Source organism: Branchiostoma belcheri, unplaced genomic scaffold (assembly GCF_001625305.1).
Source record: "Branchiostoma belcheri isolate BF01 breed outbred unplaced genomic scaffold, Haploidv18h27 scaffold3, whole genome shotgun sequence".
NCBI classification, from domain to species: domain Eukaryota; kingdom Metazoa; phylum Chordata; class Leptocardii; order Amphioxiformes; family Branchiostomatidae; genus Branchiostoma; species Branchiostoma belcheri.
Window position 1 is genome coordinate 801,416 of NW_017803909.1, and position 125,439 is coordinate 926,854.

Here is a 125,439-nt window from a genome sequence, read left to right on the forward strand (position 1 = left end):
GCACTGACTTTTATTTGAACCTGTTCAAAAGGAGTATAGTTAAAACCTTTCTGCTGGGTAATCTGTAATGATTGGAATTACGTGTGAACATTTTCCCATAAGCATGGCCAAATTGCAGAGTGGAGTGAAGATACCATGGTAGCAACCTAGTACATGTACCATGTACTAAAATAGTGCCACACCATGTATTATCAACTAATTAGAGCAGCATCCCATTTGAGTAATATATGAAATATTACTGAGATACATTGTACAGATACTGTGTAGTTGCTGTCTAATGGAATCTTCAGTGCTGTCAAATCAAAGAACCTTAGGAATCCCAGGTTTATACTGGCTTTGGTAGTGTGTTCATAGTAGGTCAGTCACAAATTGCACTATATATTCAAGACCTGGGTAGTCATGGGAATTGATTTTGCAGTATTTGGTAATGAAAAGGAGCAATGACGTCTCTATCAATAGATTTCAATTTCCAGGGTCCCTGCTGGGCCTGGCAGATTAAAAGGGTTGTGAATAATCTGTGGGTAGTAGGGCAGATTTCATTTTTTCCTCAATTAGAGAGCCATGTTCTTGTTTTTCATGCTTCCTTTGCTAAATGTCACGCTTTATGTATGATTAACCAGTAATAGATAAAGTACCAATTTTTAATGCTGTTCTATGCATTTTTACATGGAATTTGTTATTCACCACACTATTGTCCCATCCATATCTTGTCGTTCAACTCAGCTATTATAGCTATATTTTATTGAACTGTCAAGAAGCAATAATCATTTTACTGCGATTACATCATAAAGGACTTTCTCATTAATTTTTATTATCAGCTTTCTCTTCAATGTCACTGTGTAGGATGCAATTCTATATTATAGATAGTGCCATGTGTGCAGCTGCGCACCAATCTGCAATGGTAAATAGACAGGATTTGCTGTTTCAGGCCTTGTATCTTTTAAAAGGAATGGAAACCCAGGCCTATCTTTTAAAAGCCCTTTTTTTAGTGTTCCCACTACATAGATGTATCCATGTCCCATTGGCAAAAGGGGTTAGTGACCCCACTACTTCACAGTATGGATCAAACTGTGTGGTTCCAGAGGGCAGATGTTTCGACCTACTTAGGCATAGTGTGAGGAGGTACATTAGCCAACAATTTTCTCTTCAGGGGGAAGTTACTTGTGGCAGCCTCAAGGACCCAACACACTGATCAAGAAGCGATCCAAGAACTGCCAACACACTGACATCACAGCATTATGCTCTCCCACCACTTGACCAGTATAACATATGAAAAGGGTAACATTTGAACTTGAGAAGAAACTGTTTAATGTGTGAAATCATTCTTACCTAAGGTTGATTCTGTGACACATCAATGTCTGAGAGACATGGAAAGGCTTGCAGTGATTGAGGATGCAATATTACAATGTTCCCTTCTCCCATCCACAGACAGCTATTGAAGAGCAGAACTGATGCCTCCTTGCAGATCTTGACTGAAAGACAGCCCTAACCTAGCACACCCTGCATCGGCCGATGGATATGATTCACAGGGGACAAAAGGCTCTTATTGTTTCACCCAGCGAGGAGGCCATAGATTATTGCTATACTTTAGATTTGTTACATTTAGTCCTCTGCAGCTGCATGTTATGGTTTCTGCTGTTAAGTGTGGTATTATAATAGTAAATCTAATTTGCTTATTATTGGCTTAACAAATTCTGCAGAAAAATTTTTAAATAGATATGTGCTGTTGGTATAATCACCAAATGACTTTTTGTGGAATATATGTTCAGCACTGGAGGGTTATTTGCCATAAAGTCATTTTGTTAAGTAGGTTTTGGAGATTCTCAACAGTATTGTATGACTCGTATGTTTGTTTAAAGAAATTTGCTCTATATCTTTGTCAAGTGCATACATTACCACTGACAGAAATGGAATTTTAGCATGCCTTTGTACCACCAATCAGCATTGTGACCACATTATTGGTCTGTGGTATTTCTTTCCAACAAAATGAACAGGAAGCAAACATTCTTTCCTTCATTTTAATGGGTGGGCCAGAATCCAAACAAACAGATTTCAAAGCAGCTTGCTAAATTTTGCTCAGTCTCCTGCTACCAGGCATTAAGATATCTCTCACTACCACACAACAAAACTGCTGTGCACCACACTATTTAGCCACTGACTTCTTTTTAAATTAACTGAATAAAGCACATTTGGATTGCTTCAGCAGTATGGTCTTAAACAGAATGGGTCCATTTAATTTGATAGTATTTGTCTGTACGACAAGTCAACAACTGTAAACTTTTTATCAATACAAACAAAGTAGATGAGTGACTGGGCTTGGAATCATCAAGTCCTTCCAGTACCCTGGGTAGTATTTTTACACCTACCATTCTCTAGTACAAGAAATGACTGTTGGACGGCTTCAGCAGAGTAGAAAGAACTCCTGTAGATTGTCACAGATTTATACATACTGTTTAAAAAAATCATGTAAATTAAAATAGAATATTAGTACATGGTGGGTAGATGGTCTCAAAGCCACCAGGTTTTACACTCAATGTGACCACTAATGTTTTGACCTCTGCCACTAAATGTCTTTGATGTTTTTACTGTCTCCTGATTGTATAGGCACAAGGATCTTCACAGAAACAGGTGTCAGTGAAAATGTACTCGTGTTTATCTCAATAAAGACCTATTTTCCACATGTTTCTCGCATCTCGTCAATGTAACACAGAAGTGACTCTTACTTTGTTGCTCAGCTCTAATATTACTGTAACGCCATATAAAGAAGTTGCCATGGCCACCTCACTATGTGTTTTATAACATCTGTGCTGACTGAAATTCTCTTGAATTATCCCATTTCTTCACAATACAACAATGTCCATACTACCGGTTCTTGCTAATGAGCACTTTCCACTGACGAAAACATTTCAAATGTGAACACAAGACAATCTATTCCCAACTATTGTCATATTGCAAACTGAAGAAATGGAAGCCCAAAACTTCTATGTGAAATTTTCCATTTTTGAATCCTAGAAGACGCATCTAGTAAGCAACTGAAGATGAGAAAATAGAATTTTTGTGAAGACTTAAAATATTTCAGGGTCCATCCTAACATACATAATGAAAATCAGGCTATTATATACAACATGACTGTCAATTCATCACTAAAACTTATAAAACAAATCTTAAAGCTATGCATTGACTGCAAGTGTGGTAACAATGTACAGTACTGAAAGTAATTTTAAAGCTATACACAGAATTTCACATGGTATTTACTACTACTGTGTACAGCATACAAGTTATTTGGCAATAATATATTTGTTCCATACATACAAGTATTCACTGGCAAGTCAACTGGAAAAAAGTCAATCCTATGTATGATCACACTGATGTATGCTCATAATGTGGATTCATGCAAAATCTCAAACTTGGAATCTGCTGAGAAGAGTTGACTGAATTCTCACTACTTTTAAATACATGTACATGTACTAGTATCCTAGTACATGTAGTACATATCTAAAATCACTACAATATATACTAGTATATAACTTTCTAACATTGCTTAGAATTTCTACTCTGTCCCATGGCGGTACATACTCCTTGCCCATACATATTGTCACAACATGATAGCTATCGTGTTATTCATTCCTTCTGGCCCTAATGGGCTTAGCCACTACCATGGACCCAGCGATGACATCGTAAGCTGTGCGGTTGTACTGGAAGATGAACACAGTGAAGCAGATGGGAAAGAAAAGGGCAATGGACAAGTTCTTGATCAGGGCTCGCACAATGGATCTGAAAAGAAAAAAGAGTGAAATTTCACATTAATTTTGTACAATTGACTTCTCTTGTTCTATTTTCTCTATGGTAGACCTGTCATGAATAGTACAAGCAATGAACGGTTTCTTTGAGAGGGACCAGGTACATGTAGCGAAATACAGCTACAATGTACATGTAGATACCGTGTATTTGCACATTACTATTAAGGAGTAGGTTAACACAGACTGATTTTGATGAGATACACAATGTAATTGGCATCCAAATTCTGAAAAGTGTTGATTTGATGCAAGCTATGCTTGCCATCATATAACTCGTAACTTAAATATGAAAGTTGAACTGTTAAAAGGCTTAACTGGGCTGGAAAATAGACCGAGGAGAAATGTCTCACCTTCCAAACCCCATGTGCCCTGCTGGGACCACCCTGACGTTACCATTGGTCGATGGCAGGACGTAGTCACATGACACCACCTGCAATCCCATCATCCACTTCCCGGGGGTGGCCCCGCCCATGCCCGCTTCACTTCCTCTCAAGAACACGGCCTGTCAACAGGCGGCACACATCAGTCTACTGTTGCTGCTTTTCAAATTTTACAGGACTGCCGATGGGATACACTAATGCCAGTGGGTATCCTTCATCAAATATGTTAAACATAAAAAAAATTACTCAACATGATACTGCCATCAACTTTATCTATACTGATTGTGCATAGCCTGAGATCCATGTAGTCTTGTTTGCTTTAGCCTCCTGCCAACAAGGTAGTCACTGTTGGAAGCAGAGTATAGCCAAGACTGGATTCCAGTCTAGAGTGTGCATGCATTAGCCTGGGTACCATCCTACTTGTATGCTGGGGCTCCCACACTCGCTTCCCTAAAAGCGAGTGTGGGAGCCCCAGCATGCATGTCCAAGAGCCTGGGTAAGTAGTAGTAGATCGTACTGTAGTTTTTACCTCAAACACAGTGACACAGAGTCTGTAGATGATGGCCGACACCAGCATGTTCTGTAGGTCCTCCAGAGAAGCATCATCATCCATCTCTTCCAGCACGATTCTGATATCAAACTTGGTAGGATCCCTAAGTAGGAATAAGTGGTAATCATCTCATGACACCCTTGTAGTCTGCGCTATTAAGAATGTCGACCTAATGCCTGTAAAATGTAGCCATTGGAAAAGGACATCCTCTGACAATGTTGTCAGTTTTACAATTCATCAACTTGCTTTGATGTCTTCTCATTTGCAACTGTTGCAGTTTGCTGACATGAATCCATTTTCCCTACAACCGATTCTAGTAGAGAAACTTTAGCAACATCTGAGTAACTGTTGTCGGATTTGTTAGTGATACTGTTGGGGGCCATGAAGACTTTAGAATATAAACATTCTGTCCTTGACAGAAAGATAAAATAACAAATGAAGATCACATGGAGTTTAATAATAGTAGTAGACCATATAAGTTATTCTAAGCATGCCCCTTACAGAATAACAAATTTACACCTAAAGATACAATCAAATGCTCCACTTAACTCTCCTTTACTCTACTCACCACATTAGTTTATTATTATGAAAAAAGTATGAGTAACTCACAGCCCCTCGTAGAAGTGCATCATGGTCAGGGTGACCAGTAGCTTCATGAGGAACAGGATGAGAAAGTCGAGGAACTCTGCCATCAGACGGCGACTGACTGCCGGGACGGTGTATTCCTTTCCTGGAACAAATTAACGTTATTCACACAAATAACTAACTCTTCCCTTTACATTGACCATAAGATTTTTCAGTGATGCAGTTGATGTGTCTTTTCTAACGTTTCTAGCCCTGGCAAACCTGATGAGTGTTCAACATCATCTTTATTTTCAAAACACTAGAAGGTCAGTTTTATATAATCAGATTGAAATTAATTTCTGTCCATATGTTTGCCACACCCCCTCCAGGTTTACCTGCTTGCAGCTGTTGTTGTCTGAGCTCTTGCGCGCCGTTCATCAGTACAGGGCCGGGAGTTGTCGCTGCTGCGGCAGGAACCCTGGCGGCCGTCTGGGCTGCCTGCTGCCCGGCCACGACCTGCCCGTGCCCCGGCCCTCCACCGACACACCACATCGGCATCGCCATCGTGTTGTGAACCGTGTTCCAGTAGGCGACATGATGCCAGTACTCCGCCAGCCACCGCTGAACAGACACCGTGTACTCCTTACAAGTCTGCTGCGGTGCGTCCGATCTACGTTCTGACGATTCACGAGGTTTTGAGGTGTCTTTTCGTCCTAAAATATGTCCAGTAGGGGCTTTAGACTTGTTGGAATCTGGTCTTCTCTCTCGTAAGGACGCGAAAGGGTTGTCAGTCGACGCCATGTTGATGGGCTATTTTAGGTCAAAGGTTAAGGATGACGTGTGAATCCCGAATGCGTTACGCTTAGGTGGCGCCGGATTTTAAAAGTATAAAAAATATAGTAAAACGCCGTCGGCCCGTGGTACATCCTGAAAATTGTTAGAAAGTACGATTATGTTATATACTGTAGGGTTCACTGGTAATTGAAAGATATAAAACATACAAAACAAATACGGCCATCACATTTTCCTTCACATTTACTTTCACCTTACAAACGAATACTTTTACTTAATAGTATGGAATCCTTCACACTTCTAACGTATTGGTGTATTTAGATATGAAAAGAATGCTTTTTCCTCCATTGAAACATGAATATGGTACGCAGCAAAACATAATTCAATCTTACACAGGAGCAATATGCAAATATTGGTTGTTCAAGCTAATGAATACCCACCACCGTTAGGGAGAGCCCCGTGCTTCCTGAATTCTCTTGTTATAACTTGAATATAACGTTACATGTACTGAACCTGTAAGCACAAGCGCACGTATGTACATTCAGAGACCCGACAAATAACATGATATTCCGCCATTGGTTTTGTTGCTGGAGAGATATTATACATGTATAACGTTAGCATACTTAATGCTCAAGGCAGGAAATAATTATTCTTGGGAGAGGACTTCAATATCATCAATATCTTCAATATACCATTATTATGTGCCCCTATGAAGTTAAGCAATACATGTGTATGACATAATCTGACAGGGCCATACCTTTTGTACGTAGTTCGAGAAACGTAACACCCAGGCTTGCTTTCAACTTTATGCGTGTATTGTATGTTATATCTATAGTGTCTGACGGCGACGTCCTTGGTTCTGAACAGATCATTGTTTTCCACAAGGACCGACCTGCATCTTTAGAACCCCCCGTCTGTGCAGCTCCCTGTGAAACTCGTACTCCTGATTCACGCGATGCTTCGGGTCGAACTTATGCTCAAGCGGAGGGTCAACAAAGTCTCCCGGGAAGTAGTGGTACAGAATAGAGTTGTTGTTCGCGTCTGAGGTGAAAGGGTAGAATCCGTAGATGTAGGGGTGGTCACAAATCGCCGTCATCATTACCACACTTACCAGACCAATGGAAGGGGTGCCTGTTATATTCCTTTTTGCTATTTCAGATGCAGTCCTGAAAAGAAAAGAAAGAAAATGTTCCGTGCATCTATTATCGTGTCTAAACACTGTTAGCACATACGGATTTGGTGTCGCCAATATAATGTGCCGATCTGCATATTTGTAAATATAAAGACACATTTTTAAGTTTATGGCTGTAATATTGTAACTAATTTGATTGTACCCTCAACTTTTTGTTACCATAGGAATTGACTAATACGTTAACAATTGAATGTGCTGGTCATAGATAATAGCATCGTGCAATTCTTTATGTATGTATGTGACACAATTGGCTGTCAGTTGTTAATTTTCAATAAACCAAACCAAACCAAACTAAACTAAACCAGCTATATTTGCCACTAAGAATCGTACGCTCTCTCTCATTAATATGAAAACTGCGACTCACCCACGCACTCCATTCCTGATTCTCCCGGAGGGAGATACCAACGGAAATGAGAGTTTGTAGGTGTTTACGGCGGTCTTTATATTTTTCACTGCTTTTTTGTCTGCAAACAGAATGGCGCCTTCCACGTCCCTAAAGCGACTCTCGTACACATCCCGGGATCTGTTTTTGAAAGCAGAGGACTGTCTGATTCGGTCTGGCCCTTTCAGGTTGAATAACACCATGCTGGTCCGATTGCCAACATCCTTTTCGAAGCCTCTGATGACCGGCATGTCTATTCGCATGACGAAATCCATGGAGTTGATCTCCGCTCCACATTGGCTTCCTAGCAGAACGCCGCTATTGCCCACGACAGCGCACGTGTTGTAGTGACCGATGTTTGCAAAATTTGGGCACTTCCCCAACTTCCATTTACGTACGCTTTTCTGAACTATCAATTTTGCCGAGATCTTACTGGAAGAAAAATTCAGTGTCGATGTGAAAACGATGAACATTACATTAATTATAATCATTAAGATAACAGATTTGTAAATCAATCGACTTTAATTAATTCTCATGAGTAACGAGTATTATATACATACTAGTAATGATACCATCCGTAATACTCAATATGCATAGATCAACACACAAAACAACATATTTGATTTGTACGATGGAATTCAAATTTGTGATCAAGTTTGAATTGAACATCAGTGGAATATAACTACACTTGTCCTCATTAGGTTACCCTGGAAGTTTCGAAAATGGAAACATAGAGACAAAGGTGATGAAACTGACCGAACTTCTTTCAAAGCTTTAGCACTGAATTCCCATGGTGACTTTGGTGCCAACGTCCCAAATACCAGGGTCGGCTGTGGAGGCTGGATCACTCGTGTCAAATGCGGTAAAACCTCTGACGTTTTTTCGTAGGTACTAGTAATACTGAAATGATTACAAATAAAAGGTTAACTAAACGGTAATTATGCATTAATGTGTATTCAAATTCGACAGAAGAGAGTTACGTGTTTCATACATATACTAGCAACTTCAGCAAAAAAAGTGATTTCAACAATTCACCCTTAATTTTGTCTTCTTTTCAATTCTGTCATTCTTCTTTACATTTGATGATTGATAACAGATAATCGCTTGTAATTGTATAAACCCCAAACAATAATGCTGATATATGTGAATAAAGATGTCATACCTTTCCGCATACCATAGGAAGGAAACGCCTGTACATGTGAGCAAAAAGGCGCATATGATAAACCTGTTCATGATGAGCTGGAGTTCGATATTACGTGGTCCTTGTTTTGATGCCAGTTCACGTTTGTTGTTATCGCCAGTATTTGGTACCTAGAAGGGATAGTTGATCACTGTCAAATCCGATGGGCTTTAAAAACTACTGTTGCTCAAATTTGGCACTCAACCGAATCGTTTTGGAATGTGTTACTCACGTAGTTTCTATCGCCACAGTGGGTGAGCTATTAAACAAGCTGATATCATGATTTCCGTTCAGACGGTAAGCTCACTGCCTTCAGCACAAGTGACAAACACGGGGAATGTAGGTCGTGCCCCCCTTGTTGGACCCGAGCTTTCATTCAAACCGGTCAGACTGGTTCGTAACTTGCATATTGCACTGCACACCACGGCCTTAACCTCAATGAAAAAAACTGAATACATGGGACTACTGAAGAAAATATGGGAGTTATTGTGAAATTTTGATCGGAAATGTGAATCGTCAAATATGGATAACCAATAATTTCACATTTTTTGATCGACAGAAAAGAGGACGTTGTTGGCAGTTGAAAGTCAGAGTTTAAAGGGTAGAGTGAACAAATAGGGCGTGTTCAGGTGCCGAAATGGCGGCATGTAGAGTCCAAGTGGCTGTCAAGTATTCTCGTTTCACGATTCACATTTACCAAAAATTCTCCCCTTCTTGTATGTCACATATCATTTCAAATTTCACATTTATATCCCTGTCAGGGTTACACACTCTCTGCATGTCATAATTATATGATTATATGTGTTCAGTACATTATAAACACTTTGGTCTGTACGTACCACCGGGTTCCTTGTTAGTTTCATGCTCCTATGTCAAACGCTATATATATATAATGTACCAGCACACGGCATTCTGTAATGCTACACTTTATTTATTCATTCCTTCAAACGGACATGGAACATGAGCAAAAAGTGGCAACGATAGATGTTTTATAGTCAGTTCTAGGAAGAACTTTCGTACTGTTCATTCATATAGTCCAGTTTACTTTATAAAAGTACTAATAATACAAACATTATGAGTAATTGAATTAATACAGAACAAACTTTGTGTGACAAAGTTGTACTGCAGTATGATATTCCACATTCAGTTTACTTGCTTGGAATAAGAAATGATGTACAACTTTGAATAGTATACCGTTACCTAACAGTATAGAACATACACGCATTTTGTTATTCCTAGCTATGGATATATCAGGAAAAATGCCTCACTTTTCAGAGTGTTCTGTCCTACGATTAAACGATAAATTATAATATATAACACTAATGCACACATTGCAAAAATATTGGTCCCAGTTTGCTCCAAAATCTACAGCATGTAAAACCTTCTTTGAAGTTTACTTCTTGAAGGTTGTAATAGTATGACTTTCTTTCAGATTACAACATTTCCACATCAAGTATGGCTGCGTAGTTCAAGTTGTTCACCGTTCTCATAGATATTACAGTATTGAAAAGACATTATTGACCATCTCAATATGCCACAAATTCCACTTGTTGCAAAATTGAGGCTATGCATTCATGGGATATATGAATCCTCGCTGGAAGAGTCATCTACATGGAAAATGGTTGATGGAAATTTTAAATTATGGACAGTTGACTCATCTTTTGAAAAAAAAAGTCGAATTTAGTATACTCGGGCCTATATAATTCACACTATCAGGGCATTCTTCAGTCTGGTTCTCAGTAGTAGTTGTTGACATCCTGTCGGAAGCCGGCGTAACTGGAACGTGGGTTCGGGAACTGTGAGAGGACAATTCAAGAAAAAACTGTTAGGCTATGCCAGGATGCTTTGATGAGGCCGAAAAGAAACCTATCAATGTACAGGACACAGCGTTTATTACACAAGCTGGTTCAAAAGTAAGTTTTTGATTTATCAATTGATCTTGCACATTTTGAGGGGGAATCTAGCAGCTTCTGAGATGTAACTTTCTACCTTGGTCTGAGCATCCATCCATGCGCTGTCACTCAACTGTGTGGACACACGTACAAACACACACGCACACAAAGCAAACACCCATAACAGCACCTCCGTTTTCATGGAGTTAGCAATACAATCAGAAGAAATCAAGCATATACTGTACTTACTCCATCATCGTAGTCCGCCGGCGGCACGTCGTGCGGTGCGGCACTCTGCTTGGCCCAGTTTCTCCTCCCGCCCCCTGAAGACTGCTGTGGCTGCTGTGGCCGGGGTCCGCCCCTGGGCTCGGACTTGTCGTACATCGGGGCAGACGATAGAGGGCGCCTTCCGTCGTCACGGTCACCTGGGTGGCCGTATGGGCGTCCTCGGCTGTCGGGTGGGGGGCGACGGGGATCCTCCTTTAGTGATTGATAAGTGAATACTTAAGTAAGGAAGGAACGCCCAACAACCTGAACAAAAATTGCATGATGCGACGCGTACGTTTCAATGAATTTGTCGTTTACTTTTTTTTTTTTAACGGTATCGCTCAATGCAAGGCCAATTTTATTTGGCCACTTCTAGGCATAGAGCTAGAGGAACTTAGAGGAGTATATTATAGCTATGTCATGAGATGGCGGTGGACCTTTGTTTTGAAGCTTTGTAGATTGTAATCGGACGGAAAGCAGCTGTTTGGAAGAGAGTTCCATAATTTTGCAGTCCGGGGAAAGAAGCTGTTGTTGTAATATGACTTGGAGACAGGTATGTTAACGATTTTCTGTATAAATCCATCTGAATCAATAAACTCGAGTCCCTTTAAAAGGTAGTAGACTACATGGTTGAAAATGAGAGGAAACGGAGGCTAATCCAAACTTCTCTTCTTTGCTAAGATTAGGACAGCACGGAATGAGGACAACACACCAAAATGCCTACCTCCATGTAGCGTGGACCTGCCCTACGCGGCTCGTCCCCATACTGGGCGGGCCTTCCCCGCGGGTCTGCCGCCGGTGGGTGCCGCATGTCGTCCACCGGGTAGTGAGACCCAGGCCTGCGCTGGTCCTCACCGTAAGGCCTGTCCACAGACGCCATGCTCATCCGCTGCCTCCTGTTGTCCATGCGGTCCGATCCAGACGACACGGACGGCCGACCGTAGTTACTGTGGTTGTGGTTGAAGGCGAGCTCGTCGTCTTCCATGTACGCCGGGTTGGTCTTCTGCCTGCCGGAAAAGTCGTCCTCTGCAGCCACACTGGATGCCGCCATGTTACTCCTGTAATCATTCATGGCGCTGGGGGATAAAATCATGTGAACATTAGAAACTATTCAACAAATTCTTACAAATAACAAATATATAGCACAGTTTCCTGAGGGGGTGAAAGAGGCTATTTACATCAGGGCACATCACCCTTCATTCAACCGCGACGGGGGCAGTCATCGTCTACCAGATACTAGTACCTTTGACCCAGTATTGACGTCACACTGCAAAGAAGCCACGTGACAAGCCTCACTGGGTCAGTCTACTGAGGAAGACCAGAGTGACTGGTCGAAAGCTCTAGATTAGAGAACTTCTTTGTATTGGATCAAAAGTTTTAACATTAAACATATAGCAGAGTTACGTATAGTCAGTCAGGAAACTCAATAGATACTAGTAGTAGATATACAAACTCACATCTGACTGGTCCTCTCCCGTTCTAGGAATATCTCGTCGTCGTCGTCATCTTCCTTTCTCCTGCACACTCCACAGGCCACGGCGATAACTACGGCAATCAGGAGGAGCCCCACACCTGGTGCCACTAACAACGCTATCATCGGTAGTTTTTCCAATTCACATAGGAAGTCATAGTTGTTACATGGCACCGGTGTTGTGGCATTTGTTGACCCCGGCGGAGTAGCACTCTGTGACGTTGCCGCCTCTGTAATGCGATGAGAAGAACATATGAATGGTTTATTTCAAAAGACATATAAGATTATCACAAACATGACAGCCAGAACGGCTGAATTGCGTCGGGACATTACAATTCGAATTGCAAGTGAAAGAGGAAAGTCATTTAAGGCGTTATTGTTAACATTCAATACAGTTTTAGCATCCGTATGAGCTACCTGTCCATATAGATGGATGCTAACCTATAGAGATCGGCGGTGAATGTGTCAACTTAGGCCCACTTTAAAACGATACAAGCGATGGAAATGCAAAGGTAATAAGCCATAGACCTAACCCAAAACGCATCCACAATAGATCAAAATATACTATCTATCTGATCTTTTGTAATCATGAAAATGGCAAAACAGACATTAGAGAGGAAAGGTGAATTTTTGTTTGTTGCACACACTGACTAAACTGAACCTGTTTCCGGGTGTTGAATACAGGCTAATTGTACTTTGACCGCCATGGCAGCTTGGCTAAGGCACCCATTATATTGTGATTGAAGACCATAAAGATTACAGTGTATATAAAGCATACCAACAGTCGGTTTGTAATAAGCTATAGAGAAACACATGTGTGCGGCTAACAAAGTGAAATTCTATGTGGACATAGACTCTGTGACGTATTTCTTGTGAACCCACCACCACCACCCCTAGACCAATGTACTGATACCGAGTTCTGACGCCATTTTGGCTGCAGGTAGATCCTTTCACTAGGATATGAATGTAATCATTGGTATTTGCTGTTGTCAGTAAATAATGTACATGTATGTACTACTAATTAACACTACCAGTGAATACAATGATAAAGACAATAGAACCAATAACTGGAAAATATCTACGCCTATGTATATCTGTATTTGGTGTTATTATGTTGGGTGTCACAGGTGCACGGGCATAGTTTGACATCCAAACAGAAAAGCTGAGAACCCCTGCTCAACCAACTTCAATATTCATCATCCGTCAATCCATTAAATCTGCATGTTTTGAAAAAGACACCAGCTGATCTTACTTCTGATGAGATTCTGCACTGCTCTTCCCTTTTTGTTAAACTAAGGCTAACAGGAGAGGCAGAAATGTTTTTGTTTAATCATTTCAGAATTACCAACGTGTCCAATACAACTTACAGCGGCAGAAAGAAACATGATAAACTTTGCGACAAAACAGCCACTTACCTAACAAGAGTAACATCATGCATAGTTTAAGAAGAAGGTGACTTCTACTGGGAATCATCCTGTACGAATTTCAGCCTTTCTCTTGTCTCCGGGAAAAGGAAGAGGACAGAAACACAGGTCCTACTCTGCGCCTGGTGTGTCGGCTAACTGCTTAGTACGCAAGCCGCGCCCAGTGAACTTTGAAACTATAACCAAATGAGTTTACCTTAGCCAAACTTTGGACACGCCTATAGCATTCACAGCTGGAAGCTTTAAAGCTTGCCAGCAGTGATTAAGTGTTGACTTATGTGTTTGTGTCTTTACATTACCATGGAACCAATGGAGGGCTAACATATGACGTCATTCAGTGCCTCAATGGCGGCAAAGCCCAAAATTGCCATTTCATTATGGGCAGGTTTCATAGATGTGAAGAACATCATGGATAGAATAGAATATATTACATTATGAATGAACTACCACTGCAGGAAATCAGATAGAAGAAAATAACTGAATTCAGAATATGAACGTAGAAATAACTCTGTATATCTAACGGAAATAAATGCTAGTATTAGTCATTATAAAAATCCAATTTAACATTTCACATTGGCCAGGCGATGAGATAAGCGCTTGCCTTGCATCCTTACGCATTCAGATATGACCATATTCATAATACGCTTTCCTGACAAAATGTTTGTTAATGCCGTGCGTCATTGCGACCCCACCTAACTTGTCACGCCTGTCCCCTATTTTGGGACACAGGTCGAGTTTGGTTGCTGTTATACTTATAGCCGATGTTTAGATAACAAAGGAACACATTAAAACAGAGGCAAATCATTGCTGCGCACAAGCAAATGTACGGGCGGAGGTTATATCATAACACTTCACGAAGTTAAAGTTGACCCCCCACATTACTGAGATGTGACGACGTGATTAGTTCTGTTTGTACACTGGGTGGCGTTTGGGTCATCTGTCTTCATGACGTTCAAATTCATCAACTCAACTCAAATCACACCAGTCTAAATTCAGTTGAAGATCTTTTCTCTTCCCATACTAGCTTTTCAAGTTACTACGGATAGGCCACATTCAGTAAAATGCTATCCATGAAATCAACACAAAAACTTGTTTACTAGAGTCTAGTCTTTTTGAATCCTTTCAACAATTCAACAAATATTTGTGGAGTAAAATTAGCATTTAATCATGTAACCCGACAAAATACTTATATCACGTTTGTAATACTTCTATCAAGTCTGTGGTTATCTGTAACAACGGACTGCTGTTAAGAATCCTTATTCATTAGATTTCGTCATTACAATTTAGACCATAATTTGAATGCATTAAGGTCGACAAGCAAGTGCACCCATGCACACGATCCAAAAATAGCGCCGCTGAACGGATGAAGTCATCATTGCAGGAAAACCCCGCATCTAGCAGGGGCAAATACAACACTGATCGCTAGAGGCCCCTGCTGTCGGGTTTGTTCTGAAATTGATAAACAGTATTATAATGGAAACGGTAAATAAAGTTTCCCAGCATTTACCGTTGGATTTTTGTGTGATGTGTTTTTGTGTGTGTGTTTACGTGAATGGGAAAGAGGAACATTAATTCGGACTAGGCACGTACAGTACGAGAGAGTATAACGTGGTATAGAGCAGATGGAAGATACTGTAATGACTTACATTACACACTCAACCGAAATATTATATCTATAAATGTCTGATAAATAATGAAGAATATGTCAACTGAGCAGACACTGTTTGAAATGGAGTGAGGAAGGTATGAGAGTTTACTAAGTTCAGTCATGAAAACTAAAATGGCAGAAATATTTACCAAAAAGTTCTCTTTTCAACCGCTCATTAAAGTTGTTCTAGGAATGCTTGTCTCAAAATAAACAGATGCAAGACTAAAGCAGTTCTTTCCTGGTAAATTCGTTATATTTAGGTAGTCGCGGTGGACCTCAATGTCAAGAACAAGAGCGGGAAAAACCTTAAGTAAAACCCCCATAAGAGCCCATCGAGTTTCACAAGTCGCCAAATGGCCGAATCTGGGAATGAGCGAGGCTTCTTTAGCGAGATACGGACCTTTTAGGAACAGATGCACGAAAACGGGGGTGTGATAGGGGATGGATTTCCGCTTTTTCAATTTTCAAAAAATGAAACTTTTGGCATTTTTCGGCCTCCTTCTTTTCAGAGTATACCCCTCTCGGTCTCTATTCTATTCCAACTTATTGTCTTCCACCAACTTTGCTTCATTCTCGACTTATATGTTGAAATGTGATTTTGCGATCAGCTGATCGCTTGCAGAAGTGGTCACAGCATTTGCAGAAGCGAAATATTTGCTATGGATCTCATTACCATATGAATGGAAACCAAGCAGATAGTAGGCTATGACAATCCCAGAGCAAAGTTACGATTTTTATCTTACCATCTGCTTGGTATGGTAATGCCATCTAGAGCAAAAACATCGCTTCTGCAAAGGTTGTGAACACTTCTGCGAGCGATCAGCTGATGGCAAAATCACGTTTTGCCTCATAACTCGAGAATGAAGTAAGTAGGAATAAAATAATGACCGTAAGGTCTATACTATCAAAAGGAGGAGGTCGGAAAATGCCAAAAGTTTCATTTTTTGAAAAAGTGGAGATCCATCCCCTATCACACCCCCGTTTTCGCGCATCCGTTCCCAAAAGGGCCGTATCTCTCGCTAAGGAAGCCTCGCTTATTCCCAGATTCGGCCATTTCGCGAGTTGGGAAACGCGATGGGCTCTTATGGGGGTTTTACTTAAGGTATTTCCTGCTCTTGTTCTTGACAATGAGACTCGTCTCGACTACCTAAATATCACGAATTTACCAGGAAAGAACCGTATTAATCTTGCATCTGTATATCTTGAGACAAACATTCCTAGAACGGCTTTTTACCAGCGATTGAAAAGTGAGCTTTTGGTCAATATTCCTGTCATGTTTCAACCAAGTACTAAAATTCAACAGAAGGATTGTGACTTGTACTCTTACTTGTGACCTTACAGCTATAAACTGGAACCAAAATAGAACCCTCTGCCCTGGTGGAAAGATTTCAAACGGATGTAAACATTAAAGACACAACAGGCACACTTGGTATGTCTGTCTTTACTCAGCAAACAATTTAGTGATTAATACAATATACAGACATCTTATATATCAACAGTAGTCCATTTCATTGAAAAGTTCAAACAAAAAGGTAACAATGGTTAGGCATGGATAAATCAGACATTTCTAAAACCAAAGTTTGAAAGCAAAATCATACAATATTACCATACAATCGCATATTGTGGCATGGTAAAATTTACCAGAAGTTGGATGCATGGTGTCATAGAGACATCTCTAATTACTATTGATACATTGTCAACAGTACATTTACAGCTGTATAATGATATTCATAACAACGTTAGAAACATACTAGAAAACCTCAGTTGATTTCTTTCCAGCACCAGTAGCAATATGGAAGGTAACACCAACAGTTATCAATAGATAGATGCCACCTGATGACTTTTTCTCTACTTGTCCTGTATTAGTAGGTTTTGTATTATCTTGAAAATAACTAATGGTAGCTGTTCTTCTACAATACTTTTGTGTAGAAGCCAACATTCTCACTGTGCTTTATCTTGCAGCACAGTTTCCATGAAGTGAAAAGTTATTTTTTCATCATATTGTCATTTTTCAATGTATACTTTTTCAAATTCATGATGACAGCTATTTTTCTTTCAGACTAGCCTGGTTATTTGACTTACAAAGGCTTCTACGAATGCATAGTTATATCAAAGAGTCTTAGTCTTGTTACGAAGATAGATATCTGAATATTTGTAAATTCATAAGTCTATCCTAGAGGGTTAGTCTTATCTGGACCCAACCAATGATAGGAGCTACTTTACAGTAGGCCGTTACTTACAGTCTATTTCAATGTCCTCTTATTGTGAATCACATATGTACAATACTTGGCTAAGCATTAGTGGTTAACACACCACAGAAGCTAAAGGGAAGAACTCATTACACCCACAAACATTATCAAGCCAAAACAACTTTTATGATTTTGGAGTCGCAAAGTTTGTTTCACCAGACTAGGTCACATATAGCCATTCTTCAACTTAATATATTTCATCAGTTCACTGCAAATTTCATCAAAGAAAAACTCTTGGCATATTTCTGCCAATAAGAATCAATGAATGTATTGGATATTTCCATGTCTCGTTGTGTGTGAGCTACAGAGTGTCTGTAGACTGGGTGAGGTACACAATGTACTCCTGTCCCTGGGTCCTGTCCCCCTCGGCTGAGCTGACGATGTGCTGCAGAGCGTCCCCACCAGCCTGCTCCACCACTACAGCATCAGGAGCCAGCGCTACCATAGCCTGCAGAAAAACAAGCGGCAGAAATAACTCTTATTCATTTCACCAGATTTAATGGTAACTGTCAACAGGCAAAATGCAGTCATCAACTGCTGACTTTTATTCAAAATTGACAAAGACAAGCTTTGAAAAAGTTCTATAATCAAAATCGACAAAGAAGAGCTATGAAGAACCTGATGACTTAAACTATTGCAAAAACTTTTAAAAAGTGTGTTCAAAAGGTTCATGAATGATGTGGCCAAACCTGTGACTCGGAGGCTGTCGTTGTGGTGACCACGTGAGTGTTGGCGACCTCCTGCTGCGTGATGTCCATGATCTGCTGCAGGATGTTGACAGCTGCAGACGTGTCTCCTCCCTCCGTCTGCAGAACACCTGCTGCAGGGACAAAGGAACAGCTTAGGGATACAGACACATGGGACTGACTTTTATGATTATTAGATAGGCTTTACTAGTATTAGTAACTATGCGTGATTTGACATTTGGTGATCATATCTGTACTGTACATTTATTTTGTCCCTGTCATTGTTGACTTTCATAAATTAGCCACACTGCCTGAAAGTTAGTGTAATGTATTGTAAAATTTGCCAATAAATAAACAGTGAGATCTCAAAACCATAATCTGCAGTTTGATAGGAAGTTGATGGGATGATGCTACAAAATGTGATCATTTCTTTACAGGAGCATGCTATTAACATTATGCAGGATAGATTTAACAATCTACTTTGGACGGTTACTCATATTTTCAGGAATTAATGTTAACAGCAGGTCCACAGTGCTTATACATGTCCAAATACTCACTGGCATCAGTATAGATGACCTGGCCATCCCCACTCTCTGTCACCTCCACCACGTGATGTGTGGCACCCAGCCCAGCATCCACCTCCATAAGGTTCACCACCTAGGTAACAACAAATAAAGTCCTTGTTGACAAAATTTAATTTTCTCAAAAGCCACAAACGACACTGCGCTGGCTGGGTAAAGGTAGTAGAACAATATGTCAAATGTTTAAGAGATGGCTACCTTAGCCTCGTGTCTCTTCTGTAGGTGCTTGTTGAGGTCCCAGCGGTTGCCGAACACAAAGTCACACTCAGGGCACTTCAGCATCTCCACATGCATCTCTGTGACCTGGTCGGTACCAGTCGCTGAACAGGTTACCTAAACAGGTGAGGGAGTCAAACAAGGTACATGGATTAGGCTAATAAAAACCCTGCATCTGTAGTTAGGAAACTCTTAGTCTAAGTTGATGTTACAGATAACATTTCTCCACTTTTTTTCCTGAAACACCCAGAGCATTGCTTTACCCAGAGCATTACTTTTCCTTTAGAACAATTTAAGACCTCCATTTTTCTCAGACTGCAAACTTTTGCTACCATGAACATAAAGTGAATTATAGTACAAAAAAGCTTTCATGTTTTTCATTGGAAATACAATGTAACCTCAATTGAAGACCATGATTAGGAGCACCAAGCCCTCACCTGTTGTGTACTCTCCACATCCGGCTTGATGACAGTAGCCACAGTCTGTTCGTACACCTTGCCTGGATGTTTCTTGTTGAAGTGCCTCTTCATGGCACCTGTGATGTTACAGGAGTACGGACACAGCGGGCACTTCAGCACCTTCTGTCCCGAGTGCTGCTCCATGTGTCTCCGAAGATGGGCAATCTGGCAGGGGAACGAAGGGAACATTTTTTGGATGGGCCATGCTGAGTAACAACTCATCTCAGTCACATTCAGGGTTCTCACCAGAATTTTTTCACAGCATAGCACAGAACATCCTGGAGGGACATGTCTGCAGCGGCCATGCAACTGCCCTGATGCTTGCAGTTTGATTTAATGATAGTGTTGAGATACAGAAGGAAAACTTTCTGTGGTGCAAGCCATGCATTGAGTCCAAAAATACATGGCTAGGGGTCTGATATTCTGCCCAAAATATTTTCAAACTCATAACCCCGAGACACTATTTCTTGCTTATCCGGGGACAGATTTTGATAAATACATGTAGATGTTTTCCTTCTGTCTCCCTCTGCTCAATTCAACTTCAAGTCAAATTTTCATTTCCTAAAAAAAATATGAAGGGTCAGAAGGTCCCCATCCACAAAAAACACCCTTACACTGGTTGAAAGACTGTGTAAGGGGCTAAATCACAGCGCCCTAATCACTATGCTCAAACAGCGAAGTGAGAACTATAACATTCACAGAGCAGATTAGATTCACTGCCTTACCTGAATGCCACTGTAGTCACAGATCTGGCAGTAGTACCTCTTCAGCTCATCCCCACCCTGGTTGTGGTACTGCTGACTGTGGAACTTCAGACTCTGCTTGGTCTTGAACTTCTTCCCACACTCCTCACACAGGTGGTTCTTCTCCTTGGTGTGACGCAGCTGAGAAAAACCATGGGTGAAACAAGTGTGTAGGGATAAGACTTACTGTTTCAAAAATCTGATGGCTACTGAAATGATTAGATATGAACCACAAAGGAAAGTAGGGAAAGTGTGAAAATGACAGGAAAAACTGTCCTTGAAGAATTGCAAAAAAACATACTGTGGGAAGGCAAATTTACAAAAAAAACATGAAATGACAGGAAACCATTTTTACTCGGAAAAAGGAACTTTATAATGGTTGCCTTTCTCTCCAAGAATAACAAATAAAGTAATGCAGGCTTCCATGACTTATCTAGCAAGTAATTCTGACAATTTATAAGGCAGAGAAGAAAGCTACAGTGTAGTCCTCACCATGTGAGCCTTGAGGTTGCTCTTGCTGCGACAGGCAAACTGACACAGGCTACATTTGAAGGGTTTGATGCCCTCGTGTGCCCAGATGTGTTTCCTCAGGTCTGGCTCCTTCTTCCTGAACAGTTTCCCACAGTACGGACACTTGAACGCTCTCTGTCCCATGGCACTCTTCAGCTGTGCTCTCTTTCCCAGGACCAGGGAGATCTCCTCCAGTGTCATGGAGGGGTGGTGTTTCTTGATGTGCACCTTGATTGCCCTGGAACGAACAAATGTGTACTCATTAGTTTCATATCAATGAACAAGAGAGGGATAATGACATTCTGATACCTATACAGATTTTCCTGAGGCACATAAATGTACACGCATATTGGAATCATCTGAACATGTATGGCCAGGCAGTGAAATTTTGTTAGATGGTCTGTGAACTTTCTATCTTCTATCTATATAATGTATGTCAGTACTCATTTTAAATTTATATGTAGATATGATTTTTTGTAATCAAAAGACTCAAGTAGTGTCTCTGCCACTATTTTTGCAAGAAATACAGTGTAGCACCAGTAATAAAAGATGTTCTGGTACCTTAAGAGACTAGAAAGGCCCAATACAGCCATCAACTTTAAGAACAGGTTTGACGTATAACAAGTAATAACATTAAGTCAAATCACTTTTCCCCCTCTATCGACAGAGATGGGTTTTTATGGAGTCTGACATCACAAAGGTTAAGCACAACAAATATGGTGTGAAAGTCCAGACCTCTCCTTGGTGAAGGTTTCTGTACAGGCTGGACAGGTGTAGGAGTCTCTGAGGTTCTCCACAGGTACATGCTCCTTCTTGGTGTGGCGCCACAGGGTGTACTTGTTGTTAGTACTGAACTCACAGTGTTCACACTTCATCAGGACCTACAGTGATACAGATATCACACTCATGATTTAATATACATGTCTTTAAAACTAAATACATTTGTAGAAATTATATCATCATGCCAAGGTTTGCTTTTAATGATAGCCACATGCTAGTTAGGTAGCCTTAGCTGTATGTTCAGACAAAGCAGTAGATAAATTAACGAATTTCTTCTGCAGTTACAAAATACATTTTATGACTGTGTAGACCAAAAGGTTTTTAAAAGAGGTAAAAAAAGAACACAACACTTAACCTTTGAAAGTAACATGTACCTGAAGTTTTTGTATCACTCAGACTGACACTGGTATAGCTACTTACCTTACTGTGTGAACCTTGTATGTGTCTCTTCAGCCCTTCTTTGGTAGCGGAGGCGTACGGACATTCGTTACACGCAAACGGGCGCTCTCCTGTGTGGATACGCTCATGCTGGGCCAGAGTTTTGCTGTGGACGATAAGGCAATGCTGATCAAAATGTCCAGAAAGGGACAATTTCCTTCCTACAATCTTTATGTGACACTTGTAATGTGTAGTAATGTGGCATTACTTGAACCACTGAGAGAGTAATGTCATATAGCCTAAAAAGAGTAGAAGTGGAAGACTCACTCGTAGTAGAAGAAGCGCCCACAATACCGACACTCCATATCTCCATACAGAACTTTCAGCTTGTTGTAGATGTCCAGATTCATGCTGCGGTACTCCAACTTTTCCATCAGCCTTTCGAAGACTGTCTTGCCATCTTGCTCCTCTGGATCTTCAGTTGACTTTTCCTCTTCAGGTTTGCTTTCAGTGGAGTCTTTGCGTTAGACGAAACACAGAAATATAATTGGTAAATATATTTTCATTACGCATTCTTTCTTAGTCATGTCACACACGATGTCACAATTTTCATGACTAGGAAAACTTTTTATCAAATTCTAACTTTCTTATCTCATTTGATTTTAATTTCAGGGCACAGGAGCAAAAAAAAAAGTAAAAAATCTCTATAGCTTAGGAAAGAACTTGTGCCAAAGTAATGGGTTTACAGTCATCTGACACAAACCATTGCATGTGCCACAAAGACATGTACAATACCTGCGCCAGGTTCTTCACTTTCTTTGTCAGTTTTTTTCTCTTGATCTTCCTCAGTATCCTTTTTATTGTCACTTCCTTGCTGTTCCTGTTCTGAGTTTTGCTGTCCTGGTGCCGACTCCTTCTGTTCCTGTGCTGTCTGTTGTTGCTGTTCCTGTGCCATCTGCATCTCCTGAGCCAGCAGCAGCTCCTCTGCCCCCTGATGTCCCTCCCCGTCCGGACCGTGGAGGGGCTGACCGTCTGGGGTCACCTCAATGGTCCGGTACCCGTCAAAGTCAAACGCCTTCACATCATTCCCAAACTCGAACAGAAACCTGCTGCCTTCCAAGCTCTTAGCAAACAGGACATCAAGAGTGGCCTCTTCTGTAACATGTTTCTGTAACAGGACATTGTTGGAAAAAAAGTGATGAAGATTCATCCTGCTGAAGGGAAGACTGATAACCATATTCCCTGTGATGAACAATTGACAAAGCAACATCATGAAGAAACACTTTCAGAACCAAAGATATCAGACATGTTGAACCTTAAAAGCAAGAAATATGATGTTGAACTTTATTCTGGTGGCTGTATGTTCGTTATTGAAGCCCGCTTCCACAGAAATTCTTCTGGGAAAATCTAACAAATATTGTATGTTGCTATACAGCCATGTCATGATCATACCATCCATAGTAAACCTAAAAATACTATGATGAATAGCACACTGGAACATACCTCCTGTATATGTGCAGTGAGAGGGATGGAGCTGAGGAACTGTTCCTGACACTCGCAGCAGTTATAGATGAACTTGTGTTTCCTGATGTGCAGGTCCAGGTTTGCCTGACGGTTGGTGGAGTACTCACACAGTCCACATGGGAATGGCTTCTGACCCTGGGTAACAACCATCGGGAGATCATCACTATACAACTTAGTGAATGGCAATGGTGTCATATTCTAGCAAGCAACATTGGCACAGACAAACATTACACACAGAGATACACTATCACACATGCACTGACACACACACACACACACACACACATATGCACATGCACAGGCCCCTGTACACAGTCATGTACACTCTTTTTCTCTCCTTCCTCTCATCGTAAGAGTAACACTAACCTGATGTAAAACTACATGTCTCTCCTTGTCCAAACGTGTTTTGAACTTGCGGTTGCAGAGATCACAGATGTAGATGAGATCTCGGACGCCATCTCGTGTCTGGAGCTTTAGCTTATCAAATATTTCCTGCAATGTGTAACAACCATACATCTTAGGGAACTTCATCTATCCAATATAGACTGACGATTACAGATAAAACAGGCATGTTGGTAAACCTAAGCATGATGTGACTACAAAACTTGATGCTTGGGCATTCCAGCACACCCTTACTTTAATTCAACATTCCTTAGAGACTCAGAGATATTGAAAACTTGTCTAAGTAACAAAAGAATTGTAATGCTAGAATACATGTTACATGTACTTCAAAGTGACTATCCAAACCCTGAAATGTACAAACCTTGGTGTCAGTGTTGGTCTCGGGGTCGTGTTTCTCCCTGAAGTGCTTGACCAGAGCCCTGAGGGTGGTGTAGGTACTGGAACACAACTCACAGGCGTGACGCTCACCCTTGTGTTTGGTAGCAATGTGGTCCTACACAGAGAATACATGGACAGAATTAAACAATACATACATATGTTTCCATCTATCACCTGACATTGTCAACTCAATCCAACCCATTCCTAGGCTATCATACCTATAATATAATGTATTACCTGGTAGCAGCCATGTATTCCTTTCCTTTACATTTGTTCTGTTTCCAGCAATCAATCTACTCCTGCCTAAAACATTTTTGGAAGGAAAACCAGAACAAGAACAGAGTTAAGTTAACTAATGGACAACATAATCTTTAAATTGCTGTTTCTAGTCATTACATTATAATCATAGACACAGACTGTACAAAAAGAATGAGAGAAACCTTTAGATGCCCCTTGTTGATGGAGGTGTAGTCACACTGTTCACAGTAGAACCTCTCCCCAGTGTGTTTCCGCATGTGAGTCTTCAGGTTGGTCTTCACAGCGCAGGCATAGTCACATCGGTCACACTTAAACGGCTTCTCCTTGGTGTGCACCCGCAAGTGGTTCACAAGGCCATTGCGGAACTTAAACACCTATAATATCATTGGTCAAAAACATACATTCTTGTAAGTACTATAAATCATCAAAATCTTACATTGCAGTGTAAATGGAAAAAAGAGACCATAACATTAATTGATTTATGGTAGTTGTCCTACCTTGCTGCAGAACTCACAACTGAACACAGTCAGGGAGGACCTGCTGAACAGGTAGGGTGGTTTAAGTGCAGCTGTGGAGTTGAGGGACTGTTGGATGGTGTGAGTGATGCCCTCTGCCTGTACAACTGTCTGTACATCCTCTCCCACCATCTCAGCTATCTCTGCTCCTTCACCCTCCCCATCTGCTTGGTTTCCCGTTGTCGCAGTGGCTGATGCTCTTCCCTGAGTTGAACCCGTGGCTCCATAGTTGTGCTCTCTAGCTGCCTACATGTCAGTGGATAAAGGAATAAGTGAGTGCCACTTTTAACTTTAGTCAAACCATAAAGTCAAATACAAATTGATCAATGTATGTCAAAAGTAGATCTGTGATACTCTCAGGGGAGAATGACTGACGACAATGGCAGATGATCACTTGTGGCTCAAAACTTTTACTTTCTTCAACCTTCTAGAATGGGCCAAATCTATCAAAAGCACTTCAGAAATTAGTGAATAATTACAAGTGCCTTTATATAGGTCAACAAGACAATAACACATATACACACACTTGTTTCAGTCTAGAAGATAGCCTAGAAGTACTTACAAGTTGTGATACTCCTGCTACCCTCTTTCTCTTCGCTCTCATCTCTTCCAGCTCAGCAGCTTTCATCTCATCTTCATCCCTGGTCTCCTCTGCCATGCACCGGTGCCGACTGTACTGCCGTTCTCGTGCAAACATGCGGTTACACTTGTCACACACAAGTTTTCCGTCAGCAGACAATATCGCCTGCCTTTGCTTATCATGTGTCGTGCCTTTTTCCTCATCAAGGCGTAACTCTAAATTCTCATCTACAGGCTTCTTCCTGGGGCGCCCCCTTTTTTTCTTCGGTGGTATGACAATGGTAGAACTGCTCATTGTTTTAACCTTGATGTCTGGTAGGCTGGAGAACACTGCTTCACCCGGCTGAGTGGATGTTTCCTTCTGTGGGGATGTTGGCATGTTGGAGAGCGGCATCAGCTGAGAGATGAAGTTTTCTGTGTTCCCGTGTGGCACGCTGTCTGTGTGCTCGGTCTGGAGGTGTGAGCGTAGCTCCGCCTTGCTCAGAGCGAACAGGTTACACAGCTTGCAGGTCCAGATACAAGTGCTGCTCGTGGACTCAACAGGATCTGGAACAGGTAATGCTGTTGGAAGAAATTTGGACCATGTTCTGAGAAACATCAACAAAGGGTGTGTCATACATACATGCATTTATCACAAGAGTAAGAATCCTCCTTAGCAGGGGTACTAGTATAAGGAAATATTCTGTAAGTTTGTCGCACCTGGTTCTGCAGGTGGTTCCTCGATTGGACAGGTGGAGGCACCTGGATCAGGAGCAGCAGGTGTATCAGGGTCAGCATGACTTTTCTTGTGATCCAGGAAGTCAGTGATCTCCCCAAACTGCTGCAGACACAGACCACAGGTTAAGGTGTCCATGTTGGGTCTCCACTCCTGGTGACAATGTTCCTTATGGAACTGAATCTGAAAGACACAATAAAAAATATGGCATAAATGAGAGGTAAAATAAATTAATGGCATGTCTGTATCTGCATCTGTATAGCAGGTATAACCCCCAGTCTGCATAACACACCAGCTTTGCAGACACATGATGCAGCGGCAGCTGGCTATATTACACCGACTGGTTATACCTATAAACCTTTATTACACCGGCTGGCTGGCTTACACTGAGCAACTTGTTGTACCTAAATCTTAACACTTTTTAGATCTTTAAATAAAAATAATACATGTAACAGGTTTATTGCTAATATTCTTACGCAGGAATGTTAATAACTTTATTTTGCAATATTTTACATTATCATTTAGTCAGCATGTGAACTTATAGTAAATAGAATTCATTATTTGACATGTTTAGCCTTATGACTAATATTATCTCAAACTTGATTAGAACAACATTTGACAAAATTTGACTCTGAGTATGAAAGCTGTCTCATAACAAGTTTTGAAAATTGCGCCGAATGTAGCCAAAATCATGCAGAAAATGTGATAACTTCACTCTCAAAAATTCGGCTTCTGCATGCTGCTGCAACAAAAAAATTATGCCGCCATTTTTATTCCCAGTTGGCCAGCCTTGTGAAACAATCAGACTACTGGTGCTAAATCATTTTTTGTTCAGTAAACCACCGCTGCTTTAATATAACATCTCCAACACAAATCTCGTACATCCAGCGGTACAAGGACACCAAATTTTGCGCTACTTTCACATTTGGAACGCCTGAACTACACGCACTAACCTCGACATTTGCCACCTCAAATTCAGCCCCGTCTTCACGCTACTTCCCTTATAAATTACCACACAAATCCGCTCATTTGGGACCCAAAATACCTACCTTCTTTTGTTGTGTATTTCACACAAACACCAGGAGGTGAACTGCTACCGGAGAGTACCCAAAAGAATGGAGATTTCGGCCTTTTAGACAAATTCGAATCGATGGTTTTTGAGATAGAAATGGTTGGAGTTGTTTCCCTCCAAATGACGCATCGAGTTATCGTCCTTTCTCGTCCAGCGCATACTCTCGCGAGAGGTTGCTTTGCTAAGGAATAGTCTATTATTGTCTAAGGAGTGTATAAGGTTATTCATATTTTGAGCACAAAACTGCCAAAACATACCAATACTCATCAGATAATTTTACAGTGTATGAATAAATATTATGTTCATGATATCCTAGTTGACTTTTTGTTTGCCTAATTTGGTTCGTCATTAGCTGTATTTTCAGTGCCTTTACACCCCCAGAGACAAAATTATTAGTTTCTTCCACAAAGTTTAGGAAATGTTTAACTTTGCTCCCAGTCAAATGATCATCGGTGGTCAGCCAAAGGTCAATAACTGGTCAACCGGTCCTGACTCCTGAGCAGAGCAGAATAGCTGAGCTATCACGGTACAAACTTTTAAATCAAACATCAAATTGGTCCAGTACTACTTGCTATAATAGGAGGTTTATGGAAAAGGCTGAACTGGCTTAGTACAAGACCAGGCTACCAGAATAGGCTACCCTTTCTGTGCACACTGTAAGAAACAGGAGGAGCCAGTAAAAACCCCACTGGTCCCGGGCCGGGGTTCGAACCCACGACCCGGGACCACTGTTACACTACTCCCCCTTTTCTTTTCAAGATTCGTCCTCAAATCTTCCGAATTCGACATCCCGGGAGCGGCACTCTTTGCCAGAACTCCCAGGGCTGGTGTGAGGAACCACTGTAAGAAACAGGAGGAGCCAGTAAAAACCCCACTGGTCCCGGGCCGGGGTTCGAACCCACGACCAAACCCGGGCACCAGTCCACAGGCAGACACTCTAACCTCTCCGCTATTAAAAAGGTCTAGACCCGTTTGCCGGATCTGCTGGTAGCGCCTATAAGCCCCCCACTGTTACACTCACCTTTGGCCTACTGGGCAAGTGTCCTAGTAGAGTAGTAGCTATCAAGTTCATAATGATTTTTTGACATGAAAAATTATAGTTCACACCCAGTATGCAGAGTGTACTGAGTGTATTAAATGTTACTATAATGCATTCAGTCCTGTTAACATGGTTGACGAGCTTTCAAGTTTCTTCTGTCTCTGGCTAACACTATTGTCTGCATCTGGTTGACAGGTTGCACCTCTGAACGTAAAAGATGGCAGACATCTCTGGGAATGACAAGCCATTTGTTTTAGCATCATTAGCCGATGATGAGAAAGGCATCCCTTATTATGGAGTGGACATTTTAAAGAAGCACCTCAATGTAGTGTGGTTTGAGGATTTTCTCAAGAACAAGGAAAAGTATTCCCAGCTCATCCAAGGTGTCATCCTATGGGTCACGGTATGTGTGATTATAATGTACTAGTAGGATAAATTTGCAAAAGGATTCCAATCATACAAACTGCTACAGAAAATCAGATTTTATTCTTTCTGTTTGGACACAATTAAAGCTTTGATACCATTCATGCTGAAAGCCATGCTAATACAGACTTCTGTGTTTGCATTTGAAGGCACCACATTTGGATGCTGCCTTGCTGGATGGACTGCCCAACTTGAAGGTGATCAGCAATGTTGGAGCAGGAGTAAACTTCCTGGACCTGGACATGCTAGCTTCCCGAGGACTGAAGGTGTGCAACACTCCACGCATCCTCAACGAAACCACTGCAGACATGGGCATGACACTGCTGCTGGCATCTGCCAGGAGGCTGCTGGAAGGTAAGTAGATTAATTTACAAGCAGATTCTGTGGGGCAAGAGGACTTTGTCTATGTTGGCCACCTGTATCCATTATTGTCCTGTATCCATGCGGCCAAGAGATACAGGAGGCTAACGGATACAGGTGGCCAATATAGACTCCCCTTGCCCCACAGAATCTGCTTGGAGATAAATTTATCAAATGTGTGTGAAGAAAGTCTGAACACTTCAACATACAAAATGTGTGTGCCTATTGCATTGGTCTATGTTGAGATTTCCACACTAGTTAAGAGCAAGTGTGTGTGTGAGTTAGTGAGCAATCCTCTTGATTAAATTATCTTAAAGATATTCCTGGAGATCTAGAGTGGGCTTGGTCCAGCTACTCCTCCCAATATGATGATGATTCCCTTTTCTATGTTAACCCTCCTTCACTCCTTTACCCTCGATCCTTACATGAGAATGGAGTACATGTATTTCCTTTGTTTTTTTTCAGGGGACCAGATAGTGAGGAATCCTATTAAGTGGCAGATCAACTTCTGTGGTCGACAGGTGTCAGGAGCCACCCTTGGGATTGTGGGTATGGGAGGTATTGGCTATGCCCTAGCCCAGAGAGCCCATGCCTTCAAGATGAACATATTCTACCACAATAGGAACAAAAGGTACTAGGTGTGAAGTATTCTTCTTCTAATATACATAAGTTACATATCATTGTAGAATGTCTCAAGCATCCCTCGATTTCTGTTTGCTTTTATAAGTTGGACATAAGATTTTTAAATTTTTTCTTGAGTACATTGACAGTCATGAATATATGGTTTATTGCACTGAATATGAGCTCCCAGTTTAGGGACTGTTTTCAGTATGAAGTGGATGAGTTGTTGAGCTGTTCCATTTCTTCAGACCACAGGCTGAAGAGGAAGCAGTGGGTGCCCAGTACTGTGCCACGCTGGAGGAGCTCTTGCCAAAGTGTGATTTTGTCATCATAGTGACTCCACTAACAGCTGAAACAAAAGGAATGTTTGGCAAAAAGCAGTTTGAGCTGATGAAGCCATCTGCTACCATCATTAACATTGCAAGGGGTTGGTCAAGTTCTCTTCCTTGCCTTTGTCTAGTAGGTTTCAATGATTCAACAGGATTGTACTGTATAATCTTAGCTCAGAATACCTTAAAGTTTACATTGTTGGTAATTTCTGGGAATCTACATTATGAGTAACGTCTCCTGTTTTCTTTTATAAATATAATGTTTTCTCTGCCTTCTGTATAGATTTCCCCTTACATGGTTTTTCCTATGTATCAATGAAGGTTTAAAACAATAAGATACACCAAAAAAAGTTACTCAAACAACTGGGTATGGTTTTGGAAACATCCAGATGTCTCGAGTAGCATCCACTACTAGTGTCAGTGACAAAAGGTACGTAGTGGATGTTACCTGAAATGTCTGTTTCCAAAACCATATCCAGTTGCTTGAGTAACTTGCGTGTTTTTTTTATTCAACCCTACCATGTTGTTGATATCTTCACACAGGTGGCATCATTGACACAGGTTCACTGTTGGAGGCACTGGAGAAGAAGACCATCGCTGCAGCAGCCCTGGACGTGACTGACCCAGAGCCCCTGCCTGAAGACCACCCCCTGCTCAAGCTGCAGAATGTGACCTTCACGGCACACCTGGGCAGTGCTACAGTAGAGACCAGGAGCAACATGATGGCACTGGCTGTACAGAACCTGCTGGATGCCCTCAGTGGCAAACCTCTGGTCAATCAAGTCATCTAAGTGTGCCTTGTCAGCTGTTATGTTGGTTTATGATCTGTCATTGTCAAAAGATATTGTCATCAAAACTAGTCGAATGAGTTTGAATAGAATACCCCTTTGTTAATCCATTTCTCCTTTATTTCTTTGGCATTTTGCCACAAGTGATATGGAGTAGTCTAGTGCAATATTCCTTAATTGCATGTGCATATATATATATATGAAATCATAATCAATAATAGAAAATTTTGGTGTTGCTGAATGGTAGAAGAAAACTCTCTCATATATTGTGGAAATATATTGTGAAAATCATGAGATTTTGATAATTCATGTTATCTTGAAATAGTGCTAAATGTACATGTGAAATTCACTTACAAGGTCTATCATGACCCAAAAAGTTACAGGTAAATTATAATGGAAGCCAGCTGCAATAAAGTACTGGCAACAATGTATGAATATGGATTTTTTATTGTATCAAACATTTTACAGTATTTTGACAATCTTGTTTGTTCTGCACATGGGTGTATCCATACAGTGCAATAACTAAAGTACATTTGTACATGGATATGCACGTGTAAAAGTTATTGACGTAACTGTCTGTGGCATAAAATAAACAGATACTGTCAAATTTGATTGAACATACATAGTACTTGATGTGGTTATTCTACTGATAACATTAGCAACATATATAAAGCCAGAATACGAATGCAACAGAAATCCCTTACAACTGCTTTATAGTGGGATCATCTGAAACCAATGGGAAGGATGCTGAAAAAGCGAACCTTGAAAAAAACCCTTTCACAAGACAGTTCTTAGGGTAGATGTCATACCAGCACTCTTAAGGTTTTTTGTATCCAACTGTTCTAGTCTTGTTACAGCCCTGCTGTAGTGATTTAACTGTCACTAACTGTATGGTAGTAGAACAGTATTACAGTTTGACAATCTTGCTTTATAGGCTTTTACTGCTATCATTACTCCTTTGAAATAATCGATACCAAAAGCAATTACAATACCAGGGTAAGTACAGACTCATTTAAATTTTAAGAGTTATAATAATTAACTAAATCATGCACAAGAACCATATTGGACTATGGATAGGAATGCCTACATATTCCTACTGTTGGACCTGGCCAATATCTCCTATCACAAACATTTGTGACAGTAGAGAACTCTAGATTAACAAAGTATCATGCAACTAGGCAATGGTGTAATACAATACATAACATGTTGCTTTGAAAGCATAACTCCACAAAACAGTCAAGACTTAAAGGCTTACACTAAAACTGCAAATGTCACTTGTGTTTCACAAGGCACTGGACTACTTCATTTGATATGGTTGAGGCACATATACAACACCAGTAAGGACTTAGTACACCATATGGTAGAACCTTATATGTTACAGATGCCATCATTTATCAATACCATGTGTCATGGAGTACTGCTGTTTTTGATGGACAGAGTACCTGCCATTTCTCGTGCATCTGTTCCATCTAAACAGTTAAGAATGACAGCCAGACTTTCCTATTTGTCTAGAGATGTTCCTATCAAATCCACAGACACTGGTGACACAATACCACACCTGTACTGCATATTCTCTTAGTCTCCCAGTATAGAGATTTTGTTAAATTGCTTGAAATGTACACATATGTAACATGCTACCTGAATGTTACCAGTACATTCAGTACATTTTTGCAGTCACTTTTTTTTCACGACAGAAATGTAATGGACTTGTTTGTCTATCCATATGCATAGTTCTAGTTTGCCATCCTTCTATAGTGTCACTATTACAAAATATCACTGTTTGTAGCCAAACTATAAATGAGTCATACTTTTGTACAAGTATTGCTGACAGCCAATATTTGGCAAATGGAAACTACCAGTACACATATTCAGACTTTTTACCCACAGCCACATACACAGATGTCAGTCTTTTATGATGAAAATAAACCAACTACAGTATAACATCCATAACAGGGAAATGAATAAATTCTATTATCAACTATTCTATTTTCTTAGTATGTAAAATTAAGTTTTTCTAAGAGACAGAAATTTACTAAAGTCTACATCACTCTTGAGTCTTGACACTGACAGTATTCATACATCATTATTCAACACAGAAGTAATGTGGCTTACATAGTTACTGCCATTTATGAACTACACTCCTCTATGCAACAATCCTTTGAATATTATTATTTCTTAAGCTGCAATCTAAAGCCTTTGACAAAAGTAACAAGTGGTCAGTAATTCCATAGATAATTGAGGATTAGGCAAATTGTACTTACCATGAAGGATAATCCCAATTATACCTCACACGAACTATTTGGGTATATCGTTTACCTTATGCAGTATTTCCTATGCTTATCGCTAGGTGGCGCACGTGTACAAAGCTTTAATCGCAAAGCATCACGGGATATCATGACGTAATGACTATGTTCGCCGCCATTTGACGACGTGCGAGAAAGAGTCTGTGCTGTTCACCATGGGTGGGCATTCTCAGCTACTTGGAAGCTGAAGAACAGCAAGGGTGGGAAGATATACCCAAATAGTTCGTGTGAGGTATAATTGGGATTATCCTTCATGGTAAGTACAATTTGCCTAATCCTCAATTATACCTGCACACTCCCTATTTGGGTATATCGTTTACCTTATGCAGACTTCAGAGCCGTGGACAGCACAGCCTGGCCAAACGTGTGTTGGTTGTTGTCCCTCCTGTAGTACTTCAGGAAGGTAGACTCTCGTGACCAGTCCGCTGCCTTCATGATGCTATGTAGAGACACCCCGGCAGCTGCAGCAGCTGAAGTGGACGCTCCTCGAGTGGAGTGAGCTGAGAAAGTTGCTGTGTCGACACCTGCCGTGCCTAACACTGACTTAACCCACCTGGCCAGGGTCGCAGAACCAACCGGCCTGTGTGGTCTCCTGTATGATATGAACAACTTCTGCTCCCCCCCCCTTTCTTTCCGAAGGGAAGAAGTCCGCCTTAGATATTCCTTCAGGTATGTGAAGGCACACAAGCGCCTGTCCTGCGGGAAGGCCGCCCAAAAACACTTTCTGGCAGGTTTTCCTGGTCTAGAAGTTTTTAGCAGGGTAGGAATTGTCCAAGAAACACCGTTTCTACATTTCTTCATGAATCTCAAGTCGAGAGCCGCTAAAGTTTGACCTCTGTCGGCTGATACCAATGCCGCTAGTGTTACCAACTTATGAGACAATTGTTTCAAACTAAGACTATTAGCTGGGCAACAATGCAGAAGGTACTCTAGGACCCGACTGACGTCCCATGTTGAAACATATCTTGGACAAGGAGGACGTTTGTGAAACACACCTCTCATCAGTTTGGACACTAGAGGGTGACTACCCACATTACAATGGTCTACTGGTAAGTGAACAGACGAGATCGCAGAACGAGCCACCCCAATTGACATATAGCTGTAGTTCTGTCGAAACATCCATTCCAGATATTCTACTACGCTCTCTATAGAGCCGCAAACTGGATCAATCTCCCTTCTATCACACCAGCTGGCCCACTGAGCCCATGCTGACTGATACTGTCTAGAAGTACTTTCTCTCCAAGCCGAGAGGATGAGGTCTGAAGCCCCTGCCGAAAGGCCCCGACCCTGCAACTGTCGCCTGATATTGGCCACGCGGCAAGCATCAGATCTGGCAACAGCGGATGGGGTCTCCTGTTGTGTGGCAGGAACAGCAGATCCCAGCTCTGTGGCAGGAGAACCGGACTCTCGAACAACATGTTCAACACCTTGGGGTACCAAGCCTGAGACTTCCAAACTGGAGCTATCAAAATCACTGTTGCTACGTCTGACTGGACTTTTCTCAGTACCTTGAACACTAGGCTGAAGGGGGGAAAGGCATACGCTAGCCCCAGGTTGCCCCAGTGAATGTTTAGAGCATCCACTGCCATGGCCTCTGGTTCTGGGTGCCAAGAGACATACTCCTTCAGCTGAGCATTCAGACGAGACGCAAACAGATCTACTGTCAATGCATTGCCTGTCCAATTGTTCAATGACAGGAAAACTGAGCGGTTCAGTTGCCACTCGACCTTGTCCAGAAAAACCCGCGAACACCTGTCCGCTAGGGTGTTTGTCAATCCGGGAACGTGAGTTGCAGACAACATCAGGCCTCTTTCCAAGGCCCACGACCACATCTCCAGGGCCAAGGCTGCCAGATCTGGCGACCTTGTTCCCCCCATGTGATTCACATATGCAACGGCTGTTGTGTTGTCCAGCCTTAGCAGAACATGCTGAGTATCCGCGCTCACAAAGCTTCTTAGCGCCAGGAAGGCCGCTTTCAACTCTAGCCAATTGATGTGCATGCGCGCTTCTGTCTGTGACCAGCGCCCGCCTGTCTCCTGACCATTGCAATGCGCGCCCCATCCCTCCAGTGAGGCATCTGTGCAAATTGTCAGGTCTGACGGAACAAAGACTCGGCGACCGTTTACTTCGCGCACATGACTGATCCACCACTGTAGATCTTTTACTGCATCTGGGGTTAGACTGACTGAAGAGTCGAATTTTCCCGGCTTCTTTATGCCGAAATTGAGAAGCTGTTGCAGAGCCCGGAAATGTAAGGGCCCGGGAAGAATGGCTTGCTTGGTGGACTCTAACAGCCCCACCACGCTGGCTAGCTGCCTGGTTCCTATCACCTCCTGTTCTAGAAGTGATTGGCAAGAACTCACTACCTTGTCTAACTTGTCTTCTGGTAGGTAAATTGTCAAAGTACGAGAATCGAGAACAAGGCCTAGGAAGGTCGCTACCTGAGACGGTATCAACTGCGACTTTTCCAGGTTGAGAACAAAACCGAGTTGCTCTAGAAGCTCTCTGGCTATAGCAATGTGCTCTAAGCACTGTTCCCTCGACCTTGCAATGATCAGTAAGTCGTCTAGGAAAATTACTATTAACAATCCTTGTCTCCTTAGAATGGCCACAATCGGCCGCAAAACCTTGGTAAATACCCTCGGCGCCGACGTCAGACCGAAGGGAAGACACTGAAATTCCCAAAGAACTCCTCTCCACGAAAAACGAAGGAATTTTCGATCGCTCTGAGCTATTGGGATGGTAAAGTACGCATCCTTTAGATCTATAGTTGCTAGAAAATCTCCTTTTTTCCACAACTCTTTGACTAGGTTTATCCCTTCGAACTTGCAAGTACGTTTCAGAACAAACTTGTTTAAAGACTTTAGGTTTATAACCGGTCTCCAGCCTCCCCGAGCTTTCGGGACTAGGAAAATCGTAGAAACATATTGGCCCTCGCAGGGCTCCACCTGGACCACTGCACCTTTCTCCAACATACTGTGCACTTCCTCGTCTACAACCTTTGCTCTGTCCTCCCCAGATATATTTGTGACCGGCTGAACGAACTGAACTGGAGTGGACTCCCATTCTATACGGTAACCCCGAACTGTTTGCAAAAGCCATCTGTCTGTTGAAATCCTTTCCCAGTTTTTCATGAAAAAAGCTGTTCGCCCTGCGTGCTGAACCGGAGAACAGAGCAGAGTCTGATGACGAGGAAGAGCTACTGTTTGTTTGGGCCTTTTGTGCCCTGCGCTGAACGAAACCCCGAGGTTTTCTTACCCCCGGCATTTGACCATGGTCTAGCATTGTTGTAGTTGTTGTTGTTGTTATAGTAGGGACGAAAATTGTAACCCTTTGAGTTTGAGGAGTACTTGTTGTAGTTATAGTTAAACTTCGAGCGGTTGGACTGAAACCTGTCCCTAGCCCTAGAAGTACTCGAAGGGGCTGGCTTATAAGCCTTACTCAAGGTGCGTCTAGCCTGATCGGCTGTATTAACCTTCTCCAAAAAGGTGTCTCCAAACAAGTATTTGGAAGAACCAGTGGGCAAGTCGGTCTTGAAAACATGCTTCATATCCTGTTTCATGTCCCTGCCGCACAATTCCCTTCTGTACTGAGTCATAGTAGAGGAAGCTGAACCCAAAAAGACCAAGGACGATTCTATCGCTTTACACACAGCATTTGGGTTCAGGGGATGGTCCGAACCCTTAACTGCCGCTAAAAGCTCCACCAGAGGGTTAGCAGCCATGAGCATCTTATCCTGACAATCACTAAAATTCTTATCCGTGTTGACGGTGTCGTTCTTAATCATATTCGCCACTACTGGGTCTAGAATGGGTGCCCGAAGCGCTAACTCCACGCTAGGTGGAGTTGGAAAAGCTTCCTTCCTCTCCTTGAACTCCGCATACGTTAATTTATGAGTAAAGACCTCGGTCAAAAATGTAGCGACTTGCTCGGGAAGTTCAGATTCTTTCCCTTTCTTATCGTAAGGATTATCGAATGACAAGGAGTTACTAGTACCTTCATCAGACTCTTCAGAGTCCGAAATGGTGATTTCCCCCTCCTCCGAACACTCTTCCACTTCCGAACCTGGATGCTTGCGCCCGGAACCGACTACGCCGGCTCGGCTGGTCGACGCTACCGCCCCGTCAACGTCCCGAGGTTGGCGGGATGAACTGGACGCCTGAGGAAGTCCCAGGCTGGAACTGACCCACTGAAGAAAAGAGGCAGCGTCGAATCCAGGCGGGAAGGGTGTTCCTGGTGGAGGTGGGGGTGGAGGAGACTTTTCCCGACCAAGCTTCGGCATGGTCGGGGAGCCCAACTCCTCCGAGCCCGGAGGAATTTTGGGCCGGGGCAGCTCCGCGCCGTCTCCTTCCTTGGCCGATTTTCCCAGTGCCAACGCCGAAGGGGCATTTCGCTCCACTAGCGGCGGAATGAGGTTGGGGTTCTTCTCTTTTCCCTCCGAACCTCCAGCTGTAGGAGCGGGGACTTTTCGTTCACCCGACTCCTCTTCCTCCTGTCCGGAGGCAAGTACAGGCACGCCTGTCTTTTCCACGGCAAGGAATTTTGCCTGCCTAGCGTTGGGAAACTGACCACTTCTCTTGCCATTCCGACCTGTCTGGTCCTCCGAAAGGCTACCTGAATCGCCCCCGTGGGCAGAAGACTTCGTTTTATCCTTCTTTTTGGGCATAACGCCGAAAGAAAATCCGAAAAAATAAGGAGTAGGGAAACAACGTGCACCCCTTGGCGTTCGCACAAGGAAAATGGCGGCGAACATAGTCATTACGTCATGATATCCCGTGATGCTTTGCGATTAAAGCTTTGTACACGTGCGCCACCTAGCGATAAGCATAGGAAATACTGCATAAGGTAAACGATATACCCAAATAGGGAGTGTGCAGGTATAATCTATGCTATGAATAGAATACACATAGAAAAAGTAAACATCAGAGTACGTTGTCAGAGAATCAACATCACAAAGCTGACAAAACTTTGCACATGGTCTTAAACACAGAAATCTCATATTGCATATGTGAGAGAAAGTAATTGTAAGACGGCTTTGGGGAAGTCTTTTACAATGAAGTAATCCTACGAGATTTTACCAAAAATGAAGCCCACTCAAAGCACCTGGTAATTGATTGGATAAATCAGTAGACTTCATGAATTATTGGGAATATAACTAAGGTGGCTCCTTATTCTAGTATAAATGTCACATCTTCATAGTATACCGGTAGGTTTGATAATATGAACATATGACATCTTTGCTAGAATAAACGTGTGTAATAACATAATAACAACCTTGGATTTGGATATTTTCCTACTCTAGGTAAAATCAGAGCTGACCAACATCCCCTTTCCCCTCCAGTCTTGCCTCCCTCTCTCTCTCCCTCATCTTCCTCAGGGCCAGTTTCTTCCAGAACAGCCCTTCTTGCCGCTTGCCTAGCTTCATGACTGGGTATGGCTCTGTACGTATATGCTTAATGTTGTAAGGGCAGTTCCTTAGGTGTTCAGCCATGGAGGGGGAGTCTTCGTAGTACCAGGACTTCACGGGCGTGAAGGCAGTGCTGAAGTACCATTTCTGGAAGGCATTAGGTATGGGTAACGTCACTGCATACAAGGCCTAATGCTAGGTACATACTAAGCCCAATCAATCAGTTTCCTATCTAAAGCTTAACTCTGGACTTTTTGGATAGCTTTACTTAGGAAAACATGTAAACATTTACAGGAGAACAAGCTGACCCTGCTAATCACAACACACTTAGATAGATAGAGGTAGTATTTCTACTGACTGTTCTAAGTCATCTTTATTTTGCGTTGTCTGTGCATGTCAGTACTTTGAATGCACCAACTGAAGCATGTGATAAATGCATTACTTACTGTTGCAACACACTAAGTAAATGACATTACTCTGTGATGTCAAATTACCAAATATTTAGTGACAATTTGCACTTCAGTTCATGTAGCTGTGCTTGTGTTTGAAGTTTCTCTTTCCGTTTGTATATAATGTAAATTTCACTTTGTGACATATGTGTGTTCTTTTACCATGTCATCTGTTAGATGTATGTTCCTATTTTTGTATGAACCCTGGAAGACTATAGCCAGTTTTTACTTAAGGGTTTTGAAATAAAGACAATTCTGCCTACCTGGTGAGATATCTGCCATGTGAAGAGGGTCTTGTAACGCCTCTTTTCCCACTGCTGCACTACTATGCCCCTGTCCTCCAGGATGCTGTAGCAAACCTACAACAGACAGACCACATCTGAAACCTTATCTGGACTACCCTTAGCTTACTACATGTATGTGAAACAAGAGGCGAGTACTACGGTTTAATCTGGCTTCCAGGACACCGGGAATCAAACACACACCGAACTCAGGCAGCCAGTTTATGAATGCAACATGCTAACCACTAGGCCAAAAGGTCTGGGTTCTTTGGACAGGGTCAGTTAATAGTGGTGCTTGAACCCCACTGTTGCATATGTCTTCATTCTCCCACACAAGTCATGTAAGAGTCCTAACATTATACAGAGAGCTATAAATGGAATTTGGAATCTACCACTTAACTGCTGAGCTTCCTGTCTTACAACATTCTTCTGGTCCAAAGCACACAATCCATGGTTAAACATGTCAAACAGACATTTCCTGTATGTCTTCACCACTCACTGAACACCAGACATGTCCTAAGTCAACTATTCTCATGCCAGCATTCCTCAGTCTCTTACACATCAATGGTCTAAAAGCATACTTCAAATTTGGTCATGTAGAGAAAAAAAAGTACATGCAACAACATCAAAATCTCTTTTGGGTCTGGAGTTCTGGGAGAATAATGTGATTATGGTGCATATCACTATGTTGAAAAATTGCACATAAATACTGGTACAATGTGTATAATATTTCATGCTTGCCAGAAACGTTATTCATTCAACACAATTCTTTGCCTTGCAAATTTGGATGTTTTTGTAAAATGAGATGTTGCTAGATAAGTTTTTAGAATGAGAACACCCTGGCACTCAGCCATTAATGGGGTTTGCCCTTGTGAGGGGAATGCATTAGGTAAACAGCTGCCTTACAGTGTACTCACAATGGAACAGATCTATAAAAGCACATCTTGTTTTAGGTACAAGTCATCCACAACACAGAATTAGAGCAGGAATATTTTTCAAGAATTGTGCAGGTTTAAAGAATCAAATCATTTTTCACTTATTTAGCTAAAGGATATGGATGTTATCCTAACATTTCATGTGGACATAAGGAAACAGAGTAATGACTTGTGTTTTTACCTCTCTGGTCAGCTTGGAGGCCATGGAGAAGTTGCACAGACTGAAGCTATCCAGACACAGAGCTATGTGCTGTAGAATCTCAAATGGCAGAGTGCTGAGTCTGTCCTTCCCTGCCTTCCTTTTCCTCCTGTCTCCTGCTTCTACCTTGCCGACGACCCCACAGCTGGTATCGTCTGACTCTGTATCTGATTGCTCAGGTGACTCTATTACACTCTCATCTATGAGAGGCCTGATACCAAAACTTTCCAGATGCTGGTGGAAGATAATTGTCCCATTCTTCTTATGGGGATACAGCCTTCGACGGGAGTGGGTACAGCCGTAGATAGCAAGGGGCATCTCTGTTCTATCCATCCATTCAAGCCGCCATGTATGTCATTGTGTACATTCTGGAAGTGGGATGGATACTCATCTCTTCTGAACTCCTGTCCACATACGAATGTGTACATGGTGCGTGGCTTGTTCTGATACCTTGTTATGGACTCGAGAACTAGGTCCAGAACCAGTGTGTTGGAGTGGTCTACTGCTGGGGCTGATCCCATGGGCCCAACCTGCGAAGTCGTGGCAAACACTGCAGTAGGGATCTGTACAGTCTGTACGGCAGCATCTCTTTTAGATTCAGTCACTTTCCTGCTGTAAACATTGAGGGGATAGATGTCAAACCAAGCCTCTAGCAACACACTCAGGTCATCCTCAGACACCTTACTGTCAGAGAAGTTCAAAGAGTTGCTCACAGCTTTGGTTCCAACTATCTCATCGTCCAGCCCCAAGTCTTCCGTACCCACACACTTGGACTGCTGCGTCTTGGGATCCAAGAAGCGCATGTCTAAGACATGACTCGGGGTAAAGGTGGAGGGCGGTCTGAACATGCTGACCGAACGATGAGCAACTCCCTGTCGATCATACCAGCATGAAAACACAGGTTCATGTTCTTCTAGTTCTACTGACTCCTCTTCCGTGCTGGGAGATTCTTCGCAACTATTGCCAGCAGCTTTGGGCTTTTCGTTGGCTCTCTCCTCTGCTGCAGCTTTTTCTGCTGCGGCTGTTTGTGTATCATGTAGTAATTGTGTGTAATAGTCTACCTTTTGAGCAACATCTTGTAGCTCCTCAGCCACCTCCTCTGGACTGGGTTCCCTTTCCTTCCCACTGACCTCCCCATTAGACAAGTCTTCATGTACCGGGGCAGCAGCTGCACCCTGTAGTTCCTCTGTGTCCTCCTCTACCTTCTCTTGTCTGTTACCTGCAGAAGCAGCATTATTCAGAGTGTCCAAAGCTGCTGACAGGCTCTGAGTCATCTGTAGTGTAGCCTTATACAGTTTACTGGAGGCACTTTTGGAGCTTTCACTCTCAGGAAAGGGTGGAGGCATTGGAGGGGATTGCTTTTCCCAACCATTCATCACACTTGAGTTTGCTAAACCCTCGGCACTTGCGTTCTCCTCCTTCACAAAGCTGCGCATTTCTTCAGAAGGTGTGGACGCCTCTGAATCTGATACTGACTGTTGAATGATGCTGCTCATCAGTGCCAGCCTTGCACGGTCGGATGCCTTCATGGTCTCCATGAGTATCCTTTGATCTCTTAGGGCCAGGGCAATGTCCAACTGGTCCTTGTACACCTGAGCATCCGCTTTGACAATGGGGACGTGGGACTGTCTCTCCACAGAAAACACTGGCCAGCGATTCCACTCCATGGTGCAGCGCACAACACTAGCTGGACAGTGGGCCAGATGTTTGGCATGCTGTCCTCGAGGCAGCCACTTTGGACAGCCATTGACAGCATTGATGCATGCAGCCTTTTCATTGGGGCAGATGAGTCTGTGTTCTGTCAGCTTGCATGCATGAAAGCGAGCACCACAGTCAACCGGGCATGCCTGCATCTCACAGGCAACATCCAACTCTGGCTTGATGAAACAGCTGCGCCTGTAACACTGGGTACAGTGGCTGTGGGGCACCAGCAAGTAGTCCTCACCCTCTTGAGAGTCTGAGCAGAGACATAACAAATATATCATTGTCAAATTACATATCTCAAATACAATATTCTTTGTGCCAAAAACTGCCATGATCTTTGTATGAAAATTGACCAACACATACTAGTAGAAAACACTGACCTACCACCTTAAATATGGCATGTATGATAGAACCCACCTCTTAAACTTCTGGTTTTAGACTTAGACTTTAGACATTAATTCCATATACATTAACAAAACACTAACATGTGGTGCGGAGTATCTCTTGTTTTATCAGTTGATAGTATAGTGGCAATATTTTCATCTATATATTTTGTTTGAAGTACATCAGGTCCATTTACAAATATTTGTTGAATCTTGGTCTGTTGGTAACACTTTTTGGTATTTCCAAAATACCACACTTTTTTTTTATTTTGACATCACCTATCATGGCTAATTTGGAAAGCTAAAAAAGAGTTAGCTGTACTTCAGAAAAAAAGAAGCAGTACCATATACGTCAGAAAGATGACTCATGCACTTAAACCCAACCTACATGCTGTTCCAACATAGAAAAGTATCAAAAGTAATATTTTTTTAAGTTGAACAAGACACGACTGAACTTTGTTCAGATTCATTGCAACTGTAGTTCTCACATTCTACAGGGCAGCAGTGGCATGTCACCAACCATTTTGATCCATGCAAACTTGAGTCCTTGCCATTACGCAACGTCTACCAGTGAGTGAAAACCAAAATATGACAGCAATGTCGGTCTGTCGCACGACCTACAAGCTAGCACTTCTCTGTCAGAAAGACCTCAAACCGGCGCGACATTTGGCCCACAATTCTCTCCTCCCCACGTCAATAATTGATAACCTGGTCAATTCAAAATGACTAACACGTCTTCTCAGATTTGGCTGTTGATACAGAAAACTACTTATCCCCCAAACAAATCTAATAATACGGCACAAAAATCTGCTTTTCGTCAAATTCCATCAATCATACCTTCGACGGCAGCCATCTTGGATATCAGTTCTCGCGAGATTGCGTGAGAATATTTGTCGTGAAGAACTAACAGGCACTGAGAGATTGGGGTAGTGTGCCTTTTGTTCATCACAATTTCGCTTAATCCTGGTCAAAATATAGCGTCAGTACCTTCCAAACTCCACGTAAACCACAGGTATGTATACTGGGTTGTTAATTATAGTGTTGAATATGAGTTTTTGGGTCGCATTATTGCGAAATTAGGAAAATACGAAGGCTTGAGAAGTGCCTGCCCAAAACGACGACGACACAGAAGGGCGGCCATCTTGCAAATTTTCCCCAGTTCCTGCTCAAAGCTGTGCAAGGACGTCTGAGGTGTGTACTAGATGCTATATAACGACTGTGATGACAAAATCCTGCCAATTAGATACATGCGGAATACTTTTGAGTACAGAAATTTGTGATTTATCGTGCTAAATAATTGGTGTCCGTGGTTGTCTTTGGTGGCAAGGACAGCCACAGGGCCTCACGGCCGGTGTATGGCCCCTCTCGAAGCCCCTCGGTGGGAAACTTTGGGAAGGCCGTTTGGCGGTCTTTTACAAATTTTAGAAAACACAATAACGTCAGACAAACACTGGGATGGGTTCAAAACATCTGAAATACTTAAAATACTTTCATACAGAGTACACAGACATGTATGTTACTTAGTATGCTCACCTTAGTAACGTTATATCCTTTGACTTTACACGTTCACTACACAGCCTAAATCGTTATAAACCTGCCATAACATAATGTGGTTGTAAAGTTTTGCATGGATGATGATGTGGTATATTGATAATCCAGACGTATGTTTAACTATAGTACCACATACCAAAAAGGATTCAATGCTTCCAAAGATTTGAGATGACCTTTCTCAATGTCATGCAAATTTATTACACAATCATGTACATGTACTTTATATTACACATATACAAACTTTTTTGGTCATTTGATTTGGGTTCCATATGTTTCACCAGATTGTTCTTGTTGGACACTATGACATTTTTCTTAGATTGAAGCTAAAAATATTGTATGTATCAGCAAGGATGCCAAGGAGGTTTGAAATTGATGGTAAACCTCCATGAAATGGAGATATTTGTACTTAAGGTCTAAAGCAAGATTTTGGAAGGTTTGTGTCAAGCTCATAAGGAATGTAACAGATAAGCCCATATGTGATCAGCGATGACTCCAAATGACAACCAATGTCTTCCCACCATTTCCAGTGGGTCACCATGGATCAACATGTGCAACAAGTGATCCAAGAAAGTGCTGGAGGTGAGACCACCACCATCATCTACACCGTGGATGGACAGCTGATCGGTGCAGATGGGGAGCTACAAACTGGAGACATTGTTCATGAGGCCCTCTCTAGGGTCAACGCCCTAGAGGCCGCCATGATGACAAACAACCAGGTCATCACAGGAGAAATCACCACAGCACTGCCCGCTGATGATAACATGCCTCCTCCGAGCGCAGTGGTCACAGAAAGTGTGTCGACCCCTGTAGAAGTTGTCCCGCCCAAGAAATCTCGTCGGGGCAGGCCCAGGAAGTATCCTGTGGTGGAGAAGAAAGATTTCAACTACTTCAAGGACTACATTGATGTTGTGTTAGTGGAGATGTACCGCTGCAGACTCTGTAAGTTTGACACCATGATGAAGGCAAACATGACCAGGCACATGCACATCCACCACAACCAGATCCAGAAGGGTGGAGAGGCAAAGGACGACAACAACAAAGGTGAAGACAAGGCTGAAGAACAAGAGAAGGAAAAAGAAGACGCTAAGGCAAGTGATGATGAAAGTCTACCAGATGATGGTGCCGTGGATGACAATGATGAAGACAGTGACTATGAACCTGAGAGGCCGATAGTGATCAAACCTCCAGAGGAAATGCTAATGGAGGGGGACAGAGGAATCCCGCCCAAGCAGAGGTTCAAAAGGAGTGCTCCACTGACACGCAGAGCAGCCAAGCTTGCCAGGACTGAGGATGTGGCACCAAAACCAGTGGAATCCATAGAAAAGGGTGCAGAGACAGAGGCTACAGCTTCTTCCAGTATTACAAATGGCACAGAAAGTCCTGAAGTCCAGCCCAGTACTTCAGACGAATCCCAGCCAAAGAAAGCATCGACAGCAGAGGAGGAAAAGGAGGGAAAATCAGATGCAACGGTTGAGGTTTCCCCATCTCCTGTCAGGAGGAGGAGGGTGGCAAAGCTGAAAGCCAAGTGGATCCGGAAAATGAAGAAAGGCTACAGAGTTCGTAAGCTGATGAGGCCTCACAGGTAAGTCAGCATTTCAACATACACTACACACAACGTACTTTGAACTTTTACAAGGACTAATGTTATTGTATGTTGTACTGGTAGTACCACTACTCACACTGGCATGCATAGCAACAGTTGCAGTAGTGATCCTGAGTTGCGATACCATCAGGTCATGATCAGGATCATGCAACCTTGCAAGGGTGATTTTGTTACAATATAATATGTTTCATAGAATTTGAAGTTATGAGTTGTATCATTATGCCAGTTGTGGATGGAAATATTTGTTGCTCTTCCGACCACAGGTGTCGCAGCTGCGGTATGCGCTTCCCCACAGTCACAGACTTGAACTTCCACCAGAAGTGTCATGATGGTGTCAGTACCAACAGTTTCAAGTGTCCCGACTGCCCTACAGCTGTACCAGGTAGGTACAAACATTCCTCAGAAAGAACTTTAATGGTGTATGTTAGTAGTTTTTTCAACTCATATGTGTGCATATGTCTGTACTTGCACGTACAGTTTCTATGTGTAGTTACCAATCTTCCAACTTCTGTAGAATTATCCAATGCTGAATTTTCTGTTGAGCAGTAGGAACATGTTAACCGCATAGAGCTAGGTTTGTAGCCTAGGTATCCTTAAAGACACCTTGATTTTACCTGAGAGTAAGCTTAAGATGCAGACTTACAGGTAGTTTCAATGTCTGGTATTTATCTTTTTTGGCCCTGTTCCTAGATGGTCATCTCTAAAGGAACATCAGTTCCACCACAATGGGCAGTCCAAGCCCTACAAGTGTGACAAGTGTAACTACAGCAGTGTGTACAAGAAGGATGTCACCCGTCACCAATCCTCACATACTACAGGTATTGATCATGGTGATAATAATAACAACTCGTCTTTTAGCCTGGGTGCCATCTGTTTTGCAACAGGGCTCCTTGCAATAACCAACCTCCTTGCAATAATTTACCCCCCTAATTTTTTTTTTTTCGTGTACAAAAACAGATGGCTCCCAGGCTAACTGTTCTTGGTTGTGAATCAACTGAACTTTTCCAAAGTTGAACTGCATTTGACAAACCAAATTAGTATACGTCTTTGTCTCAGTCAGACCAATCGTCATTTGTCTCTTGATTTGTCTCCATTCAGACATTGTGATTTAGAAAATTCAGCCGTTTATGACAGATTTCTAATGCTGCCATATGGTATCATTGTCCTGATTCTTCTCTCCACTCCCTCCCGCTCCAGACCGTCCGTTTATCTGTGAACAGTGTGGAAAGGCCTTCAAACGTGACATTCACCTGAAGAGTCACATCGAGACCCACCGCCGGAAGGCAGACCGTAAGCCCTACACCTGTGAGATCTGCACCATGATGTTCACCCTGAAGAAGCCGTACATGGAGCACGTGAAGGAGCACAACCAGCAGCCCAAGCTGTCGTCCTTCGCCTGCCCGGTGTGTGGGAGGACCTACACCATGCAGAAGAGGCTGACGCAGCACATGAAGACCCACAGTGCCGAGAAGCCTCACATGTGTGACAAGTGTGGCAAGTCCTTTAAGAAAAGGTTTGTGGACACAACATTCTTATAGCTGTTGTTGCTGATGAATTATTGTAATTTCTGCAGCTGACAGTGACTTTTGTAATGTACTTTTATGTTCACGTTGTATGTTCGTGTCACTTCAGTACATATACTTCATAACCATTATCAAATCATTTCTATTTTGCCTCTCTCCCTCTCTTGCCACTTGAACATGTCCATTTTCCTCTGACAATGAAATTCTACTGCCGTGAAGACTGTGAATTGTCTCCTCTCCCAGTTGAACCATAACTTCTCACTTGTTTATCTCAGGTTTACCTTCAAGATGCACCTGTTGACCCACATCCATGCCCGTGTAGATGGGAAGTACGTCTGTGAGCTCTGCAGTTATACCTGTGACAACAAGAGGGTGCTGTTGAACCACCAGATGGCCCACAATGATGAGAAGCCTTTCAAGTGCAGCTTCTGTAAGATGATCTTTGCATCTTTGAATCATGATCTTTGCATACTAATATTGTACATGTATTAATATACATGTATTGTTTATTTTCACCAGGGGAAGCAACATATTCACTGTCATTTTGCAATGTTAATTTTGTACTGAATTTCACTTACGTAAAAGTACTGAAGATAGTCTTTGTTTTACAGGTAAATATGCCTCTGCAAAAGAAGAATTCCTGGTTGCTCATGAAGCCAAGCACACTGGGGCCAAACCCTTTCAGTGTACCATCTGCCAGTTCTCCACTCAGCACCAGCGTAACCTGAAGCTACACGTGAAGGGACAACACCCTGAGAAATACTTGGAGCTATTCGGGAAGGACGTACCCAAGAAGAGGCTGGGCATTGAACTACATAAACAGCTGCAGCAATTGGTTAGTACTTCATATAGTTTTCTTGGCCATCAATCCTTAATTACTTAGGCTGTTGTGTTGCATTGTCTTTTGGATAAAGATGTGAATGATGAGTTGTTTCATTGCTTATAGGATACTTGTAGGTGATGATTAATGATACTTTATGTAAACAGGTCCAGCAGGAGAGACAGCAACAGCACCAGCTCATGCAGCAGCAGCAACAGCAGCAGCTCCAGCAGCAGCAGGAACAGCAGCTCCTGCAGCAGCAACAGCAGCAGCTGCAGCAGATCCAGCAGCAGCAGTACGAACAGATTCAGGTGCACAGCCAGGCACAGGCGGTTCAGGATGCCGTCACGGCCCTGCAGGTGGTGGGCGCCGGTGAAGCCACCATCGTGGAGATCACAGAGGATACAGGCGCAGGTCCGGAGGTGGCCACGGCCAAACTGTCTCAGTCTGGCACAACCACAATCTATGAGGCTACAGGAGCAGAGTCAGCAGAGAGTGTTGCCGAGTCAGCCCTTGATCTGCTCCTAAACATGAGCACCGCTCGAGACTCCAACATCAGCGCCATTCAACTCCCTCTACAGGAGGGGGAGGGCGAGACCAGGAAGGTTGTTACGATCCACATGGACCCAAGCGAGAACATCGGCAACTACGAGTACAGGCTCCAGCCCGCCAACGTGGCAGGGGCGCGGGAGATGGAGGTGACGCATGTCGCTCTGAACCCCTACGCTGAAGGCCCTGTGGTGTCCCAGCAGCAGATGTATGCAGGAGATCCCACAGAGGTGTCCCACACGGTAGTGGTGACGGCCGGAGACTCCTCCACAGACAAAGGCACCCAGTATGCCATGGGAGTTCCCATCTCCCAACAGTATGCCGTACAGGGAGGGCACGAGTACACCGAGTATGTCAGTGAGGAGGACAGTCAGGGGTCTTCCACTCCAAAGAAGTTCACCTGCAAGCAGTGCTCGCTGTCATTCAGTGGGCGGAGTGAACTGGAAATCCACAAGAAAGCCCACAGTGGTGGACAGGGGTTCAAGTGTGTGGACTGTGATTTCTCCACACTGGACTGGCTGGCTCTGAAGGAGCACATGCAGGAGCATTCTGCTTTACGCCCACACAAGTGTGACCAGTGTTCCTTTGCCTCCAAGAACAAGAAGGACCTGAAGCGGCACCAGATGACGCATACGAACGAGAAGCCCTTCACCTGCGAGGCTTGTGGGCAGCGCTTCAACCGTAACTGCCACCTGAAGTTCCACATGGAGAGGATACACAACACACAGAAGCCTCAGCAGTCCCCCCAGCCTACACACTCATCTATACAGGAAGCAAGCTTGCTGCAGGTACCTACAGGGCTTGAAATTCATTTTTGGGAATAGGTTCACTGGTTCACCCAACCTAAAAAATTGGGTGCACAGAAAAAATTTTGGTGCACCTTATTAAAAGATTTTATTTTTCTGACACTTAGATGTATACATTTTTGCATATGTAAACCTATGAGTATATCTGAATATCACAGAAAAAATTTGGTGCACAACTCGTTTTCTGGCATCTGTATGTTGAAGAGTTTCCTGTTTGTATCTGCACCGATGTAGGCCATCTCAGAGGCCAGCACATCCCTGCCCCACCAGGTGGTGTACACCACACAGCAGGCCATGTCCACTCCCAGTATGGCCACTCAGGACACCATGACCCTGGGTCATCAGGAGGTGGTCAGTACAGCCGAGATCATCCACCATGTCATCCTGACCACGTCTCATCCACAGGAAGGTAGGAGCCATTTAACTTTGAGTTTGGTGCTTCTAGTGAAACAATGAAATGGAACAACTACTGTTCCTACACTTGTGTTTACTACATTTATCCTCCTTAAGCTCCAGTGACATATGTCATATGATGCACTTACGTTAGAGGGTTTTGATGCCCCTGCAAATTTTATTTTCATGACGATATTGCTGTACGTTGTAACTTTGAGAAGAAGTAGGAACTCCAATTTATGACTTACAGAAATATCGTCATGAAAATAAGATTTGTAGGTGCATCATACAATTCATCTCATAGGGTTGAAGTACAAATAACCTTGAATACATCCATATATCATATTCCTATTAAACCTGATAGAAAGGACTACAGTTTGTATGATAACACTGTGTTTTCTCCCATGTTGTTGATGTTTGTTGTTTATGTTGTCCAGGTGAGGGTCTGCAGCAGTTGATGAGTCAGCAGCACATGGTGACCGCTCCCAGCACCAGTCTGGCCCAGCAGCCTACCACCTCCACCATGCACCAACAGGTGCACCAACAACACTACCAGCAGCAAGGTGGGCCACACTACAACTAACAGTAATGTTGTGGTTTGGTTTATTTGTTGGTTCAGCTTTTGACTACTCATCTTGTACAAAACTGTTCCATGTCCGTGTAACTTATATCTTAATAGAAGTTGTCCTTCCTGTTTTCTTTTGCCCTTTAGACCATGTTGATTTGATTATATGGATGACATTTGCACGTGCATGATTTTTTATCTGTTCCCCCCTAAATTGTATTATTGTTTCCCAAACTTTTTTTTCACACGCATCAGTTTTGGGGTTCCCAGAGGATGTCATCTGTATAATAAAATCCACATGTCATTACTGTCATAGTATTTTGCCAAAAGTAAACTTTGTTGGTTGTTTTGCAGGACTCCCGCAGCAGACCCTGCAGCAGCAGCAGCAGGCAGGACTGATGCAGCAGGACGGCTCCCTGCAGCAGCAGCAGGCCACCCTGACACAACAGTACACCACCCAGGAGTACGACACCAGCACAGAGGTCATGCAGGCCACCAGTAACATCCTACACAACTACACACGCTACTAGACTAGCTCCCCACAAATTCCAGGATGATTTACAACACCAGTTAGGCCACACCGATTTAATTTTATGGATGATATCTGCCTGTTCTCAAAAAAACAAATCACCTCCTCCAAGGCTCTGGCTATGGTAGCTAGGGAGCCGGCGGTGACCACAGAGGATGACACCCAGGCTGCCAAAGCTCCAAGGAACTCAAGAACGGGCCAGCAAAAGGCCAGCATGTGCTAGCTTGTCGTAAAAGTAGCTATGTACTAGTAACTACCACAAATCCACAGTACCAGCTTTGCATTCCTGTGGTTTAGCAGCATTTTAGTGGGGGGGGGGCACTAGTTTGAGGGTCTTCAGATGATGTCATCAATAAAGTTACGTCAGTGTGGCCTTATGTTCAGCTGGTACCACTCCAGAAGTTATAACTGACCTATGTACAAGGATGTCTTCCCACTAGTTGCTAGTCGAGTATAACTACAATGTTGATAGCCACTAGCAAGAGCTACATGTGTGCTCAGATTTGAAAGGTACTGCTGCGACATGTGCTTTGAAACAAAGGTGAAAAAGCTGCAGGTACTTAGTCATGAATGATAAAGGACTACATTTCCTATAACAAGCAGGAAAATCATGATCACTTCAGTGTATAGAGTATCTTTTGAGCCTAATTTGCTGTGCAGAATATATCCTTTTTTGTGGAACTTTGAGCCATTATGAATTGATGATGGTTTGGGTGTTGTTATTTTTTAGAATCCATTACATTCTTCTCAAAACCACTTATTGTTTCCCTTTTCCTGGTCCATCCTTGTATAAAATTATCTTTTGACTTTTCATTTTTTTGTGTGTAAATTTGACAGATAACAAATATGTAAATGTTGAGAATGTTGAGAGTAATTCCTGTTCCATAGACACCAAGATAGCTATGTTGTTACATAGGACATGTTGTTATATAGGAAATTTGCTGCAGTGTGATGCATACCATGATATAGGCATCCTCCTTCGCAGGGCTAAAATCCTCCGGTTCCTTCGAAACCCGAAGGAACCGGAGGATTTTAGCCCTGCGAAGGAGGATGGATATAGGTTACCTGCAGAGATGTGTACAAAAGGTAAAATCCTGTCATGTTATCATGGAAGTTTGCTTGCAAAAGCCTGCAATGCTTCACTTACTGGATATGAATAAATACAGAATATATTAATATAGGTTGTGATATTGTTTTTCATTTACATCTCTGAAGCTGTTGTCATATAAGTTTACCATGTTAATACTTGGATAATTTTCCATACTGCAACCTAGCATTTTGAACTTTGTATGACCACGGAACTGTGTGTCAACTGTGTGCAGTAACAATACTGAGACAGGTCAATAGTATGTTAGAGATATATCAGTAACATGGTGTAGTAGACAGAAAGTAAAAGAATAGATGCACTGATGTACTAGTATTCTAAGCCAGACATCATCCAGAGAGTGCAGACAAATTGGTCACATCTCAAAATGCTGGAAATTGTACTAGATATAGATTTTTCTGAAAATCTAATCACCTGTTCCAATATTCCAGACCTGATAAGAAAGAAAATAGTGAGTGTTAGCCTGTTCACAAACCCAACTAACAAACACTGATAAAGCATACTAATAATCTCTTTTCAGTGGTAACAGAGCTGGTCAATATTTCCTGACGTAACCCTTGGTAACGGAATGCTGCCTTTGGCTAGGATTAAATCCCAATTCATTTGAGTGCGTTATCGCCTGGAGCAAGACCCAGATCATGTTTCACTCAACTTCACAAGATAAAAACGCTAATGAGCACCACTCCGGATGAAGAGGCTCTACCGTGTGTTTCAGAGGTTTTGGAGACATGGTAGAAGCACGATTGTTATCATAGCAGGTGGGTTGGGCCATGTTTATTTTCCCAACTACAGTAGCATTGTGTGTAAGCCTCATAATAGAGTCGACATTGTCCTGGTGTTTTCCTTGGCTGTACCTCTTGAACTTCACGTCGATTAGTTTTTATAGCTGCACGCACTGGGGACAAGGCGGCATAGTTACCCCATAGGTAGCCTGGGATTCAAACAGGTGGTTTCCCGAAACGTTTGTGGTGGTTTCAATAGATTTATGTTTTAGATAACGATGAAAAGGCTAAATGACGGAGAAGAAGGAAGTTTTTCTCGTTTCCTATGGGTCACGGCTTCTGAAACAAACGCTTACAGCTCGTTAGGACGCCCGTGCTTGAGGCATTCTGTCCCTAAGGACCAATCAAGAGCGAGAACGCAAACCGCCCGGCAACTGTTGACTGGCTGAGCCAACATGACCTTTGTGTCGGGTGCTTGGTTACTGACAACACCTTCCCATTGTAGGGAGGCGCATTCACACCGGCGGAATCCATTCTACATGCCGACACCTGATCCCGCCGCAAGTCGAAAATGGCGGTGGACACACAGTGGCCGGAGTCGACTGACCTGCTGACCACAGTTTACAGTCAAAACTGGCCTGCCCCCCATCCGAGGGCCAACAAGAAAGGCTTCCAAGGGTGTGTAAATGATTTATATCGCGATCTGTTCTCCCATTTATTATCCATTTGTCTTGGCGAGCTATTCTTTTTCTATTGAGCGAAAGGTCACGATGAGCTTTGTGAGGATTTCACACGGCAGTCGTGAAGATGTCTCTTCCTAATTCTGTTTACAGGCATGTCAAGAGACCGAAGTCGGCGGCGGCGGACTGGAAGCCTCCCGCCCGGCTGGAGCAGCGGGCGGCCCGGCAGACCACACGGCCGACGTGGGACCTGGACCAGGTACGGCACCTGTACGGGTGGGCGGACATCGGGGTCAGTTAGCACGGTGTAGCGCCGGGAGATTTCAGGCGCAGACGGTTATGTGAAAACCTGTCTGCCCGGTACAATTATCATTAAAGACTCTTAATTGTACTAAATTGATCCTTCCAAGAACCCCCTTCCCCCTCCCCCATCCTTGTAGTATTTTTGGGTTGTAGAACAGGTGGTTTGCGTTCCCCGGAAGAGGTGTGCCGTGTGTATTTTATTCATTGGCAAGTAATTATTTTAGTAAAACCAAGCTTAAGGGATGATAGTAAAATACATATAGTAGTCTCCAACACAAAAATACATAGACTAAATGAGACTACATATATTCATGCAGAAAAATTGTCTAAAATAGGGTGTAGAATTTGTCGGATAGCTGACCTACTGAATTCCATGGGGAAATACAATGTATCGTCCACCCTATTGTGGATAATTTTCTTAAACATGATTCAGCCGAGAGAGGGGTCTTTTAGGGTAAATACCAACCTTAAAGCAGGGCCTAAGTGCCCCCTTAAGTTTGTATACCAAAACACACAGAGGTCTTTCGCTGTGTGCATCGGGTTACTCCATAATTGTCCTCAGATATTGTCAGTGAAACACGAAGATCGTTGTCTGTTAGGATGGGGTTTGAATGTGTCAGACCTCCCCTGCCTACATCTAACCGACCTGGGTGTGGGAGCGGTGAACTCCCGAGTATTCTGGATCCGCTCTGATTGTTACGTAAGTTAATTACGCAGGCAATCTGCTGCAGTGTTTAGAATTTCCAAGTGGAAAATTGGCTTCGGGCAGTTACAACATGTATTTGCTGAAAGTGCGGATCTGTTTGCCTTGCCTTTAGTTCAAACGGTTAGTGTGTTTCAAAGAACGTCCTTGACGCAAATACCAAAGTAACCAATGACCTAATCGACAGTCCCTCAAAAAATCCCGTCACTGATAACCTTTTTCCTAGTAACCGATAACATCGATGTCATAACATTTACACACACTTTGTAACTAGTCTTTCTCCGTGTGGTAAATGGCGTTGTGTTTCTTTCAGAACACCCTGTCGTGGCAGGCGTGGACCAGAAAGACCTCGCCCCTGGATCAGGACTCCGACGACGACGGATTTGGTACGTGTGGGTTCCGTCAACAAGACATATCCCCTCTTTTGTTACACGTATTTACTGCTGCGTTCAATATACTGTAACAGCCCCCATAAATGACGCACGATTCTTGACAAAGATATACAAACGTAGCCACTCATACACCGAGCAAACTCTGCAGAGGATATTGGCTTTATTCAAAAGAAACGTTGGGCGGAGCGGGTCAATGATCATTTAGCTATACCAACAGTACATAAAGCTGTTTCGATAGGAACGTTGTAGAGCATATCAGATGACAAAAGCGATTACTATGGTTGCAAAAGTATGTTGGTATCTTTATGACTTGTTAAATAATATTGAGTAGATGGAGGCCTTTGGTTGACCTTGTGCCACCTTATTATAACGCTTAGAGCTGGTTTAAGCCTCTACCAGGCTTCGGGAGGCGGCTAGAAAATTTAGAAATTGGCCAAATAGAGAGGTAATACTCAAGTATGTCAGGGGAGTTGGTCCGCTGGAGAATACAGTTTGCCGCACCCGATTACTTTTACACCGTTTGATCGTAGCGACCCCTAAAAGGCCTGGGGTGCGGCAAACAGCTGCAAACTTTATTCTCCAGCGGACCAACTCCCCGGCATATCATCTCTCTATTTGGCCAATTTCTGCTCTTTCCGGCTGCCTCCCGAAGCCTGGTAGAGGCCAGGTCTTAGTGGATGAAGCGTTGTGCAGTGTGCAATTTGCTTGCCACGAAATATGATTACCTACAACAAAGAAGGACGGTTTTCGATACTCCTCCTGGTAGTTACCTTCGCGTAAGGTTGAGTTGATTAGATACAGGCGTCTTTTCAAATTCTCGCCCGAAACTACACAGCTCATACCGTGACCACTTTGGAATTTTGGAACAATAGCCTCTCGGCTGGAGAACACGTACTTACCTCAGTCGTTATAAATTTTCACTGAACCCAGAAACAGGCATAATGCAACACTCGGCCGGGGTAAATTTATCCGAAAAACAAAACCGACTTTAGAAATAGGAGCTCCGCAAGGCATTGTCAGTTTACTTTAGAGGATAACGGTTAACCAGGACGTCCCATCTGTTAGTTGGTTCAGTTTATTTTGTTTGATACCAAACTAACATTTGTGAACGTGAACGTTGAACCGATCGTTATTAATCTGGGTGACCGTGATTGATTCCCCACGCTTAACAACAGCTCAATTTATAGCAGTTATACTTGTACAAAATGAATAATACATACCTTACACATACTAGTATATATGAGGTGTCACTTGTGTTAATATTGAGACCTGTGACGGTTGTATATATACTGATCACACCTGTTCTGTTTACCTTTCAGACCCTTCCCTGTATAAAATCACCCAGGTGAGTTTAACATGTTTGTTATATACATGTATACCTGCCCTTTGCGAGACGTTGTTTGCTTGGTGCCAATGTCTAAATGAATGTTTGTCGTCCCATACATCCCTGCTATTCCCCCAGGCGTCGTGCTTGACCCACACTCACGCGGAAACACGGCGGCGTCATGTTCCTCCATGTAATTTCCAAGCAACATTTACGGTAACACGGCAATCAGTGAGGGCGTGCGGCTATGGTATTGGTTCAGCCGGCGTTTCCCTCCGCTGCCTCTAAAAGTGTGTGTTAAGCACTGGCGTCGGGATGGGAAAACAATCCTTTGTCGTTTACAGTATATACATTATTAGTCTAACTACGAAAACGCGTACACGGGCGTTACCTGGAGTGTATCGGTTCAGGGCAGAACAACTTCATTGTTCATGGATCTAGCCAGTTGTTCTACCTAGCGGTCTTGGCGATGCAGTGATTTACAGGGGAGGTTAGACCGTTAGACCATGCGGCAGATGTTTAGAATGTTGAAGACGCAAAACACACGGCCGACGTCGCCGGTCCGTTTTTGGTACTACCGCCTGCCTCTTCCCGGACAGGAGACGCTGCGGAGACTGTCGGAGCAGGTGCGGGAGGTGCAGCTCAGCATCGGCGGCAGGAGCAGGCACGGCAAGCGGGTAAGTCACTCACTAACCGTCTGGATCCCCAAATGTCAGCTTTAAGCACTTGATCTTACCTGACATTTAGAAAGAAGGCTGAAATCTCACAAATTCCCAAGTGTGTTCTGAAAAGCCCAAATTGGGTAAAGAATACACAACTGCAAGATATTCCCACGGGGATATGACTGGGAAACTCAAGACCTCGGACCATTCAAAAGTCAAGAACAATTTTCAAGTGGTCCACTGATTTTTCCCATAACATTTTTCATGGCCATTATTGTTGTCACGCATGTACGAGTAGGACGCAAAGTCCATGACTAGAATTTCTGAGACCAACGGACTTGTTTCGGGTAAAACATTACCAGATATCATGTGTGTAACACTGGAATGTGAATGTGACAGTATAAATAAATAAAAAAATAATTGTGACCGTGAACATTTCCAAGAGTCTGGCCATTGGTATAGAGCGCCATTTTAAACTTTATGGTTACATCTAGGGTGGATATCAACTATTCTGTTTGGTTGTTGTCAGATATTGATCCCTTCGTTGTACTACTTTAAAACCTACGGCCTCTTTTGGATACGTTGGGACAGATTGAATTGTTATATCGTTCAGATAACTATTATTCTACTGAGTAGCCATCTATCTCAGCACCAACCGTGCGTTCTGTGGTTTGGGTGTAATATTTCGATAAGTATGTCACATCCGCAAAGTCCACACGGTCACGTTCAGTCTCATGACAGCCTGCGGTCGATAAGAGCTCTCTACCGGCCCGGCTTAGACACGGCTGTCTTTGTTTGATCAGATAAACCAGTACCAAACGCCTGTTTAAAACCGCTTTACAACACATTCCTACCTCACAACGTTCTCTCTAAACGTGATTAAAGAGAGTGTTGGGGACTGAGATGAAAGGAGAGTTGGGCAAATACCCAGCACTCTGTGCCCGCGCACCAGTACGGCGCGCTTTGTACTGAGACGACAGCCGATCGATGGATCCTTCAACCGTGGGCGTGTTTGGCGATTTTGTTTAGAAACCACTTCTGGGAGAGGCTCTATAGATTTTACAATTGTTCTGTACTGTTTTGTAAGCTCCGATTACAATGGAGTACCAGTGTTGTGGCTGAAACGCAAGGACGTGCAATGTCATGGGATCACATGGGATCAGGACGGTGCTCCCACCGCTCTATGACAGTAATGTACGAGTACCACAATATGTAAGAAGTTGGGAGCTCATGATCACTGCATATCTACATCTGTTGCCAAACCCACAACAAGGTAACCCATATTCTAAAAGCTGACCGGCCGCAATCATTCCTCAGTAAGACATCTGGAGCCGCATATGCATCATGCTTCCCGTAGCCTGTTACTCAACTCAACTCAACTCTCCCCCCCCCTCTCTCTCTTTGTCAGTCAGTCTCGAAAGACTATAATTGAACTGTGCAAATACACTTCCCTTACAAATCAAGATTCGAGCTAAAATTCAACATCTAGTGCTACCATAGATCGTCTCTGGCCGAAATGATTTCATTATGAACAAGTACAATCGGCTTTCTTATTCACGATGAAGCAGCATGGTCACTTCACAAATAGTAGCTGTAAATGTGGATTATAGATCTTAGTTTCAAATGCATGTTTCATCAAACCAGGTGCAGATCTTCAAGTACGGCAGTATTAAAGTAGCGCAATGAACGTCGCACCCAGTTAATCTTTTACTTTTGCCCATGTTATTAAACTTTTAAGACCTATTTATCTTCCCAACCACTGGCAGAAAATATTAATTGCAGGATACCATATATCACATTTGGTGATGTGAACCTCGCTTTGTACTTTGAACATTTAGCTCCTAAGCCATATGTCCACAAAAGATAGATTGCCCATGTTACAAGTCACGGCATCCTCATGATTGACCGTCCTTGGTCTACAGTGCCATTTTCCCTGTGGGAAAGGTCAGATCTACAGGCGTGTCCTCGGAGTAACGTCAAAACTACTTTATCATACATTGTACTTACACGGAAAATCCCGCACTTCAATTCAATTTTATTTTCATTTATTGCTTTATGTCAGGAACTTTTCCCAGATGAACATAAACAAGGAGGGAAATAATACATGGCAACAAGAACGAAATACAGCACCTCTAACCTTAAATCACTCCTTCTTAAAAACAAGGCTTACATGGTGCTTCCAGAATGTGCTCAGGATGTACATGTCTACTTACGAGTATATCATTTTATACCACCAGTCCTAACAGTAAGGGAAATCAATTTCTTGCATAAAAAGATGTAGACTTCTCGTGATCCTCAGCTACAACGCCGTTTCCTGACAGTTTGGAATAAATTCTTCTGTTCAGACGAGGGTTTTTCCTCTCCATTTAACTGTGTTTGCGGGGCCTTGTCAACATTTTAAACTGACATATTAACAATTGATAAGCTTTTCTAAATGCTGGCCTGCCAAGCACACTTCGGGAGTTCATGGGAGGACGCCTCCATGATTGCTTTTGTGTCCGCCACAATGGGGACTAAAGTGTCTTTCATGTATAATTCATACATGGTGTGTGACAGTAGTAGACATACGGTACTGTCATCGAGAGATGGGCAATACTGTAGCTAGCAGCACAAAGGTAGGACGGCCATAATTAACGACATAACAGTTCAACCATGTGGTATAATCACATCGCGTACAGATGACAGCCTACAAATGAAGTTTACTGAAATTGATGTTTTCTTAAGAACTTAGCACTAGTTACGCTAGCAACGTTTCCAAATAACTGAGGACTGATTATTAAAATTTGTTGTGCATATCGTTTGGTTGTGTGGATGTCTAATTTCACGGCCACTTTTAACCTTCTTCGTGCTGATCTCCAGTGAATAACATGCGTACGTTCGATGAGTGAACAGGTCCACAGGAGGAAAACGGTTAAGAGGTGTCAACAAAGTTCTGTTGACGCTATGTTTTCAACATGCTTACTGTACTAGTTACATGGCATTCTTTGATCCCCTGTGTACGCCCCATGCTCATATCGACCGGTATTAGTGAAAGTTTGTCTTGAGTAAATAAACGTAATATAAACTTTCCCTTCGAACTCTCCCACATAATTACGTCGTCGTTTGGGGTGATCTAATTGTCATATGGACTGGCATAGCATCAGCGCTATCCAACCAAAGCTTCATTATTATAAATCGTTGGCTCTCCAAGTTATTATGTACCAAGCGTAATAGTATCCAGGTAGATTTGAGTCCAAAGTTAACTTGTATGTATACACAACGGAAATGAGAAATTCCGTTACGACGGGACCTTGTGCCCTGATTTGTAATAAAAGCTTTTCTCGGAGAAAACATTCACGTTGAAGCCGTTTGTCCGGATGGATCTGTGCATGTTCGCTGGATCGTGAAATGAGTATTTAGGAGACGATGCACTCCATTGCCGTGAGAATGAGATGTTTACAGACTGTGTAGTTAGTAGTTGATCGTCTGTCTCTAATTGAACGACAGGGAAGCCGAGGTGGGGACCAGCACCGCCTGGCCAGGCCGCCGACTCCCTCCAGCCTCAGCATGCGGGCCTTCCGAACGCCGACGCCGAACAGACCCGAGGTGGTGCCCGACGCCTTCGAACACGTCCATGACGCCATGATGGTGGTGTCGCCTCCCTTCCAGAAGCAGGACAAAAGTAGTAACCGGTAAGCGCTGTTAACCATCAACGTGCAGGGAATCCATACAACAGTGGTTTGGGCTCTCTTTTCGTAGAAAATATGCCAGTTTTGCTTTCCGTTCGTATGTTCAGAACAGTTACATTTTCTAAATACCAGCACTACGCTTCAGTCCTGTACTAAGTGGTCTACAGACGGTATAAGCTATAACGGTCCTAATACGTAAAATTTTTTAGAAAATGATTCTCTCCCATGATCTGAGGAGGACTGGCGATGCCTTCAAGATCGGGCATCATCGGATTACAGTTTGAAACGTCAGAGGCTTTGACATGTTGTCCAGCAATATTTACAAGTAACCCAGTCCTTTCCGTTTTCCTTTCCCCTCTCCAAATTCCATTTCTGGGTCGTTTGTATGGAATTTCACGCGCTTTGCTTATATAGATTTGATCCCGAAATCTATTTTGGCCATCTGATTCTAGCTAAGTGATTTACTACAATGTATTTGTACGACACAAAAGCTTGAAGCTATTTACCAAGTTTTTAACTAGTAAACAGGATAAGATAGTATAGAAACGAGCAACTAACCATAAATAGATCTATGGTAACTCCTGTGGATCGTGACAGCGTGAAATTGTAATTGTGATCACGAATTGCGCAAGCTGCTAAGCAAACAGACGACGATTTTAATGCCACGGAACTTAACCTACTTGATTAAGCAGGAAATTAAGGTACTGATGAAACCGGCAGTCGGGATTATGATTAAGAATTTATGATTTCCGCCGTCTGTTGTATCGTGGAGATGCGTGGCTAGTGTCAATCAGAAAATACAGAGCAGGCAGACGTCATAAAACCGTTATGTATACATCAAACAACATTTACCTCCAATTACTCATGCACTCATTCACTCACTCATTCACTCATTCACTCACTCATTCACTCACTCACTCCGTTACAATTCAGAACACGTCTTAGGAAGCGGGTGGAGATAAAGCACGTTCGACACCCTCCTCCTGTCGAACTACAGGTTACGAAAATGTAAGTCCTACCACAATGACAGGTGGGAAATGAAGGTACAGGTGTGGGGAAACATACTCCACTGTCGCGGCTCCTCGCACTCTGTGGGTGTGGTTAACACTGCATGCGGAATCGCTGGCCTGTTTTCTATGAGGTTATTTCTGCAGCCGCTACTGTAAATTTATTACCGATCACGGTGTGTAGGGTTAAGAGTACGTGTCATAACTCAGGTATTGATTGTACTTTGTGTTCCAGATTGCCACGCCCTACCCGGTCACCCTACGCATCGAGAAGACGAGGACCCTTCCGCCCGCCGTCGTCGTCCTGGTCGCCCCGCCCGGGCAGCGGCCATTCCTCGGTCTACCCGGGCGATTATAACGAACAGATAGCCGACCTCGCTATACAGGCAACAGCAGGCAGCAACCGGCCTCTGAAAGACCCTAGCAGGCTTGCTCTGGCCTCCAGTAATGATAACAGCTCCGACTACGACACGGACTATTCCGAGACAGAAAAACAGCGTAGCGAGGACAACACGATTCCTAAAGACATCCCAGATCTTCAACTCAAGCCAGATAGTGTAGAATTGGAGGACATCGAGCGGTTCTTTGATGATTATGATAGTGATGATAGCAAAGAGGGCGAGTCAGGTGTGTTTCCCTTCCCGGACTTCTTGCCTAAACCGTTCAATGAGTGGGACCTGCAGGAACTGGCCCTGTTGTCCAACAAGAACTGGAAAGACGCTGTCAGAGTCAAACCCAAAGGACAGTACCTGGATATAATTGAGCGGTTGATGGAGTTTGAGCGGCTCCAGTTGCAGACGATACAATGGGAGATGGAAAAAAGCCGGCCTTCTTCCCGCGCAGCGTCAAGGTCGGGCGCCAGTAGGGAACGTACTGCGGCGTTAGCGAAGCCTAAAGCCGGGCAGGGCAAACCCTGCCACCCCGACTGTGTACAGCCGATGTGTGCGGGGAACTGCGTCCAGAAAAGGGTGCCGTCAGGGCGGCTCTGTATCCACTGTCGCCAACGATACTGCACAGGGACTTGTAAAGAACATTGCTACGACAGCCACCAACGGCAGCCACCGAGAGAGGAGGACAACAAAGGGTCCCCATCACGGATCACCAGGCCCAAATCTTGCACACCTTGCCATTCCAAACAGAGATCGAATGCTACTGTGATAAATGAGAACAACGCCGTCCTAGGTCGACCCAAATCCAGCAATACAACCTTCAGTAGAGGGCAGTCGTCTGTTCCCAGCAAACCAATCCGCGAGCACACGTATGGTAGCAAGTCAAAATCAAATGATGCACACAAACATGACAAGACTGCTGCACGACCCCCCACGGGAAGGCGCACCCCAGGGGGACGGGAAAAAGTTATGCCGGGCAAAAGTTTCTCATCGCAAAGGAGACATTCGCTGACAGACCTGACAGCAACTACTCGCGACAAACAATCGACCAATGGCAATGGCACAGCCAAACGAAAAAGGCCCAAAACGGCAAAGAAAACAAGCAAAACCTGAGAGCATATGATGTAAGTTAGAACAAATCCTAAGTCTGAACATGCGTCGCTACGACTACATGTTTTTGCCAATGAGTGTGAAGGTAGCTAATGATATCGATCTACATGTCCAACACCTTATGAAAGTTGCACCTAGGACATATGCCGACATGAATTTTTTACTGCGCCATCACTACACATCAAATGTATAAAACTGGCTAGGTATGGGCTACACCAGTCTGTGATAGTCTAGTAGTATAGCCTCTAGAAAAAGCATCATGCTGCTAGAAAACGCTGAGGATGACTAACGACGAGGACAGACATATTGGTGCCAACCATTGAATATAGTACATGTAATAGAAGTTAAGTTATCCTACGTACGTATCTTATGGTCTAGATAGGTAGATCGAACGATCATAGCCCTATCTAACTAGGATATTGCTAAAGTTCCATGACAATTGTGTGCTTACAGAATATTTAACTTTAACTTGCGAAGAGGTGCGTTTGCGGCCGGTCACAACTCATCCGGAACCGATTGCAATTATGGTGAAACAACGGTCTCACTAGAGCGCAAACCATGACAACGAACATCATGCAGATTTCGAGATTGAAATCTGATGTATACTTTGAAATAGCAGAATCGGGATTCAAGTCTTCTTTGTCGATTTGGTGGTTGTCCCCCGTGCGGTTGTTCCAAGAATGCCCATTGGGATCCATTTGTAATGTTGCATTGTTATGTCTTCAATGTTATCCTAAGTATACAGTGAAATAAAGCAGTGGTCAATCTTCAATCGACTTTGTGGTACTGACTGGGGTAGCTCTTCTATTCGTTCATCTTACTATCATATAAAGTACTAGTAAATACATGGAAAGAGTGTACACCAATCACAAGAACACACACTCAACTATGCACAAACACCTATGGCAACCGAAGAAAAAAAGTCACAATATCGAAAACATTGATATAAATCATAACCATATATGTCATATATGATATGAAAATGCAGATTGGTAAACACGGTCAATATCATTTACCAGCATAGTACTAATAGGCCCTAGTAATAAACTCAGGCTATGATTCCATCGGACCATGGATGGATAAATTATAGGTCGTAACTACCCAACAGCGTTGCCTGCATGCATGTGGCTGCATGAATTGTCCTATTCGTAAATGACAACCTATGAAGTACAGGCCTAACACTTTGAAATCTACAAGACGTGCAAGGAGAGCGAAAATGCATACCAAACATCTGCTTGGAGTTGGAGATAATGGTTTACTGAGACTCTTCTCGTCCTTCACGCGTTCAAGCAGATGTTACAGGGGCTTCTTCTAACGTTCTCTTACTTGTCTCATTTTGTGACATTTTAGGAGGGTTGTCAACTTGATGTGTTACATGATAGAGGGGACAAGTTGTCAAATCGTCCTTCCTAACATCTGCTTGACTCAGATCGTTCCACTTACTTACCTGATGCATGCCGGGATCGGTACGTCATTGTGTCATCATGGCGGCCATGATGATGGAGATTGGTAGCGAGCCGCCGGTCACTGGAGAATTAACGGAGGACAGGTAATGGACACTATATCACTCTAACTAGCCCTCTGGTGTGATAAAGAAGAACCTATGTTATCTTAAGCACGTGATCAGAGAGGCCTAGTGGTCGCAATATGTCAAGGAGATAGTCACAAAGTTGACAGTATTAGCACGATATCTGCATGTCAGAGGACAAAATGGCCGACTCTTTGTCGTTGGTAGAAACATCTGGAAATTTTCGAAAAGGACGAGCTTTAAAACCCCACAAGAAGGGTTGACAACGTGCTTCTTTTGCATTACAGTATCTTTGATTTATGAAAGATCATGATCACCTTGCATCTCGGGTTTTTAGTCTTACCTAAAACAGCCCCCAAAGTCTTCGAAAATTATCTTATAGTTGTTTGCTTGGCACACCAGTTTTCAGTTTTAAAGCGTGGTCCTTGTTTCCGGACGACTCAGCCTACTCTTTGTTCAAACTAATGTGTTCCCGACTTTGAAAGCCCTGTAGTCACCATGATCTAACAAGATTTGACGTAAACCTCGTGCTCTTAAATAGTAATTTAAAATTATGCGTCACCTCAACTGTTTCAAAACATGTAACGTAAGTAGTAAAACAGATATTTATGGCAAAGGTCTTTGGGGTTAATCGGTCTTCGTGAGGCCTGAAACGTGGGTGAGGTGTGGTCTGTTTCCGCACAGTCTGCCATCATTCAATTTTGCACCATCCAGCCACTAGCATGTATTTCTTTTAAATAGCCCAGGAAAAAAATTTACAGGTGTCACATGGTGTGATGTTAATTGCTATAATTTAAAGTATAATAGTATAGATTTCAGATGATACCAACAACTATCCTTTATAACTATGAATTTTCTAACTATGTTTCTTGAAATGTTAACTCACCATTTAGTTTTTCTACCTTGGGAGAAGGAATGCTAGATTCCATGATGAGAGTATTGATAACTTTGTTGTCGTGAGTTTTGGTACATGTGGAATAAAATTTTTGGCTGCCAAAAATGTATTTTGCATAATGATGACCATGTTTGCCCTCCCAGTGATTCAGGCAGTCCTGAAGCAGCTGCCAGTGCTGAGAATGGAAGTGACAGCGATGAAGAAAATACACAGGTGTCTTCTAAAGAGGAGAAAAAGAGGCACAGCCACCATGGTAAGAAGAAGCACAAGCACCAGAAGAAACACAAGAAACACAAACACAAGCATTCCGAGGACGAGGATCGGCGACGGAAGCACAAGCACAAGAAGAGGCGACACAGTCAAGAGGAGGTGAAGGAGGGCAGCAGTGCAGTGCTGAAGAAAATAAAGGTCAGGCATCAACATCTTGTGTGTAGTGCTTCATTGAAGTTCTAGGTTAGTGAGTTGGTCTCTATGTAGTAGATTTCTTAGTGTTCAGACCAGCAGATCATCTGTGTGGTACATTTGGCATTAGTAGTTAGTACTACCTATGTAAGTAGGGGTTCCATTGTGTAAATTTTTTTTTATCTAGAACAATATCTAGAGGAAACTGTCTGATACCAGAATTCATTAATGAATTCAACTTGAAAAAGTTGATTACTACTATTATTTGTCTCTCATCCTTGTGGATTGGATTGCATACAGGTGGATGACTCAGCAAATCTGGAGGAACTGGAGGAGGCCAAAGCTCGTATCCAGGCAGAGTTGGAGAAGAACCATGCAGACGGCAGTAAGATCAACGCCATGTCCCTCATCGCCCAGGGGTACGCTGCCACCGACGAGGAGGAAGAGGAAGGTGAGGTCATCGATTTGACAGAAGACGACAAAGTTCCAGCGGACTCCGGGAAGTCGCAGCACGACAACCATTCATCAAAACCCAGACACAGGGGAAACAGGTCCACATCCCCCAGGCACAGACCCGAGCGAGACAGAAGAAGAAAGTCTGGGGAGGACATGAGGAGGAGGAGCAAGTCACCAGACAGAGGTAGGGCAAGTCGTCGTAGTCGATCCCCGGACAGAAAGGCTCGGGTGTCTCCTAGGAAGGATCGGGAGGAGAGAGTTGTCAAGAGAAGTAAGTCCCCCAGGAAACGCAGCATTTCACCAAAGAGAAGGAGCCGGTCTCCTCGGGACAAGAGTAGAGCAAGGAGGCGCAGTAAATCACCCAGCACTCAGGACAATAATAGAGTCAAGAAGACCAGATCTCCTGATAAAGTGGAACGGTCTTCTCAGGAAAAGACTAAAGAGGACTCAAAGAAAGCCGTATCTCCCCAAAGAGCATCCTCTAGACGTCAGAACAGCCGTTCCTTGGAAAGGGAGAAGGTTCGTAGCAGGACTCCAATAAAGAAGAGTAGGAGCCCCCCTATCAGGTAAGCGGCGGTTTTGTTTCCTTGTCAGGTATTTGTGATTTTCACTTTATGCATTTATTTCTTCCATTCATTTTACATGTACTATATCAGTTTTGATGGGTCTCACAGTACACCATATTCTTGTACAGGAGACCCAGAAGTCCAGATACCATGGATGAAAGGAAGAAAAGAAGTAGCCCAGCCCCCATCATAAGAGCTCGCTCTCCTATCAGACGACGCTCGAGAACGCCACCAGGTAGGAGAAAGAGTCTGTCCCCCATTGGCAGAGGGAGACCACGACGATCACCATCACCAAGGAGATTATCGCGAAGATCGCGCTCACCCATGGGAAGACGAAGGTCTCCTTTGCGACGGAGTCGGTCAGGGTCACGACACAGGTACAGGAGGAGGTCACACTCCAGAGATCGGGACAGAAGACGCAGGAGCAGGTCACCTGAGGACAAGTTCAAGGGAAGCTTGTCGGAGGGCATGGCCATGAAGAAGGAAGACTCCTCAGATGAAGGGTGAGTCATTAGGAATGTTCTAGATAGAAACGATATATGTGTTGTATGCTGTTGTTTGATTTTTTCAGTGTTGCACAAGATAAAAGATTTAAGTGTAGTCCTAGCTTAAAATGCCTGAAATTACAAAATGTATCTTTTTGTACTGCTGTTCCACAGTTTGGAAGACTTTGAGATTCCTGATGATGATGAAGATGAGGAGGCCATCATCGAACGTCGCAGGAAGGAGAGACTTGCAATTCTACAGGTCAGTCACAGTGTTCAATTTTTCTCAACATATATAAGTTACATTTATTCATAGGAATTCAACATTACTTAATCCAGACATTTTTTTCTTTTCAGTACAGAACATTGATATTGTTTGTTTTTCAGAAATATCAAAAAGAGAGCTCAGACAACAGCGGCTCGGTGTCCACGCCTCTACCCACAGACTCAGACGAGGACTCGGACGCTGACGGAGCTAACACCCCCGACAGTGTGCTGGTCGGGGACAGGGCGGCAGAAGATTTTGCCCAGGATGCCAAGATTGAGGATGAGGACGATTTCGAAGCCTCTATCAACGCAAAGCTGAGCACTATTACTGGAGCTGTGAAGAAGGGTGCTGGTCAGTAGATTTTGATGATTAGATGCTAAGGCTGTTCACTTGTTATGAGATGAGTAATTAAGAACCTAAAATTTCATTCATTTATTTCACCAGTAGATCACGCTCAGGTCTATGACCTGTTTCTCAGAGTCCCTGGGAACATAAAAAGAATACATACGGTACATACTCATTCAAGCAATAAAACAAATTAATGACATTGACATAAAACAATTAACATAGAACTTATGTTCAAAACATCTATGTATTTACAATGAAAATTGCTTATGTTCAGTTAAGTATGAACTTGCCACTGAAAAGTTCATATTTTTCATTTGCATTGCATGCTGCTGTTGGTAGCCTTTAGTGGTATTGTTAGTCAAATTTGGAGTGTTTCACCTTACAGAGGAGCCGGAGGACTCAGCTGGCAGTGCTGGAAACGACATGTTCACAGACGATATCTTCGGGGATAAGGGATCAGGCTCTGGTGGCCGGATGATCCAAGATGCAACAGACAATCCTCATCTTACAGAAAACTGGGATGACCACGAGGGATATTATCGTAAGTGACAATATTGTGAAAAAACTCAAGCAACTGGATATGATTTTGGAAACGGTATGAAATTTCAGGTAGCATCCACTATACCTTTCATCAGCGACACTGGATAATTATTAGAAAAGCAGGTTTATATGCCTGGATGTCTAACCTTCACCAATGCAACTTTATATACCTGAATGTCTAACCTTCACTGACGCAACTTTGTTTTGTCTCCACTTGTTATATAGTGATTTCCTTAATACTTGCGTTACCTCAACAATTGTTGAGAAAAAACAAAATCTGCAATAAAACAGTGGTATAGAGGGGAACCTATATATAGTGTATGAACTAAAGTAACTGTCTGTTTTACATTAAACAATGTTGAATAGTGATGACATGATGACATGTGTTGCACAGGTGTGCGTATCGGTGAGACGCTGGACAGGCGGTACGTCGTGTATGGCTTCACCGGTCAGGGAGTCTTCAGTAATGTGGTTCGAGCCAGGGATGAGGCTCGGGCCAAACAGGACGTCGCCATCAAGATTATACGCAACAATGAGATGATGTAAGTGGACTGTGCTTGCCAGTTGAGTAGAACAAGTTGAAAGTGTTTTAATCAAATGCTCAAGATTGCTATGTATTCTCATCAAGAGTCCTCACTGTTTCCATGCTTGAAATGTCCAAAAATCGGTAATAAGCATTAGAGGAATGCTAAGTTTTTTATGTCAAGGAGACAGCTTTCTTTACTGTAAACTTCATTGACACAGGCACAAGACTGGTCTGAAGGAGTTGGAGTTCCTGAAGAAGTTAAATGATGCTGACCCAGAAGACAAGTTCCACTGTCTCCGTCTTCTGCGAGACTTCTACCACAAGAACCATCTCTGCTTAGTCTTTGAGCCCCTCAGGTATGTAGCATTTTGTTAATTTTCACTTCATTTTTTCTATCTGTGGAAACACAATCCCCCAACAAATCTGCAGTTTTTTCAAAAGCTGCCAGGTGATGCTTCAAAACAATACACATGTACACGCGTCTGTATTAGAAGTAAATGTTCACAGTTTGAATTCATACAACAGTTGACCATTTATGGCTGACTTCTTCCCTCTACCGTACAGTATGAACCTGAGGGAGGTGCTGAAGAAGTACGGGCGAGACGTGGGCCTTCACGTGAAGGCGGTGCGCTCCTACTCCCAGCAGCTCTTCCTGGCACTCAAACTTCTCAAGCGCTGCAACATCCTCCATGCCGACATCAAACCTGACAACATTCTGGTCAGTAAACAAACAAACAAACCAATCGTACTGTTTAATTCCCTATCCAAGTCATAGATCTTTTTGTTCCCTAAACATCAATATAGAACATTTACTTGCTAATATACCTCTTTCTGCTTTACAGGTGAATTCATCAAAGGTAGTGTTGAAGCTGTGTGATTTTGGTTCAGCATCGCACAGCGCTGACAATGACATCACCCCCTACCTGGTCAGTAGGTTCTACAGGGCCCCAGAAATCAGTAAGTACAGTTTTACTTTGAACCTTGGATGTATTTATCAGAACATAAATATACATACATACTGTAGTGCTAATGGGAGCTAGTTTTTTTTTTGTATATTCCACATTATACAGTACGAAACACGGAATGGAACTCTAACAGATTGCTAATTTTTGCTTGTACATTTGTGATCAAAGATTCCCTTTGTCCCTCAGTTATAGGGAAAGGTTACGACTTTGCCATTGACATGTGGAGTGTGGGCTGTACCATCTACGAACTGTACACGGGGAAGATCCTGTACCCGGGGAAGACAAACAACCACATGCTGAAGCTGATGATGGACCTGAAGGGGAAGATCCCCAACAAGATGATCAGGAAGGGCATGTTCAAGGACCAACACTTCGACCCTCAGTGCAACTTTATGTACGTGGAAGTAGACAAAGTCACACAGAGGGTAAGTCAGACAGCATTTCCTCTACTGTATTTGATCATTCGTTGTTTTTCATATCAAAGCATGCAAAGTTTTGCCTGTCTATCCCAGCAATTTGGAGCAATCTGGATTTTTCTACTGTTAGCATTTTGATATCTAAGAAGTATACATACTGTACATAATCACCCTTAGAATTCCAAACGGGGTAACATCAACACAATCTCATTTATGTCAAGATGTTACCTGGAGTGAAAGCTGTTGTGGCATCGCATGGCGTAATGGTCAGAGCGTTGACTTGGAACCAAGAGGTCCCGGGTTCGATCCCCTGACATGCCCTTCAGAAAGGCACTTTACACCTTTTGGCTAATAGAATAATCGTTGATACTGTGTCCAAACACTGATGAGGACACAGACTGATTTAGTGTCGCCAATGTGCTGAGATCTGCATATTTGCTACCAAGAACTGTACAATTTTTTTAAATGTTGTAACAGACAGTTATGACACGTTGTTTCGTCACAGGAAAAGGTGACCGTGATGACGTCCATCAACGCCACGCGGGACCTGATGGCGGACATGTTGGGGTACTCCCGGCTCCCGGAGGACCAGATGCGCAAGCTGACCCAGCTCAGCGACTTCCTCCACAAGATCCTCATGCTGGACCCGTCCAAACGGATTTCCATTAACCAGGCCCTCACACATCCCTTCATACAGGAGAAAATCTAACATAACCACTGCACCTGATAGCAGGTTTTTCCTCACAAATAGATAAGACCTACCATAGTACAAGAAACATGCGCCGATGTGTTGCACACCATTACAACTAGTGCAACTTAGTGTAAGAGGCATGAAGAAGTAAGCATTACAAAAACAATGGTGTCACATTATTCAGAAAAATGTGTGTAGAAATTTTAGTATACGTATGTATGTATGTGTACATGTTTGTAGGGGAGGAAAGAACAGTAGTTTAACAGTGAGGCCAGGGTGATACAGGACGATACTACTTTGGTATTTCTTTCATTGATTTAACAATAATGAATCAACTTGTTTCTAGTAAGTAGAAATAAGAAAAAAAATTGCCAGCACAGTCTATAGAATTTCATACACCTCTTTCAGCAATATCCTGAACCCATCTTCTAGCCAGCTTATGAGGTATAAGATTTTTGCAAATTAAGCAGAAACAGTGGCAAAAGAGGACATCTGTCCATAGCAAAATATCAGGAAGAGATGATTTAGAAAGTCAAAAACATAAGTTGCACCCAATTGATCTGTAATGATTCTTAATGACCTGTTATTTGTTGCCTGTTTATGATTTTACAGGTCAGCATGTAAAGAGGTTTTTCTTCTGGCCTGAGTCAATACCAAGGGTAATGAGCTTTATTACCAGTACTTAAAACTTATCTTGTCACCCATGCAGAATACTTGTTTTGCAGATGTTTCTGTTCGCTGTAGGTGGCACCCTCACCGAGGCCAAGTCCCCGCCTGTGGTCGGACAGCCTACCAGCCTGCGCATCCAAAATGCCGAATATGGTTGGGCGGTCTCACACTAAGGTAACATGCACATGCCCTCCCACAGAAATAGTGTTGAATGGCATCTGACCACATGGCAGTGGATTCTGTCTCATTGAGGGTGCCTGCATGAGTGTTTTTTTCTTTTCTGTGAGAAAAAAAAGGACGGCTGTTTATGAATCACAGAATCTTATCCTAACAATGCTCATGTTGGCCATGATACAGTTAGCAGTAGGAATTCAAAGCAAAGAAGAGTACTAAATGAAAGACATTTGGAGATGATTATGGTCATGCCCTGCACTGCAACTGTATCCAGCCTATATCAGCATTGTTGGTAGAACGTATACTTAAGATTGTTGTGGATGTAGTAGAGACAATGTCAGCATCTGTATGTGTAGCTAAGTCCCTCCTCTCTCAGCGGACTCGTGCTGTACTGAACAGTAAGTACCAAACTTGACTGTACTTAAGTAGAGTACCCAAACTGACAAGGCACCAGACTTACAAGTGTTTAAATTTCTGTGTACTAAGTGTTAACTATCATGAATACACCAAGTAACAAACAGACATGGTGACTTGTAAGGTGGAGGCATTGGCTGTGACGCATATGACGACAATTAAGTGGAGAATAAAATGCCGTCTGCAAAAAATCTTGGACTGAATTGTTTTGTAACACTCTTTCCCCTTTCTTAGCACAGAGCTTCTTGGCTGGCCAAACTGGACAAAATTTGAAATACATTTGTAAAACAAAACTTCTAACTTCTTAGTAGTTGAAAAGGGGAATTTCACCAGTTATTTCTTTACCAGCCAGAGCTCTGTTGAATGTTGTCCTTGAGAGAACTCGTGGTGTAGCTTGGCTTCAGGAACTAACTTCAGACTTTACCTTTTGCATATGTCCTCCCCACAATGTTGGATGGAGTACAAGAAGAGCCTACTCCTGTCCAGGGCGTGGCCACGGATTGAGCAGTGTGGATCATAAGGAAGCCAGTCAAGCCTCTGAAGGTGTTATAGGCAAGGGACTGCCGAGAGATACCTCATGACCCATCCGTAATGCTTTGTTCTATGTTCCAATCTTTGGGTGTATTGACCTACATATTCCATGGACGTAGTTGCTCTTTGCATGAAAGTTCCACTCAGTTAAAGAAAATCTTGCAGTATGGGATGTAAAAACATGACTCAGAAGTAGCTCTCATTGTAAGTCTAACTGCATACCACTTGAAGAGAACCTGTGCTCTGAAGAGTTTGGTAGCCCTTTGTTGAAGTGATCAAACAAACTACTATACAGACTACGCTTTATAAGGAGAGTACAAAAAGGAAATCTTTGCACTCTTGTAAGTTTCTCCAACCTTTCTATTGTTGACCTCCAATGACAATGTGTACATATAAATTGCAGGGCCAGTGAAGTTTTCACAATTACAGTTTTGCTCCCAAGACTTCACAGCTTGTACAGTCAAATGTGTTTTACATGTTTTCTCTCCACAACAGAAAGGTGCAAGGAAGTAATGTTCATGTACTGTATTTCCTGCTGCAAGCATATCTACACTAACACTCCACCAACCTGAGTGTATAGCAGTCAAGCAATGATCTTATGCTGCACATTTAACTTTTACCGAGTTGCCACCTTCTGCAGTTGTTCCCAAATCAAAGTTGGAAAGATAGTCCTTTTGTTCTAACTTTGTAAAATGGTTGTACACCTTTGGTTTTACTTTCTAAATGTCTTAAAGATCTATCATGTATCATTCATATAAGGTAAATGAGTGGTATTGTGTAATTTGTTTAATGTTGTGTTAAAAAATCTTGCCATTAAGCGTAGGATATTTGTGTGTAGATTTGAGTCCATGTAATAGTAGTAGTAGACATTTGTCACTTGTTGTACATACCAGGTACATTCTTTAGAGTATAAACAATTCTCACCTATCCCTTTTAAATGGTACGACAAAAGCACATATGTAGCAGATTAATTTGTCAAAGGAAAACGATACTAGTACATAGTCTCATGCATGATTTATCTTTAAGACTGAAACAAGTAAGAAAAAGGTATGTAGGAGTTGGCAGCTCCGTTTTTTTAAGATTTCAACAAAGGAAGGAGATAAACATGTCTTCACTTTCTGTCTTCCACAGGTCAAGAAGGAACTGCGGAGAAGGAGCCCAGAACACTAAGGTTTCTGATAAGATAGTCTAGCCATTTTCAGCTTCTGTAAATGCTGTCAAAATCACTTTGCTAACACTCCCACAACAGAGAACAGCGAATCTGCTGTATTTTGTGTGTTTTATGTCGTGTGTTTTGATTCTTTTTAATTTCAAACAGTACTCCAAAAATTACATTGAAATCTGAGCAAGTTTGATGTGCAAAGCTACAAAGTGCCAGATATTTCAGGGCTGAAACATCTGTTTATTGGACTCGGTTTTTGGAAAGACTTTTGTAGAGTTGGAACAAGTTTTTTTTCTGGCTGATCTAGTGTTTCAGTGTCACCTTTAACTGTAATCCAAATCATAATTTGATGCATAATCAAAATGACAATTAGGACACATGCCCATGATGTACTAGTATCTCCCCTAAACCCATCTACCACATACCTACTGGTTCAGTACCTCTGTATGCAAACAAATGTACATTTAAAAAGCCTGGACAAAAAAAAGGCTAATTCTGCTGTTTGTTGCCACACCAGAAAGTTTTCTTGCAGCTGTACTGCCTCGTACCAAACACCTTACAATAACCCAGATTTGTGCTATTCCTTCCTGTTCTGTTCTACAGGTGAGTTTGGGAAGGTGAGTCACACTCTCATCAGCAACCTTCCAAAGGCTTCTAAAGTAGAAGGACACAGAAGAAGGACCAAGTGTGTGAAGAGGATGCTCTGACCTCCAGCTGTGCCTTTGGAAGGAAAACAGCCATACTTCAAGCAGCACCATTCCTTTCGGAGCTAGATGAATATGATTGTCTACAAACCATTGTCTTGCTCTGAAGCATGTTGATACTTTGCATAGTATATCCACACTTCTTTGAACACCTTTTGATTGACCAACCAGGAAGAACTGGAACATGAGAGAAACTAGTTTCGGTGTTTTTCAGTCTGGCTCTACAAGTTTAGATTTGGACTCTACTTCAAAACATTTAACTATAGGTGTGTTAAAGAAAAGACATTTTCAAACATTTCCAAATGACCTTTCAAAGGAATCTCTTACCCAACTGGTCCTGGTCACTCAGAAGGGCTTCAATATGCTCTAAGAGGTGTTGACAACTGGAAATCCTACCATTATTACATAATGTCATTGTGTTAAGAAAAAAAAAAAGGGGTTTTATTGTGTGCCACAAAGTGCAATGGGTGACAGTTGACAATTTCAAAAAGGTTTGCCAGTTGACAACATGGCACACTTTTGATTTCAGATAAGGCCAATTTTTAAAAGTACATGGCCATTTAGATTATCATCGATACTTAATGTTCTGGCACAATCTTTTACTTGTGGAATAGTTTTCTGTGCATTCATCATTTGTAAAGTTAAGTATAAAGTCTATTTTACAGTCAATAAGGTCATTCTCAAAATTGACCATTCCAATGGAGTGTGAGTAGTCAGGCAATCGTATCAATGTAGTTCATTTTAATAAATGACAAAAAGATTGAACCAATCTGTGTGAATGTCTTCACTGTTTTGATGTTGGATGCTAAAGCAGACAATGAATGTTTTTTATACATGCACTGATGAGGCATGTTTTCACACCCAGTGCAGGTAATATTTTAGTTGAAAGTAGATTCTTTTTATATGGTTTGCAAGAGAATTTCACATCAGACCTCTAGCTGCCACTCTTTTCAGCTATACATGTTATCTATAAAAATGATACAGAAGAAACAAGAGCTAGCAAATACCATGATTTATTGAACAAATGCAACAATAACATCCAACAATGTTCAGTGACTTAGTGTATATAAAACCTACCAAAACGATTCTAGTGATTGCATGATGCCCTAACAATACAAAATTTCATGAAGTGTCAAACAATGTGTGCAAACAGTGAAATCTAACTATCTAGCTCCTTTCTCAGCTGAAACAATGCATATGCTTACTAATACAACTGCTATCTTAACATAAAGTTTGGATATGTGTAACAAATGGATATCTTTTGAATAGTTCTCACTTTCCACATATGTATGTATGTAACAAATCTACAAAACTACATAACAATTCTATTGTAAACCAAGGCACTACTAGTATGTTACTAAAATAAGGCCTGCACTAGCTACAGGGATATAGGACTCGTTTTTGCATAGTACAGTAACAATGAAGGGGAGGATTGATGTAATACTAGTACCCAGCAATTTCATCCTTATAGCACAAAAAATTCCTGAGAAGTACTGGCACTCAAATCTTGTCTAAGACATCATAAGCTGCTTTGAAATTCATGTCATTTTCTGTGGATTTACATGGCAGTTTCCTTGAACTTGAAACATCTACCACCTTCAATCCACAAAGGTATGTACTACATGTAGAGGGAAGTATGACTACTATACAGAAGTATGGCTACTATTGCATGGCTATTAATAGTATGATAAAAAGTATGGCTACATTTGAATGTATGGCTTTTGGGTGGATGTAGTAATGTATAAGTCCTGATTTGAAGTCAATATTGCAAGTCATAACTATCATAATCAAATCCAAGAACAGAATAAGACAGTATCCATTACAAGGAAGCCAGGCAACATTCATATGATGGTGTATTGCAAATATCTTAAAACCGTCATCTTCTACCCCCATCAGAATGACTATGGACGGAATGACATTTTGTTCATGATAGAATACTGTCCTGATAACCACCCGTTGAGACTTGATAGGCTTGTAAGGGGCAAACCTTGGGATCTGTGACCAAATGATGACCCAAACAAGAACGTGAAACCTCTTACATGTACGACACAAGTGGGATGCGAGCCGAGGTTGGACCTGACTCTCGCCACATCTTCTCCGCTAGTTTGCTGGTCAGGTCATCCTGCTCGGGTACAGCAGCGGCATCGTCCATCTTGAAGCTGACGAAGGACGTGACGATGGTGTCGTGGTGCTTCTTCATGTGCCACTTGAGAGCACTCTGCTGTCTGCCCCTGTAGTCGCAGTGGGGGCACTTGAAGGGCGTCTCCCCACTGTGCATTCGCATGTGCACACTCAGGTTGGGCTTGTGTCTGAACACCTTGTGGCAGACGGGGCAGGAGAACATGCGCCTGGGGGTAATGTGGACCTTCAGATGACGCTCCATCTGGGAGTGTTTGGGGAAAGTCTTGTCGCAACCGATCCAAGTGCACGGCACCGACCTCTGACCCTTGTGCACGAAGGACATGTGGTCCTGCCACAGCTTCCTGTCCTTGAAAGCCAGGCTGCAGCCTTCCCACGAACACTGGAAAATTTGACCTTGATCATGAGTCTTCCTGTGGCGGCCCCACTCCTTACCTGAGACGACCTCCCCGCAGACATCACATGGGACCATCTTGTCTTCCATCTTGGGCACCATCTTATCTTCCATCTTGGGCACCATCTTATCTTCCATCTTGACGTCAGCATGAGTGCGCATGTGCCGTGCCAGGTGCTGTCTCCTACAGAACACCTTCCCACAGACACCACAGGGGAACCCTTTCTTCTTCTTCTTATCTGCAAACACAGCTATGTTGGCGTTCGCATCAGGGCTGGTTTTCTTGGTGGAGAAGTCAAGTATGGCCTCTTCGGGGATGGCGTTTTGACCCTCCATGTCATAGCCTGATGTCACCTTGGTATCAGTAAGGATCTTCTGTAGCTCACTGGTACCGGTAGTGTTTGCAGTGTTTTTACCCTCACCACTCTCTTCCTTGTGTGAGTTGATGGATAAATCTAGTGGATTGTCCTCACAAATCTCAGCAAGCTGCTCCTTCTTAACATCATACTTAAGATAGTTGTCACAAATCTCTGCAAGCTGCTCCTTCTTAACACCATACTTAAGATAGTTGTCACAAATCTCTGCAAGCTGCTCCTTAGGATTGCCCTTATACCTCTCAGCAAAATGCTCCTTCTTTGGACTGCCCTTACAAATCTCAGCAACCTGCTCTTTCTTGGGATTGTCCTTATGAATCTCAGCAACCTGCCCCTTCTTGGGATTGTCCTTACAGACCTCAGCAAGCTTCTCCTTAGGATTGCCCTCATACATGTACATCTCAGCAACCTGCTCCTTCCTGGGACTGTCCTTACCTATCTTAGCAACCTCTTTCTTGGGATTGTCCTCACAAATCTCAGTAAGCTGCTCCTTCACGGGACTCTTGGGTCTTGGTGGCACATCTACAAGTAGAGGGGATGCTGCTCTAACTACTTTGGACTGTTTCTTCCTCTTCTTGCCTTTCTTGGCTCTCTCCTTGCCTTCATTATCTGGTTCATCAAACAGGTACGACCTTTTCTTAGATGCTTGTTGTCTTGTTACTGGTTTGGTTGGGCTCTTCGGCGTAGGGACGGGCTGAAGCACAAAGGTCCCTGTCATTGTCTCGTATTCACTAACAATGAACAAGAGGTAGCTGATGAAGTCTTTGTCCTCTACAAAGCCACGCTGCTGTTTGGCACTGCACCACTTTGTCACCAGGTCCTCTTCAAGAAGGACAGACATCTTAGCTGCCTCTTGACTAACTGACGCTTGGTTTTCACCTTCTGTAAAAATGTTGACACAAAAAAATTTAATTACACAATTATCAAAATGTAGACAACAAAAATACAACCATGGGATGTTTGTCTTGCATGGTAACAATAACAATTATGTACATGTTTCAGTTATATCATTCAATTTTAGTAGGCCTGTTTTTATTTTTTCACCCTGTTGCTTCATATTATTTCTAAAATATCTGAGAAACAACAAATTAAATTGGCATAGCCTTACCTGAGGACAGTGCTGTGGCTGCATGCTGGCCATTCTGAGCCATACAGCTGTTCTCTCCACCCCAGCTCGGTGTCACGGAATCCCCCACAAGAGCCACCGCAGGCATAGCCTGAAGACACAGAAGTAAGAACAAATATGGTTGAGTACCATTGTCTACATATAGTTGATAGAACTTGCATGATTTCTATCAGAGCAGGGCATGAGAACACACCCTAAGGTTTCGTGCTTTATTTGATATTTTACCTCATGTCAGTAAATATGCATCAATGGAAAAATATTCTCTGCGGGGAAAAATCTAGTACAACAAAATAAATTCATAAGTTCAAAAAGTGACAAAATTCCACCTTCTAGTGTAAAAAAAGTGAGAAATGCTGAACTTGGCAATCAAAAAGGAAAGCTCACATTGAAACAGCGCAAAAGTGAGACTTAACCTAGTCTCTTTTTTCTCGAGGATCATACATACTAGTACATCAAAAATTGACTGCAGCATGGTAGTACCATGGAGGTAGAAAAAAGAGGTAGTACTTATCTGCTTTACTGAAAAAAAAAGCAACGTCAGCAGTTTTGTTTCAAAATGACTATATAGCTGATCAAAAGAATCACCTAGAGAAAAATGAAAAGGGGGATTGAGCAAATGACGTGACAAAAGTTCGCCATGGCCAAATCATGACTCGGGCGACAAGATCCACGCCACGCCAGACAGGCGCCATCTTAAGAAGACAATGCAAACTACTTCGCTGAAGTTTGAGAACAAAAGAAGCTGGCATCCGAAAACTCGTCACTGGCTCAAAACAGACCATTTAGTCATCATTTCGGCAAAGGTTACAATTTCCTATCCGTAGAAAGTGTTGAGAAAGACGTTACCTGGGCGCTGCCACAAGCGGCTTCTTGTCCTTGAAACAACAGGCGGTCCTCCACCGCGTCTTTGTTGTTGAATCGGCTAGCTGCCCCAAAATTAAATCTCCTGTACCGATTTCTTTGTTTCCTCGGCATCTTCGTCGACTTCCTCTATCTAGGATATGAACTTATATGTTCAAGTGATCTGAAATTACTACTATCGCGATTATAACTGCAAGCCAGAAAATTTGGTACGAGGTTTTAAATTTCTCAGAATTCTCACGTGTTCGACTGTCGCGCTTTCCAAAAGTTCTTAATGGCGCATTCCACTATTAGAGTAGGGGTGCCCTAATTAAAAACATGGGCAGTCAGTCAGATATAACGTAACAACCGGGATATATCTAAACAATTATTATTATATTGTAATAAATAAAAATAGCAGATTTTGTTCATATGATTCTTTCGAAGATTTGGTGAAGATCTTTGTGTTTCTTGTTTCACTCCCATATTTTAGTAAACTAGTCTACTTCCTGTTCCGGTTTATCCAAGCTTCGTGGTGCCAGGTTGTCGAAAGTGAAACTTCAGCAGCTATTCAGGCCTTTTGGTCCCAAAATCAGAAAAATGAGACCACCTTGGGTCTTGTATTTGTCCTGTTTGGTTCTGTGGTGTTGTCTGGCGTGTTCCAGGTGAGTCATATGTACTGTAATATATTTGAGTTGAACGTTTTGCGTCTGAACTTTCTCGAAACCCGGAAGTGCAAAGAAATTTATGCTGCATGTATAATTTCTCCATTCACAGTAGAAATCACGCGAACACGCATGTTGTGTTATATTCACGGGAACGATGGTTTTAAAAATGATCATTCAAATTAATAGATGTACCGATCGTATACATTGTAGCCTGTTTCAATTGGATTTTACCGTGAAAAGTGTACACTCCCCTCCCCATATCCCCATCAGCCATATTATCAAGCAGCAATAAAAATATATTATGCAAACACAGAGACGCAATGAAAGGGAGGGGCGATGTATACATAATAACAGGTTGTATTTTGAACTGTTAGAATCACTTTCTTTTCCTTCTTTTATGTTCCTTGTACTCCCTTGTATTTGATGGAAAGCAAGCAATGTTAGTATTGTTACTAAAAAAAGTAAAATATCATAATATTTTAATACCAGGAGCAACTTACACTCTTTACAGTATTGCTAGTATGCAACTTTCATTTTTGTAACCTTCCTGACGAAAAAATACCTGTTACTTTCACATACAATCCAACAATCCTGCCTGTATTGTCCCGTATAAAATGTGGTCAAGCCTTTTTTTATCATCATGCACGTGCACCCAAGTTCCTCTGACACTTGTGTTCTGAATTTCAGCACTGATGATGAAGTTGGCCCTCTGGAGCAGCCAGATCCAGAATTTGAAGAGGAGGAAGAAATATTTGCTGAGGATGAGGTGCTGAAGACAGACTTTTGACACATCTTAATGTCAATGTGTGGTACCCTCGTAACCACAGCTAGGGCAGGAGGGAGGGGGGACATGACTGAGAGGAAGCCCCGGGTTAAGGCGGGGGCAGGCCTACAGTCTGGCCCAAAAAGTCTCAACAGTGGGCGATGACACGACCGGGCCAGGCAGCAAGTTCCACTCAGATATTGTACAGGGAAAATGAGTGTATGTGTCTGTGGCTGTGCATGTGTGTGTTGATTGGTTGGAATAAACTGGTGGCTTCCCCTGTGTGCCCCAGAACTGGTCACATGGCCTCACATTCAGTCACAAATAACATCATTTCTCATTGGCGAGGGCTATCTACAATAGCATCCTTTCAATATTGAAAAAAAAAAACAGCCTAATGGCCTCTGAGTGTTCGCCTAGCACCGTAGTGACTGTATTACTTTGTAGTAGCAAGATTTATTCATTTTCTTTCACGAACAACTGGTTTATATTTTTGTTTGCCACCATAGCTTGGTGCTGAACAGCCACCACAACAGGGTAAGGAGTCTGGTACTGGACTGGCGCTGTTTCTGGGAGCCCTGGGTATACTGGGCCTGGCTGTGATGCTGGGCAGGAACAGGGAGCCAACACGAACACCAGGTATTGACTGACTCACTTCATGTATGTGTACCAAGCTCACTATTTTTTAAATCAAAATATAGCCTGCTATCCATCCATTTGCAGCTTTTGTCCACTTTTCAATGATTACTAGTAGAATGACTCAAAGGTAAAATCAGTACAAGTCAGAGACTTTCCTGGGGTAGAGTATGACCTGTGAATGCCTTCAGTTGGATAATTACCTAGATATGTCTGCAAATACAGGTCCAAGCAGGGAGGAACTTCGTGCCCAAAGGCTTGCAAAGCTGGGACAGCTGTCTGGAGGCATAGACCGTGCTTTTCCACCTGCACCAGATGATCAGAATGTACAAACGTCTGCTCCAGTGGTGCAAGATAATGGTGAAAGTGAAACACCACAACCAGCCAAGACAAGTTCCCCACACATTCCTGTAGATACACAGACTATGAACCAAAGTAAAACTGCAGAAAAGCAAGAGACACCTACAAAAGAACAAAATCCAGATCCAGGCAGCAAGGAACTTCGTGCCCAAAGGCTTACAAAGCTGGAACAACTGTCTGGAGGTACTAGTATTCCGGTAGAAGATCAGGCACCTACAAACCAGTCTGTGAGTGTACAACAGACCATGAGTACAGACACAGGGAAACTGGAAAGTGGATCTGCTGCTGTAGATACGGAAACAAAAAGGCCAACCAAAGACACTCAAAAGTCAAAGCCAAAATCCCCCCAAAAGGAGGTTCCCATTGAAGAGCAGCTGCTGTTGACTTTGTCAAAGGTTTTTGATATCAAGATTGAGTTGACTACACAAGGCAACACCAAGGCCCAGGCTTTCAAGGTGCTGCACCTGACCCCCGGGGAGCTCCCCACCCCTGGGGAGGACATGGTGGGGAAGGTGGTGGCAATCTTTGACAAACGAATGAGGTGGCAGTACGACAAAGTCAAGTTCCTGTGCCAGTGTTATAGGGAGTGTGAAGCAATACTCAGGGACAATGGCAATGAAGTGTTGGACACGTTAGCGGACTGTGTGAAGGATCTTGTGGTACCAGCCCTGCTGGAGGAACTTAAGGGCAAAAGTGATGAAAAGGGCGACCTGTGGTCAGACGGAAAAAGCGGGAATGAGGTGAGTTAGAGTGGAATATTAGAATCCTTCATACTGGCATGTGGTTGTAACTATCATGGAACTTCTGCATAATATGTTGATCTGCATACTAAAAAACAATGTAGGATATCGTGGGTTTTTTTCTACACAACCACATTGATAGACATTGCTTACATTTCAATCTCTATCAGATATCTTCCTCAGGGCTTCTGAGAACAATGGACAATGTACGTGTATGTGAGTTGTAGGCTTGACTCAAAGTACATAGGCACAAAAGATTGACATTGTTTTACTGCAAGGTAAGGTACTCATATAGCCTAGCTACATATAAAAAAGCATCAAAGTCACGTATACCAGTATAAGTGGATATTTTCATTGCTTGTTCTCTGCAGGGTGCCCTGTACCTGTTCCTGTCGAGAGCTGCCGGCTGGTCGGATGATGGTGTGAATGTGACCCAGGGTCTGTTGGCAGCCATGATGGATCAGGCAGCACACGACAAGTCTGCCCACCCTGCCATGGTCAAGCTGGTCAAGGTGGCAGTGGACAGGATCAAGGCTGTCAAAAGGTATTCTTTTTTTCCTTCCCTGTTGTACTGCCATGTTGTACCCCATATATGAATATTTTGGGTCTTAATACTGTGTCAGACACAAGGTAGCTCAAAATAAGTAAAAAGACATATAGTTTAGCAAGCTACAATCTTAGTTCTTCTGCCCCAGAATGGATGAAATCCTTCTCCAGGAGGGGACCATGCTGACCGCCCTGGACGCCGTCCTGTCTCAGCCAGGGATGACCACCATCCTGGCCGCAGCCCTTGACCAGGAGGTGGAGGAAGGCTGTCACGCCCTGGGCATCTATTTTGAGCAGAAGTCCATCCTGGGTGCCCTGCTGTCATTGTCTACCATTGTACCAATGGAGCGATACATGTTCCCTTCCCCTGCTACCCGTATGTATCATACTTTAGGTTGTAGGATTAAGCGACGACAGTTAGTGAATGCATATTTTCGTGTTTAGTTTTGGTTTAATTTTGTATTTTTTTGGAATCAGTGCTTTTTGTGTTATCAGTGCTATTGCATGTGGTGCTTTTGTTGGCGGGGAGCGGATCTTGGGTAGCGGACTAAAGCTAACAAGGCTGGGAGCGGATCTTGGGTAGCAGACTAAAGCTAACAAGGCTGGATACCAGGCTAGTTATGTATAGTATGTTATGCTAATGTATGTGACTAGTCTAACAACATCCTGCTGTTGTTGTTGTTGCAGTTCCCTTCATGTCTCTGCGTGGATTCCCCAAACCAACCGTGGATGACCTGCGGATTGTGGAGCAGCACGTTCACGAAGGGCTTCACCGTATCCATGAGGTCGTGCACGCGACCTTTCGCAGGATGATGAAGACGCACAAGGAGACAGTTCTGGCATGGATAGCCGCCATTTTGAATATGAATGAGCTTAGGACAACCGTGAGCCCACAGATGGGACAACAGATGCAAGCTGCCTGTGGGGATGGTAAGATTAAATCATCATTCCATCTTTCCACAAGATTCATTCCATTTGTTGCTTTTTTTAGCACTGGCAAGATGACAGATGTCATAGTCATTCTTATCAAAAACAAACTGCAAGCTCTGCATTTTGTTTCTTGTAAAGTTGTATACCCTTGGTACATTAGTCAACTCTATCTTGATAAAGTGTAAGAACTAAGATGTAGTGTCTCCTATAAAGCACTGATCTTGACTCCCTATCTGCTCCCATTCCCAGGCTACATGTTAAACCTGTGTGCTGTGCTGCTCCATCTCTGCATGCCCATTGTGAAGGGAGGACAGGACAAGCTGACCAAGGTGGACCCTGCCTACTCCAAATCACAGGCCTGCCGTCTCAACTATGAGTTTGAGACATGTCTGGCAGGGGGACAGATTGGTAAGCACAGTCTTGTTTACGTACATGTACTAGTACTAGTATGTTGATAAAATGTTGTGATATAATTCCCAAGAAGACATATTGTATTTACCATAGCAGTATCATCTTAGAATATAGTTATTCACAAATACATTAAAGTCAACATATGAATTATACAGGTCCTCCCAATTGTTAAAATACAACCAGAGTTTTAGATAGTGGTTGATTTCTGTCAAAGTTGTTCGTTTCTAGGTAAAATTTTAGTAAAGTAGTAACATGTCAAGAATGTCAAACTGTGCTTGTGATCTGTACAGTAACTGACAATCTGCTCATCTACCATAGTATCTGAGGAGTCCAAAGGTGCAGAAAAGTGTCGTGTTCCAGAGGAACTTCAAGGTCAGTTCAACTTCATGACGGAGATTTTCCACCTGACCCAGCGAGCCCTGAACATTGGTCTGATACCAGCACTGGCCCATCACCAGAGGCTAAACAGGTCAGATATGCCAGCATTTATATGGGTCAAAAACTGAAACACCTAGTGCACATCAGACTATTTTTTGGATCTTATGTCTTAAATTCTTCCAAGAAAATAATATTTGACCTTGTGTCCTTCTTCAGGGACATTCAGATGCACCTGAATGCCAAACAGGGTACAGCTGAGGAGGAGATGGTCAAGAAGATTCAGATGGTCAGTCAGTCTGTCATTACTGGACTCATATGTATTTCATTCCGTAATAAGGCAAATGTTACAGCATTCTATATGTTTTCACCAGTTATCATGGGGGATAATCTCAGACATTTGGTCAGGTTCAAGTATCACATGAGTTACTGTTTTATGACAACAGTAAGCAAACTAAGCAACAAGAAAAAGTTTAGTCTAACATCACATTCTTTCTACCAGCTGCTTGTGACGACCTGGGACTGTTGTCTGAATGATGCTGTGTTTGTACAAGGTGTGACAGAGTTCTACCTAGCCCAGTCCAGGTGGCTACAGCTGCAGCTGGACACCTGTCAGCAGGTACAGACTTCTTCACTTTTACAGGTGGCCATCAGCATAACCATACAAGGGTCAAAAATAGTTTGTTTGTAAAGGATTTATCCCTTAACCTTTCCCCACAAAGGTAGCCATTTCACTTCAAATTTGCATTGAATATACATCACCAGCAGCATGAAGAAAGTGAAGTATTGTCTGAAGTATTGTTCATCATCCTTAAACTTTTGTACATGTAGTTGGAATTTTACCAAGAGACATGTTCAATATACTGCTACAGCTTTTTCACCTTTGATGACGTTGGAGATATTTTGTCGGAGAAGGTCACTTTTGGCTACAGAAACTGACAGTTAAAGCCTGTGTTTTGAGCAGGGTGTGAAGGAGACAGAGGTGAGGAGGCAGCAGAAGCGTGTGTTCTCCCAGCTGCCTGAGTTCCTGGTGAAGGACATGGCCACATGGTTCAGGTTCGTCGTCACCAACTCCATGGTCGTCCATCCCAGCATCCTCCAGGGCATACAGGTGAGGTGGAAGATTCCATTTTTTCATGTATGTGTGCCTACAGTTACAGGAAGTATTTAAACAGAATCTGTTTACATGTACACATGACTTATGAAACTAAAAGTGTAGATTGAAGCTTTCAGCTGAAGCTGTATGTGTGTCATTTCATTCATTCATTTCATTTATCCAGGGCAACATACTCAGTTCATGTTGGATAGACCTGATTTCCAGGCATCCCTCACATTTAAAAAAACACTAACATCAATGACCATGACACGCTGTATATGTGACACTGTATGTGGGACATTTCATTCCTCAGTTGTCCCCGTTTGTTGACTGCTGTGTGACCCTGCTGGAGCGACCAGACCTGATGCCAGGCCCCATCCCTGCCAGTAAGATCGTGGGAACCCTGCTGGCCTTCACAGAGTCAGGCAAGAGGAAGAGAGGGTAAAATATGCTGACTACTTTTGTCACATCATTTTGCACTCTAATACATCTTAATGTTACATGTACATAGCCTGGGTATCATCTGGATTTTGCTACGCTACGCTAGAAAAAATCACTAGCAGAGCAGAGCAAAGTCTGGATGGTACCCAGGCTAACATGTACTGGTGTATAGAATAAATTAATTTACAAGCCTTGGAAGGATAGAAAAAATGCAAGAAGGGGGTAAAATGGCAGAGAAAAGGAGGGCAATGAAAAAAAAAACATTAGTAAGTAAAAGAAAGTTTCTGTACAGGTGCCCCTTTCTGGTCTAGTCCGTCCAGTGGGAACTTTTATCTACATGTATTTGTCACCACTATCTTGTACTGTATGGCCTTCACCCCTTCAGCCTCCGGTATACTATATAATTCTGCCTCCATAGTTCCCAAGGCTGGGGCACAGGAATCATGACAGACCTGGCTGCCATGGTGCACACCTGCCCTAGTGTACAGACAGGTCTGGGTTCTGCCCTGCTGCACACATATGTCAGTGTGGATGTTGTGGAGGGGCTAGATGTGGACAAAGATGACTTTGACAAATACGGATCAAGGTAACTTATTGTGCATGTGGGATTTTGTGACATTACTTCCTTTGTCATTAAAGATTCTCAAATGCTTGTACATGAAGAGGAAGCTCATGTATTCTAAGATTTATAATTTCCTATACAAATCGTCATATTTCAAATGAATTTCAAACTTTTTGAATATCTGCTTTGAATATTTCATTCACATTATGTATATACATGTACAAATCAGTGATTTTGAAACCATTCTAACAACTACTACACAATTTTACAAGGATAACAGCATGTGTCTTTCCTTTAGTAAACAGCAAGTGATTTTTTCCCTATGTTCACTGGTAGGTTTGAGATTGCCAAGTTACTGGAAAGTCTGTGGCAGTGGCAGGACTGCAGGGCTTCTGTACTCAACATGTGTGGTACAGACAAGTTCCAGGTGTGGACACATTTCACAATATCATTTGATTGGTCAAATCTGTTTTGTGATACGTTTGTTCTCTGAAGTAAAACTTGTGAATATAAACAAAATAATTGAGTGTTGGAAATTTCAAGGTCCATGCATAACATGTTTTGTTTTAACTTTGTACTGTTAACTGTATCTTCTGGGCTGTTCAATCATTCCAGTGCCTCCATGTTTGATGACTCTGGCACCCAACCCTTTGTGTCTCCCTGCAGGCATTTCTTGGAGCGATCCTGGACACCCTGTTGTACCAGCTCCATGACAGCCTGGCCAGACTGGCAAATGTCAGGAAGATTCAGAAGGCTAAGGAGGATGGTCAGGACGTTATCATTCATCCCTCATCTTCCACTGACTTCTTCGTGTGTTTGATGACATATCTCAGTGTTCTGAAAAGTTTCATAGTACATGTACATTTTAGAAGGCTGTCACCTACTTGAAAACCCTTAGAATGCATATGAAATATTCATGCATGTAAGACTGATCCTAATTTAATAGGTTTCCTGTTTCTTGGTATACAGAAGCCAGCTGGAGAGCCCTGTCAGTGGATGAGAGAGAGGAGAAACAGAAATTCCTGACAAATGAGGAACGTGTGGGCAAGAGCTTCATGAACCTGGTAAAGATGTACAACTACACATAATTCTAGGCTTGTGGCTGTGAGATGTTCCTGGTCTGTTGAAGAAAGGTCATCTATGAGTAGTATGATATGTTTGTTTCAGGCTAACAGTACACTGGGGCTGATTGACCTACTGACCCAGTCTGAGGAAGTGTGCAAGTGTTTCACCATGGCTCCCCTGTCTCAGAGATCTGCCTCTGCTGTGAGTACCCCAGTCTCAGTAACTCAGTCTGAGTAACTCAGTCAGTAGCATCAATACTTAGTATACAGCTGACACTTGTTGCCACTGTAATATTTGAGCAACAACTAACAATGTCCCTGTCCCAAGAAAGAGGACATGCCAAACTCCACTGAATTTGCATTGTGAATATAGTTTCCCAAATTCACTGTCAAACATGAAGTCAACATCAGTTAACAGAAAGCCCCAAAGTACATCAAGTTAAGTGAAAAGCTCAAGTAAGTTTCATATTTGCTTCCCTGGTCATGTTGAGATCTAGAAATTCTGCCTTATATTTTGTTTCAGGGCAGAGTAGTTTCCGATAATCCCTCTTCCAGGTTTGATAAATGAAGGCTAAACAAGACTTTTGGCATTTGGGTGGAATATAATCCAGAATCAATGCTGTGGCTTAGTTATGTAACACAGGTACTGCAAATGGCCCAGTCTGCAGCGTGTTAAACAGGAAGTACTGTGATGTGTTTCCCAGGTGATTGGGTTTATTGGAGCTCTCTGTGGGCCCAAGGCAAGTGAACTGAAGGTGAAGGATATGGAGAAGTAAGTTGGATAAACAACACTCTTTTTGCAATCTCAGAACGACATGTACCTGGAAATATCACTTAATGAAACACAAGTTGATAAGCCTACCATTATCATTGTTGTTTAACATTTACAATTATAGTAAAATTGCAGCATTGTTTTACTGAGGGACAGTCATTGAAATATAATTTCATGCCAAAAAAAAGACATTGAGCTCACTCTTCAAGTTCTATGTTAGTTCTATGTTCATCAATGCACCCCAAGATTGGGAAAAATGATATTGTCAGGTTCAATATGTAAAGTACATAACATAACATTTTTGATGAACAGTTGTTGGAGATGCTCTATCTCCACCAGTGTGCAAGCAACCATGCTCTATTTAACACACCCTCTTGAGCTTGGATAATTTTGATCTTCCCTTAGATATAACTTCAACCCACGCCAGCTGCTGCTGCAGATTGTGCGTGTCATCCTGAGGATCGGCAGAGAAGAGGCGCTGGACAAAGATGGCTTCATCGTCAGCATGTCAACAGACACGGACTACAGCCCCAAGTACATGGAGAAGGCCTGCAGTGTGCTGGCCAGGGACAGTGTCATCGACCCCAAAGAGATACAACAGTTCCAGAAGATGCTGGAAGAGGTATGCCTCATAGTGTTTGGAGTAATGAGAGACAGTTTTAAAAGCAATGAAAAATGCATAGTGTTTGTTGTTTTATTTCCTTCCATTGAATGTTCCTTTTTTACCATTTAGTCTAAGCCTACTTTCAATACACAAGATGAGATGAACTGGTTTACTGAGGGTATTAAAATATTAAATACATAACACACGTACACTAAAAGTACATGTACAACATCATAGCCCTGGGGCTAATTTGCAACACACTATTATACATGCTAAAAAACACTATTTAGTAGTACTTGACTCGATATTTACACTTTGATGTTGCTGACAGACATTCCCGCAAAGCATTTAGAAGCTTAACACAATACATGACATTCTCTCAATATTTAAACAGACTCGCCACATCGCATGTTTAGGTCACATGCAGATTCTTTAACATATGATAGAGTAAGGAAGTTAGAAACATCACAATGGCATGATCATGAATGTTATCCAGTACTTTGTCTTGAAAGTTATACTGTATTATCTACAGGCTCATGTTTTTGGCTAGTCCACACAAGTGTTGCTGTCTAATATTTCTGCTGTTTTGTTTTTTTGTCACACAGATGAATGTTCTCCATGAAGCAGCTGCAGAGGAAACCCCAGCTGCGACACCTGGCTCACACCTGCCCAGCTGGGCAGAGGAAGTGGAGGCCTTGCAGCTGGATGCAGGGTTACTGGCTGAGAAGTATGTCCAGGCCCTGGGAGACATGAGGTTTGATGCAGCTGAACTGCAGGTGACTAATGCACAAATTTTTAAACTCTGGAAATGTCAATAAGGGTTCACAAACTTTGATTTACATATGCCATCCTGTTTTACAGATGACCCTTCACATTGTTTCTGGCCTTATGAAGAAAGGAAATGGATCTTACTTCTTTTCTTCTCGTGGGCTACTTATATGCCACTATGGGTACGCTGTCCCACATTATTATTCAATATCAACTAATGTACATCTATCATCTGTAGGAGTACCACAGTTTCCAACAAAATGCCTCGGAGGCCCTGGACCCAAGGTCACCAAAGGTCAAGGCACTGATGAAGGAGATCAAGCAGCTGCAGTCCAACCTGCCGGTCCACCCGGGGGCGGCCGTCTTCGTCCGACAGGTCAGTGGGGTCACACAGCTGGGGGATAAATCCGGCCAACAGAGTCAGGAAGTCAAGTGACGGATAGGTGGTGGTTTCTGTTGTTTTGTATCCTGGAAATAGCACATCTCTGAAGTAAGACCCAAGAATAGAAACATAATACTGGTATGATCATGATCGTGTAATGCTGTACCACCTACATGCCCCATGTTTTTGGCTAGTCCACATGAATGGTGGTTAACGTTGCTGTTTAATATTTCTACAAGTGCCATAGCTACTATAAATCGCGGTAGCAAAAGTTTGCTGTCTGAAAAAAATGGACATGTTTGCTGAGCTGTATGTGTGTATATGTAGGAAGTCAGCAAATTATTTGTTCACGGCAATGATAAGTTCATGATACAGAAGTGACTGCGAAAACTGTAAACATAAAAGTCCTGTGAAAAAATTGTGATTTACAGTACATGTATTTCTGTTCCCTACTTTTTCCCCAGGATGAGGATCGTATGGACATGGTGCGGGCGCTGGTGACAGGTCCTGTGGACACTCCCTACAGTCTGGGCTGTTTTGTGTTCGATGTGTACTTCCCCGATGGATACCCAAACAGGGCCCCGGTGGTCAAACTCATCACTACTGGCAACGGCACTGTTAGGTTAGGGACTCAGTCAACCAGATATAGAAATACACAGAAATATACTAGCACAACTTCAACTGTTAGTGTCAACAGTTTCAGCAATTGTCTGTTTAATGACATACGTTCTCCAATACTGTAAATCATAATTTTTTCGTGGTACTTTTATATTTTTGTGGTTTTCGTGGTCACTTCTGTATTGTGATCTTATCATTACCACGAACGGCCAATTAGCCAACTTTTTTTTGCTGCACCTGCCGCCAAGGCGAACGTACATGTATAGTTCCACGAACATGTCAATTTTTCTCAGACCGCAAACTTTTGCTACTGCAAACATAAAGTGATTTACAGTAATCCTGACATTAGTGTATTTGCTGTGGTTTGTTCCTGATTGTTTTTCTGCATGTTTAGGTTCAACCCTAACCTGTATGCAGACGGGAAAGTCTGCCTGAGTCTGCTGGGTACATGGCACGGAGGGGACGCCAGTGAGAAGTGGAACCCAAAAACATCAACACTGTACCAGGTACATCTACTAGTCAGCAATGGAGTAGTGATTTGATTAGATTATAATATTATTATGTTGTCAGGTTTGCCTTATTCGCGTGGGTCATTTATTGTTTCCTTGTTAACATTGATTAATGTTACTTATCTACCAGTACCTTTGCTAATTGTAATAGGTGGTAATTTCAGCATATCATGGATAGCTTGCTCTGTCCATGGTACTGAAATGGAGATTATTGGGATCCAAAACTTGAAGTAATGCCTAATGTTTTAACTGACAGTAATGCTCTAGGCACTGCATTTTGCTCATAGTATGTAGATTGTTAACACACAGTTAAGTTACATGTGACAGATCATAAAGAATGTAAGAGAACAAATTTTTCCCATCATGCTACAGGTGTTGGTGTCCATCCAGAGCCTCATTCTCATCTCAGACCCCATGTACAATGAACCGGGGTATGATGGGATGAAGGGGACGGCTGAGACTGAGGTAAACATCTGCTGTTCACTTCAGTTTAAACATGCAGATACATCATTGCACACGTGATGCCCTGACAGAGCTTGTGTACATCTGAGTAAATGCATCTGATCTAAGCATTATATCCATAAGCTTGTTAACTGAAACTCACTATTTATTTCACATTGCTTTGTGTTATCTGGCATTAGATGTATCTAGAGTGGTATTTGCAAACTAAAAGAAGTATTAAATAAATAAATAAATAGATAAAAATAAATAAATAAACTGCCATCAGTATCTAGTACTAGTATTTCCTAATTCAGTCATGCACTGCTTGAAAAGGATATCATATACAAAATATCAAAATGCATAGGTAAAGAATTGTAGCTTGGTTTTACAAGACTGCTTTACATTATCGGTATGTCACATATTTTTTGGCTATTCCACACAGGAACAAAGTGCCAAATACAATAACAAGCTACAGGTGGACACAGTGAGATGGGCCATGCTGCACCAGATCAGACAGCCTCCTGTTGGTAGGTTTTCTCTTGGCTCATAGTACACTACTTAAACTCTGTGCACCAGTCAGAAAAGGCACCATTTTGTAAACCTACTATGTATGTACTATACTTTCTGTACAATGTATTGTACGTGATAATTAAGTTTTTAAAAAACATTTTAAAAAAAGAAAGATTTTGTAAACCTGCTCTCCAACCACAGTCTGAATGTTTATTGAAGACCCAAAATTTAGCATGCTTGCTACAAATTTAATCAACACTCCATCACTTCCTAATTGCTTCCCCCAGCCTTGACAATCATCCCTTTTGTTCATTACTGACACCTCCAGCTGTCCTCAAACCAGCAATTAACTGCTGTATTGTTACTTCTCAGCAGTTTTATCAGATTCTTACCATCAGCAAAATGGATCTATTTCTATCTTGTTTGCAGCTGATTTAATGTGATGCCATCTCCACCAGAAAAATTAAATCTGCAACTAAGTGGATATATTTGCATCTTTGCAGTGTTTTACTAAAAATGGAATCAGCCGCTAACTGTATGAATTTGTATCTCTGCGGGGTTTTAAAGACCAAAGCCACCAGCTAAGTGGGGTATATTTATATCTCCACAGGCTTTCAAAGCCCAAATCGTCAGCTAACCAGGTATATTTTTGTGTGTGCAGGTTTTGAAGACGTGATCAGAAGGCACTTCTTCCTGCAGAAGGAAGCCGTGCTGCAGCAGTGCTGCCGCTGGCTGCGGGACTGCAGGGATGAGGAAAAACTCCCCAAACTCAGGCGGGCCATCGAGGAACTCAAGACAGAACTGGACAAACTGGAAGACATCACAGACATAGAGGAAGAAGAAGAAGATAACTAGTTTTAGGCTCTATGCATGTGTACAAAAAATAAGAAAGCTCTTAATATAAAGGACCTGTTCAAATGTTTATGTTCCTACATTGTTACCATATTTAGCTATACTGCATGTAAACTAGAAATTAGAGACATTTTTAGGTAAATACACCAGGTTGTGTATGTTGATGTAACGTCATTGTCATTCCAATTAAGTGCAAAGTTTAATTCTGTGTTTTCGCTGTTTATGCATTGTTGGCCTATTCTCAAGTGGAATGTTAACATTACATATTGCTGTGCAGATCCAGATCAGATTACCAAAGGGAAGAAACATTGTTGTCCTACAAACAGATGAACATGATTGCTGACATAGTGTTTGTTACATGAATGCATCACTAGACTTCAATGCTACTGCTAGTAATACAAATGTAGGTGGTAATTCTATTTTGTTGTAATTTTAAACCTTACTTAATTACATGTAGTTATCAATTTTAATCTCCCTGTGTGTAATAAACCTCCTCTTTCTGCTGAAGTTAACAATTTCAAAGAAGGATACAAGAGTAATTTTGACACCTCCTGTTTAAAATATACTTCCTGGATATACCAGACACAGACACAGACACACATACAGGAACACACATTCATAATATGCACCCACACTCACAAAAGCTTTTATCTGTTAGATTCCACGAATACCTTGAAATGGCATTTAGCATACTATGTTGGTGTGCTATGACTCGTTCTTCATTAAAATGAGTTTTAACCACTGATACATGTTGATGTGATGTGATTTGTAACCCTGTGACAGACACCATGGGAAAGGTCCTGGGCTTGTATAAAGATACTTTGTGGTTTGATGGTATTTTAACACTAATGATACACAAATTTAAATGTAGGACTTAAACTTGTTTCACTACAAATAATGACCACAACAAAGTCATTTGGACCATGTCAGTCCATCATATAATAGTCATGTTTTACACATTGCTCATCAGTACAAAGTGGTAGTAGTGGTACAGCAATGACTTGACACATGGTGTAGTATCATTTCATGCAAATGTTTTTAAAGTCATCAAGACATCACTTTTACTGTGTTTGCACAATTGCCTCTCCATAAATTCATTTAGATAAAAAAGTGAACCTGTTCCTGTATAGCTCTGTGTATCTGAATTTTTTTCCAGACAATTTAGTGGCGAAATTTTTGTGAACCATAGGGATGTTTTGACGTATAAAAAATAGATATACATATTAAGACTTCTATATAAAAATATACATATTTCTTAAAAGACCTTGTTGGCCCAATATATATTTTGATTTCAGGTCATTCTTAAAAAGTCCCAACTCGTTTCACCGCTTCAGATAGATGGGCCTTACACCCTCTCCTGGCTGTCCAGCCACATCGTGAGTTTGCTGGCTACCTCAGAAAGCAGCCTCCTGGTGTGAAAGTCCTGGTACTGGCGGTAGGCGGCGTCGAAGGTGACGTCGCTGGGGGTGGCGCCCTCATGGCAGGCCGACAGTTCCTCGCCGTCGGGAGACTCCCACGGGCAGGGATCGTCGGGGATGTAGTTGACCAGGACCCGCTCTCCAGCGACCACGTCTCGGTAGATGAGCGCCACTCTAGACAGGCGGGGATCGCGGTACGTACCTGGTGGTGGACCCGCTGGTGCCTTTCTCTTCGGCTGGGGTCGAGAGTCGCCTTCGACCTCGTCGACTTTCCTCTTCTGCCGCTTTCGACGGACCCTCGATGCACCAGCAGTCGTCTTCTCAGAAGCTGACCGCTTGGCTCTGCGGGAAGAGGGAGCGGCTCGACGGACAGCCCGACCGCGGCTGTGACCGGCCGTGCCTTTCACGTCGCCTTCCCCCTGATGGGCAAAGGTTGCCTCTCGGGGCGTCGCCACAGAGTCACGGCGATCATCGGTACGCCCAGTGGTCTCAGCAATCTGGGAAGCGGTTGCTAGGGAGACAAAATGGATAAAATCGGACGTGTTGGACGATAACGGTAACTTCAGATGAGACAATAGAATCATACATACTTAGAAAGGTAGTTAAACTGAAATAAATGGATCAGTGGGGAACGTGGGAGATGATATTATGAAATTACCTCAGTGTCCGAATGTTAGTGACTGTGAACGTCACGCGTGACTAACCATGACTCTCGGTGTGATCCACTTCCACACCGACTGGTTCAGCTAACCAGGATGCCATGACGCTCCAGATGCCAGGACGCTCCTGACGGACAGACGATCTTTCCTTCCCGCCATCACCCTGGCCTACAGCTCGCGTCTTTGTCTCCATTTCTCCGGGATATGTGTGGAAAAGTTGGTGAAAAGTGTCAAGTTGTGTTTGCTACACAAGGTCGCGTTCGAATTTGACAACACGCAGGCGCCGCGTCCCATCTGTGACGTCTTGGAGAGAACATTCGAACAGCAGTTCGTTTTCGGGAAAACAACGTCACAGGCAAACTTGTACAGACTTCGCGACGTTTTGTCTGATTTGTCGGCGATTCAATCACAGTATAAAATATATGAACTTGATCTGGCAGATTTTAAACAAAGTCTTTTCATGTCCTTAGCCTCACTGTAGGCATGGCACGTTTTGCAATATATTTTTTATAATCTGTCAGTCGCGTGACGTTGTTTTTTTCGAAAACGAACTGCTGTTCGAATGTTCTCTCCAAGACGTCACAAATGGGACGCGGCGCCTGCGTGTTGTCAAATTCGAACGCGACCTTGTGTAGCAAACACAACTTGACACTTTTCACCAACTTTTCCACACATATCCCGGAGAAATGGAGACAAAGACGCGAGATGTATGCCAGGGTGATGGCGGGAAGGAGAGATCGTCTGTCCGTCAGGAGCGTCCTGGCATCTGGAGCGTCATGGCATCCTGGTTAGCTGAACCAGTCGGTGTGGAAGTGGATCACACCGAGAGTCATGGTTAGTCCCGCGCGCGTGACGTTCACAGTCACTAACATTCGGACACTGAGGTAATTTCACAATATCATCTCCCACGTTCCCCACTGATCCATTTATTTCAGTTTAACTACCTTTCTAAGTATGTATGATTCTATTGTCTCATCAGAAGTTACCGTTATCGTCCAACTTGTCCGACTTTATCCATTTTGTCTCCCTAGCAACCGCTTCCCAGATTGCTGAGACCACTGGGCGTACCGATGATCGCCGTGACTCTGTGGCGTCGCCCCGAGAGGCAACTGTTGCCCATCAGGGGGAAGGCGACGTGAAAGGCACGGCCGGTCACAGCCGCGGTCGGGCTGTCCGTCGAGCCGCTCCCTCTTCCCGCAGAGCCAAGCGGTCAGCTTCTGAGAAGACGACTGCTGGTGCATCGAGGGTCCGTCGAAAGCGGCAGAAGAGGAAAGTCGACGAGGTCGAAGGCGACTCTCGACCCCAGCCGAAGAGAAAGGCACCAGCGGGTCCACCACCAGGTACGTACCGCGATCCCCGCCTGTCTAGAGTGGCGCTCATCTACCGAGACGTGGTCGCTGGAGAGCGGGTCCTGGTCAACTACATCCCCGACGATCCCTGCCCGTGGGAGTCTCCCGACGGCGAGGAACTGTCGGCCTGCCATGAGGGCGCCACCCCCAGCGACGTCACCTTCGACGCCGCCTACCGCCAGTACCAGGACTTTCACACCAGGAGGCTGCTTTCTGAGGTAGCCAGCAAACTCACGATGTGGCTGGACAACCAGGAGAGGGTGTAAGGTCCATCTATCTGAAGCGGTGAAACGAGTTGGGACTTTTTAAGAATGACCTGAAATCAAAATATATATTGGGCCAATAAGGTCTTTTAAGAAATAGTATATTTTCATACAAAAGTCTGTAAGTATATCTATTTTTATACGTCAATGAGAGAAAAAAAACATCATTATGGTTCACAAATGTTATGCCACTAAATTGGCAGGAACCATTCAGAAGGAAGAAGACTCATACAGGAACAGGTTGAATTTTTATCCAAAAGAAAGAAAGGGTGCAAAGACAGTAAAAATTGATGTCTGTTTTAATGACTTTTTAAAACATTCACATGAAATATGATACTACACCACATGTCAAGTCATTGAAACACTACTACTACGACCAATATCTATTTTTAAACGTCAGAGAGAATGAGCATCTTATTTATCAAAAAAGTTTTATGGCAATATATTATTGGCTATGACCAAGGAGCTTGCTGTGACATAACACCCTCTATTTATACCGAGCCATTGAAAAGCACACCAGGATTGTATTAATATCTCCAAAACGAAGCTACGGAGTAATATTTGTGTGAAGAATGTGACAAGAGTTGTGTCTTTGTAAATCATTATTTTTCTGTCTGTATTGATGTGATGGCCAAGTTGTAAAACATGACTGTCCTCAGACGGAATGACGTATTGTACGTTTTTGATAGACTAGTATTTTGTGTTCTCTCCGGCCAGGCCCACCGCTTACTGTGTACATTGTGTACCACAAGTAAAGGCATTGGCACGGAAGGCCTATTAGGTACCTGTGTATTGGTAGAGCTACAACGACAATTATCAGCTACACCAACCTTCCATGCTATATGGAGTTGAAATATGTGTACCACATGTACACTTGCAAAATTTGAAGGCTCATCATCTCAAAGATATCTATAGAAAGACGACTAAAGTTGCTGATCTCAATACTTGACTCAGCTACTAGTATATAGCTATATATCAGTTTTGTTAGACTTTTCACGCAATTACGTCGGTTGACCGGCTGCCGTTGCTCGTGTTAGTAAAGCGTGGCGTGTTTCTAAAGTCAATTTCAGACGCCTGACGACAGGCACACTTTGGCGAACTGAGGATACCTGCGAAAACAACGCTATGATGGACTTCAATGAACTTGGCATGAAGTCAACTAACGTTACTAAAATTGCAAGTTTGTGAGATCTGTAAGGTAGATAGAAACTACATGTATTTCTTGCGGAACGTGAATCTGATAACGCATACGTATCACGTACCTGTGCCTGTGTGTGCCGGGAGCCAAGAAACCGTCTCCTTTGGCTTTAGTCGGCTCCAGACGCCGCCACCCCGCCAAGGGAGCACAGCTACCTGAACAAGACGCCCCCCTCTCCAAAGTTGAGGTGGCTGCACGCAGTCGGCATACCTAACACATCAAGTATATCACCTGTATACGAGATGTGCCTGCTTGCTACCGTCGGCAGTTAGCGTATGTAACGTCTATCGGATATTGGCAGATCTTTCCACATTATCGGCCTAAACGATGTCCGAGGAAACATGTGCTTTGTACGTGGCATTGGAGATAATAGCCCCATTATTATTCACAAGCTTAAGTTCGGGATTATGCTGTCAGAAGTAGCCATGAGCGGACCTCGTGTACGGCACCTGGCCATTTGTTATATTGATCTAGGATGTTTCGATAAAAAGTTTTGCTTGGAACTGCTATCCTCTGTCGCCATCTAACAATCCGTTATGCAGTCTGTGTCAGCCCGAGGACACATGTAGGAAGTAGCTATAGAATTGAAATATCCTTCATCTTCGTGCAAGTCGGAATTGATGTACGTGTACAGGTACAGCATGAAAATAAATAAATAAACAAACAAACACAAAAACTGAAAACAGGAATATCAACGAATGGAGAATCCATGCATGGACTGTGTCCTCAAATAACATACTTGATTCAAAGATAGTTGTGTATAGATTGTTAGAAAGAAAACTAGACGTGATGATGAGACTTAAAACTTTCTTTTTAGTTCGTTTTGAGCCTGGCTCGCTGATAGCCAAGATCTAATACATATCTGAAGCATCATGAATACTGGCCATATGATGTTATGCGTGCTATAGACAAGGAACACGATTGCACCATTTTAATAATTGACAATCACGGACATGCATTGGTAGAAATCATTACGAAGCAGGTTTAAACTGTAATTTTCAACACAAGTAATTCGACTTCTTGACTCCAGTCTTCGCCTAGGAAAGACCAATCCACTGCTTCTGTAACATCACGTAATACAGGAGACACATTGCTCATTCCTTGACAAAGACTGGAGTTGTACAGTCTAAGTTTGGGTATGTCCATTTTCTTGTGTTGGAAATTACAGATCAAACTTGCTTCATAATGGTATGTACTTGTGTTTGGATTTTTCTCAGAAGTAAAAAAAAAAAAAAAAAACAAATTCATCTAATGTATCTAACTCGTCCTAGTGCGTCCCAACCTTTGAACTTTCCAACAGCAGTACTTTCGTCGTTACATAACAGACTATCTAGAGGGACCTTTCCCAAAGTACGTCGAGTCTTCGCAGCGTGCCCCGGTATACGTACCAAATCATAACCTGTACGTATCCCAGTAATAACATCCTGTATGGGAAAATCAACAAACCCGGGCTAGATCTGGCGTCTAACTTTTGTCGTTAGTAAACACAGGTTTAGATGCCATCAAGTGGCGCACGCTGAAAATGCACCCTTAATGTGGGAAAGTCGGGAAGATAGACAAGAGTTATGGAGATTGCTGTGATATTGGCTCGGAGTTGTGATATAGTATTCCGCGTGTATGCAAGTGGAGCAATGACTGTAACTAAGATTAAGTGAAGAAGACCATGCAAGACGAGGGCGTGATCGAAAGCAAAGGGTGATGGATTGATCATATCGTACCATGCGTTCTTTGGACATTTATGTGAAAATGTTGTGTTTCTGGGTGATGTAAACCGCCCAGTGGGCAGTGCTAAACAGGTTAAAGCTTCACGGATCCTCTGCACTGAAAAGCTTTGTTTGGAGTAGTTAATGGCATTCTCCGGCCGTGTGAGGAATGGTCACCTCACCCAACCCTGATTGGACACATCGCTCATACGACGCCAAGAGGATTTCGGCTTGAATCTTTTAACACTTTTCGCCTCTTGCTTACATTTATGGGTATTCCGTGCTGTATGAGGGATGTTGTGAGATCACATTCAGGCAGTCATTCTGAAACTTTCCTTTTAGGGTCGTTTTTGGTACAAAAACTATTTCAGTGTTGCTTTTTGAAACTAGTCAAGCGTGTGTGCGCTGTCATTTTCATACCAGGTGACGTTCGGTAAGATTTGTAGCTTTATTCTGATTTGTAGTCACACATCGACCGCGCGCCTTAACTACGTCATCTAACACCTAGCCGGGGGTCATGAGCGGGGTCAAGGTAGTGCTAGCAGCCAATCAGCGCTCATCGATTTTCTGTGGCAACTTGCTCAATGGAGATCCATAAGATCTATAGAAGAAACTTCATCAATATTCAAGCGTCTTGATTAACTTGGATTCCCAATTCAACACTCTTCAAATGGGTTACTTTCAAACATTACATGTAACTAGAGAACATACACTGGCTGTGTACATGTTGCATAGTACTGTACGTGACTTTCTTTATTCTTCTTCTTCTCTCTTTATTGCTTTATTTACAAGAAAAAACAAATAAGTGTACTAAACACATGGGGGGTACAACTAAACGAAGTAAAAACCAAGACAACTTCTACAGAAGAAGACAGGTACATATAGAAAAAATGCCTACCCTTAACACATCAAATGTCTGCCACAGACAAACAATTCAATTAAACATAAGGTTCCCAACTTACGTGGCTTTCTTTATGAAACAAAGGTTATCTAAGATGTCGTCAGAAGAAAGTTGCATTCAAGCAGCTTTAACAAGATTACAGATCCAACACTCTTTCAAATGGTTACTTATAAGACAACGGTACATATGTGGACATGTGACATGGTGCGTGACTTTCTTTATGTCACGTAGACGGTATAAGGTGTCGTTATATCCAAACCTAAGTAAGGGTGGCACAGATGTTGGCACGAGAATAATGGCTCTTCTCTTTATAGTCGTATCATTTCATTCCGGCATGTCTCCCAGTCAACTCAACCCCCACAAATCATCTTCCAATTCGTCAAAAAAGGGCGGGAAACAAAGTTCAACATGCTACTGGAAAGCTGTTTCGATGCGGTAGCCCAAATGATGCGCCGCGACAGAGCGCACAGAAAGTAAAACAGTTGTTATAATTATTCCTCTTATTGGTGAAAGCTTTTAGGCAGTTTGCCAGCAGACGTAAATTCTTTGTCATTTGATGATGGCGTCTTGAATTGTTGCGGAATGAGAAAAGACAAAGTAATTTAGGCGTTACACACCAATGTAAGGAGATGTAAAGGTGCCATTGTTCCCAACTGCAGCTGAGTTTAATACTTAACTTTTTTTCAAAGTTTGTTGTGATGTTAAGCTGTCACTGTATTTACGGATCCGTAGGAAAAATCTCATCCTTCTTTTGTATGCTCTAACGTTACATACCACATCCTACCCGCCATCACCCACCTTTCTTGGCGGGTGATGCTGACTCCAGAGAGGTTTGATGTCACCTGGCGGGTTGTGCCAGCTAACCTAGTTCGCGGAAAAACCTGCCCTCTATCAAACCATCTCAGTGAAAGGATATACATGTAGTCTGAAAACCCTCGCACATCTTGTCCCTTCGCGTGCTAACCACACATGGACCGCTGAGAGTGGGGGCGCTGTGGTGATTAATCTGTGGCCATAACCCGCCTTGTAGACTGTGTGATGGCCGTCCATTGAAGAAATTGGGAACTTAAGGTAGCTGGATCTTTATTACTCGTTTAATGAATACAACACTGAATGATTCATTGGTCGTTTTATATGGAACAATTATAGAAATTGGCATGATTAACGATGCACAGGAGACTAGAATACAACTGTTAAAAGTTTGTTCAACCGCCTTTCAACGACCAACAGTGTCGTGGCAGGAGCTTTGTCTGTTGTCTGGCGGGAGAAATAAAATTTATGTGACGTCTGAGATCACGTCTATGATAGGAGAACTGGTGTTTTCTTGATATGATAGCTATATCTCTCTGTTGCCTGAATGTTTTTATGGCCTGGCATCAACTTGGGATAAATTTACTGAGACGTCTTTGCGGTAGATCATAGACCGCTTGAAGCCAGGAGATTTGGATTCCATCCCAGTCTGTGTATTATCTACGGACCCATCTTCTTCGAATTTCCTGACTCAAACAGGCACATTTAACACAATCTTTTAGTTTTTATTTTGATAGCGTTGCGGTTTTGTGTATATAGTGCATACATCTACTGCCTCTGACGCAGCGTTCCAGCTCTAGCCTGGGTACCATCCGTTTTGTAACCGGGAATCCCAGCACTTCAGGTACAAAAACGGATGGCTACTCCAACTCTCCCTGTACCGGAAACTTCTACAGCCGTGAACATGACGCCTACTGGCGCCGTGTAGTTCTACTCCAAAGCCCGCGAACTGCACACTCAACACGGACAAAAAGTGCTATTCCACATCAAAGTTTACAGGTACAGGTATTAGTGGAAACCAATATCGTCTCACAAAACCACCTGCTTTCATCTTAAGGCAATCGGAATTCTCCTCGGCTTAAGTGTCTATACAGTCTTTTCAACCTCTTCGTACCCATCGTCCATCACTCAAGGAGATCGATTAATTACCCCGGATACTTCACAAAGACCTGGGCGCTAACATCCTTCTCGGGTCACGTCCACGATCAATGCAAACCTCCATCTATTAAGGAGGCTGATATTTTCCAGACGATGCTGCGTTATCTCATAAGAGCCCCCGCCCGAAGAGGGCAGGGGCGACCCGTGTCTTTACGGTTATACTCCAAAAATCCCGTACGGAAGGCGGTACGTTGAAGCGAGCGCCCCCGCAAGCACGAAAATAACCTCCTAAGTTGAAAAATTAGGCGTGAACATCTCGGAATGATAAGTGAGCGTTACCCGGCCTTATCAGTGGTACTCTGCAAACGGCCTGTTTATCTAGGGCTCTCTGTCACCGCTCCGCCAACCTGCCAGATTAGACGTTTATCCCATAATTGATTGTCTTCACCGGTTCAATTTTCTAGTCGTAAAATCTCTTCATCTCTGCAGACTACATTATATCTTCTTGTTTCCTTATTTGTTCGTTGCAAATGCAATGGTGTGTTTGACCAAGCACGTGTATCCCTCCTATCCATCGAAGATCTTATTTTTATGCTCTTTTAACACTTCTGATGCGTATCATCAAGTTAGAAGTTTTTGTGACTCAATATTACTGCTCTATAACTTCTTATCTAAAACAGTCTAGAACTGCTCACTGGGCGGTTAACACTTCTGGGCTAAACAGGCCTGCGGTTGGCACGAATGTTGAAGGTGTGGTCTTGGCCAGTATTGTACTTTCCCCCGCAGGTAAGGAACCTAAAGCTTTTTAGTGAAGCTACTTAACGAATCGCATGTTTGAATTATAGTGATCAATTGCGACACATGTAAAAGTACCAAACATGCATTGCCTCTCCGAGTAGAGGTGTAGGCTTCAGCTAATTTTGAACTATTTTTTTACGCGTTTTTATCTGTCTTTCAGGGCATGAAAAAAAGATACCAATTTCAAAATTGGTATTTTTTTTCGTATTCGCATTGCCCTGCCAATGATACTGCCTTGCCAATTTGATTTTACAGCCACCAAAAGATCTGCTTGGAGATTACCAAACCTCCTGAATCAGTCAAACTTCGCCTGTGGCTCGCCATTTTCCATCATAACTTTTGAAACTTTGAGCAAAACTTTGTGGTTTGGTGACGGTCCCATTCCACAAAGCTACATCGTACATAAAGTTACATCCTTTAGCGCCAATGTCCAAATGTTTGAATCGTATGGGACTGCACACATTCGAAAACTTTGCTACAATCACATGTACACGTGTATTGGATAAATGTGATTCAAATGCGCGCGAACTCGGTCGTATTTGCAAGCACATAGTAGTACCCGAGGGCCAAACAACAGCATCGTAACTCGGACAATTGAAAAACATAGCTAAATGGTGGAGCATGGAGCAACAACTATTCTAAAACCATTTCTAATTCAGCTACTTATGGGTTTGGGTCCTTCGAGAAGGTGTATAAAAGTCTAAGAAATTCCAGTCTCTTGACACACACATTACGAGCTTGTGCGCACCAACGGTTGTTGCGGTGGTTCCTCTGTGACGGGCGACATGCGCGTACGGAGGTCTGCTCAATCCTCGCAGTTAGCCCTCGGGCATGTATTTGCAATAAACATTCTATTATTTGGCAATCCTAGGCTCATGATCCAACACAGTCCGTACAGTGAAAGAATCGGCTAGATGATAACATCTACATTATCAGTAACTTGAAAAACTTGATGGTACATGTAATGTACACATACAATGGAGGGCACCTGTCCAACTTTTAATAGTCATCCTCGGATGGACTTCCTGTCTGCTAGACTCGAATGACGGCGACCCATTTTCGTTAACTCATTTGTCAGTGTCATTTTTTGAAAGAAATGATTTTTGTAATTATACCTCAATTGGAAACAAGCAAAATGTGGTCTTTCCGGGAATGGAACACCGAAAGGCTGGAAAATGTCACAACTTCAACGAGAGAGAACAGGTGGCTGACAAGTTTGTCAGGAAAAAGCAACAACTGAAATTCTGTTATTTGATGGTACACAGTCAGAGATCTAGTAACAGCCGGCAACAATGGTGCCAATTAAGATAGAATTCATATAAAACGAGAACATAGGTTGTTAGTTAACAATATTGTTTTCATCCCAATTTTGTGACTTTATGGTTTCAAGGCGCCATGTCTACATTTCCCATTCACCCAACAAAAACAACGAGATCTCCAAAGCACAACAAGGGATGATGGATAAAGAGGGGATATTTTGAATAAAATAACAGCACTTCCAGTTCGTGCGAAAAAGTAAACATTGCGGGACGACCAAAACAAATCTTGCAACACGTGTATACAAAGTGTTCCCGCCTCTTCACCTTTGCCCCTTACTCCTGGAGTTTAATACGGGCGATAGAACGAACACAGACAGTATTGAAATCCTGCTCAACGCCAAATACATCCGTCTATCGGCCGAGTAATTGCTAGATTATGCAAAACATTACTTATAGTTTCTATTTTTATCTTTATATCCTAGATTATACGTATTGTACCGTAAGGTAGGTCGTTTTATATTTTTGTGCAGGCTGCGAGTGTTTCGTCGCCCTCAGAGTACGCGTGCGCAGGGCGGACCCATACAGACGGCGGTAAGGAGGCAGTGGTGTGCGTGAGCGCTGTGTCAACCGCTTCTAGGCACTTCGCACGGGCCTCGAACCCGGAACTTTCGCGCCCAGCTGACGGCCAGCGATCACCATGCCTCGTAGGAAGCAGCACAGTCCGAAGAAAGTGAGATGTACGTAAGATTTTGTCAAAGTTTCGGGGTTCTTGGGCGCAGCCCGCACCCAGAACAATGGGCTGGGTTGGTTGCAGTCGGATTGTAAATAATCGTGTCGGACAGCTGTCAAAAACATCGGCGGCTGATTTGGGATGCTTGGGGGATCACTTTTGTGTCTCTAGTTTGTCCGAAATGTCCGAAAAATGCGTGAAAAAGTGGGGAATCTAGAGAAAATTCAAGATGGAGGACTGCTTTGTGCGCGGCAGCCAGACAATCGCCATCTATCAATCAGTGTTGGGGTAATGAATGATGGGGGTGGATTGAGGGTGACAGCTTGACAGGCTGCGAGGCAGTGAGTGATGGCAGCCAGGGCGGTGCAATCACAGCCCTATCTCGGCTGCAGGCTGCCGCGCGCCGTGCAAACTTGGCCGTCAGACCTGGTAACGCACACTTGGGCAAGTGTTGTGGAGGAGGGTTGGCGCGCACGTGTGCGCTCACATGGAGGGGTGATCGTAGACCAACACGTCCCCTCAACTTGTCACTCACTTCGCCTATAGCCTGACGACATTTTCTGCCGATTCCGTGTTTGTTCATGTGCATAAACATAGGCTTTTATGTCGGATCGGTCTCTTTGAAGTAGTTTTACGAGAGGTGCTGTTTTGTAAACAAGCTTGGCTGGAGTGTTTATCACTGAATCTACTGACCTTTACCCTTTGACCTAAGTAGCTTGTGTAGGTGATGGTTGCTAGGGATTTGACCACCAAAAAGTTTTCCAGGCCCAAACTTTTATTTTTAGCAGAATCTCCTGGAATATTGTCCTCCTTGATACATTTGGAGGATGGATTGAGGGTTTTCGTGATATTCTTGTTATTAAATGCATGACTGGTGGACAACAGGTGGTTTTCCCACCTCTGAAATAGAGGTCCCCTGTTCATGGATAACAAGCCAGGAGGAAGGCTTTCTAGCCATGTACTTTTCCATCAGTCTTCCCCCTTTTCTCCTCATCCATTGTTATTCTACAGAGGGACTGTTATCTTTGCAATTGTAGTAGATCTTACACACTTCATTTGCATTATTATTCACCAAGGTGAGTGTCCCTGAGGAGAGGATTTTTAATAGGCTCTCCCACCAGGTGCTGGGAAGCAAATAATGATGCTTGTATTCCCACCTTGGGGTATGTCTTGACACCTCATAATTTCGAAGCTTTGGGTAATATTTATGGAAATTAAGATAAGCATGATTGATGCACACTTGTTTTGTAATGGGAGTTGGCATGACAATAAGCTATGGTGATGTTGAAGTCCCAGTGATGAAGACAGAGGCCACTGAGCACATCACAGGTGATGGAAAGATGATTCGCAAACAAATTGTTTTCCGTTGATGGTAGGTATTTGCGAACCTATCAGGAGCCAAGGTTTCGAGTCTGCCATTTGATATTATATTTTTTTTTTTGGCAGTGTTTAAGTGATTTATCTCCTTGGCATCCCGAGTCATTAAGGCCCCATCTGCTCTGAAGGTGATTCTTCTTGCTTGTTTTTATAGCCTGCTAGATTTAGGCGCATATTTTTGGAATCCTGGGGATAAATTTACGTTTTTGAACTTTTGGAAAAGATCAGATTATATTTTGCAGGAGTGGAGCTCAGCTGCAGAGGGAGATGGAGGACCAGCTGAGTCATGACAACATCAAAGGACTGGGATTATGTTTATCTTAGGGAAGGTCTGGCCTTGTCTCCTGAAAGTACTAGTTTCTCACTGGTAATGGCAAGTAGTGACAACTGCTGGCACACACAGACATTGTCTCAAGCAAGGGGTGGACTAAACCCAGATTTCTTTTCACGATACCCACATTGTCTGCATCACCAGAGTGATGACTTGACAGTTAGAGGAAGGTACAGACATTTTTTGGCACATTTTGAACCTTGATCACAGGCAGGTCACTACTGCATTTGGCGGCCAAGAAATCTTTACCTTGAACTGTCATCAGAGACCTGTTGACCCCATTTCTTCCTTTTGTAAACAGGGAAGTCTCCTCCCCTGGTGCCGCGCTCATATGTATGGCAGCTGTTGATCATTTTTCATCCCAGCCTGTAAGTGGAGAGACCAGTGGAAACATCTGCAGTCTCTATGGTTGGTGGGTTGTCGAACCCTTTTCTCCTCTCACACTCAGGCAGAACACAGTAAACAGGACCTGCCAGGTTTTCAGCGAATGATAGACATCTGTAATCTGGCTTTAGTGATTCCAAAAAGGCACCAGCTTTATTGTTCTTTTGTGCTGAAGCAGGCGCCATTGTGCGTCGGTGTACGGTGTACTCATCCAGACAAAGGCCTCAAATTTGTTTAGGATGGATTTATGTCAATAAAAGAAGAAAGGCATTTGTGGCCACCACCTGTCTGTATTTAAATGATCCCTTGAGGCGAGGCGGCACACTTTAGCAAGGATACACAGATAGTGTGATTTATGTCTTTCTTCCATAACAGGTGTGTCCAGTCTACCAAGGCACTAAATATTATTAATGGCAGTCATCTTCTGCTGACATTTTCAGAATGCATTTGAAATTAGTCTTGGTTGTGAAATATTTTTGCCGCCATCCTTCATAGGTAACACATGTGTATGTCTTGGTTACTGTTATGTGCAGAACAGAAAGGTATGGCGATTTTTTTTGTCTAGAACGTTCTTCTTTCTTCTCTATTTATAGACTAGACAAATGTGCTTTTTTGGCTCTTACACACTTGGGACAATTTCAAGTATTGGAGAAGAAATCCCAAGTTAAATGTGCAGATCGAAGCAGCTCGCACCTTAAGATGCTGGTTCAATACCACCTTCAACAAGGGTTAATTTTCATTTTTCTTCATCATGGCTGTCAGCGGCTTTTCACGTAAATTGTGCGTTTGAAAGGCGAAACCAATTGCACTCATTTACCCGTGTTCGTTAAATTCCTCCCAATGAAATTGGCTCAAAAGACTTGGCAGCCCTTGACACTGACAGATTTCAATTACAAAGCAAGCCCTTTGATGTAGTGTTTGATAATGGACTTGGAAAATGCCGAGCCCCCCGTGATTTATATTCCGGATGCAGAAAACTGCCATGGAGGATTCCAAATGAATGACAACTATTCATCATGGCTGACATGTAGATCCTTTATGCATACAATATCGTGCAGGGTAACCCCCTCCGATGGACAGAATTACACAAATGTGCTAAATAGATGGAGGTTAAATCCCTAGGAAAAGGAGATGTCTCTCGTCAAGAAGCAAGACCAATTTGGGACCAGAAGTCCAATTTTGTGGAGTTTTGGGATTCTTTGGGAAGAACAAAATTTTGGCAAGAATTCAGGGGTGTGAAGTTCACGTTCGTAGCTCTCCCAGAATAACCACAGGGGCCCTTGTAATTGTACTAAATTATAATAGTTTGGATTACAGCATACATCTGTATCTGTGGGGAAAATGAAAACAGCTGCAGGCCATAATTTGTGAAGAAAATTATGGGAAACAAGTTCTTGTGTTTGCCCTTGCCCTTGATAGATGAGCGCCTGTCATGGTTGCCCATAGGATTTTGTTGGCGTGCCATAGGCGCTCATAAATTTTGGATTTAAAACCTGCATGGGATGTTTGCGCAAGATCAAGGGTGACTGACAACCATTAATCAATGGCAATTTAAATGGGCACTGTTTGAAGAGGTCACACCGGCTGTGCCCATATATGGCTGTGCGTGCAGGATGGAAATTGCCTGTCTGCACAGACAGTTGTCAAAATTCTCCTGAAACCTATTTGTAATATGATCCTCGCCTACAAAGTTCTATTTATGAGGCAAGAGTGATAAAGAGAAGAATGCGTGCATGCAGTATGCTGCAGGAGACAATATCTGTACTAATATCTCAGTCTACAGACGTGATCAGGGGAACATGTTGACTTCATACTTTCCCCATTTCTCTCGGACTTTCCCTAATGGAAACTTTACACCTATTAGAGGGTAATGTGCTCATGGCATCCTTAACAGGCTTGCCAAGATAAACAGAGCCATTTTGGGGTGAGGGACGGTAATGACATTTAGAGCTGTCCTCTCCTCAAGTTACCAGCAATTTTCTTCTCATTGATCCAATTATTATTGATAGGCTTGATAAATCTACCATGTCCGACCACTATGGCGGCCGCCTTCTCTGCTAATTCCCATCATGAATTGAAAGTGGGCATGTCTTTTGTTTCACGTGATACAGTTAGGGTGGGCGAGAGCCTGCTTTCAGGATAGAATCAGAGTGCGGGGCATAAAGAGTGGAACATAAAAGTCAGAGAGTCAGAGAGCTTTGTTCTTGAGGAATTATCATCAAGCATGGAATTATCGTAGAATGGAAAAAAGCTGGAAATAGTAAACAATTTCCAACCTGTCGGATGATTTTACATCTGAAGCAAAACTGTGATCTACATTTACTATATTCACACCAGAATTAGAAGGGAGGGATTGCCTGATGGAGAGACAGTCCCTCAAAAGCCGCGGAAGATCAAAGGGGTTGCAGTACTTTGTTCCTCTTTTGTATAAATTATGGTCTAATCAATCAAACAAATTTGCAGTCCCTGGCTGAAGAAAGAAAACACATCTCTTTGGTGGCCCCTGCTGGATGGAAATTAGCAAGTCCTTTGGAATAAGGCCTCTCCAACATGAAAGATTTGGTGTGGACCTCTGGGGTATATAGAAAGGTCAGGGGATCTGGGGGCTTTGAGATCAGGTAATTGCCTAGTGAAAAGCAGCTGGGTCAGGGTTAATGTAATTACAAGTGTTGCAAGAAAACAGGGACCACAGTGTCGGCGGGTAATGCTGTGTTTTAGCCTGGAGGCAGTGTAAGAATTCAAAAGAACAAATAGGAGGAAGGCATGGTTTAGCATTCAAAGCTGGGCTGAATAGGTATCAAGAGGATTTGCAAGTGTGCAAGGTCATAACACGGGTTCAAAACTAGGCAAGTGTACCCTGCATGCTTCCCACCTTATTGACCACACCTCAGAAACGTTTTCAAGCACGAAAAATTTTCAGATCGTAACAGACAACGAAATCGAGCATCAATTTGTATTTTAATTCACTTGACTTATGTAGCTTGACTCATAGAGGCACAAATTCTATATGCAAAGAACTGCATTGCAAACAATGACTCTCCCTTGCTATATAATTGCTCACCAGAACAACTTGATGAACTGCTAGTGACTGATTTACAAGCAGTAAACCCGGAGGAGGCAGTTGTTTTCTCCCTGCTGTACTCTGAGTGCTGTACTCATGCGCACAGTCCTCCCAAACATTACAATCATGATCACAAATGACTGCCTCGGGCCAGTGCACAGTATTGTCCAAATTTATGTGAACGCTTATTGTGTGGAATAAGTAACATGATACTCTTCATTTGCTTGCAGGTTGCAGTGTTTTATGCGTAATGTATTCCTCAATAATCCCTCAGCAGTTACAAACTTGCTGTTGGAATCAAATATTTCTTAAAGTGAAAACAGGAAAGAAAGTCATGAAAGTCATTTATTTGTGTCTCTTTCAACTGTGGACCACAGATGGTTTCCTACTGTCAAACATTATGTAGAGACAGTGAATTTTAAGGTGTTTCCTCATAATGGTGGTAAAAATGGGAAGAAATTTTGTTACATGCATAATACAAGTCTTCAAGAAGAATTGTGTCATGAAAATATACTGAAATCCACAAAAGCTTTTGACAGTCATTTTCAATCACTAATTTTCTCACATGCAATGACATCATGGTAATTGGAAGTCTGTAACAGAATGTTCATATAATACAGCAGAAACTTGCTGCAGAGACGATTTGCAGTTCTATTCTTGCCTAGTAGCAAGATCACAGCATGTAAATGGTCACTCCAGGAAATCTCTTGTACAAGATTGTAGGTAGTTTTCAATGTTGGATGGACATTTTGGAAAAAAAGTAAAGAAACATCAGTATTGGATCAGGCTGAGTTGTAATACATTGTGATAGTTGGTATAGATCATGAACTCTTTTCTTTGTTATAACAAAATAAAATCAAAGCATATTCGGGATTATTGCAGTCAAAAAATCTAAAGCTCCTAATAACTTGTCTTTGCATACTACTTGCAAAGATAGATGACTTTTAAAGGTACAAAATGTAGGGTTTGACAAATTTACAATTAAAAATAAGAATTGTGCTGTGAATGCGAAATGAAGGTAAAAAAGAGCTTACCAAGTACATGAAGAATCTTGAAAAATGGGCCTGTCAAATAACAATTCTGTTCCAGTCCTCATTAATTCATCCTAATGGCATAGCCAATGTTGCACACAGAGACTGTCTGAGTCAACAGGATAATTTGTACCATGGTTGAATTGATCCTGGATTATTATTAGCTGCTCTGTTAGTAAGATATGTAAATGGCGACATGAAGGAAAAAAGAACTGGGAAGCTTTACTCACCAAAAATTCCACCATAACCATGGCTTACCGTATTGACCGCAACTGTATCATTTTTCCACAGATCATGTGGTGATGTTCAGGAAGTCAAGATGCCATACAATATATAATCCTGATATCTGATTGGCCTCATCTTCTAACTGCCCACTGCCATCTTTGTTCAATGCACTGTAGAAACTGCAGGTAGACGTTCCATTGACATGACTTGTTTCCTGTTCCTGTTGCAGTGGATGATGGGACGGCAGCGGCGGGGGCAGCAACGTCAGCATCGCCACTTGAAGAAGAAGTCGATGACGACGTCTTCCAAGAAGACTTGGACGGAGACTTCCACGCAGATGCTGATGATGAGTATGAGGAGGACCTTGAGAGTGAAGAAACCTTCCTCGGAGATGAGAAACAAACCCTTCTGGGGCATGGAGTCTACCCAGGATGGAGGGCAGGGGCAATCCCACCAGCAGACTATCTCCCAAATGGGTCCTTACAGGTAGCTTTTGATGAATCCCCGCTCAAGTCCTTGAGTCAGTTAAGTGAGGGTGTGCCGGGGGAGATAAGAGGCACTCCACAGACACAAGGGAGTTTTGCTTATGACACCAAAAACTACCTCTTCAGTCCTTACAGCATCTTCATCCGATCCAACCTGCGGAGGCAAAACCGCTCATACAATGGTGGAATGGCCGGTAAGCTGAAGTGCAAATATTGCGGGGAGGCGTTCGAGTCCCTGTTTACTCTTACGGTGCACATGTCTCAGACTGGACACTTCCGCAGCCAGAGCACCTGCGTGCAGAGGCTCACGCAGAAAAGCACCAAGCCCAAGAAACGCTCCATGCTGGACATGGAGGAGAAGGAGCACACGGATGCTGTGTTGAAGTGCATGGGCTGCGGACAGTCCTTTGACACACTGCAGGACCTCACCGTCCACATGATGCAGACAAAGCACTATGAGAAAATTGCACAAAAGTGGGACTTTGGGAAGGAGGAGGAGGCGGAGGAAGCTCCTCAAGATCTGACTGACTACTTCGGGAACAACAGCCTGGTCAGCCCAAACGCTGAGGCAGCAGAAGTACAGTGTGCCATGCCAGTCTTCTGCAGACCAACAACTCTGAACATTCCATCCCAAACTTCTACAGACACAACAGAGGCTGTGAAAGAGCCAGCTCAACCTAGTGGTAGTGCAGCAACAGTGGGCACCCTCCTGCCATTCAAGCTTGAGGAACTGTTCCCACAGATGTACAAAGAAGAGGATGTGGAGCACACCACGACCATGACAGTACACAGTTTGAGAGCCAGTCTGCAGTACCAGAAGCAGAAGAAACAAATCCTGCGATGTCTGGCCTGCAGCAAGGTGTGCGATTCCCTCCACATGCTCACACAGCACATGCTGGACACTGGGCACTTCAGCAAGGTGCCCAATGGACCAGAGAAAACAGAAGAAGAAAGCAAGGCAGAGAGGGTTCCCTTACTCGCTCAGGCGCCATCATCATCAATGTCAAAGTCACAGGATGACTCAATGGACAAGGAGGTGTCTCCGAGTCAGACAAATGGGAACACCGAAATGTCCACTTCTGTGATCCAGACACCTTCCAAACCGAGGATTGAGGAGAAGTATCTGCAGACCGCAGAGGTCCAGCAGCCTTCCAAAGGCAACATCCTCCAATTGTTGCAAAACACTGTCCACTGCTCCCTGCAGAAAGCAGCTGGGCAGGAGAGTAGTTCTGTAGGGGCCTATTCAGTCCCTGCCACTAGTGTGTTAGAAAGTAGATGGATACAGCGTAGAAGTCCTGTCATCGCTTCCACTCCTAGAATTAAGGTCGAGGAGAAGGAAGAGGAAGGAGCTGTTGACTTGAGGGTTCACTCCTCCCCGTCTCCCACTGTAACCACCAGTGCAATTCCATCCAGCAGTAGTGTTCTGTCTACATTGTCCACCACCAGTGTGACTGAAAAGTATGTCAAACCCAATGCCAGCAAGGCAAAGCAGGAGGACCCACTGGATGCCATGAGGAGAATAGCACAGTCTTGCGAACCGTCCACACGCTCTGAGGATGCCTTCAAGATGCAGAACCACAGCAGCTCTGGCCCAGATGTCAAGCCCCTCCCCGGACGTTCCCAGTTGTTATCATCCACCAATTCTGCAGGAATGACAGCAAGCAATAGGATCTCTGGTAGGTTAGCTTCCTCTAGTCGGACATTTTGTGAAACAGCGAGTAAAGAAGAGCAGAGGGTAGGTTCTGGTAACCGACGAATAGCGCCCAGGGCCACGAACTGCCATGTAGACACTGTGAAAGTGAGTAGACGAGGACGACATTCCTCGTGGAATCCTGTGCACCAAATGATCTTACAGGCTTATATTGTATCCAATATGGACACGGCAGAGGGCCGGCCTCGCAGCCCCCCTCCCGACATCAGCCACGATGACAAAGTGGGCATAGCCCATGCCACGGGTCTGACCATGACAGCCATCAATCACTGGGTTGCCAACGTGCGGTACCGACTCAGGCATGCCGGCAGTGCCAAGTTTGTGAAGAACTACCAGACCACCAGTCCCCTCGTTCCAATGCTTGGAGTGTGGTACGCAGCCCACCACACCCAGACACTTTGTTTCACACTTGGAAAACCATCTCGGATTCAAAGTGACTGATGTCAACGCCATGGCAGCTAAAATGGCCAGTGAACCGGTGACGCGCCAGGCTGTAAATTCCAGCAAAGTTGCAGACGTGAATGAAAATTCCTTCAAGTGTTCGTTGTGCTCGTGTGAGTTCAAGAGCAGACATGCTGTCAAGATTCATCTGAGCAAAACACACGAGAAATCCCCCCATTATCAGGACAATTTCATTGTTCCTTTGAATTCAAATGTTCAGTGAAACTGAATATTAGTATAAAGTGAATTACAAAGAGCACCTTTATTTATTAAGATCAATAACTTAGTTTATATCTGTTTGACAGATAGTTATGGTTATGTTGGCATGAAAGCCTGTGACAGATTTTCTTGTTATAGTATTCTTGTTATGGTCAAAAAAGTTTATTTACTCTTTTACATTTTCAGAAAATGTGCTTGTTGTAAACATGTAGCCAAGCCCCCGAGTATTCTTCACAGGTTGCTACTGAATCTTGGTTTTTAGTTGACACATATTTAGGCAAGTCCTTCAAATGAGGGTCTGTTTCTGGTGCTGATAGAAACCTTTTCCACTTGTCTCATATGCCCATGTTTTAACTTTAGCTACTGGTATTTCTCAGTTTGAGTATTATTCCTCTTTATTATTGTTGCCAAGATCTTGTGGAAAATTGTGAATTTGTAGCAGCAAATACACGGCACTATCAGGACTGGAGGCTTTGTAAGATGCTGTGTACTATTATGTTACATCAGATGGAAAATCTTCAGTGAAATCATGATCTGATGATATCCTATCTCAGTGAAGACAGTATTCAATATGGCTCAACTTGGTGATTTGTCTAGAGACATCTTTATGTTTGTAGATGTTGTCCTGATCACAGTCACAGACAAATCTTGGACACAAATGCAAAACAGTTACAGAGTTATCACTTTTAAGATTAAGTTTATCTGAAAGTATTTTTATCATTTTTATAACTGATAGATACAGATTTATGTAATTTCGGGAAATGTGTACACTATAGAGTGATGTCGCCATGTGTTAACAGATGGAAGAAAGGTGTACACTGACTTATTTTTCTGTTAGGATACATTTATGTACATGTATGTATCAACAATTGAAGTCTTTATCTGTTTCTGAGAGCCACATCAAAGCTGTCCAAATTATGCCTTTTAAAATCTTAAATGTAATCTTTGTGTTGACCCAGTTCGTACAACCATGTATCTTGTATGATGTTTCAAAGTCTTCACTTTTCATTGGTAGGAAAAAAAACTTGCCATACATCTTATTATTTGGAATTTAGGGATAGTTAGAATTAGTCCTCAATATTTTGTAAGAAAATTATGTTCATTCAAGTTGGTCCTGCAATTCTTAGTGAATTTAATTTGCGGGTTGTATTTGTATGTGTTTTTGATAAAGGAGAACAAAGCTTTTGGATACATGCAACTGGTTCATGTCTAAGTGGAAAGTGAAGCTGATATTTTTGAGAACACCGTTGAGAACAGTGTTTGTGGATGTTATAAAACAGTTACAGAGAGTATACTGTAATGGTCTGAAATTGGGGGACAGAAAAGCTAGAGCAGTGGGGACTCACCATTTTTGTACTGATGGGGAAGGATGAAAAATAAGATAAATTGGCATGATGTGAGCAAGACAATTGTCTTTCCTCAAGTGAATCAAATTGTTAAGAAAGTAGATAAGAAATACTATCAATGGCTGTCTTTTGTAGATGTTATTATTACAGTGCAGTAATACTGTATGATGAACTATGATGCAAACATTGTGTCCGTGTACATGTATGTGAGTATGGTCCAATCTGAGATTGTTGAATTTCTTCGCAAATTGTAATTTGCATGTAGTGTTTGTACATAGTAATTTGAGCAGATTTCTCTTTTACATGCCAAACTGCTTCAATGTTGGGCACAAATGAATTAAAGCTAATGAAGACATTTTGATACATCCATTGTTCATTGTCTATATGATAAGTTATGACCACAGGAAAGAGTAGCTAGTATATACCAATTTTGATGGTATTATTTTTTGCAGTTTAACAACTCCAATTCCTTGTTTTTTGCAGCATATAGCTTGTTTTAGAAATCTTTGTTCTGTTATTGAAAGTATGGTTTGCTACCATGTTGAAGTTTGAAGAGAGATCAACCTAATGTTGACATAGCACTCCCATGTTAAAGGTCTCCCCTGAAAAACAGATCAATATCATTGGGAGAGTTTAATTTCATACACGTGTACATGTAGTCTTTCCACTCCTTTTTAATTTTCTTCGCTTCGCAATTTTTGCACGGAGGGGTAAACCAAACGTACAATATACTTAAATGTGACCTATTATCAATGAAATGTCTAATTTTCCTGTTCTAAGCAAACCCCTTTGAAAGCCATTACTTTTCTTCCCTCATCTTCCCTCTAAGTGAAATTGACTGGTCCTTGGTGAATGAATGTGAAGGTCAGACCAACGATCCTCATCTTTTAAAAGATTACCCGCCATTTGATAATGGAGGATGCTCGAAAAATGCCACACACAACAATCAGACATGTGTCGACAATATAAGAATCTGTTCTTCAGCAGCCTTACACAGATGTCACACAGTGCCCTGGTGCCCATTCTTCACAGATGTCACACGGGGCACCATTTTTTTTATTTCCTGGAAAGGTGGAGTGACTAAGTGACCTTGCACTTGGTACTCTCGTGATCTTGAAACAACTCTGTTCCTCTAAAATTGAATTAGTCTGGCTGGAGGGCTATCTCACTCCCAATTGGAGAGGAAGGGGGTCAGCTACAGTTGATGTGAATTCCCATCTACCTTCATGTATTCATCACAAACCTACTACCGGCCTCTCTGTCCCGAGGAGATTTTTCCCCTGACCTCCACAACATTTATAACTACGGAAAGACCACGGGTGGCCAGCATGCAACTGAACCCCTGGCACTTTATTAATTTGAACAGAATGGAAAGCAAGCTTCTTACAGGTATTTATGGACCACGAAAGGTACTGCATGCAGTCACTAGTGGTAACTCTTGAGTGATATTCAGGCATCACAAGAACAGTTTAAGGTTGAAAAGTTTTAACATCACCATTCAGTTGAGTTTTGGTATTGTTACAACTGGTATTTTTTGCCCTAGTTTTGTTAGGGATGGTAGGAAAAAGGATGAAAGTACATAAGTAGGTTTGTAGTATTTCGTACCATAAGGGTGCATGTCAGACATTTGTTTCAGTTTGATGCCCATGTTTTTTTAGTTCTCATTGGTTTGATAGGACCTACATACATTTGAATATTAATAACTTATTGATAGATTGATTCAATATCTACACTATCAACCATGAGCTTATCTTCTGTAAGATCTACTTAAATATTCACCTTTAACCAGTTATATTCTCGCAGCATGTGGTGTAACAATATCTGCCCAGCATGTGGGCCTGTCATGGGTATGCATGAATGTTCGCTGTCGAAGTATTCTTGAAATGTTGAATAGATGCACAAACAGCCTCTAGAACACACAATGTCACACGACCACCTGCCAGAATGGCTCGTATAACGTATAGGAGTAGATTTTCCCCTGTTGTGAAAAGCATTTTCCTCTAACTGAGACAGTGGTTGGGCAAAATGACAGCTTTGAGTTGTGCGATTGATGCTACAAATGGTGTACACATGACACTGACATTTAGACTGGCCTTTGTTTGTCAGCCGGTTGCTACATTATGGTCAGAGTAAGGCCCTTTTTAGGATGGAACCCTCAGTCACATGCATATTTACACTGAATTTTTATCAATTTAGGGGATCATACAAGTTCTTACATTGCAGTTCTAAAACGTGATGGTACATGAAATGTTCTATGGATCTTTAGCACTATTGGTGCTCAAGGGTGTAACAAATTGTTAATGGTCTATGGTGGTGAAGGTTACAGGCAGAATGTTTGGAACCACATTTACTAAATGTTTTCTGGATGCAGCAGATGTTGTGGGGCACTCAACAGTACTTGAAGTTGACTTGGGACTGTTCCACTTTTATAGTTCAGGGTAGAGTAGTCAGGAAAATATCCCAAAGTTGAAATGTTGCAGTCAGGAACAATTTGACTCATAGATAAATGGTGGTTAACACTGGTAGAATGAAAGAACTGCTCCTGACTACCCCCCTTGGGGAGTTTTAAATGGAATAGTCCTGGATGGGGATGTTCTTTCAACCTTTCCATTGAGTAAATCATGCTTCAAATTTTAGAAAATGGCATCAGTTGGAATAATTTATATGTCAGCTTAATGCATGATACGATCATTGCAGACTATAATCAATTATGCTACATGATGAATGATTTTATACAAATATTGATGATAATGGAAAAAAGGGAAAACCACATCAAAAACCGTCATTCATTCAAAGGTCCACAAAAATCCACTCTTGCTCATAACGTTACTCCTTCTAACATAAACACAGTGATATAAATGGTGAAATAATGGGGGTATGTCCTTGGCCTTGTGTAGTTGCCTGCACAAAGATAAAATTCACATCTTTGCCAGGTGTAAAGGATAGGTGTTAAAACCGCTTTCTCTGTATTGTATTCTCTTGACACAAGCAACAAAACCACTTAATGACATTTGAAGTAGAAGATAAATAATGTAGTTATTCTTCCTCAACATGTGCCATGCCATCTATCTACAACAAAACTACTCTGTCAAAATTTAATGGCTCAAAGACAACCAAGAGAAAACCCAATTCAACTCCAGTGCCCCATATAGAGACCATGCCTCATCCAATACATGCAGTCTGTAGTCTGATGGTAGCCCCACAACTATTACCTGTTACTGTTCTGTTTTATTAGTCAAGCTATATTGTCCTTGTGTTGTCCTTTCTTCTGTGAGACACTCGTATTTTTCTTTTAAGCTATATAATGAGATAATAGAATAGCTGTTTTTGGAATGGCAAAGCAACTCAGTTGAAAAGTAGGTACCATCGTAATCCTCCTCAAACGTAATGACTTACTGATTTTAGTATTGCCTATGTTATAGCGATATCATTTAGATTTACATAGACCAGAGTTTTGTCTTGTTCATACCATACTATAATTACAGGTACATCGTCCAGGCATTCCTGGTAAAGTTTAATACCATAGCCTCGTTGCCATTTCCCACATGAACTCTAAAATACCTTCTTCATCTTACAAAGACTCCAGAAATGAGAGGTAATTGTTTGCATGTGCCTTTCCCTTCCCCAAAGTCGGTTTTCTCAATTTCTGCGTCATAATTAGAGCTCGGAGAAGTAGGAGGGACGGTCTGTGCGTGAAAGTGGTGTTACCGGAGGGGGCATGGGGAGAGCGAACACATTTGTTAGAATTGATATAGTGTGTTCTGACCTGAACCCGCAAAGACGCACAGCTTTAACCTTCACGGGATGAAATGCAGAATGAATGATGCGCCGTATTCAGCAGCCACGCGAGATGGGGACGTATATAATGCATGGATTGTAATTTGAGAGACATCTGTATTCACTTCTAGTAACGTTATGTCGGCACCCTTTTAAGAGGGCAAGTTCACACTACAAAAAAGACAACAATGTTGTTAAGACGTTCGAAAACCAAAGGTTATCATATATTATATTTTTGATACCATGCCACTGTGTTTTTTAATGTAATACAACAACGCATTATATTAGTTTGTGTTGAAATTTGATGAAATAAAGTCGGCAAACGTATTTACGCATGTGGAAATATCTTGAGGGGAATATATAACTTCTAACCCGTCTTATGTACCCGGTATATCTACGTTCACTCTTAAATTGTTTTCGTACAGACTGAATATATGAAGGCAACTGCTGGAGAGACACAATTTCAATGGAAATGACAGAAGGACAGGAGGACAATTTATCACAATTTTACATATTGCTTGTGTACGTGCTTCGATGAAAAAGTAGCGAAAAGAAACAGTTCTCCAACTGGCCGCATGGTGGCGGTAGTAAGAACACGAGTCCTTTAATAGTACACGAGTGACGTTGCATGTATAAAAGGAAAAGCACTTCCTCTCAGGAGCGGCACGTTTCAACATTGCGTATTGACAACAAAGATCGCTCACACGTTCTGAGTGAGTGGAGACACGTAGTAAGAACCATTAATGTTACATGCTCTATTTCCCCCGATATCTTCCGGGACCCAGTGCTGAACGGTTTGCCCTCTGTTGGGAGTGGTTGGTTCGTTTAATTGATGTGCTCTTCCGATGAAATTCGCTGAGCGGCACTTTTGAGATTACAGTAGTTTTCCTTCAAATGATGGCGTCATCATCCAAATATAGAGCTACATTGACCACTTTACGCTTTCCTCGGTTTTGTTTGACTTTCCAGTAACTTGCCGTTGATCTAAACAATCAAACACTAGCGTTCCCTATCTCCTATGAAACTGCCAGAATACTTGAATAGCTCATGGACAGAGCGCCAGTTCAGACCTGTCCTGCCCTTGGTGCTGAATTGCCATCACTTGACAGAATTCACGAGCACTGTGTCTATGGCAGTACTAGACTCTCATACGTATAACGTTAATATGTGTATCCTTATTAAAAGACTGCCAGTTTTTTTCCAGAAACAGGCAAAGGATTAAACAAACAAACAAACAAACAAACAAACAAACACATAAACGTTCGTTCATTTTTAAAGATAGTGTCCGCGGAATTTTGTTCAGTTGCCTTGGAAAAGGATCAGCATTACAAACTTGCCGTAACGTCACTATTCCGCTATTCTGTCACATGCGACTTTACAGCGGTTTGTTCAGTTGTCATGTCATGTTAACTGTCATTGCAACATCCGAGTCCGCCGCATAGTGTCACTTCAGCACTGTTCAGGCCTCCTGGGGCTTTCCCTCCAACGTCTACCCCTGCGTTACTAATGGCATCGCCCGGGGATCCCACCATTATTCTGGATTCATGATGGCGGACACGAGGTGAGTGTGTGAGCGTGTATTGGTATTGATCAGCTTTTCTGCTGTTTTCCCCTCAACCGTCGGAGCTGACAGCCTGCTATTGAGGTACGACGGAGTTCAGTGTAAGCTTTCCCACTGGGATCGTCGCTATTGCCCGTAATCATAGCTATTCATCGTACGTTGCCAAGGGAAAGTGGTACCCGACGCTCACTGGCCAGATAGGTTGACAACAAATATGTGTACATACCGTTTGGCCCGGTCCCATAGATGGTCCTTCGGGACTGGACCATGCGTATCGGAATTTCTCCTCATTTGGCCACTCACTTTATCTGTTTTCTCTTCCTGGCGATTTGAAGGCGGGACCATCACGATTAATGATGAATAATGATCCGAAGTGTTATAATTTGAAATAGATAGCAAGCTGTCATCTTCACCAGTTTTGAGGATTATACAATCGGACACCCAGATCAAATGTAACTAGAGGTCGGAGATCTCATGTCTTCGTCAGAGGTACATCGTTCTAGAGAAATTAACATGCGTATTCTTCAATCTTTTTAATAATCAATTTGGTCTAAAGAACAAAAGAATCTCTGTACTATTTTTATGGTACAGAACACCCTGAAACGGTTTGCCGCAGATTATACAGATGCGTCGTCACCCGTGTTAGCCCCCCCCCCTACGTTATTTGAGTTTGGACTGTTACTGGAAAAAAACGTTCAAGAAATTCTTACTGTGTTGAAAGTGTCACGACAGCGCCGCAAAGTATAATAAGAGAAGATGTTATAAAGGAAAGAATCAGAACAGGGTGACTACTGCTGTTTTGTTAATTTGTCTTTATGACAAATAGAAGACTTGTTTCTTGTGTTCTTTGTGTCCTAACATTTGTACTTCTACAGTTAGTATATTCCAAATCTAGGCATCTCGTTTTTCGGCCCTTCGTGTTTTTATTGCGCGCTTGCCTTAAATTTAAGGTTATTAGATTTAAGGTCTCCAGTGGACGTCATCGATAGCAATTACTTGGTGTGGCCGTAGAAAATAACCTGACATATGTCCAACCTATCCTCCCCCTGCTGAAGTTATAGTACAATCCCTCAATGTAACGTCATTTGATCCCATCCCATTATGGGGTTCCCCGGCTATATCCAGCTGTCGGCTGTCTCCAAGCAGATGTAGGTGGGGGATTTCTAAACACAAAAGGTCCTATTACGGGGACATAACGACCTCCACGACTCTCATCTTTGAACTCAATCTTGGAGACCACGACAGTAATATGCCTATCAAATTTCATTAACTTCCATCCATACATACAAAAGTTATCCTGCTCACAAGAAAAATTAACAAAATGCCCCCTGTAGTCACAACGAAACCCCCCACGAAGCTCAGTAACGAACTTAACCTTGGTCCCGACAATAGTAAGCACCACACCAAGAATTATAATCAACATTTTACAAATACTTGAGTTATCTTGCTAACAAGCCACAAACACAAAAGGTGCACTAACGTGACGCACGGACCCCCCACGAAGCCAAAACTTGTACTTGACTTTGGCCTTAACAGCAGTAATCTGCCTGCCAAAAATCATGGACGTCGAATCATGCCTTCCAGAGTTATATCGCAAAATCCGCAGTTCCCCACACTCCGGCGAGACAATTTCATAGTCCTTCTAACGAAGACAATTATTACGATCGATACAACAGGATATGACATGCCTTTTCTACCCTGCAGTTTATTGATTGGTATCACAGATCACTGCCTTCCTTGTCCTTTTCAACCTTTAAAATCTGATATATCAGTGATATTCGATTTCATCAACGTCCTTGATTTCATTGGTTTTTCTGCCATTTTGTTTGTAACCGTCTTTTGTTACCACTTCTACTAGAATAAGAAGTTGTTTACTTTGGAATTCCCATATTTTGAGTTAACAGTTATAAGATGGTATGTTTGATGTGAACTTACCTTTCTCATTTGATATTTCCTTTTGAGGACAATTTTCCCCTATATGCATCACCATCATGGTTATGGATTCAGTTTCTTCCCAACTGTTCATGGATTTAGCCTCTAAAGCTAGTACCAGTACAATACAGAAACCTGTTCTGATTACTCGAGCGTCATTATACCTGTACGGTGAGTGATGGAGTAGACTCACCTGGTATTAAAATTGTAAGTTGTTGTAAGCCTCCCAAACCTCTTTCAGGGACAGTAGTAAGTGTTTGTAATTGTCTCCAATTTTATGACAGCCCAACATCTATCAGACAGGATGGCCTTGGGTAGCAATTGTGTTAGAATCATTTGGGTATCAGAAAAAGGGAATCAATCAAAAGCCCTTGAAAGCATCCCAGAGGCCCAGTGGTGTGAGATTTTGTTTTGTTTTTTGCACAATGAAACAATTTCTCTTCTGCCTTTCTGTCCTGTCTTGTCCATGCTTTGTGACACACAGGAAGAAGATGCCCAGGTAAGCATACACGTCACCTGTCTGTCTCTTTTCTTATATATATATATGCAAATGTGTTGTTAGTACCATAGGGATAGGATTTTCATCTAACCTTTTAAGGCTTAAGAAGGTTAAGCTTAGCCTTAAGATTTAGTCTTACCACAAGCCTGCTTCAAACATAAAATTTAATATTCATCTTCTATGAAGCTTGCACAGTGAAATTTGGGCAAAAATTCCAGGGTAAAAACCCTTTTCCATAGTTTTTTTCTTAGACCAGTTATTATTATATGTCAGTGTAACAGACAAAACATAATTCATGAAATATTGTACTACGTATACATTTGTAGATGCTTACATGGTCTTTAGAGCAAGCTTCTAAGTCTGCCATCAACTATCACTATTGTACAAAAGTATTTTCATTCTTCAGTACTTAAGTAGTTCAGGATCATTGCATCCAGTTGAAATCCTGAATCAAGGTGAAAAAAGACATTAGGAAAATCCTTGAAAGCAATATTAGGCTCTGCTACTTTGCAAGTCCTACATTTGTTCAGCTGAAAAGTCGTCAATGGACTTCCCAAACTAAAATCCATTTTCACACCAGCATGTAGTGAAGGATATGCACTGTATGCTGTACTTTGTATTGTAAAGCCATGGAGCCTACAGACCAAGGGTGGTTTGAACGCTTCATTTCTCTTGAATACATCAGAGTTGAGAAAACGTGTTATCTTGTATGAACAGACGTGTGTATGACGTACTTGTGCATAAGGTCACCAGATGCTACATCTGCCAGTCTGCATCCACAAGCAGCATTATTCAGAGTCACATTCTGTTAGTAGGAAAGGAGATTGATGCTCGCAAATTACTGTACAAACTATTGGGCCTTATCCTGCTGATGATATAGCACTTGATGAGACTTTGTATTCTTAGCAAACTGTTGCAAACTATTCCACAGCCTTAAGGAGGCAATCTGCCAAGTGCAATTACTCTTCTCTTTGAAAAACAGAATGAGACATTACGAGAGTTAC

The 125,439-nt window shown here is 42.6% G+C and overlaps 16 protein-coding genes across 20 annotated transcripts in view; 8 read left to right on the forward strand and 8 right to left on the reverse strand.

Moving 5' to 3' along the window:
* Positions 1 to 2,674, forward strand: part of LOC109473532 (RNA-binding protein Raly-like) — a 19,700-nt gene extending 17,026 nt beyond the window's left edge. For both annotated transcript variants that reach the window (XM_019773413.1, XM_019773414.1), the window contains exon 10: positions 1,429 to 2,674. In XM_019773413.1, coding sequence (XP_019628972.1) covers positions 1,429 to 1,452 — 24 coding nt within the window. In that variant the 3' untranslated portion in view covers positions 1,453 to 2,674. The remainder of the gene's footprint in view (positions 1 to 1,428) is intronic.
* A 120-nt stretch (positions 2,675 to 2,794) lies between these two features.
* LOC109473533 (protein FAM8A1-like) lies at positions 2,795 to 6,883 on the reverse strand. Its single transcript, XM_019773415.1, has 5 exons — positions 5,687 to 6,883; positions 5,337 to 5,457; positions 4,707 to 4,830; positions 4,148 to 4,299; positions 2,795 to 3,774 (listed from the first exon to the last, which is right to left on the reverse strand). Exons 1-5 carry the CDS (start codon positions 6,090 to 6,092, stop codon positions 3,618 to 3,620), a joined length of 960 nt encoding a protein of 319 aa, XP_019628974.1. The 5' UTR covers positions 6,093 to 6,883; the 3' UTR covers positions 2,795 to 3,617.
* A 39-nt stretch (positions 6,884 to 6,922) lies between these two features.
* Positions 6,923 to 8,130, reverse strand: LOC109473314 (CMP-N-acetylneuraminate-poly-alpha-2,8-sialyltransferase-like). Its single transcript, XM_019773185.1, has 2 exons — positions 7,640 to 8,130; positions 6,923 to 7,249 (listed from the first exon to the last, which is right to left on the reverse strand). The coding sequence occupies exons 1-2, from the start codon at positions 8,128 to 8,130 to the stop codon at positions 6,952 to 6,954; spliced, it is 789 nt and encodes a 262-aa protein (XP_019628744.1). The 3' UTR covers positions 6,923 to 6,951.
* Positions 8,131 to 9,747: 1,617 nt separating this feature from the next.
* On the reverse strand, positions 9,748 to 14,042 carry LOC109473534. The gene is made up of 5 exons (XM_019773416.1): positions 13,883 to 14,042; positions 12,454 to 12,697; positions 11,721 to 12,072; positions 10,979 to 11,209; positions 9,748 to 10,633 (listed from the first exon to the last, which is right to left on the reverse strand). The coding sequence occupies exons 1-5, from the start codon at positions 13,938 to 13,940 to the stop codon at positions 10,574 to 10,576; spliced, it is 945 nt and encodes a 314-aa protein (XP_019628975.1). The 5' UTR covers positions 13,941 to 14,042; the 3' UTR covers positions 9,748 to 10,573.
* A 2,920-nt stretch (positions 14,043 to 16,962) lies between these two features.
* On the reverse strand, positions 16,963 to 27,725 carry LOC109473494 (zinc finger protein ZFAT-like). 2 transcript variants are annotated; one of them, XM_019773363.1, is made up of 19 exons: positions 27,561 to 27,725; positions 26,496 to 26,694; positions 25,780 to 26,357; positions 25,200 to 25,463; positions 24,885 to 25,076; positions 24,428 to 24,559; positions 24,031 to 24,156; positions 23,644 to 23,799; positions 22,936 to 23,308; positions 22,468 to 22,657; positions 22,183 to 22,306; positions 21,718 to 21,863; positions 20,965 to 21,220; positions 20,455 to 20,613; positions 19,709 to 19,894; positions 19,254 to 19,388; positions 19,032 to 19,131; positions 18,478 to 18,605; positions 16,963 to 18,236 (listed from the first exon to the last, which is right to left on the reverse strand). In XM_019773363.1, exons 2-19 carry the CDS (start codon positions 26,647 to 26,649, stop codon positions 18,090 to 18,092), a joined length of 3,546 nt encoding a protein of 1,181 aa, XP_019628922.1. In that variant the 5' UTR covers positions 26,650 to 26,694; positions 27,561 to 27,725; the 3' UTR covers positions 16,963 to 18,089. The 2 variants fall into 2 exon arrangements, with proteins under 2 accessions (XP_019628922.1, XP_019628921.1); XM_019773362.1 differs by having other exon boundaries at positions 18,478 to 18,608; positions 27,561 to 27,724.
* A 1,087-nt stretch (positions 27,726 to 28,812) lies between these two features.
* Positions 28,813 to 31,760, forward strand: LOC109473531 (glyoxylate/hydroxypyruvate reductase B-like). The gene is made up of 5 exons (XM_019773412.1): positions 28,813 to 29,025; positions 29,195 to 29,399; positions 29,871 to 30,036; positions 30,275 to 30,453; positions 30,899 to 31,760. The coding sequence occupies exons 1-5, from the start codon at positions 28,840 to 28,842 to the stop codon at positions 31,144 to 31,146; spliced, it is 984 nt and encodes a 327-aa protein (XP_019628971.1). The 5' UTR covers positions 28,813 to 28,839; the 3' UTR covers positions 31,147 to 31,760.
* A 4,856-nt stretch (positions 31,761 to 36,616) lies between these two features.
* On the reverse strand, positions 36,617 to 38,228 carry LOC109473516. The gene is made up of 2 exons (XM_019773394.1): positions 36,812 to 38,228; positions 36,617 to 36,751 (listed from the first exon to the last, which is right to left on the reverse strand). Exons 1-2 carry the CDS (start codon positions 38,203 to 38,205, stop codon positions 36,646 to 36,648), a joined length of 1,500 nt encoding a protein of 499 aa, XP_019628953.1. The 5' UTR covers positions 38,206 to 38,228; the 3' UTR covers positions 36,617 to 36,645.
* Positions 38,229 to 38,331: 103 nt separating this feature from the next.
* LOC109473511 (F-box only protein 30-like) lies at positions 38,332 to 44,988 on the reverse strand. Its single transcript, XM_019773387.1, is given in 6 exon segments — positions 38,332 to 39,000; positions 39,566 to 39,661; positions 40,700 to 41,028; positions 41,031 to 42,674; positions 43,642 to 43,729; positions 44,883 to 44,988. Coding segments are annotated over 6 exon segments (2,424 nt in total). The 5' UTR covers positions 44,904 to 44,988; the 3' UTR covers positions 38,332 to 38,754.
* A 65-nt stretch (positions 44,989 to 45,053) lies between these two features.
* LOC109473315 (zinc finger protein 335-like) lies at positions 45,054 to 51,267 on the forward strand. Its single transcript, XM_019773186.1, has 10 exons — positions 45,054 to 45,937; positions 46,222 to 46,344; positions 46,649 to 46,776; positions 47,156 to 47,471; positions 47,757 to 47,911; positions 48,093 to 48,316; positions 48,469 to 49,638; positions 49,891 to 50,065; positions 50,487 to 50,612; positions 50,969 to 51,267. The coding sequence occupies exons 1-10, from the start codon at positions 45,054 to 45,056 to the stop codon at positions 51,142 to 51,144; spliced, it is 3,477 nt and encodes a 1,158-aa protein (XP_019628745.1). The 3' UTR covers positions 51,145 to 51,267.
* Positions 51,268 to 52,991: 1,724 nt separating this feature from the next.
* On the forward strand, positions 52,992 to 63,963 carry LOC109473512. Of its 2 annotated transcripts, XM_019773390.1 has the most exons (8): positions 52,992 to 53,006; positions 53,476 to 53,648; positions 53,804 to 53,909; positions 54,970 to 55,042; positions 56,368 to 56,393; positions 56,972 to 57,049; positions 60,521 to 60,705; positions 61,945 to 63,963. In XM_019773390.1, the coding sequence occupies exons 2-8, from the start codon at positions 53,542 to 53,544 to the stop codon at positions 63,209 to 63,211; spliced, it is 1,842 nt and encodes a 613-aa protein (XP_019628949.1). In that variant the 5' UTR covers positions 52,992 to 53,006; positions 53,476 to 53,541; the 3' UTR covers positions 63,212 to 63,963. The 2 variants fall into 2 exon arrangements, with proteins under 2 accessions (XP_019628949.1, XP_019628947.1); XM_019773388.1 differs by lacking the exon at positions 52,992 to 53,006 and having other exon boundaries at positions 53,448 to 53,648.
* Positions 63,964 to 64,674: 711 nt separating this feature from the next.
* On the forward strand, positions 64,675 to 72,741 carry LOC109473498 (serine/threonine-protein kinase PRP4 homolog). Its single transcript, XM_019773372.1, has 13 exons — positions 64,675 to 64,757; positions 65,775 to 66,039; positions 66,334 to 67,055; positions 67,184 to 67,558; positions 67,715 to 67,802; positions 67,928 to 68,159; positions 68,542 to 68,697; positions 69,091 to 69,238; positions 69,441 to 69,578; positions 69,787 to 69,940; positions 70,065 to 70,179; positions 70,374 to 70,612; positions 71,109 to 72,741. Exons 1-13 carry the CDS (start codon positions 64,693 to 64,695, stop codon positions 71,310 to 71,312), a joined length of 2,901 nt encoding a protein of 966 aa, XP_019628931.1. The 5' UTR covers positions 64,675 to 64,692; the 3' UTR covers positions 71,313 to 72,741.
* Positions 72,742 to 76,353: 3,612 nt separating this feature from the next.
* LOC109473507 (zinc finger and SCAN domain-containing protein 2-like) lies at positions 76,354 to 80,130 on the reverse strand. Of its 2 annotated transcripts, XM_019773384.1 has the most exons (4): positions 79,828 to 80,130; positions 78,964 to 79,072; positions 78,036 to 78,737; positions 76,354 to 77,984 (listed from the first exon to the last, which is right to left on the reverse strand). In XM_019773384.1, the coding sequence occupies exons 1-4, from the start codon at positions 79,954 to 79,956 to the stop codon at positions 76,984 to 76,986; spliced, it is 1,941 nt and encodes a 646-aa protein (XP_019628943.1). In that variant the 5' UTR covers positions 79,957 to 80,130; the 3' UTR covers positions 76,354 to 76,983. The 2 variants fall into 2 exon arrangements, with proteins under 2 accessions (XP_019628943.1, XP_019628942.1); XM_019773383.1 differs by having other exon boundaries at positions 76,355 to 78,737.
* Positions 80,131 to 80,332: 202 nt separating this feature from the next.
* Positions 80,333 to 94,506, forward strand: LOC109473492. Its single transcript, XM_019773359.1, has 27 exons — positions 80,333 to 80,486; positions 81,177 to 81,255; positions 81,762 to 81,891; positions 82,114 to 82,988; positions 83,360 to 83,532; positions 83,684 to 83,910; positions 84,222 to 84,464; positions 84,714 to 84,872; positions 85,194 to 85,344; positions 85,470 to 85,539; positions 85,753 to 85,869; positions 86,215 to 86,361; positions 86,660 to 86,787; positions 87,206 to 87,373; positions 87,686 to 87,776; positions 88,016 to 88,115; positions 88,319 to 88,413; positions 88,517 to 88,615; positions 89,118 to 89,185; positions 89,591 to 89,807; positions 90,395 to 90,565; positions 90,796 to 90,933; positions 91,404 to 91,561; positions 91,952 to 92,063; positions 92,439 to 92,531; positions 92,950 to 93,034; positions 93,679 to 94,506. The coding sequence occupies exons 1-27, from the start codon at positions 80,422 to 80,424 to the stop codon at positions 93,870 to 93,872; spliced, it is 4,353 nt and encodes a 1,450-aa protein (XP_019628918.1). The 5' UTR covers positions 80,333 to 80,421; the 3' UTR covers positions 93,873 to 94,506.
* A 708-nt stretch (positions 94,507 to 95,214) lies between these two features.
* On the reverse strand, positions 95,215 to 96,139 carry LOC109473317. The gene is made up of 2 exons (XM_019773187.1): positions 95,992 to 96,139; positions 95,215 to 95,798 (listed from the first exon to the last, which is right to left on the reverse strand). Exons 1-2 carry the CDS (start codon positions 96,137 to 96,139, stop codon positions 95,215 to 95,217), a joined length of 732 nt encoding a protein of 243 aa, XP_019628746.1.
* Positions 96,140 to 96,584: 445 nt separating this feature from the next.
* LOC109473318 lies at positions 96,585 to 97,561 on the forward strand. The gene is made up of 2 exons (XM_019773188.1): positions 96,585 to 96,780; positions 96,978 to 97,561. The coding sequence occupies exons 1-2, from the start codon at positions 96,633 to 96,635 to the stop codon at positions 97,559 to 97,561; spliced, it is 732 nt and encodes a 243-aa protein (XP_019628747.1). The 5' UTR covers positions 96,585 to 96,632.
* Positions 97,562 to 105,873: 8,312 nt separating this feature from the next.
* LOC109473500 (teashirt homolog 1-like) lies at positions 105,874 to 117,059 on the forward strand. The gene is given in 3 exon segments (XM_019773374.1): positions 105,874 to 106,062; positions 112,694 to 115,011; positions 115,013 to 117,059. Coding segments are annotated over 3 exon segments (2,670 nt in total). The 5' UTR covers positions 105,874 to 106,022; the 3' UTR covers positions 115,325 to 117,059.
* The last annotated feature ends 8,380 nt before the right edge of the window (positions 117,060 to 125,439 follow it).

Excerpts from the sequence above, each read along its gene's own strand:
- LOC109473533 (XM_019773415.1), bottom strand. The coding sequence starts at position 6,092 with ATGGCGTCGACTGACAACCCTTTCGCGTCCTTACGAGAGAGAAGACCA. Across the intron at positions 4,831-5,336 it reads ATGCACTTCTACGAGGGGCT|GGATCCTACCAAGTTTGATA; the intron begins GTGAGTTACTCA and ends ATTCCTACTTAG. Across the intron at positions 3,775-4,147 it reads GGGCACATGGGGTTTGGAAG|ATCCATTGTGCGAGCCCTGA; the intron begins GTGAGACATTTC and ends TTTTCTTTTCAG.
- LOC109473314 (XM_019773185.1), bottom strand. The coding sequence starts at position 8,130 with ATGTTCATCGTTTTCACATCGACACTGAATTTTTCTTCCAGTAAGATC. Across the intron at positions 7,250-7,639 it reads ATCAGGAATGGAGTGCGTGG|GACTGCATCTGAAATAGCAA; the intron begins GTGAGTCGCAGT and ends TTTTCTTTTCAG.
- LOC109473534 (XM_019773416.1), bottom strand. The coding sequence starts at position 13,940 with ATGATTCCCAGTAGAAGTCACCTTCTTCTTAAACTATGCATGATGTTA. Across the intron at positions 12,698-13,882 it reads CATGATGTTACTCTTGTTAG|AGGCGGCAACGTCACAGAGT; the intron begins GTAAGTGGCTGT and ends ATCGCATTACAG. Across the intron at positions 10,634-10,978 it reads CGGCGGACTACGATGATGGA|TTCCCGAACCCACGTTCCAG; the intron begins GTAAGTACAGTA and ends GTCCTCTCACAG.
- LOC109473494 (XM_019773362.1), bottom strand. The coding sequence starts at position 26,649 with ATGGACACCTTAACCTGTGGTCTGTGTCTGCAGCAGTTTGGGGAGATC. Across the intron at positions 19,389-19,708 it reads ATGTGGAGAGTACACAACAG|GTAACCTGTTCAGCGACTGG; the intron begins GTGAGGGCTTGG and ends TCACCTGTTTAG. Across the intron at positions 19,132-19,253 it reads AGAAGAGACACGAGGCTAAG|GTGGTGAACCTTATGGAGGT; the intron begins GTAGCCATCTCT and ends GTTGTTACCTAG.
- LOC109473531 (XM_019773412.1), top strand. The coding sequence starts at position 28,840 with ATGGCAGACATCTCTGGGAATGACAAGCCATTTGTTTTAGCATCATTA. Across the intron at positions 29,400-29,870 it reads TGCCAGGAGGCTGCTGGAAG|GGGACCAGATAGTGAGGAAT; the intron begins GTAAGTAGATTA and ends GTTTTTTTTCAG. Across the intron at positions 30,037-30,274 it reads TACCACAATAGGAACAAAAG|ACCACAGGCTGAAGAGGAAG; the intron begins GTACTAGGTGTG and ends CCATTTCTTCAG.
- LOC109473516 (XM_019773394.1), bottom strand. The coding sequence starts at position 38,205 with ATGACTATGTTCGCCGCCATTTTCCTTGTGCGAACGCCAAGGGGTGCA. Across the intron at positions 36,752-36,811 it reads TCCAACCGCTCGAAGTTTAA|CAACAACAACAACTACAACA; the intron begins CTATAACTACAA and ends TCCCTACTATAA.
- LOC109473315 (XM_019773186.1), top strand. The coding sequence starts at position 45,054 with ATGATGACAAACAACCAGGTCATCACAGGAGAAATCACCACAGCACTG. Across the intron at positions 46,345-46,648 it reads CCTACAGCTGTACCAGGTAG|ATGGTCATCTCTAAAGGAAC; the intron begins GTACAAACATTC and ends CCCTGTTCCTAG. Across the intron at positions 50,613-50,968 it reads ACAACACTACCAGCAGCAAG|GACTCCCGCAGCAGACCCTG; the intron begins GTGGGCCACACT and ends GTTGTTTTGCAG.
- LOC109473512 (XM_019773390.1), top strand. The coding sequence starts at position 53,542 with ATGGCGGTGGACACACAGTGGCCGGAGTCGACTGACCTGCTGACCACA. Across the intron at positions 53,910-54,969 it reads CGACGTGGGACCTGGACCAG|AACACCCTGTCGTGGCAGGC; the intron begins GTACGGCACCTG and ends TGTTTCTTTCAG. Across the intron at positions 55,043-56,367 it reads CTCCGACGACGACGGATTTG|ACCCTTCCCTGTATAAAATC; the intron begins GTACGTGTGGGT and ends TTTACCTTTCAG.
- LOC109473498 (XM_019773372.1), top strand. The coding sequence starts at position 64,693 with ATGGCGGCCATGATGATGGAGATTGGTAGCGAGCCGCCGGTCACTGGA. Across the intron at positions 67,803-67,927 it reads AGAGACTTGCAATTCTACAG|AAATATCAAAAAGAGAGCTC; the intron begins GTCAGTCACAGT and ends TTTGTTTTTCAG. Across the intron at positions 68,160-68,541 it reads AGCTGTGAAGAAGGGTGCTG|AGGAGCCGGAGGACTCAGCT; the intron begins GTCAGTAGATTT and ends TTCACCTTACAG.
- LOC109473507 (XM_019773383.1), bottom strand. The coding sequence starts at position 79,956 with ATGCCGAGGAAACAAAGAAATCGGTACAGGAGATTTAATTTTGGGGCA. Across the intron at positions 79,073-79,827 it reads CCGCTTGTGGCAGCGCCCAG|GCTATGCCTGCGGTGGCTCT; the intron begins GTAACGTCTTTC and ends CTGTGTCTTCAG. Across the intron at positions 78,738-78,963 it reads AGCCACAGCACTGTCCTCAG|AAGGTGAAAACCAAGCGTCA; the intron begins GTAAGGCTATGC and ends ACATTTTTACAG.
- LOC109473492 (XM_019773359.1), top strand. The coding sequence starts at position 80,422 with ATGAGACCACCTTGGGTCTTGTATTTGTCCTGTTTGGTTCTGTGGTGT. Across the intron at positions 84,873-85,193 it reads TCTGGCAGGGGGACAGATTG|TATCTGAGGAGTCCAAAGGT; the intron begins GTAAGCACAGTC and ends CATCTACCATAG. Across the intron at positions 86,362-86,659 it reads GCATCCTCCAGGGCATACAG|TTGTCCCCGTTTGTTGACTG; the intron begins GTGAGGTGGAAG and ends TTCATTCCTCAG.
- LOC109473317 (XM_019773187.1), bottom strand. The coding sequence starts at position 96,139 with ATGGAGACAAAGACGCGAGCTGTAGGCCAGGGTGATGGCGGGAAGGAA. Across the intron at positions 95,799-95,991 it reads GGATCACACCGAGAGTCATG|CAACCGCTTCCCAGATTGCT; the intron begins GTTAGTCACGCG and ends TTGTCTCCCTAG.
- LOC109473318 (XM_019773188.1), top strand. The coding sequence starts at position 96,633 with ATGGAGACAAAGACGCGAGATGTATGCCAGGGTGATGGCGGGAAGGAG. Across the intron at positions 96,781-96,977 it reads GGATCACACCGAGAGTCATG|CAACCGCTTCCCAGATTGCT; the intron begins GTTAGTCCCGCG and ends TTGTCTCCCTAG.